Genomic DNA, 144,179 nt, shown 5'->3' on the forward strand with positions numbered 1-144,179 from the left:
CTGTGGCCTATTTCTCTTTGTCCTGCTTCGTCGACTGAACATCTCTTTCCATTCGACTCCGTTTCCAGAATCTGATTTTGTACTGCGTTTTGCCCAGATACAAAGTTTTTGGTTTTCAGTATTTTTTGTGCGTCTCTTCATCATGCGTTATGTCACTATACGAGTATTTCGCGGTATCTGTCTTGCCCTCTCCCTGAATCACAGTCAATTTTTGTCTTTACCTTTTCGTCTTTCTAACAGGGGATCTCTCTTCTTCTGTTATGTTGTACACTTCCACCTCACTTGAGCTCTCCTCATTTTCATTACCGTTAATGTTACTTCACTTCCATTCTGTTCCTTTTTTGTTGTATAGGTTTGTGTTTGTTCTCTACCGCTTCCATCCACTGATCCGTAGAATTTCTTGGCGATGAGGTTCTTTCTTCAGGCGATTCGTTTTTTGGGACTCTCTTAAATTTTGAATGATTTTTTATTGAACATTGAATTGTTATGACGTTCTTGGTTTTTCTAAGCTGGCGTAGTAATGTATTGTTTTCTAAAGATGTATCAAACTACACTCATTGTTGCGCACGTTTTCCGGTCTCTCAGACGTTGTTACAGGAGTTCAGTGCGATGATATTCTGGGTTATCCTTCATGATTCCGACACCCCTTTGCCGTTATATGAGACGGAACGTGCTTCTCAGACAACGCTTTCGCGTTTGTTGACAACTGTCATCGTAGACTAACCGTCCATTTATCACTTTCCTTATCTGTTAGTGACCAGTAACTCTCAGTTACGCTACCAGCAGCTGGATTAGATATTTTAAATCAGAGGTAAAAAATCTTCATAATTTGGAGCTGTCAGTAATATGGACATTGTTTAGTCACTAATATTTCTAAATCTGTATGCACATTACCCCTATACATTCGAGTCTGAGTTTTATGCATGAAGTCCCCATAGTGAAGTCGCACTGAAACAAAACAACATTGGCATCTGCGAAACGAAATGAGTCGTACATCCGGTCTTCGACAGTAAAGTATTTATGATAGTATGAAATTCGGCTTGCTCTGTTGGTCCATGATATAAAAAAGGCTGTATACACTATCTGGTCAAAAATATCTGGACACCTATTAGTGGACATTACTAAGGGGTGTGTCTCTCTTCGCCTATATGACGGCCTAAATTCTCCTGGAGACACTTACAGTGAGGTTATCTGAATGTCTTTAGACGAATGGCAGTCTGTACTTCCAAAAGAACCGAAACCAGAGAAGGTCATTTTAGACACTGGGAATAGGAGCGAATTAGACGTTTTAACTTATCCCAAAGGTATTCCAGTTGGGTTCAGGTAGGGACCGCGGGTAGGCCAGTCCTTTTCAGGAGTATTATTATCCACAAAACATAGCCTTACAGATGATATTTTACGACAGGCTGAATAATCATTATAATGCAAACAATCATCCTCTCCAAACTGTTCGTCTACGGCAGTACACAATAGTGTTAATCTGTTAGTATATCCTTCTGCAGTTAGTGTTTTCTTAAGTGCAGGAAGGGAACCATACGCTAACTACTAGAAACACACCCATGCCGTAACACCACCTCCTGCGAAATTCACTATTGACACTACACATGTTGGTAGGTAATGTCCTCCAGGCACTCGCCAAACCAAAAGTCTTCCTCACGGTACAGCGGGAGACATCACTCTACATCACTCATTTCCAGTCATCCACTATCCAGTGATTCGCTCTGTACATCACCTGGAACGTCGCTTAGTATTGACTACAGATATGAGCTGCTCGACCACTGTTACCCAGTCTTTATAACTCCCTACGCACAGTCAGTGTGTTAGCTGTATTACTGGCAACTTTTGGGAACTCACGAGAAATTCCCTCCACTGATTTCATCTGAGTTTTCACAGCTATACACTGTAATGCTGTATGGTCCTATCTGTTAATACCTGTACGTGGGGCTAACTGATTTTAGTTTAGTTGCGGTTGTTCCTTCGTTTTTGCACTCCATCACCACGTCACCGACAGTCGACTTGAGCCGCTTTAGGGAGTTTCAAATGACTCTGATAGAACTCTAACACAGGTGACTCGTCCGTGTTCGGAACATTGAGCTCTCCTGACAGACCCATTCTGATGCTGCTGTTCCTCTGCTGACAGCACAATACTCCCCGCCTCCTTTTATATTGGAGGGTCCATCTCTCATGACGTCTAGTGGCCAATTCCGCATTTCATAGCGTGTTCGAATACTTTTTATAAGATAATGTACAACAGCGTGTTTCTAGACTTCAGGCAGGCGTTGTACACAGTTCAGTACGCTAACAAAACACGAGGTCATGGAATGTCAGACCAGCTTTGCAGCTGGATTCAGGATTTCCTACCAGACAGAATTCAACGCGTCAGTTTTAACTGGGCAAAAATGTCAGTTGCAAAAGTAAATTCAAAATACCCCAGCAGAGTGCCATAACACCTTTACTATTAACGGCATGCAGGGTGTAAGAAAAAGGCAAAAAAATGTAAACCTCGTCATCAGACCTGGAAGACCACGCGACAGCCATCTGACTGCCGTGTCATCCTTAGTCATTCATTATCGGATGCGATATGGACGGGCATGGAGTCAGCACCCCGACTCTCCCCCCCCCCCCTCCCCCCCATATCGACGTTCCGACATATGGACCGCTACTTCTCCGTCACTTATTTTCATTCCATCCACAAAGGAAAAATCCCTGGCAGTACCGGGAATCGAAGCGGAGACCCCCGCATGAGGGTCTGTTGCGCTGACCTCTCGGCTATGGAGGAGGACAAGAAAGAGTTACTTTCATCAAATTTCTGAGACGCGTTTCTCTCATACAGAATGTTCAGAACGGTGCTCTTCGCCATTTCAGTGTTAATTCCTGTCTGCTTCTAATAAGAGGTTCCGTGACATATCGATGGCTCATTTCCCTTGTCTCTACATTCTTCAGACCTAAACTTGTAAAGTGGGGACACTGGAATGCTATTGTGTGTAGAGCACGGGCGCAAGATGCGGAGAGCCTTCGGGCCTTTATAGTGGAAGGATCCAAAATCAAGTGCAATACCCCAGGCATACATCAAAGTAAGTATTCCATGCAACACAGATTTAAAATTTACGTATAGTCAAACTCGGTTCCAGAACATTTTTCCACACAAACGATTTCTTATTCGACACCCCCACCCCTCCCTTCCTACCGATAAGTTAGTCGCAGTTTCTTGGGCTTCTAGGAAAACATATAAAAATAAATTTCAATGTAGTGATAGTGGAAATAGGTAGTTTTTTTCCTTTAAAATAAATACTACTCAGACATTCCTCTCTAATAGAAACAATCCTTTTGATTCTTTTCACGTGCTCAATATTAGAAAAAGGAATAACTCATTGCCATTTAAGGGAATTCCCGACATCTTTAAAAGCTTTAGCCAAAGTACATTATTTTATATATATAACTGAACCTACTGAATTTTTCTAGCTTAAGTAAAAATGTGCAATCTTTTAGACTAAGTTGAACCAATGAAAACAAAAACAATTTATTATGTTTTACTTGAATAATTGAATTTTCAATTCCTGAAGTTACAAATTAATTCACTTCTGTCGAAAAAAGTGTGTCTGAAATTCAAAAATATCATTTCACTTTGTATTGACGTGTTAAACATAAGACACTGTTTAATTCCGTAAGTTGTCCGTTACATGTGAAGAAAAATCATCAGTTAAAAATTAAATTATATAACATTTCCCATCAAACTATTTTAAAACTGAAAAACTAAAGGCCGACCGCGGTGGCCAAGCGGTTCTAGGCGCTTCAGCCCGGAACCGCTTGACTGCTACGGTCGCAGGTTCGAATCCTACCTCGAGCATGAATGTGTATGGTGTCCTTAGGTTAGTTAGGTTTAAGTATTTCTAAGTTCTAGGTGACTGATGACCTCAGATTTTAAGTCCCACGGTGCTCAGAGCCTTTTTTTTTTTTTTTTTTTTTGAAAAACTAAGAAAGATTTTTATGAATGCAACTGAAAATTAAAACGTAAATACGTGTGAGATACGGAAAAGAAATATAAACCCATGTGTATCAGGTACAGTTCTTCAACGTATGTACTAACAATTTCTCCCCTGGACAAAAACATTATATTGACATTTTTTAGGATTTAACTTAGTGAAATCTTCAAAAATAGAATCTGAGTCTGTTGACCGCAAGGTATCACTGTCAGACAAAAAGTTGATCGTTCACACAGTCGTTCTAGAGAAAGTGTTGAACTACGGTATATCTTCAGTTTTGAAAAACTTCTTTCGCCACTAGATACAGTTAAAATCAAGAGGATTCGGACACTTACAACAGTATAAGGAAAGCTGTTAAGAAGACTGTTTTTTGTATAATAATAGAATCAAATCTGTGCACAATATACAGTAAAAGGAACGGACGCAAAGATCAAAACTTCATCTTTTGGTGTAATTTGTGTCCAATTAGATGGAGACTTAGTTGAAAAGTTAGCATTTCAAGCAGATTTATACCAACTACGAAAATATTTGGTGCTGAAGTCAGTGGTAGCTCGTAACAACAGTGTCGCAATAATCTCAAAACGGCCCCAGAATGAGATTTTCACTTAACTGCGGAGTCTGCGTTGATATGGAACTTCCTGGCAGATTAAAACTGTGTGCCGGACCGAGACTCGAACACGGGACCTTTGCCTTTCGCGGGAAAGTGCTCTACCATCTGAGCTACCCAAGCACGACTCACGCCCGGGCCGTGAGTCGTGCTTGGGTAGCTCAGATGGTAGAGCTTTTGCTTCTGTTCTAGAATACTTTCACGCGTATCAGTTTTTGCTATTAATTATAATACACCTTCCATACAAAATTTTGAACTTGGGCCCTTTTCAACTTGGTGCCTAATGGTATAGGTTAACACACAGATCGTCTGTGCACAAAACAGAGAGGTGTCCCAGACGCGGATCGAACCCACACAACGGATTAACAACTGTTGGTCTGGTACACTGGCCAGCGCGACTATAGTTTTAGGCAAATACTGGGTGTGTCCCCAAATCACACCTGTGGAAATAAAACACGTAGAGCAGCTAAAATAAAGAACATTCAGAACAATTTTTATACGATATACAGTCAGACGGCGCACACTACTTTTCTCCCTTAGGTTAACTGACAGCTTTGACGACTGATAGGCGTCAGCCTATAACGTTAAATTACAACGCATTTCAGGAGGAATAGTAAAAACTATAGGAGGCGGTAATATAGATTATGTCGAATAAAACGATTCATGTAACATGACTAATTTTTATTGGATACAGAGATACAGCTGTTAGAGTGTAACTCAAATAAATACAGAAGGTAGTTAACAAAGGCAAAAAAATTAAGATCCGAGTTGATTTTCGTAAATTCCACTTCCATTTTCAAATCAATTTCGAATCATCTTGACAACACCGCTTGTAGCTCTTCTGTATATCTTTGGAAGATGACTCGACAGAAATGGTGAAGTTTCCTGGCTGTCAAGATCCCTGGACCTCACGCCCTTAGACTTTTACTTGTGGGGATTGCTGGAAAGGCGAAATCCACAAATAAAGAGTGAATACAAGAGCCGAATTTATCGTTCGGATTATTTAAAGTGCTGCCTAAGAAATAACGTCAAGAGCACCGCAGAAGAGCTATTTGTGGTTTTCTTAAGAGAATTCTAAAGTGCACTTAGGTCGGAGGTGGAATTTATGAAAATCAACTTCGAACTTAATCATTTGCTTTTGCTTAACACCTTCTGTCAGCGTCTTGGTTACTTTCCAACCGTTGTATCTCTGCGATCAACAACAGTAAATGGAATGTTTTATTAGAATTAATCGATACCAGCACCTTCTAAAATATTTGCTATTCCTCTGAAACACCCTACGTATTTTCCAAATCACGAAAACAGCAGACCAAGCAATGTAGAATAAAAGACAGGAACGAGAGAGGGGTGTTCCAGATCATCACCCCTAATCGGATACTAGAGGGGTTTTATTTAATTATTGCAGGCATTACCCTTCATTTATCCACATTTGCATTAAATCGAGTGGATATTTTCACCTCGTCTTTCTGTATTTCTTTCATCTAAGTGCAACTAGCGCTACATTTCTGTGACGCTTCTGGCTACAGCGGCGTTGGTCCGTTCATCATACGATTATGAGTACGCTTTCGAGGAAGAAATGGCAATTCTGTCAATTTAACTCTTCCAGCTACCGGCTACTTGCCCCAGTTTCCACGAATTTGGAGCGAAAGACTTTCTCCAGGAATTCGTCTAGAGTGACACCTGTACCGAGAAATTGGTAACCGATGTAGAGGCGCTGCTGTCGCTCTACAGCTTCACTGGAAGCCTTCCTGTTCACGCCTCGCAGTTTGACTCGCAGCTCTCTAGCTGTCAGTGTGCTCAGTTTGACGCGCAGCTGTCTAGCTGTCAGTAGGGTCCGTGCTGGGTAGGCCAGAGCGTTAGTTACCTCTTCCAGCTCTTGCTTCGAGTTTACAGGTAAGAAGTATCTTCGGAAGTGAATTACTGCCAGATGGCGAGCACTGAATATGTCATTTGTCAAATTCTGCTACTAATCGTGGAGAAAATTGTAGTAAAAGATAACGTAGTTTTAAAAAAGCCTATTATGGTCGTTATTGTAAAATGTACTGCAAATCCTAAACTTGCCATAGTCTGAGTGATAGAAATATTTTAAGTCATACAGTCCAGTTAAAGTTCTGAGCATGCAGTGCTTTGACGAAGTCTGAAACTAAAATTTGTTCCATCAGTGACATTAACAGATACAGTACTTTTTCTCAACGAAAATATGGCTAGACTAAGTGATTGACTTTATAATCAGTCTGAATTTGCATTTAAATTAGTTAGGTATGAATGCTTATAAATTTGTCTGCGTAGAAATTGTCAAAAAAAATACAGATTTCACACGGTTTTTCTCAGTATCCTTAATTCACATAGCACGAAATACTTTTTTTTAGCTGCACATCTTGCTGGGAAGCAGTAAAGTTCAGCTGTGAATAACTATTACTTTTGATCCTAGTGCTATAATTTAAAAATGTTAATCCGTTCTAAGCAACAAACTCGTTGGGGCAGGGAGGGAAAGGGGGCGGGTGTGTGTGTGTGTGTGAGAGAGAGAGAGAGAGAGAGAGAGAGAGAGAGAGAGAGAGAGAGTGAGAGTGAGAGAGTGTACATATTTTTATGTATACGTTGTGAAGCTGCTGCTAATGTTTTCTATATACTTGTGAGGGGAATACACCACATATTCAAAGCACTTTTCTGTACATAGGTTACTTGCTGTGTAATTGCCACAGTCCATTGTTTCTCGTTGTATTAGTATCTAATGTAACATAAATTCGATTTTATCACAAAAATCTGCAAACTCGTGCAGTGAAAATGTTGTAGAACGCAAGCGTTAATTTCGTTATTAGTAAGCAATTGGCTTGCCTTACTAAATTTTTGTTGCTTTGACTGTTGATGGCTACAGCGATTTGGACTGGCTTACTTATTCTTCCGAAAAATGTTGCAGGATATTCATTTTGCAAAATCATTCTTTCCATAACCTAAGTTAATTTACTAGCCATTTATGCCTGAATGGCCAAATTCGTCAAATTGGCGTACTGCTCATGTCAGGAAGTGGGTTGGTGCCTTACCTGCATCGAACGGTTTTGACTTGCGGGGTAATGTGGCGTGTGATCTGTGTGCAGACAGAATATACGGTTTTATTACCTAGTTTGCGAAGAAGCTGATCTCTGGCGTAGGCAGAGCCTAGGTAAGCTTCGGAAGTAAACGTTGGGTTCCCTAAGCCAATGAATGCAGCCTAAAACTCTTAAACTCCTTAGACTGCGTATTTTACACATTTTGGCTCTCGAAGAGTAATTTTGATGACGACGTAGCGATCCCGCCCGTCTGCTTTGACCCATGACGTCACAAATATGGCGGAAACGACCATAAACCACGGTTCCAATATGGCACATATAAAGTCGTTGCGTACCCACTATGAGGACGAAAATACATCGAAAAACACACACGTTCCACAGAAATCCTAATGACACTAACGGGACAAGCACGGGAAATAGGGTTTTTTGGGTGGGGACAAACTAAATATAAACAAATTTAGACACCCACCCCCATACAGCACCACGCGAAACGACGAAAAAGACATCACAAAACTCCCCAAGTACCACTTAACACAATATCATCTGTAATCGGACACTTCCCTTGACCTACATTGCTCAGCAGCGGCTCCCGATCCAATAAATTAGGACCTAACACTTCCCTTCATCTATAAAACTTAAAAACATCTCCCGATACCAATACCAACATTCACAGCCACACATTGGGATCGAACACTTCCCTTGACCTGTTATCCTTACATCTCCACATACAGCCGTCCCTGGCCCGAGACGCCGGAACTTTAAGTAAGCCTCATTTCTTCACGACGTACTGAACACTTCGCGACTTAACCCAAAAATCTGAATAGTTGAAGTTTTATTAGAGACAACACACTGTCACCCACATTAGCCGACAACCGAAAACTGTTGAGCCTGTCAGTCATATCCATACCTACGAAAGACACAAAGCAATTTACCAAAATTCACACGACGCCACACTCCCAAACTAAACCAAAAATTCACCTAACACACCACCAGAGACCACCACCGATCGCATCAAAACATCTACAAACACGTCACTCTCACAAACTAAATTCCGCGACGTCGTGACGTCACACACATCAGCCTTACGTCACGGGCCAAAGCCGACGGGTGGGATCGGACGCTTCGGTCGACCCTTTCCCCCCTCCCTCCCCATCTCCACCTGTACGTATTATTCAGGATGTTTAAATTTTGGGCGTAATTAGTGGACTGTGGCTTTCTAAACAAGCCAACTGGCAGCTTTCGCAGGAAACTGAATGCTATTGCTGAAAACGGAAGGCTATTTGCTCCACGCGGTTGTAAGTCCCTTCAGTTTTGTAGTTACGCGAAGACCCAATCAAGCTGCTAACTATATCTTAAACCTTCAACATAGTGACAGGATTAGAACTGTCTAAAGAATACTAAACTGCCACAGAATTTGTTGCGTGACTATGAATTTCGTCACTGCATGAAGCTTCTACTGCACTAACGTATCCGACGAAAATTGTGTATGGAGTAATAAGTAACCCATGTGAAATCTGTGATTGAACAGAGCTTTTTTAATTTTCGTAAAGTTTACCCACAGCAAGTTCTAGCGAGCGTTTACGCTCTTGTGATTTAAGGTATTATATAGTTTTTCGAGAATAGTATATATGCAGATTATCCTTAGGCAATTTTATCTAGAACGAAATCTAGATAAGTGCATTTTAAAATTATCAAATGTTTCATCAGTTAAAAGCACATCTAGTCTTATTCAGAATAGTCTCGTTAGGTAGGAATATTGAGTAAATGTCACCGTGTCCGACTTTAATCTTAATCGCTTCACCTAATACGAAGTTCAGGTTGCATGGTTAGCAGTGTAAACAGTGATTCTACCTAGCTCTGATGCCTTCATGGCGATTTGTTCTTTAATGACATATGTAGAACAACTAAATTTATGGTTGACAAGTTTAATGCAACAATGTCAAGTATTGTAGCGGCCAGGCTATTCTTAGTAACATGGCCACAAGATTTAGAATAGCAGCCTAGCTTCAATTTGTGCATTACGCGTGTGACTTCAGACTGTTCCCAGAGTAGTTTCATGTTGACGCCACATCCGGTCTTCCGCCGTTCAATTGAGCTATATTTCCGCCTGACATTGTCGAAGCAACTAACACTACATCCCATTCTTACTTATCCCGCGCACGCGAGGATAATTTGGAAAGGGACATCCTAGCCTAATCGGCCTCCCATTACTGTCTATAAAGTTACATAGTGTAGAAGCGTTACTCATCGCAGTCTCAGTTCATATCTCAACACACACCTCGGTGACTACAGTGTCCTCGCTGACACCCACAACTTCCAGTCCCTCCTTCGTTTCCTATAAAAATCACTGAAGCTCCGTGGGAAGACCACTTGTAAAACTTTTACGTGCCTTGCGGAGTATTTTGCCCATATAATGAAATCAAATGTCACAGGTGTAATGCAGCCCACCAAATACCCTTAATACTGCTGACTTGCGAATTTCACGGTTCCATTATTCCTCGTAATGGATTCTTTCATTGACGAGTAAGCTGCTGACTTTTTTCTGTAGCGGGCAACGTAGCTATTTTGTGTGATCAAGAGGTTATCGTGACATGTACATTGCTGAGAGGAGTGTCTCGCGCGCTCTTGTCCAACAATGTACGTTGGAGAACACTATTCCCAAGAAAGTGCTAATTATTGGATGTCCATCATATTACCCACACATTTATTTCGATTACATCTCGCTGCACTTCCGCAAAAATTTCTACCCCCGCCACCTTATGTCGTGTCCTGACCTTGTCTTCCACTAACAGTAGTTTTCGTGAATATTCAACTCCCATATTATGGGTAAATATTTGACATTTGCTGTAAATGGTACGGTGTTCCAATGTAATGCACTGTTTTTAGAAATAGACAGCCCACACTTAATAGGGTGTGATTAAATGGTCAAATGTAACTGGTTATCTTGAGTGGAAAAAGTGCTTTCGTACTCTTGATTGGCTGATGCTGTAGCTGAGTGACCTTACACCATGCATATCTTCCTTGACGCTTGTATAAAACGTCAGTAATCCACGTTTAGGGATGGGACTCTGCAATTTAGTGGAATATGGTATTAAACACTGTTAACCTGATGGAAACTGTTTGAAGTCCATACTGCGGCAAAATAACGCATTCTAAAAATGAAATTGTTGCTAAAACTAGCACATCAGTATTTGAAGTACTGGTGTTAAGTAGATAGACGAATATTAATTGGAATATCTTACTGTTACACACGTAGTTTTCTCGTCATAGGCACACTCGTGCACTAATTCGTGCGTAAATTTTCTTTAGAGCTCTTGAAAATTTGCGTCAAAATCAGTGCAAAATTATTCGTATCCAGTAGGTTTATTACATCGAACACTGTTTAATACAGCATTTTTTTCTGACTTTAAAGAAAGACTGATATTCCGGATTTTGCCTCCTTTGGTTTATGATGTCGCCAAAGCTCTTAAGGTTGTACTGAATTCATGTTCGTTATTTTTCAGGTCGTCGCAGGTAGCAGTTGCTGAATCATGGCTGATAAGGCAAGTTTTAGTTTAGTGATGTCATGTTCCGTAGATCATTCTCAGATTATTTTATCGATATGATGTGGAACAACTGATATATATATACACACTTGAATAGTGCTAGTATTAATATTACTGGAATTTTTAGTTTTACACATGCAACTAATTTAGAGGTAAATTTCTTTACCAGGTCTGAAACAAACTCGTCCATGGAATAGTTGTCAAAAGAAATGATTTTAAGCTATATATAAGCTTGATCTAGTACGTGCCAGACACTTTGTTGTTGGGCAAATGATCAAAGGTTTTTGTTGCTGAATAATGTAATCCTTTTTGAGCAACTGACAGCTTCAATAACTGATAGGAAAGGTAATTATGTCCCCCTCTAGTGTTGTACGTATGAACATCAATGGTCTTCGCGAATTGAGATGGCTTATTTGTAACAAATTTCATAAGCGAATATATGTACTCTGATGGTGCAGTTAAAATACGTAACTCCTTGAAAAGGTGCCTACATGCCGTCCTTAGGTGAACACCACTAATAATTATTCTCACAGCTCTTTTGTGCAATCAATACATTGCGTCTAAATGGTGAGTTACCCCAGAAAACTAGTCGATAAGACGACATTGAGTAGAAATATGAAACGTACGTTAGGAGGCTTATCTGTTTATTACCAAGTGAGTTTTTTCCAAATTCAGGTAGTCCATTTTCTGAGAAACACTTAATAATTCTTTGAAAGACATCCTTAACAATATCTTCATGTGCTTTTTCTGAGATGGGATTTGTTGTAACATTCGTGTCACCTGCAAACGTACTATTTCCACTTGATGAACGTTGAGGTCATTCGCGTGAATAAGGAACAGCAGAGGACCCAAAATTGAACACTGTGGGACTCCCTTTGTGGTAACTTCCCATTCACTAGAATTTACCACCCTCCCAATATTTGTGCTATTCAGCACAACGTTTTGCTTTCTGTTGATTATGATTCAAACCAGCCGTGTGTAGCCTTAAATTCCATAAAACCTGAGTTTATAAGAATGTGACATGATCTGCACAGTCAAATGTCTTGGAGAGATCACAAAAAATACCAACTGCGGATAATTTATTTAGGGCTTGAACTAATTGATGGGTAAATGTGTCCACAGCATTCTCAATAGAGTAGCCCTTCTGGAATCCGAACTGTGACATGCTGGGTAAATAATTTTGACTTAAATGTGAGACTACTCTTGAATACATAACTTTATCGAATATTTTAGAAAATGAAGTCAGCAACGAGATTGGTCTAAAATTGTCACTCTTGTCCTCTTTCTTATGAAGAGGTTTGAAAATTGCGTTTTTCAATTTGTCTGGAAAAATTCCCTGTACCAGCGAATCATTACATATAACGCTAAGGACTCCACTTATTTAATTAGAACACTTCAAAATTTACACTCCATCACCACCACAGGAGCTCTTGTTTTTCGACATATTTATAGTTCCCTTAATTTCAATGGGGATGTTGGTGCTATTTCTAATGGCGTAAAGTCCTGGGAATGTCATCTTTAACATTTTTTTGCTCCAACTGAACCCTTTAACCCTATTTTTTCTGCCACATTCAGAAAGTGATTGTTGAAAACACATGGCAATTATCACTCAAATCATTTAGCTTTATTGCTATGGTATGCTGTGCACTGTCAGGCTGCTCCATCTCCCGTTTGACAATATTCCATATAGTCTTAATCTTATCAGCAGAACACAAGCCTCTCGACTTAATGACTTTCCTTAAAATATTACTGTATCTTTTGTAGTAAGCAAGTAACGTCGGATCCTGACTTCTGGCCTGTCCATATATATGCCTCTTCCTCTTACAGTATCTTAATTCCTTTAGTAATCCATGGCGTACTTTACTTTGTTATGGCTCTTTTGGATAACTTTTCAGGAAAGCAACTCTTAAATATTGAGACAAATTTACGGTCGAATAAATTAAATTTGGCATCATTTTCTGTGTATACTTCATCCCATTCTACCTCTTCGAGGCTGCACTTAAAACTCTGTATCCTGTTCGCATTAATAAGCCCCCCTGCCTTATATGAACCTGTCTGAATCCTGCAAGGTGCTGTTATATTTCCATTACCTGTGCGTCATGATTAGGTAGCCTATTAACTGGGTACTCGTAGTACCTGCCAGAGCACTGTCTATGAAAATCGATAAGTGACCTATCCTGTTGCACACGAGTTGGAAAATTTAAAACAGATACTAGATTGAAACAACAAAAGATTCTTACTTTTCCTATCTGTATCTTTTGAGAAATCTAAATTAAAATCAACACTAACGGCTTCTTTTTGTCGGACAGGTAGCTCAGTAATGCCTCTAGATTTTTCATGAATAGCTGAAAGTTAACTTGAAGGGGTCTGTAGATTGTTAAAATTTCTAAAGAAGTATATTGCAGTAGCAACTCAAAAGCACATGCTTAAAGGATCTGATCTACACAAAACTATCTGTTTAAATATTTTTGACTTTGTCCAGTTTTTATATAAGTAGCAACTTTTTTCCATGTTTCTACATGAATAAGACTCTAATGTGTAATCCTTCAAATTTTTCTCCATCCCTGCGGTTACATGGTGTTCAGAGAGACACTAAACATCTATACCTTCAGAATTTACCCCATTTTCTAGGCATACAAGAAGTTCATCGATCGTATTTTTTTAGTCCTCTGATGTTCTGATGACACATTTTCTTTGTATGACAGACTACAGACATGATGGCACTGTTCTGTTTTAATCTCTTTAAATACTCTGTCTGTAATCTGACTAACCTAAAAAGTGCCCCTCTGACTCTGATAATCATAAGTATTTTGTCTTGTGTGCATGTGACCCCTTTGATTTTCTGCAAGATGATCAACTAATCTATTCTTCCCCCTCCTATTCAGGTGCAGGCCATGACTAGTGTAACCCCACCTCCCAATTGCATCAACAGGCACAGCAACACTGTTGACAGCCGTATTAACCCAGGGCTGGTCATAGCGCTGCAAAACATCCACAAACCCCACACAAGTGTGAGCTGTTGCTGCCCTTCATTACAGCCAGGTCACACATAATACTATAGTCCGAATTGCTAGCCAGGCTGTTTCCTGCTCCTACTATAAACATGGTCCTCGCCATCAAAATCTTTGCACCAGGCTCCTAGGTTTTCTGTAACCTGGTAAAGCTTAGCACTAGGTATGAATCCTACGACAACTTGCTTATTGTAGACCCAATTAGATTACTACAGAGCGCAGAGGTGCAGAAAAAGTTGAGATTTCTATCACAACCACCACCACTATCACCCAGATAGTAGATGCTTCGAAATTTATAGTTTCTTGCATGTACGACTTTCTATTATTTCTAATCTGCCCTATGTTTTTCTTCCTTCCGCTATTCCCTCGGTCGGTATGATAGCCTGACTTGTGTGCAACAATCAATTTCTCTCTCCCCCTCATGTAAAACTTTAAAGTTGTCGTTTCTCCAGTTCACCATTTTTATTTTGGTTGCTCAAAAAGTCAAGGCTATCTTCATCCTTAACGTTTCTTTTTCTACAGTTCACAAGTTAGTCTGAGCCATGGACAGCTGTGCTCCAGACATTGTTTTAGGAGACGCCTACTGGCATTCAGCAAATAATGCCCCACAATTTTTCCTTGGAGCTAGTTATTCTTATGAGTAACTGTTTAAAATTTGTCAGTATTTTTTTACCTGTACTACTTTCCTATATACTCAATGTTGTATGGCCTTTAGCCAACGTTGTGTAAGAGCATGTGTTTCATATTGACAATAACTCAATGTTATGCACCCAGGTTTCGTCATCTGTAACGATCCGTGACAGACCTCTCTTGGCCTCGGGCTGCTCCAGTATTTCAGAAGAAACTACTTTTCTTTCAAATTTGTGGTCTGTGTTGAGCAAACTTTACAATGAGTCTCATTGCACACGCAATTCCAATTATCTGATGGCTGTAGGACCAATACCAGAGTTGGAATGCGCCGGTCTGCACTCGCATGTGCTTGTCTGAGTAGAATATTCTTTAAGGCGCAATTAGAAATTTACTCCTCGGAAGTCTGTATATTGCAGAATCGGTAAGCCAGTCAGGCAAAATCGCGGTGAGCATTGAGGCATCCAATCCACTGTCGCACTAGAGCCTCTTATGATAAATGTCCTGCGTGAAGAGGCCCGTATTTGCCTGGTGCACATCCTCGACCGACAAGTATGGTCGACCCTGAAACGCCTTAGAGAGACGGAAGGTGCGGTCATCGCGTGAAGAGATCAGAAGTATAGGGCGGGTGCTAGTGCGTCCCACTTGAGATAGCGTTAACTTGTGCGTTACGCCATTGGTGATATGGGGACGTGCGTTATCATGAAGCAGCATAGCACCACACTGATGGTTCTCGACTGACATGCTGCCTCCATACACATTAATTTCCAGCGGATGTCTACCAATGTTCGTCCTTTGGCAGCTAAGAAAATAACGTTTGTCCTTTTGTGATGCATATGGTAATAAGTTCATTTCTGGTAGTTACCGCACGCATCTCTCACGAATGGCACACACATCCGTTGCTTGTATGCACGTGCTTACATAGGGTGAAAAAAAATTTTTTTGCGCACTCGCTTCGCAGCGTGATTCCTCAGACGCTAGCAATAAGTGTCTCAATGTCGTCCCACCCATATTTCGGGCAGTAAATGGACGTTAATGCCTGGCGATCTGGCAACATTGTAATAACGTGTACGGTAACTGTCTACCAGTGATGCTGTGCAGTTGCGGTGGATAGCGTACAAGAGGTCGAAGGATCGATTCTGGGTTGACGCTTGTTTTTATTTGCTACAAGTGGTCTGCGTGGGACGGTATCTGATGCCTTAATCGTCAGTGAGTACAGTGGATCTTCTAAACATTTGCAGTTCCATACTGTGCACGCAAATAGATGGAAATGCAATCGTTAATTGGTCAGCTTTTAAAGAAATCTTTTGCATGTAGTGTACGCGAATGTTTTCACATCACTGCCTTGTCGAACACCTTGTTCCAGGAAAATGGTGTGCCTCAAGGTTCAGTACTGAGCGTTGTCCTCTTGCTATCGCTATTAACCCTATAATGGCCTGTCTCCTGCTGGGCATCTCCAGCTACCTTTTCGCTACGATTTTTCCATCTATTGCAGTTCTACACGGACTTCACATTGAGCGGCTTCTTCAGCGATGTCTCGATCATCTTTACTCGTGGAGCATCAACAATGGCTTTAGTTTTTCCACTGACAAAACTGTTTGTATGAATTTCTAGCCTGGCAGTGAGTTTCTTCCACCGCCTTTGCATCTTGGGACCGTTGCTGTTCCGTTCGTTGAAATCCTCTTTTCATCCCCTTTTCCTCTGTTTTATCAATGTAGCATTGGTTGGCTCCTTTTCCCATACACACTTCTACATTCAAGAAGTTGCACTCTTTTAAGTCGCTGTGGTCTTGCCTCTACTGCTTCAGAGGTGGGATATTTCCTGCCTCTAGCTTAGCGTTGGGGTTGCTCTCTTGCTGACGTCCCTCATTTTGTTTTTCACATTGCCGACATGACTGCACTTTTATGTTTCTCAGCCTTTTCCCCTTTCATTGTTCTGACTTTCCTGAGACGTCTCACTATCAAAATGGACCACATTTGAAACAAGGGACTGATGACCCCTCTGTTTGGTCCTTTCAACCTCTACCTACCTACCTACCTACCTACCTACCTACCTACCTACCTACCTACCTTCCTTCCTTTTGGTTACCAGACCCCAGCAGGTGTCCCTGGCGCTGACATCAATGGCATGCTCTCTACCGACGCAAACTTAATTGCCAAGCACTATGCTGGAGCATCTGCATTGGAGAACTACCCCTCTATGCCCCACAGTGAACCCTATAACGCCCTGCCGGTAGCTCTTCGATGCTCTTGTACATTGCCCTGACATAGCTCCTGGTCTGTACTGGATCCACAGTCAGAAGATGATTAAACATCTGTCTATGAGAACCTCTTGTCATCTTCAATCGAATCTGGTGGATGGCGTCTTCCCATTGCATTCGTGGGAGAGCACCATCATTACAGTGTTAAAACTCGGTAAAAATCCGCTTGATGTGGATAGCTATCGGCCCGTCAGCCTCACCAACGTTCTCCGTAAGCTGCTGGAATGTATGGTGTCGGCGGTTGTGTTGGGTCCTGGAATCACGTGGCCTACTGGTTCCATATCAGGGTGGCTTCCACCAGGGTTGCTCTACCACTGATGATCCTGTCCCTCGAGTCTGCCATCCGAACAGCCTTTTCCAGACGCAGACACTTGGTTGCAGTCTTCTATTGACTTACATAAAGCATACGACACGATCTGGCGTCACATTTTTACCTCTTTGTATGAGTGGTGTCTCAGGGGCCCTATCTCCATTTTTATCCGAAACTTCCTGTCGCTTCGTACTTCTCATGTCCAAGTTGGTACCTCCCGTAGTTACCCCTGTATTTAGGAAAATGGCAGTGTGCAGTGCTCTGTATTATGTATCTCTCTTCAGTGGCCATTAATGGCCTAACAGCAGCTGTAAGGCCGTCAGTCTCCCCTTCCCTGTATGTGGATGACCTCTGCATTTTGTACTGCTCCTCCAGTTCTGGTGTTGCTGAGCAGCGCTGACAGGGAGCCATTCTCAAGGCGCAGTCATGGGCTCTACCAATGCAGAATGGAGCAGTCTTTCTTTGCCGAACAAGCTCAGGGCAATTAAGGATTCTACAACTCCATGGCGGTCCTCCTTACGGGTCGTACATCAGGCCTCTGTCATCTGCCGGCTCCACATTGGCCATACTTTTTTGACTCACGGTTATCTCCTCCATCCTAAGAACCGTCCTCTGTTGTGGATCGATATTTATTGTGGCTCACATCTTATTGGATTGCCCCAGCTTATCCACCCTACGATGGACTTGTAGCTGTCCAGACTCGCTACCCCTGGTGTTGGCTGACAATGCCTCAGTGGCGGATCTCGTTTTAAGTTTTATTCGTGATGTGGGGGGGGGGGGGAGGGGGCGGGGCTTTTATCGCTTTCTTTAAAGGAGGGACCTTCCACCTTATCGGTGAGTGTATGGGATGGCAGGCCCTCTTACTTCCCTTCGCCCTGACTGGATTGCCTTCAACTGGGCTTGGTGGTTCACCCCGACCCTCTGCCTTCCCACTCCTTTCGTTATAGGGTCTGTTATGTCTTGAGCGTCTCTTGTCTCCTGTGCTGTTCCTTCCTTCCTTCCTTCCTTCCTTCCTTCCTTCCTTCCTTCCTTCCTTCCTTCCTGTCATCAGTCAGTTTCTTTCCTTCCATCTTCTTCCGCCATTTTTCTTCCTTCCCTTAGTTTACAATTTTATGGACATTGTAGTTGCCTCTCCTAATTTGAGATTTTATCGGTTTTAGTTACTCTAAGGTCGGAGGGACTGATGATTGAGTAGTTTGGTCCCTTGTACAACCAACCAACCATGGGCTCTACACCATGGCTTCCAGTTTTCAGCCATGAATTCATGTTACGCACTCCTGTCGGCGTCGTACACAGTGCACCACTGTGGCGTTCGCCTAGTGACAGGAGCTTTTAGAAAGAGTCCAGTAACCAGTGTCCTGGTGGAGGCTGGAGTCCCTCCATTGCGGATCCGACGTGCTATACTGCTCGCCAGTTACGTTGCACACATTCGTAGTTCTGCTGAGCTAAGGACTTGGTTTCCTTTTCCCCACCTGCAGCAGTTCATCTCCTGCATCAGCGGTCCATGTCAGGGCTCATCATTATGGTTTGAGAGAGAGATCCCTTCTCTCTGGAGTCCTTCCCTTTACCACCTGTACTTGAGGTCCACTCACGTACACTTCATGGTGTACTCATCAGCTAAAGCATGTCTGGACCTTCTGCATGGCCCTAAGGACTGTTAACCCTGCTGCTCTCAGCTGTCACTTCCTCTCAATTCTTGATGTGTTGCAGGACTCTGATCTTGTTTATAGCTGGCTCGATGGCTGACGGTAATGTTTGCTTTGCTTATGTCCACAGGGGCCATACCAAACAACATTCCTTGTCCACTGGCTGCAGTGTATTTACTGCAGAGATTGTGGTCATATCTCGTGCACATCAGTACATCTATTCCTGTTACGCTGAGTCGTTCCTTCTATGTTCTGACTCCCTGAGCAGCTAAAGAGCTATCGACCAGTGTTAACCTCACTATCCTTTGGTAGCGAGCATCCAGGAGTCCATTTCTGCCCTGGAACGGTCCAGTCATTCAGTGGTGTTTGTGTGGACCCCAGGACACACAGGAATTCCTGTCAATGAACTTGCTGTTAGTCTGGCCATACAGGCTACATGGAACTGCTCCTGGAGATTGACATCTGACATGCGTTCTGTCTTGCGCTGCAAGGTTTTTTGGCTTTGGGAGATGGAGTGGCATAACAGTAGGCACAACAAACTGTCATTAAGGAGACTGTGAATGTATGGAAGTCTTCTGGGGGCTTCTAGCAGGGAATCGGTTGTCCTTTGTTGGCTCCACATTGGCCATACATGGCTCAGATGGTTACCTTCTCAGTGTCGCTGTGGCTCCCAAATGAGTTATCCACCTCTTGCTAGACTGCCCACTTTTGGCAGCTTTGCAGTTGACTTCTAACTTTCCCAGCACCCTACCTCCGGTGTTGGGTGACAATGCCTCAACAGTAGGTTTAGTTTTAAGTTTTATTCGTGATGGTGGGTTTTATCATCTGATCATAGTTTTAGCACATGTTCTTTGTCCCTCTGTCAACCCTAAGGCTTTTATGGTTGACGTATTAACGTGTTGCAGAGTGGTTGGCATCTTTTTATTCTCATGGTCAGTAAGCCATGGAAATCTTCCTAGTTTTTAATTTCCTCTCCCTGTTCCTTGAGTGTCTGGTTTTCTTGTCCTGTTTTGCCCATTGTAGTGTTTGTTGTCCTCTCGTTCTTCCGTTTCTTCCTTACTCCTGTTATTGTTCCGTGTGTCTTCTTTCCCCTGCGTAATTGTTCTACTGGGAACAAAGGAGTGATGACCTTGCAGTTTGCCCCCTTCCCCCCTTTCAATCAACCAACCTGCAACTTTCCTGGTGAGTGTGAACCCATCACCCTTGGCTTCATGTCTCAGCCATTGTTCACCTTGGCCTTCATTTGCTTCCTAAGGATGCTACTAAAGCCTCGCTCTATCACCTTCAGCTGCATGACCTTCGCTCAGAACTTCACGGTGGAACCTCTGTGTACACTGTAGACTCTGACTGGTGTCTGGTTTGCCTTTGTCATTGGCACTGACGCTTTTCGGTATCTGTTTCTGGAACACTGCTCAGTATTTAGAGCACAGCTCTTCCACCTTTACCAGACCATGCAGTACATGTGGTGAGACAGAGTTTAAAATTGCATCATCTGCTGCGATTATCTCTGCCCTTTAATGCATCCGTGTGCTGTACACTGTCCATCCCTTAGTGCAACATGTCTAGGAAAGCTGTCACTTGCTCAACCTTGATGGAGCCACTGTGATGTTCGTGGGTTACTGGTAACGACGGCCTGACAATAAATGAGGCCGCTGACGATGCTGCCAAGGCTGCAGTCCTTGTACCTCAGCTTGCTAGTTCTTACATTGCCTCCGATCTGTTACTGTCAGGGGGTAATGTCACTTTGGCATCACCATTGCTCCTCTCTTCATGGGAACAAGCTCTTGGTTATTAAGCTGCTCTGCAGCTTGGATGTGGGATCCCATATGGAACTCTGAGACGACTCTGGTGAAGAAAGATGATAGGAAGCATGACATGGGCCCACAAAGTAAGCAGTATTCTATTAATTATAATGCTTTCTTTGATTTTGGAGCAAAATGAGAATTACTAACTGAAGTATTAATTCACATAAAAATTAATTGAATTACACTTTAATTTCTCAATCTTTTTTCAGTGAAGAATAACTCACATTTCAATTATTATTTATAGGTAGCCTTGGTGAAGAGATTGAGAAAAAATTGCTCACTTAAATAAGACAGTTACAAATGTGTGAATTTCCACTAACAGGAGGAACTCTTCGTAGGCTGGTGTCCCAGTTTGCAGAAAGAAATGAAATTCCTAATTGATTTTCTAAATAAAATCAAATGACAGGTTCTGAAACGTAACCCACAGCTAGCTATGAAAAAGCTACAAGGTCTCTATTGATAGGGCTATGGGAATGAATATAAAAATTATAGTAAGATACTTTTTTAGTTCTGGATGTCCTAACAGCAAATTCTTTACTGGAGGAACTACATCTCATGGTTGAAACTCTTTTTAGTGTGAGATCAGTGTCCAATGGGAAACTCAGCCAGTCAAGTACTAAAGACCTTATAACAGTTAGATACTCAAAAAACTAAAGTGAAAAGTAATGTTAGTATATTTAATCAAAATATTGGGGATTGAAGAATAAAATTGATGAGCTTCTGCTTTGTTTAGAAGATACAGAAACTGAGAATGTAATAGACGTACTATGCCTGTCTGAGCATCACATTGTCACGGATATGCAAAAGGTTAGCATCAATGGGTACAAATTAGCTGCACATATAAGTAGAGATAATATGATGAGAGGAGGAGTTGCCATATATGTCAGATGCTTCCACAGTGTAAAAAATTTAGAAACTATAATATTTTGTGGAGAGCAACATATGGAAGCATGTGCCACTGAACTAAAACTAAATGATGGCGCTTTCATAATTGTAACAATGTATAGGTCCCCCTCAGGGAATTTCCAGCTATTTCTAGAAAACGTGGATGCTTTGTTGTGCTATCTGTCAGACAGGGGGAGGCAAATTATCATTTGTGGGGATTTAAATGTTGATTCCCTGAAAGAGTGTAATAGGATGAATGACCTTGTAGTATTACTCAGTTCTTTCAATTTGAGCTCCATCATTGATTTTCCTACTCAGATAACAAAGAACAACAGGACATTGATAAATTTTATAGACAAAGATAAATTTAAGGACATAAACGCTTATCTTGTTGAGAATGGTCTTCCAGATCATGGTGCACAGTTAGTTACAGTACATGACATAGCTCCATGCAGTATATCAAATCAGAATTTCAAAGCAGTGTGTTCAATTAACAATATAAATACTGCAAACTTTAGGGAAAGCCTAAAGCAGCTAGACTGGGATGAAGTGTATAAGGAACCTGATGCAAACTTGAAATATAACTTCACGATACATTTTTAAGGGTATTTGAAAATTATTTTCCCAAGAAAATAGTTAAACATAATTCCGAGAAAACATATAAAAAACCTTGGCTAACTAAAGGAATAAGAATATCTTGCAACCGTAAAAGAGAACTGTATCTAACAGCAAGAGGGAGTACTGACCCCGAAATTGTTCAATATTATAAAAACTATTGTGATACTAAGAAAAGTTATCAGTAACTCTGATAATAAAATTAAAGCAATTTGGAATATTATTGAAAGGGAAACAGGGCAACCAAGAGCACAGGAAGACATTAGTGCCATAAAACTGAATGACAAGTGTACTAACAAACAATCAGAAATTGAAAATATTTTCAATAATCATTTTTTAAATGTTGTGGAGAAAATAGGATCTAGATCTTCACTAGAAGAGGCAAGGCTTCTAATAGAAGAGGCCATGTGCAGTTTGAAACAACTGTATTTCCACCAACCACTCCCTCTGAAATGAGTAAAATAATAAACTCATTGAAAAGTAAAAGCTCTTACAGAATTGATGGCATTTCCAGCAAGATACTTAAAGCTTGTTCCCCACAGATAACTAAGGTTCTCAGCTATGTATGTAATATCTCTTTGGAGGAGGGTGTTTTCCCCGATAGACTGAAATATGCCATTGTAAAACCATTGCATAAAAAGGGGATACGTCGAATGTCAAAAACTATCACCAATCTCTCTTCTGACAGCTCTATCAAAAATTGAGAAAGTAATGTGTTAAAGAGTAGCCTCCCATATTTGTAAAAAGAAAGTACTAACAAAATGTCAGTTTGTATAGCATTTTCTGTTGAAAATGCCTTTCTGAAAACCAAACTTTCACTGATCACAAAAAATACCAATGGGTGATATCTGGTTATTCAGAGCATTTGATATTAGATCACTCAAAGGCCTTTGATTGTGTAAATCATGGAATTATTTTAGATAAGCTAAATCATTATGGTTTGAGGGGGGCAGTGCACAAATGGTTTAATTCATACTTAACTGGAAGAATGCAAAAAGTTGAAATAAGTGGTTCATGTAATGTTAAAACAGCTGATTCCTCAAACTGGGGGGGGGGGGGGGTGCTATCAAGTACGGGGTCCCACAGGATTCAGTCTTAGGTACTTTACTGTTCTTGATATACATTAATGACTTACCATTCCATATTGATGAAGATGCAAAGTTGGTTCTTTTTGCTGATGATACAAGTATAGTAATAACATCCAAAAACAAAGAACTAAGTGATGTAATTGTAAATGATGTTTTTCACAAAATTAAGTGGTTCTCAGCAAACAGACTCTCTTTAAATTTTGATAAAACACAGTATATACAGTTCCATACAGTAAATGGCACAACTCCAGTTATAAATATAGACTTTGAACAGAAGTCTGTAGCTAAGGTAGAATTTTCAAAATTTTTAGGTGTGGCCATTGATGAGAGGTTAAACTGGAAGCAACACATTGATGGTCTGCTGAAACGCCTGAATTCAGCTACGTATGCTATTAGGGTTATTGCAAATTTTGGTGATAAGAATCTCAGTAAATTAGCTTACTATGTGTACTTTCATTTACTGCTTTCATATGGCATCATATTCTGGGGTAATTAATCGTTGAGTAGAAAAGAATTCATTGCTCAAAAATGTGAACTCAGAATAGTTGATGAAGCCCACCCATTGTCATCCAGCAGACATCTATTTAAGCATCAAGGGATCCTCACAGTATATATATTCACTTATGAAATTTGTTGTTAATAATCCTACTCAGTTCAAAAGTAATAGCAGTGTGCATAGCTATAACACCAGGAGAAAGCATGATCTTCACTATGCAGGGCTAAATCTGACGTTGGCACAGAAAGGTGTAAATTATGCTGCCACAAAAGTCTTTGGTCACCTACCAAACAGCATCAAAAGCCTGACAGTCAACCAACATTTAAAAATAAATTAAAAGAATTTCTAGATGACAACTCCTCCTACACACTGGCTGAATTTTTAGATATAAATTAAGGGAGGGAAAAAAACTAACTTGCACATTAGTGTCATGTATTATTTTGTGTAATGTAATATCGTGTACAGACATCTTTCATTAACCTGATATGTTCCACATCATTACGAAGTGTCGTATTCATGATCTATGGAACAAGCATTAATCTGATCTAGTCTGATAAGCCTGGCCGCCCATTGAACATAGATGAAACTAGGTTTCAGATGAATTGTAGGCCAGACAAAATAACAGGTGGTGGTTCTCCTTTGTTCAAGTTTCTTCCCAAGAAAAAGGGTAAACCATAACGGTAATCACTTGCTGCAATGCTGAAGCCAACTTCATTCCTCCAGCGCACATTTTAAAAGGTAAAAGAAACAAGTATGAAGGGGAGGCTGGACTTCAGAATGGTTAGATCGAATGTATGAATGAGAGCAGAGTATGTCAAATGATACATTCGTAAGTTGGATGACAGGCCACTTTATTCCCAGAAAAAAAAACAAGGAAAGTTAGTTCTGCTTCTTGAGGGGCACACTTTGCATTCTACTGATCCAGATATGCTTGACCTTGGAGCAGAAAATGTGATCCGGATTTGTTTACCTCCACATTCAACACACTACCTTCAGTCTCTTGACAGTTTTCATAACACTGAAATAAGCTTTTTACAGGACAGTGCGAACCTGGACATTGTCATCCTGAACATAGTCTAAAGAGTACAGTTCCCAGTCTTCCTCTGTGAAGCCTGGAAGAAAGCTGTAGTTCCATCCAATGCTCAGTTGGGATTTGAAGCTTGTGGCTTGTACCCATACAACCTGGAAAGAAGTCCAGAGGAGGCATTTCAAATTTCTGATCTGGTTGCTACTGATATGGTGGACAAGAATGAAGGATATAACACACTGTAGAGGATGTGCTCAGATTGTTCTCCCACAGAAAGGCAATAGAAGACTTGAAGCACAGGCTGATAGTGATCCAATGCCAGAAACATTGTTCGAAGAAATTACACCTATTCCTATCTTCGATCCAGTACCATAAGGTGCAGAAAGAAAACTGCTGAAGTTCTCACAGAAGGGAGTCGGAAAAAAAGCAGCAAGAGCTATGTCACAGTGAATTAAAAGCAAAAAATCAACTCCAGGTCTTTCTAAGATTAGCAAACCAAGTAACTCAGCAAATGAGTGATTATTGTGCTGAGTGTGCCAAGAATTACTACAATAAAAATGGACCACATGTGGATTGTATCCCGTATGTCATTTGCAATAAATGGTTGGAAGAAAACGTGTGCAATAACTATGCAAAAGAATTGATTTCATTTGGATGCTTTCTTGTCATTTGATTATTCTTAAGTGTATTTATGTTTCTCTATTCCATTTCTTACACACATAATAAATTTGCTTTCTGAATTACTTATTTAGCTATGTTCTATCATAAATGCACAAAACTCTAGTGCTAAAATCTCCTTGCAATGAAACTGTCATCTCACCCCATGCCTGGGGTGAGATGCTTAAACGACAGTTCATAAAAATTAAATACACACATTATTGCTAATGATTTCGTAACGCCAACTGGCTTTTACATACAAAAATTTCATATGTGAACAATATTTGTGCTGATTCTAAATCTCGAATTCTAACTCGACTTTTGGTCCTCCAAACCTTAAGTATGGCGTCTTCCCCAATCTACTCTAATGTATCCAGTTTGATGTGGACTCCGTATCGCGGTGCTACTTAGCATTTTTCACTGATAACATAAGCCTTGGCAAAGGTAAAAAAATCCCAGGACTTGGAGATAGAGCTCCAGTCAATTAGATTTGAAGTCTGACTCTAATACATAGAGCTGCATCACTTCTTGGCTTTTACTGCTCACGAAACTAAAAAATGTCTCCAGCTTAAACTTGTTTGTTACAGGTAGAAGTTGACGACTCTGTTAAGCTCGTAGAAGATAAGAAAGGCAGTGACTGTAACACACCAGAAGAGGGAATGGGGCAAACATATTCGGGTCAGTTTGACACCAAGCAGGATGCCGAACGTGGGGCCACCCCTATTCCTGAAAAAGTGCCTAGTAGCACAATACGTCTGGAAGGCACAAAGTTGTTAAGCATAATACCTGTCAAAGTAAAGACCCGAAAATATCAGAGTAGTGGTACCGGTAGCCCCTTCAGTCCAGAGCCTCTGGGGGACTGTAAACTGTCCTCTTCAGTTTACCTGACGCCAAGCAGTGCTGCAGCAGCTGTCGGAGGCGAGAGCAGTGGGTTTGCTTCTGCAAAAGATGAGCAGCTTGCAGTTGACCAGGAAACTAAATCAAATGACAGCTTTGTGGTGGTTAAGGATGGAAATGAGGATGTAAACGTCAAAGAGGACAAAGAGGAGGAAGAAACTTCAACACCAGGAGGTACATCAGCTATGGAACAAAGCACGGCCACATCACGAAAGAAGAAAGGTGGAATCTCTGCGCTGACGTTAGCGCTTCAGATGGAGAAGGCCAAACAGGTATGTGTTCGAAGCTTCTCCCTGTTTAACGAACTTCATGTAATCAGACTCCCACCGCATGGCTCTCTCTCTCTCTCTCTCTCTCTCTCTCTCTCTCTCTCTCTCTCTCTCTCTCTCTCTCTCTCTCTCTCTCTCTCTCTCTCTCTCTCTCTCCCCTCTCCCTCCCAGAGGGTCAAACTACCATCTATTGGCCATACTAGGTTCACTCACGATTTTTTTAGTCTGAAATACAGCCACATCTTTGTAGCTGAGGTCTCCTTCTGCTGGACTGGCACACATGTTGGCCCTTTGCACTAAATATGAACATGCACAAGGGATTAAGGTTACTGTTACGTGGGCAGTCTCTATTGATATAGATTGCTCACAAGAAAAGAGGTTCTGACTAAGTTTGTGTCCCTGTCTGGCTCATAGCTGGGTTCTCTAAGAAAGTTTAAAAACATAGGCTACACTACTGTAGAGTGGAAGATTCATTCTGGAAATATTGCTGCCAGGAAGAAGTTTTACAAATAGGTAATACCAGAAAAAGGTTAGAAGCTCTAAAAATGTCCAGTGATTCCAAAGGCAGATACGGATAAAAACAGGACCAAAATCTAAAGTGTGAGGAAAAGAGAACTACTCACATACAGGAAAAACAATAACATACCCCCATTTCTGAACAGCTACATTCAAAGAGATTCAGATTTACATAAATGTGATACACCACGCAAAAATCCAGTAATAAGAAAATGTCAGCAAATAAAAGCCAAACAGTATTAAAAGTATTAAAGAAGGAAGAAAGTGAAGTGTCCCTTGATTGTTACATTTATTTTCCATAGATCCCTTGGAGTCTTCGGGATGTGGAAAGACAATTTTTTAGATACTTCTTTACTCAGATACATAGATTTTGTAAAATTCGAATGCTAGCAAGTTAGGATCCTGAATCCTTGTGAAAATATTCAAAAGGATTAAGAGTTGGCCAACAAACTTCTTAAATTCACTCTGGAATCGATCTTTCACTTAAAAGACCTTTAATATGCTCTGGAAAGTTATTGAATGAGTACCCACATATTTGAATCCTTTTTGTACTAATGTTAAGCTTTTATAGTCCTTACACAGATTGTCTTTGGTTCTGGTATTATCATCTTTTGTACTATTTTGTATAGACATGTTGGAAATGGCAAACGAGTATATGTACTGAGAAGCAGTAGCTAGAATACAAAGTTTCTTAAAGAGGCTGCTGCATGATGGAGGACTGAAACCAAATAAAATTCTAATGACTAGTTTCTGAATTTTGAAAATGTTCTCTTTGTGAGAGGAGATTCCCCAGATGATTCCATAACTCATTAGTGAATGGAAGTAGGCCGAATAAACTAACATAATTTTTAAATTGCCTATTTCTGCTATCGTGTGTAATGCAAATGGAAAATGTCACTCTGAAGTGTGAGGACAAGATTTTGATACTCAAGACACTGAAATTGTGATACCTGCATAGTAACACCTGTAAAGATTTTGTGACAAAACAGAATAGAAATAGAAAAACAGAGTGCAGTTATGTCCCTCTTCAATCTGTTCATGGAACAACTCCAGATGAAATCATCCATGTTGCATTAATGCTTACAAAAATATCAGGAATTGGTTATTCCTGATTGTATCATAAAACAATGCATTACAAATCTTTTGACAGGCACATTTCCAGGCGGTATAAAAGTTGCAAAAGGGGTACCTGTGAATAAAAGACAATATAAAAAACTATTGGCCAGTTGCCTTATCAGGGTGTAGTAAAAAATAGAAAAAGTAATGTATAATAGGTTAACTTAATTTTTAGAGAAAAAATGTACTAATACTCAGCATGGAGTTGGGGAAAAATATAAAATTAGTCCCATCTAAGATTTTATATACAATGCCCTGCATACACTGAACAAAAGTTCCACTGGCATTTTTAGACTTTTGAAATACTGGATTTTGGAGAAGCTCAAAGTATATGGTATTAAAGGCACTGCACTAAAATGGTTCTCCTTGTATTTGGCAAAAACAAATATGAGCTAAAGAAAACTACTTCTCAGGTGCAGAAATTAGTCGCTCAGGATCCATTCTTTAGCCAATCCTTTCTGCTGTATATAAAAGATAGTTCTAAATGTTATCACACACATCATGTTTGCAGTTAACACCATCATCCTTATTACAGGAAACTTGCCAAGTCAGCTACAAGCAGCTCTGAATAAAACTACATTACATCTAGATAGTTTGAGAGCAGTAAACTATTAACGCCAAAAACATTTCTAAACTCATTTAAAAGGTGATGCATGAAATGCTTATGTGCCAAAAATCAACAAAATTTCATCCTCTAGAAACTAAATTTTTAGGCATATGGCTTCAAATTAACTTCAAATGGCATACACATAGGAAGAAGATAAATGGAACTATAAATTTTAGTCTCTGATTACTCTGTTAAAGTTACTATTGTCTGGGTTGCCTACTTAGATGAGGCATCCTTCTGTACAGTATTATATTCTGGGTTAATAAATAACCTAGTTCACTCATTTCCCTAACACATAGGAACTGTAAGAGCAATGCAACATGCTCAGTAAACAGATTCTTAGAAACCTGTATTTTGAAAGTAAGTAATCCTGCCACTTCCTGTGTGTATATACTATAAATCTGTAACAATGTTAGAAAGAATTAGATATAAATGAAAATTTTAATATCCATGAGTATCAGACAAAAGGAAAAGCTTCATGCCCACTCACCACATAGCCTACAAAACTACCACAATACAGTGGTATAAAAATTTACAGGTGTTCCACATAAGGTAAAAATCATGTAATTAAACTCTTTTGTAAAACTCTAATGGCGTTCTTACTAGATCATTGCTTCTTTTCAGTGGCAGAATTTTAATATATGAGACCTGAAACAAGTGGTGCAAGCTTGTTTGTGGCTAAAGCTAAAATTTATGGATCTACTGAAACAACATTTCTGCAGTGTTCCTACTGTTATGGTTTTTGTCCCACAGTCTGGAAATATTTTTGGATAACCACATGCACTATTTTGCCAGCTCACTGTTGCTATTGGTGGCAGGTTGTGAAAGAGCAAGGAGTAGAGTGAAAAATAATTACTGTGAACATGAAGACCTGAAATAAGTCAAAGAATTTTCTTGTTGAAGGGCCTCATCCTGGTTTATCAGGTTGTCAGTTTCTACATTCATAATGCATGGAATCACTCAGTGGAAATAATTTTTTTTCAGCTACTGCAGATTTGTTCTTCTGTAAGAGCTTCATAGAAGCAGACACTTTTGTACCTAGGAGAGCTGCCAACGTGAGTGGTGTGTGCTGACCTTCACTTAATGTTCTTTAATGATATTGCCAAATGTTGACCAGAACAGAACTTACGGCCTTAATCTAGAAAACTCAAGTAATGCTCTTATTCCACATTCTCATGGTTACTTGTCTTTGATGCCTAACACTCCACCACTAACATAATGAACCATGTTTCAGATGGTTGTGAATTTGTGGCTGGTAGAGGGTTGTGTGTTAATACTTGGCACTTGCAACATATTGCACCTGTGTAAAAAGTGATACTGTTGTTATAGATAGGTCTGTCGTGACCCCATGTGTGTCTGCTTTCACATGGTTTGAGCCTCTGAGAATAAATAGGCAGGTTTTCATATTCAGATACATCAAAGTTGCCTTGACTCTAACTAGAAGAGTCTCAGCCTCAATATTGGAACATAAATTTTGCAAAATATTGTTTGGCTAGAGTATTTAAATACCACCAAATCCATTGTCACATAGCGGAAGTAACTGAAAGTGACGAAAAAAACTTGTCAGTGCTAGTCTGGAGAAAAGAGTAAAATAATGTGAACAGCAGGACAGGTGCCACTTTAGATTTACATAGTAAGAGCAGCAGTCCAAATAGCAATAGTTAAATTAAAACACATTCACTTACACATCACATAAATATAATGAACTAGTACTGGTGCCATGGCAGCTTGCAGCCCTGTCAGGTTATTAGTCTTACCTCCTTTGTGTTAAGACTTGCTCCTGTATGTCGAAGGACTGGTCTCATAAAGCTCTGTATATTAGCTTAAGTGAAATCACCATCTCTGCATAACTACTGCAATCTACATATACTGTAACCTACTTACTGGATTATTGCATTAGTATCTATAGACAATTTTTACCATCACACTTTAATCCATTACCAAGTGGACTGCTTGTTGATGGCTCCAAATGGGTCCTATCTACTGCACTCTTCTTTCAGTCAAGCTGTGCCATAAATATACATATTTTTACAGTTTAATTCCATCTCACTAGTTCCATATACTCAGATAATTTTTAACAATTTCCTGTAACACCATATTCCAAAAGCACTAAAGTTTTGCCTGAACTCATCCTCAGCCTTGCAAGTCCATGAAAAACTACACGACACCTTCAGAAAAGATTTCCTGACATTAGAATTTGTATTCAGGAGCAGACTTCTCTTCAGAAATGGACTTCTTGCTGTTGCCAGCCTGTACTTCACACCTTCGTCCACTTCTGCCATAGTCACTTATTTTGCTGCCAAACTAACAAAACTGATCTGCTGCAGTTAGTCTTGTTTCTTAATCTAATTCCCTCAGTGTCCACTGATTTCATTAAATTCCATTGCCCCTGTTTTTATCATCTTGTAAGACCTCTCCAGGTTGGTAGTCTCTCTTAATTTGGTCTTCCAAGCCATCTGCTGTCTGACAGGACTGCAATGTCATTAGTAAACTGTAAGGTATTTCCTCCCTAAACAGTTTCTTTTCTTAACTCCTTAGTTTCCTCCACAGCCTGTTCAATGTACAAATAAAATATTGAGTATATGCCACACATCCTGCAGGTCCGGGGTAAGAATAGGCCTGAGGTATTCCTGCCTGTTGTAAGAGGCGACTAAAAGGAGTTTCAACCATTTTGGCCTTAAATGTAATGGTCCCCATTGGGGTTTGACCTCCTTTTTTCAAAATTCTACAGAAGTAAGAGCCTTTTGGGGAAGGACACCTTACGTGGTGTATCACAGGTCCTTGGCACTCATCATGGTAACAGCATTGTAACTGCACATATGGTTCATCAATTTGGGCCTAAACACCTGATGGGTTGCACAAGTTATGTCCATAGTGTGTCCCCATCTGCACTACGATCATGATGGACTTCCCGTGGCACCTGAAATCCAGCACGGTAGCCAGCCTGTTGGTGGGGTCGTCATGTACCCTCCAAGTTGTAGCCCCCCTGTCAACACATGGATCGTACTGCCGATACCTGAGCTACACCCTCCCCCACAAGTCAACGACCCGATGCCTGTCTACCTGGGGCTTCAGGACTCGGTCAACCTGCCAGGTGGACCTTCCTGATGATGGGTGGCGCCCAATGAGGAGAGCCCTGGTCGACATAAATGCACCCCACCACCTCAGTGCGTCAATTGTCCTGGCCTCCACTCGCCTAGATCTTTAGACTGCCCGCATATCAGGAGAAGATAAAAGAATTGAAAACCTTGGACCGTCTGTCTTATTCTGAGGCCAGGAAGAAATAAAACCACCTCCATCCCGTGATATTGACAACGTCGTTTTCTTCGGTCATGTCTACACCTTCTGCAGTATCCTCACCCCTATCCTGTCCCCCCTCCACCTCCTCACCCCATCTGGGGTCTGTGCCTCTGCCTCCCAAATCTCTCCCTTCCAAATCCTCCTCCCTCACGGCCCCTGTCCCCTCTGCCCCAGGGGCTCCTCCTCCGCCTGAGAAGTGATCCTCTTCTCGTGCGTCCATCGGAGAAACGTTACAAACCTCGGCTTCCGAGGTCCGGCGCTCAGAAAAGAATGCAGAGCGTGAGGACTTTCTTCGCGTCCGGCCCCCACAGCCTATCATCCCTTTGACTCATCGGTCTTCCAAGAAGGCCTCAAAGTAGTAGTCTTTATCCCCCTCTCCACCCTGGAGCATTTTGTCTGATGCTCCATCTGACATTTGCTGCTCCTGGTCATCCTCTGTTTCACCGGGATGCTCTGCTGGCCTGCTGGCCTGTTGTCGGCGGATGATGCTGCCCCTTTTACACAACCTAGGGATGTGGACGCAGCTGGCGATGACTCAATGGAACAGGATCTGCCTCCCTATGGTTGTAGCGATGCTCCTTCGAAACCTGGCCCTTTGTGGCCATCAAGGTAACCAGCTCCTCACCCGTTTTGTTCCCCCTTTCTCTGATTCGCGATGGCTCTGTTACATTGGAACATGAGAGGTATTCGATCTAATCGGGAGGAATTACATCTGCTCCGCTGCCTGCTCTGTCCGCTCATCATTGATCTCCAGGAAATGGTTAGGCTCAACTGACCATATTGCTTTTACCCACTATACCTCCGAGCGATCTAACCTAACACCTGCGAATGGTATTCCAGCTCATGGTGGGTCATGTTTCTCATCCGGGACCATGGCTATTACCATCCCATCTCATTGACCACCCCACTCTAAGAACTAGCTGACCGTATTACTCTTTCTGCCTTAACTTTTTCTGTTTGTACTGTCTACACTGTCACCCGTTAGTCGGGCTGACGTGATGCACCTGATTGCTCAGCTTCCTCCACCGTTTTTATTGTTTGGCGACTTCAATGCCCATCATCCCCTTTGGGGTTCTCCTGCATCCTGTCAGAGGGGCTTCCTCTTGGTGAATGTCTACAACAATCTCAATCGTGTGTGCCTCAATACTGGTGCTGTGACTTTCCTCTAACTCTACTCATACCTACTCCCACTTAGACCTCTCGATTTGTTCTACCACTCTCTCCCATCGGTTCGCGTGTTATGTCCTTTCTGACACCTATTCGAGCGACCATTTCCCGTGTGTCGTTCGTATCCTGCACCACACCGCATCCCCACGTCCCTCGAGCTGGAATATACCGAAAGCTTACTGGGGACTTTACTCCTCACTGTCAACCTTTCCAGACAAAAATCTTCTCAGCTGTGACAGTCCATTCTTTGTACTATCTCTTCACGCCGCGTTTCAGTCCCCTGGCAGAATGAGGCTTGCAGAGACACTATCCGTGCTCAACGTGCTTCACACACCTTTCGCTGCCATCCTCTGGCAAACTGTATTACTTACAAAAGACTCAGAGCACAATGTCGAGTCATCAAAGACAGCAAAAAGCTTGTTTGGGCTCTTTCACAAGCTCCTTTAACAGTTTTACTATTGTCTGGGGTGGCCTGCACCAGCTGTCTGGCATGAAGGCCCACTCCTCAATACCTGGCCTGACCTCAGGTAATAAGGTACTTGTGGACCCTGTGGAGGTCTCCAACGCCTTTGACCGCTTTTTTGTGGAGGTTTCAAGCTACGCCTATTACCACTCTGCCTTCCTTCCAAGAAGAGGCAGAAGAGGCTCGGCGATCTTCCTTCAACTTGCAGACTCTAGAAGATTATAATGCCCCCTTTATCATGCGGGAACTCGAACATGCATTTGCAAGGTCCCGGTCCTCTGCTCCGGGGCCAGATGCCATTCACATTCTGACACACCTTTCTCTAGCAGGAAAATGCTTTCTTCTTCGTACCTATAATCGCGTCTCGACTGAAGGTCAGGTCTTCGTGCATTGGCGTGAGGCCGTCAGGTGATGGAGCACATGGTTAACGCTCAGTTGGTTTGGATTCTTGAATCTCGACGGCTTCTTACAAATGTTCAATGCAGCTCTCGTTGACGTAGCTCCGCTGTTGTCCACCTTGTGATAGTGTCAACGTTCATCATGTACAACTTTTTGTGAAAGTGCCAAATGGTAGCTGTGTTCTTCTATTTGGAGAAGGCTTAAGATATGTTGGAGAGGAGGTATCGTCTGCACTATGCACAGGTGGATCCTACGTGTCTGCCTGCCCCTTTTTATTGATTTTTAACAGATCAAATGTTTAGGGTACGTGTGGGTTATGGATTGCATTCCACCTAACATTTCCGGCTCTCTTCGTAGATGACTTCACGATCTAATGCAGTGGCCAGAGAACATGCCTCCTGGAGTGTTGCCTTCAGCGTTGTCTTGACAGCCTATACTGATGGAGTGTGGCTAAGGGCTTCAGGTTCTCTGAAGAGAAGACAGTTTGGATCAACTTTTGGTGATATAAAGCATTCCTTCCACCATCCTTACATCTCAGTCCTGTTGTTCTCCGATTTGTGGAGACAACAAAGTTTTTAGGGCTCACACTGGATAGGAAACTTTGTTGGTCTCCACATGTCTCTCATTTGGCTGCCCGTTGTACACGTTCCCTTAATGTCCTCTGTGTTCTTAGTGGTTCATCTTGGGGAGCAGGATCGCAGCGTCCTGCTTCGCTTATCAGTCCATAGTTCCATCAAAGCTGGATTATGGGAGCCTCATCTACTCATCTGCTTTGCCTTCCCTCATATGCCCTCTGAACTACATCCATCATTGGGGGTTATGTCCTGCGACCGGACCATTCTATACTACTCCCGTCGAGAGTCTTTATGCTGAAGCTGCCGATTTACCATTGACCTACCAGTGCAACGTACTGCTTTGTCGGTATGCCTGCCAGCTATTGTCAATGCCCGACCACCCCTTTTATCAGTTTGTCCATGTGGGCAATTGCTGACGGTCCGCCAAATTTTAACGTCCTGTCTGGATTTTACTACGCTGTGTCTTGATCTTGGCCTGCCATGTACTCTGGATGCCATTTTAGCGGATGACCCAGGAGCTGCTGTTCGCGTTCTTCGTTTTATCAACTTGACACACCTGTCTAAGGACGTTTGATTATGCTGTAGTTTTTTAATCCTATGTCGGTTAATATGTCTTTTATAGTGTTGTCCCTTTTGGTTGATGTTTTAACCTTGTGCCTCGCGGTACATTCCTAAATTAGTCAGGGCGCTAATGACCATTGTAGTGGTGCGCCCTAAAACCACAAAAAACCCTCTTATCAGTCCTTCTTTGACGATCCTCTCAACCGTCAGTATGGGTTTTGTGTGTCTGCCCTGCTGCCCCCTGGAGTCCGCTTTCGTTGCCTGCTTAGACTGTATTTTGCCCTCCCTTCCACCTTCAGAGAGGGTGAAAGTCTGACACCACCTGGGTTCCAGGCTCCAGTTCACATTCATCTTGACCTCAGCTCACTCCCAAAGGATGGTACTCCAGATGGAGTGTATTGCTCACGGTGTGTCGAACTTCATGCGTGACTTGCCAGTAACACCTTTATTTACACTTATGGCTCCAAAACTGACGATGTTGTCGGCTGTGCCTTTGTCGTCGAGGCCGTCACCTTTAAATACCGGCTCCTCGACCAGTGTTCCAGCTTTACGGTCGAGGTTTTTGCTGTGTGTCAGGCTGTTCAGTATGTCTGCTGCCTCCGCCATTCTCCATATGTACTCTGCTCTGATTCACTCGGTGCTCTTCAGAGCCTTGAGGCTCCATATCCAGTCCATCTGTTGGTGCAACAGATCCAGCAATCCCTCCATTCTGTTGCTGATGATGGCTCTCCTGTTAGCTTTATGTGGGTTGCAGGCCATGTAGGAGTGCCTGGGAATGAGGCTCCTGATGTTGTGACCAAGGCTGCAGTTCTCCTGTCTCAGCCAGCCTCCCTTTGTGTCCCATTGTCTGACATGAGTGGGGTTGTTTGTAAGAGGTTTGTGTCATTATGGTGGATACTTGGTTGTCACTTCAAGAAAATAAGCTCCGGGCCATAAAACTGTTCCCAACAGCTTGGACCACCTCCTCCCAACCATCTTGGTGAGAGGTCATTTTGGTCAGGTTGTGGATTGGGCATTGCTGGTTTAGTCACTGCTACCTGCTTCTCCCCGCAGTGCCCTTGTGGCCATGCATTGACAGTGTGCCATGTTTTATTGTCATGTCCCCATTTTAATCACTCGTGTTGTCGTGCCTCTGCCATCTACCTTACAGGAAACTTTAGCTGATGATACTTGAGCAGGTGCTCATGTTCTTCGTTTTATTACTTTGATGGACTTGTCCAAAGACATATAACTCTTCTAATTTTATGTACATCTTTGTAAGAACATTTTGGTGTTCCCCCTTGTTTTACCAGATTATATGTGCACTTACATTTGTCACTGGGTGCTAATGACTTTAGTTGTTGAGTGCCCTACAACCCCACAAAAAATATGGCACAACCCTACCTGTCCTTTCCCACTACATCAATGAACATACTCCACAAGCCACCATATGGTGTGTGGCAGAGGATACCTTGTATCCTTACTAGTTATTTCCACCCTGTTTCATTTGCAAGTAGAACAAGGGTAAAAATAACTATATGCCTCCATAGAATCCCCAATTTCTCTTAAGGCCTTTATGCGAAATACACATTGACAGTGAAATCATTCTGCAGTTAGTTTAAAATAAATTTTCCTAATAGTCAAAGTTCTTTTAGTGAAAAGAAAATTGTCTTCCCTCCAGGTGTTCCCATTTGCCTCTGTCATGTCCTAAGCTTCTTAAAACTGCATTAAAGTATCTGTAGAAGTTGGAAATATCTATCAATCCATTTATGTGCCCTGTAAAATCCATTGTGCAAAAAATGCTTAAATTCTTTTAGAGTTGAACTATCTAGTCTGTTACCTGGAAGAACTTAATCCATATCTTGGAAGCACAGATAAGGTTTTCGTTAACGTTCATCCTTCAACCTTTGTGGATACTTTGTGGATAGCATCAGTGAAAATTTAAGTGGCAATCTGTGTATGTGAAGATACAGAACTCCCACCATGGCCAGTTTTAATTATTGTTCAAATTTCTGCTGTGAAAGTTTGTAATGATAAACTATGGGAATCGATAATTTATGGACAGAGCCAGTGTGGGAAAACTTTTCCAAAAACTATCATCATTTGGTGCCTCCCTTTTCCCCTCTTTCACCCACATCAGTTTCCACTACTAATTGCGATAATATATAAAAATTGTGCGCAGAGATGCTCCCCTGGTGGCCATCTCTGGTTGTTGCCTCAAGCAGTCATTACCAATTGTATTACATCCTGTGTGGAAATGTCAGGATGCCTTTGGGCACCCTTCTCAGTCTGTTGCTGCAACCAGAAACCTGTCACTTGCAGCTTAAACCCCCTCCCTGCTCAGGGGTTCACCACTCTTTGGGATAGTAAATGGTTAGATTCCCTTGGGCCCCAGCCTTCGCAGCAATACTTCCTCTTGGGCTGCAAACATACACTAGACTGTCTCTTACCTCCTGACTTTCTATCAAATGGTCCATTTGGCACAAACCATGCTTAAACTTGGTTCACAATTTTGGTCGTGATCTCCTGTTTCGCTCTTGCTACTATTTTCACCTTTGGTTGACGATTGTATGATCCAGCATTACTGGGTTTGATCTGCTGTCTTTCCCAAATTTTATAGAAGTTAGTGTTGTGCAGGATAGGTTGCCCAATATGGTGCATGCTCTGCCTTTGGGCCTGTTCACCCTGCACCATTCTCTACTGTTGCCATAGTACACCCAAAACCAGCACAGTAGCCATGCTGTTGGCAGGGTACTCAAGTACCAGCATGGTGATAGCCCTCTGATCACACAGGGACTGCACTGTTGGTGCTTGCTCCACACACTTGCCATGTATTCCATGGAGTATGCACCCATCATGACTGGGGCATGGGACTCCCAGCAATTGATTACTGGCCACATAGCTGTTGCTATGGCTGGTTGGCACCCATGGGCAGAGCCCCATTCAGTGTGAGTGGCACCATGGCAGATAGTTTGCAGAGGAAGTGACATAAAATTTTTCCTGCTGGTCATCACAAAGCCTCAGCAGTCCCCTCAAATGGAAAGGCCTTATATGATGCAATGAAAGAAGATCCCAATGTGTTCCCTTCCATGCCCACACTGCAAGGAACATAGTACAAGAGAACACTCCCCTCCCTCCCCCCCCCCCCCCCTACCTGGCCTGTATGAGCACCGATGTCCACAGCTCATGGTCTAGTGGCTAGTGTTGCTACCTCTGGAGACTGGGTGTTTGTTTTTTCATCATTCATGGAAGTGGTGATTGGACTGAGTAAATATTAGGGATTTGTACAGGCTCTGATAACTGTGCAGTTGAGCACCCCACAAACCAAGCAAAATCATCTTTTGTCAAGCACTGAAGACAAATATGGGAAAAGGGCAGCCAGCCATCTCTAAGATGAATAGCAATTTCCTCCTGATTAAAAAGTCATCTGCTGCCCAGTCACAAATGCTGCTTTCCAGTGAAATACTGGGTGATATTCCCATGAATCACTCCCCACAAATCTCAATATGGTTCAGGTCATTATTGTTCACCATGATTTTCTTAAGCAATTTGACAATGAGGTGCAAGAAAACTTAAAGCTACAGGATGTGGACTTCATCTGTCAAGTCCATAGGGGACCAATGGTAGCAAGTTGCTACTGGGGCCTTCATCTTGGCTTTAGTGGGTGATATCTTGCCTAAGAAGGGTCAAGGTCATGGTCTGCAGGTGTGATATGAAGCCTTACATTCCTCCTCTAACATGCTTCAGATGTATGTCTTCCAGCTGCTCTGCTACCCCTGTCTGACAGGGTTGTGGTAATATGTTGCACATAAACTTTCCTTCTGCCCTCCTGCATCTGTGTAAACTGGTGAGCTGCTTCCTGCTCATCAGATGCTCCATTTTTAAGCATGAGAAGAAAATCAAGGAGAATGCTCCTGGAAAAGCTCACATATCAAGAGGCCAGAAAAGTTAGTGGTGTAATCCCAGTCAAATGACACAATCTTAAATTACAGCTGCAATGTAATCACTTTCTCTGCTGTTGGTGTTTCCCTCTGTTGCAGCTCTTACAGTGGGCTCTGAGCAATGTAATACCTGTCCCCCAGGAGGTGGGGGTCTTTCTGCTGTTTCCACTGCAACCACTTTGGGAGCACTAGCTCCCTTCCTGCCAGGGGCACCAGTCCCCATCCCCAGCTGGAGGTACCACTTCCTAGTCGGGCTTCTCTAGTGAGGAAGAGAGGTGCCTCAGGACTTTCCTTTCTACAGTTATACTGGTCCACAGCCAGATGCCAGCCAGTAGCTGGGTAAGCCACTTGCTTCTGGATGTTTGATTGCTTATTCTTCGTCTGTCCCTAAAACCAATCCAGAGAAACCTTCCCAGACCTTGTTGGAGGAGAGGATGACGACAATGTTGACGTTGTCAGCAATGACAAAAGGAAGTCCCTAAGGTGAAGGAAACTCTGGTCCCCCTTGCCACCACTCAGCATGTACTAATACTGTGCCCAAGATGAGGATCCCAGTGGCCTCTTAACACCACAGATCTCTCCAGGTAACCTGTCAGTGAATCCAGACCTCTCAACCAGTGGCAGCATGTAACAGATTTTTGATGACCTGGCTAAGCTATGGCAACTTTTAAGCACTTACCCTGTATTCTGTATTGCAATGCAGGAAATGGGGTTTCCAGCAACTCGGACCCAGCACATTGTGCCTGCCAAGGTTATTTTATGAATTGTACCTACCATGAGAGAGTACTTGACTAGAGTTAGTGCTGCACTCTGTGTAGTGACCTTATGCTTCTTGATATACCTTTGGGGACTGTGGCTGTTCATGTAAGGGCACATTAGGATTTTACTATCTGTAATGTTTAACTACTACTTGACTGTATCTCGGAATATACTGCCTGTATTACTCTCTCACCTCCCCACACCTTTCCTAGTCTCAGGTGATTTCAAAGCCCATAACCATTTGTGAGGTGGAACAATGACCACTGGCTGTGGTAAAGATATCTAAATATAGCTTCATCTTTGCCTCTAGTGCCCCACACACTTCAGTGTGGCACACGCCTTTTTTGGCAATTTTTCTTTTACCTGCCTTGTTCTTCTACCATCCATCCACTGAAGAGTCCATGATGACCTCTGTGGTAGTGACCAATTTCCAATTTTCATGTCCCTCTGTTAGTGTTACTGCCCTGCATGCCCACCCAGATCAGTTTTCTAATGCTGACTGGAATAGGTTCACCTCTGCTGTCTTCCTTAGCCCTCCATCACAAGACAGTATCTATGTGGCTACTGAGCATACAATGGCAGCTTTTCTTTTGGCAGCCAACCAAGCCATTCCCATTCCTTAGGATTAACCTGTGAGAAGTTAGCACTCTGGACACCAGCAATCACTGCAGCCATTAGATTGTAAGAGCTCTCCAATGCCACAAGTGGCACCTTTCACTGGAGCAGCTCATATTCTTTAAATAGAACCATGTCCAAGTCTGCTACCTCATAAAATGACAAAAGTGAGATTTCTGGGAACAGTGTGTTTCAATCATTGGATCACGTACCTGTCCATTGCAGGTATGGACCGAGATCAGATGCCTCAACAGCTTAGTCCCTTGCAGGTGTAACAAATATTTCCTTACATGGTGATGTTTATGATGATCTAGAAGCTGTTGCTGAACATTTTCCTGAGCATTATGGTCATGCATATGCATCTGAGGAATACCACTCTGCCTTTTGGCTCATAAAACTGCTGGTGTGGTGAATGTTTGTCTTTTACTGTCTGCCATCTGGAGCAATATAATACGCCATTCAGTGAATGGTACTCTTAAGTTCCTAGCTCATTGCCCTGATATGGCACCAGTGCCACACCACAGTAGCAACCAAATTCTGAAACATCTGTGACTGCCAGCATCACATCCTTGCCCTATTTAATCAGATCTGGAATGGTGGCGGGTTCCCATCTCAGCGGTGAGAAAGTGTGATAGTTCCAGTACTGAAACTGGGTGAGAACCTGCTTAGAAATTTCTCTTAGAAATAGTTATCCCCCAATCGGCCTTATCGATGTTCACTGTAAGCAGCTCAAATGCATGGTGAGCAAGTGGCAGTGTTTACTCCTTGAGTCTCTGGGCCTTCTGGCTGAATCTCAAGGCAGTTTTTGCAAAGGCTACTACAGTGTGCTGATAGTTAGGTTCACCTGTAATCCACCATCCAGATAGCCTTTCAATGTTGTCAGCATCTTATCGCTGTCTTTTAAATCTACAGAAGGCTTTTGACATGGCATCACCACATCCTTACTATGTTCCATGACTGGGGTCTCTGTGATCCACTCATGATTTTTGTCAAGAACTTGGCATACCATATGTTCCAGGTTAAAGTGGGTGCCTGACGCAGTACCCCCATCTGAAAGAGAACAGGGTCCTGCTTGGCTCCATATGGCTTGTCCCTCTTTCTGGTGGCTATCAATGATCTAACAGAGGCTGTGGTGTCTTCGGTATTGCCCTACTTAAATGCTGACGATTTTTCTTTTCATTATTGCTCCTCTAGTATGGGTGTTGCTGAGCATTGGCGGCATGGTGCCATACAATTGATGGGCTCTCGCCCATAGCTTTCGGTCTTAAGCCAGCAAGACTTAATGTCGTGCACTTCTGTTGCTGTTATATTGTCCACCCACAATGAGAGCTTTACTTAAAAGATCAATTACTACTTCAAGTTGAGATGCACCACTTTATGGTTCCCCACCTTCACCAACTTAGGTGAAATTGCTGGTTACACCTCAACACTTTGCTGCCTCAGAAACACTAGGTGGGGTGCAGATAGTTTCTCTTTCATGGCTTTACACAGTCCTGATTCTGTCTCATATTGATTATGGGACTGTTGCATACTGTTCAGCATTGCAGATACTGGACCCCACTCGCCATTGTGGGGTCCAGCTTGTGAAAGCAGCCTTCTGAACTAGCCCTGTGAACAGCCTACTAATAAAGGCTGTAGTTCCTCCATTATGTATCAGGCACCAACAGTTGCTTAGCTGTGATATACACTTTCATAGCTTCCCTGAACATCCCAAGTTCTGTGTCTTCCCCTTGAAGGGGAGCACCACTTCCCAAAACAATTGCCACATCTCCAGTGTGTATTCGGAACTGCAACTTCCTTCACTGTTGCCTCTGGTCACACACATTCCATCTGCCCCATGGCTTCTGTCTAGATCTGGTGTCTTGAAGTATTCTTTAAAGATTCTTTTGACCCCATGTGGTGATTTTCTGCCTTTCCTTGGCTGTCTTTTAGATGTATCCAGGTCTTGAAGTTTAACCACCAGTGGCTCAACAGTTGACAAACATGCTGTGCAAACATACATGCACAGTGCAGTGAAATCTGATTCAGCAGTGATGACACTGCAGCCATTTGGCAATGGGCATTAAACTATGCCTTAGTGGTGATCATTCTTGCACACAAAAGTGGGTTTAGAAAGCTTTAACAACAGAAACTGATTTCCTAGTTGACAAATAAACAGCAGTCAGTATCACATTATTGAGCTCGCCTGTATGGCATATTGGTTACGTCCTGACCCTTTTCATGCATGATGGCACACATTTGATTGTGGGTACTGTTATGGGGTTAATATCCTTGATCATGAAGTGGCGTAGCATGGTAATGGCATAGGCTTCTTGGTACAGAAAAACAGAACGATCTGCTAACATTTCTGCCTGCAGGCCAAATAGTTACGCAATTTTCTTGATGTGATGTAAAATTATCTTCGTAGTTCACTCAGTAAAAATTAAATGGTGGTGGAATCTCTAGTAGCTATCATACTTTTAAAATTATCTTTTTCTTCTTGAATATATATGGATCTGACTTTTTGGGGAGACCAAATACGCACAAAACTGATGTGAAATGTAGGCTTTAACACACAGGGTTAGACCCCTCCTTAAAAAATTTTGGTTGCTTATTTAAAAGGTTCGTTAAATTTCCATGAATAAAATCAATTTGGACAGAAAACAGTTAGACCTATTTGTGGATGCTGCATTTGGTAATACAATCTCAACAGTCATAGTCACTAGACTATATTTCAAGAAAATCTCTCTGCAACTCACTTGAAACCCCTAGACATCTCTTGTCTTCAAATTTGGAGTATCACCACCACTAGAATACTTAATTTTGTACATTCAACTGTTACTAATGACCAGTTCAAGTGTAGGTGCATAAACTAATATCAGGTTTTGATTAACTGTCAAGCAATTAATTTCATCATTAACTGCATTTTCCATTTTTCTCCACGTCACAGCTTTACCTTTCTGGGTTGAAAATATTTAAAATGAATGTGGTTCCCACATTCTGTTTGCAGTCTCAACGATCTGTAATATATTAACTGAGAATTCCTATTACACTGAACACCTTAATCAGCTACTGCACCTGTAAAGAAAACTTGAGTGTGTGCACCATTCTCTCTAAAGACTTTGGTTGAATCTTGCACCACACCAACATTCTGAAGGTTGCCTGCTGCAGATGAATTATTTACACTGCTTTTTATGTTTCATGTGTACTGCAATTGTCCTTAAAAAATTTCTGTATAAGCAACATCTCTGAAGTTTTATACACAAACTTAGCTGTACAAGCTCATGTAGTGCTTTTGATTTGGTATCACAAGCTGGAAGCAGTAGTTCACCCATTTTAAAAAAATACAATCTTAACAGTGAAAATGTTTTGGTACAGCACTTAAAAAAATTCGTTAAACGTGTCTGCTATTTTGATGTGCCTTGAAAGGGTGTTCCCAAGTAGCAACATTTGTGCTACTCAAAATTTGGGAGAACCTTAAACTTAATTTTAAACAATTTGTAATGTGTTCTCCCACTGCAACACTACTTCTATCCTTTAAGGCCATGCATTTTATCAGTCATACCTTTATCAATGACTGCACCTAAGAACAGGCTGTAGGTTGACACCGGCAAATATGAAACAATGCTAATGTGCTTCTCCTTCCATTCTTTCACATTGTAGGCCAGAATAGTCACCAGACAGTGGCAGTGTATTTATCACAAATGTGAACAGGTCTTGCCTCTGGAAATTCTACATATTTCATAAAGGAATGTAGGACATGTGGTCAGTTGTTCCTGAATCCATGTACTGTGCTTCTCCAGTTGCCTGAATCACTTGTTGACTGAGCATTGCTTCTCTTATGAGTGTTTCTTCATTGGTTTGCGACTGGTTTTTCATTTTTGCAGTTACAGATCCAGTGATCGGGCTTAGGATAAGTGAAAAGTACTTGATTTTGCAAAGTGCTAGTTTACCACAGTTCTTATGAGAGCTGTTGCCTGCTGTGTATGTAAAATTAAACTTTATCACTTGTTCGTTCCAAGTTTCTCAACAGCAAGGCTGGATATCAGTGCTATTTTCATTTAGTTGGCTGAACAGGTTGTCATGCACTGATAAAAATATTTGTATGCTACTGTTGATGAAAATTTTTTGTAACAATCATCTACTCACGCATTTCTCACTTTGAATCTGCCAATAATATGCAAGATGAATTTTATCATTGTCACTGTCATCTAGTTCCTTCTGAAAACTATACCACTTCTGCAGTAACATCACATGAACACTGATTTAAATTTTTTGTACACAAATACACTAGTTTGCCCCATATTTCTTCAGATATTTTGCTGTTTGTAGTATGTAGTTTTTCCTTCAACTGACAGTGGTAATTTGAGTTGTCACACTTCATCCGGGCTGCAACCAACTAGCTTTAACGTTATTGGATGTTACTTCAGGCAAATTATATGAACTGTAAAGTCAAATCATTTTATTTGACTTGAAACTTGCAAGTAATGCCTTTACACACTTTTGAGGGTGTGGGTGATATCAGTTAAACCAAAGAAGAAAATAAAAAGGAGTTGTATCCTTTGCTACCCAATGAATATCTACTTAGACCACTTCTGACCCATTTTCACAATTGTCTTATGCTATACATACTTCTAAGAAATTTTGATGCCAATAATTAGCAACAGTGATCTGTCAGCCAGCCCCGTTTGTTGTATCTAAACATTTGTACAAAATGATGCACATTATTAGTGGGGATAGTGTAGTTTAGTGCTGTAATCATAACAATCTGTGACACTGACTGAATGTTCTGCTTTTCTGCCTTCATATATGCAACCAAATGACAGGTGGTCAATGACTTTCCAGTTGACCATATTCCCATACAGATCTTCTTCAAACACAGCAGTTCTAAAAGGAAGCCACTGAAATCATTTTTCAGGAAAGAAAAAATTATTCTGTACAGTCAACTGGTTTTTAGAATTGGTCTGACAATGCCACATAACTGTTAAATCACAAGATATCAGACTTTTTATGTACATCTACATGTATACTGTTTCCTGTTCCAGTTACAAATACAGCAAGGGGAAAATGACTGCCTATATGCCTACAAACAAGTCCTAATTTCTCTTACCGTTGTGGTGCTTAGAGAAAATGTACATTGGTTGTGGTAGAATAATTCTGCAGCCAGCTTCAGATGCTGGTTCCCTAACTTTTCACAATAAAATTCCTTTTAAAGAATGTTGTTTCCTCCATGGATTCTCATTTGTTTCCAAAGCATCTTTGCAATACTTAGTGTTTGAACCTACCCACAACACATCGATGCATCTAAGTTTTAACTATCTGCCACTTCATGATGGAATAACCCTATTTTAACCTTTTACATTCCCACTTGGGTTTGGCATCTTTATCAGCTGTTTTAGCAAATGATATGCTGGCTGTTGACTTTTTTTATCTGTCAAAGCAATATGGCTATGGCCATTTAATTTTTGGACCTCTGTTTCTCTATGGTGTCTTCTTTAGCCCTTTTTCCATGTGCCTGTTTTTTAGCTGTCTTCTATGATGTCAATTGGGACTGATGTATAGTTGTTTCTCACTCATCTGTTCTTGTGTTTTATAGTTTTGACTTAAGCATGTATGACCCAGTTGTTTCTGTACACACGAGCATAACAAAACAAAAATCCAGCAACACACTTCTGAATTACTTTCTCAGTTTAATCCAACCTGATGGGATCCCAATCACACTTGCAAAAGTAAAGACTGGGTCACAGTAGTGCACTTTATGCTGTCTCTTTGACAAATGAACCACACTTTAACAAAACTTTCCCAATAAACTGAAGTTTACCATTCACCTTAATTACTAAAATTCTCATATGCTTGTTAAATTTCATATTGCTTTGCATTACATGTTGATAGTTAATCAACATGACTATCAAGTAGAACACTAGTAATGCTATATTTGAGCATTCATCACACCAAATGGAAATTTTGCCTGTTCTTTTGTACCATCCTACAGGCTGACACCTTTCCATATACTGCATAATCATCAGAAAAGTCACAGATTGTTGCTTGCCCTGTCCACTAGATAACTGAAGTACAAAGGAAAGAACAGTGGTCCTATCACACTTGGCTGGGGCACCCTGACAATACTTTGTTTTTTACATCTTGTTAGGTACTTAGTTAAGCATTAGCTTAGCTGGACAAAGTGAAGTAAAATTGTTCTAAAAAGATAGAAAATACAAACTGACCTACTGAATTATTCCTTACAGCATAACTACAGAGTAATTGTTAAGTGCATTTTATACCTGAAACATATTAAATCGAGATAAACGTAGTTATCTTTTACTGTAAAATAGTTCAAAGCAAAAGTACATCAATATTAAGTAAAACAAGCATTTTGTGATAGAGCAGGTTGGCCATCACCATCCTATGTATGCCTTCATATTTCATGTATAAAATTTTTTAACTTTAACAATTTTAGTGTTACAGTAGAAACAAATCCCTCTAGAAATATTTTATAGTGTCAGTTTGTTGTCCTGGTCACAGTGACCTGATCAGTTTTGGGATGATGGCAACCATAAGTTATTGGTTATAAAATGTTGTATGTCCATCGATCTGAAAAATCTCATGAACTAATAGGTAAATTCAAAATGAAAAATCACTTACACATTAGAGCTGTTTTCCTCTTTTCAGTAAAGTGTTTATTTATTTTGATCCATCACCAACTGATTACAAAAAGGTTTCCTGTTCATCTTCTGGACAGGTCAGAGGCTTGCTTACTAATAATTATTGTCTGGCATTTTCATCTATTCAACTTTTTCTAAATTTAGATGAGAGAATAATGTTACATATATGGACTATACTTAAAAACAATTAGTTATTGCAGTACTTAGATTAAGGAATCTACAGTATGTGACAGTAGTCAGATCTCAGATTCAAATATTTAAAGTTTGTGACAGTCTAAGATCAGAGATTACATATATTTTTAGATAGTCTTCCATCATACAAGTGTACTAAATCTAGAAACTCATCTGTTGAACATACAGGATTGTCTAGGAGCCATAATTTTAATTTCTTTTTTAGTTTCATAATAGGCAATTTGGGGGATATTAGGATGGAAACAATTCAGAAGTTTTATGTCTGCATAGTGAGGGGTTTTCTCATTAAGTGTTCTATGAGAGATGTTTTCTCTCTCTCTCTCTCTCTCTCTCTCTCTCTCTCTCTCTCTCTCTCTCTCTCTCTCTCTCTCTCTCTCTCTCTCTCTCTCTCTCTCTCTCTGTGTGATTGTGTGTGTGTGTGATTGTGTGTGTGTGTGATTGTGTGTGTGTGTGATTGTGTGTGTGTGTGATTGTGTGTGTGTGTGATTGTGTGTGTGTGTGATTGTGTGTGTGTGTGATTGTGTGTGTGTGATTGTGTGTGTGTGTGTGTGATTGTGTGTGTGTGTGTGTGATTGTGTGTGTGTGTGTGTGATTGTGTGTGTGTGTGTGTGATTGTGTGTGTGTGTGTGTGATTGTGTGTGTGTGTGTGATTGTGTGTGTGTGTGTGATTGTGTGTGTGTGTGTGTTTGTGTGTGTGTGTGTGTTTGTGTGTGTGTGTGTGTTTGTGTGTGTGTGTGTGTGATTGTGTGTGTGTGTGTGATTGTGTGTGTGTGTGTGATTGTGTGTGTGTGTGTGTGTGATTGTGTGTGTGTGTGTGATTGTGTGTGTGTGTGTGTTTGTGATTGTGTGTGTGTGTGTGTTTGTGATTGTGTGTGTGTGTGTGTTTGTGATTGTGTGTGTGTGTGTGTGTGTGATTGTGTGTGTGTGTGATTGTGTGTGTGATTGTGTGTGTGTGTGTGTGTGTGTGATTGTGTGTGTGTGTGTGTGTGTGTGATTGTGTGTGTGTGTGTGTGTGTGTGTGATTGTGTGTGTGTGTGTGTGTGTGTGTGATTGTGTGTGTGTGTGTGTGTGTGATTGTGTGTGTGTGATTGTGTGTGTGTGATTGTGTGTGTGTGTGTGTGTGTGATTGTGTGTGTGTGTGTGTGTGTGATTGTGTGTGTGTGTGTGTGTGTGATTGTGTGTGTGTGTGTGTGTGTGATTGTGTGTGTGTGTGTGTGTGATTGTGTGTGTGTGTGTGTGATTGTGTGTGTGATTGTGTGTGTGTGTGTGATTGTGTGTGTGTGTGTGATTGTGTGTGTGTGTGTGATTGTGTGTGTGTGTGTGATTGTGTGTGTGTGTGTGATTGTGTGTGTGTGTGTGTGATTGTGTGTGTGTGTGATTGTGTGTGTGTGTGATTGTGTGTGTGTGTGATTGTGTGTGTGTGTGATTGTGTGTGTGTGTGATTGTGTGTGTGTGTGATTGTGTGTGTGTGTGATTGTGTGTGGTTGGGTGTGTGTGTGTGGTTGGGTGTGTGTGTGTGGTTGGGTGTGTGTGTGTGATTGTGTGATTGTGTGTGTGTGTGATTGTGTGTGTGTGATTGTGTGATTGTGTGTGGTTGGGTGTGTGTGATTGTGTGATTGTGTGTGGTTGGGTGTGTGTGATTGTGTGATTGTGTGTGGTTGGGTGTGTGTGTGTGTGTGTGTGTGTGTGTGGTTGGGTGTGTGTGTGTGTGTGTGTGTGGTTGGGTGTGTGTGTGTGTGTGTGTGTGTGTGGTTGGGTGTGTGTGTGTGTGTGTGTGTGTGGTTGGGTGTGTGTGTGTGTGGTTGGGTGTGTGTGTGTGTGTGTGTGTGTGGTTGGGTGTGTGTGTGGTTGGGTGTGTGTGTGGTTGGGTGTGTGTGTGGTTGGGTGTGTGTGTGGTTGGGTGTGTGTGTGTGTGTGGTTCGGGTATTCCTATATTAAGTGTGTTAAGGTTTACTGCCATAATTATCTTCAGTACATACAGGTTATGAACAGTTAATATTTTAAATTCTTTAAACATATTTCTGCAGGACTGACACATTTTTCATAATTATAACTGCCTTATTTTGTAAGATAAGTACACTTTTCACATTACATTCACTGCTGGATCCCCATACTTCTACCCCATAGCTTAGATGGGATTCAAATAGTGCAAAATATTTGCCTCAGTGATGTTACAAAAAGGTCGGCTTTCTTAGGACATATGGTAGTATATGGCTTTTTGCAAATGTCATTTATATAATCAGACCAGTTGAACTCTGCGTAAAGTGTCAGGCCAAGAAATTTGCTAGAGTATTGTTTGTAATGTATTTGTCACCCATTAAAATTTTGTTTTCATGAGTTTTTTGCCTCTAAAGATCAAATTAAATATAGGTAGATTAATTTGTGTTTAATATTAGTTTTTCATTAAAATACTGCATAATTAAGCCTGCTGCAGTATTTGATCCCACTTCAAGCTATTAACTTGGACTTCAGCATATTAATGTGGTATCATCTGCATATGATAGCTGTAGCATGGTTTATTATGGACTATCATTAACATAAATAATAAAAGATGGTCCTGATATTGACCCCTGTGGGATAACAAAATTTGTTAGTAGTGTTTGATTTGTTTGCTCCCTCTGTAGAGCTAATACACATACTGTTTCTTATTTAAGTGGGACCTCATCAGATTATGGGCTTTGCCTGGAATGCCATAGTTCCACAGTTTGTGTAGCAATATGATCATATCAACAGTTGAATGCTTTTTGCAAGTCTAGAAAGATGCCACATATATCTTCATCTATTGCTTGAGTGACACATTTAAGTTGGATGTTGTTGTAATGGTGGATGACCCCCTTGACAAACCCATACTGCCCCTTAGAAATCACTCTTTTTGCATACCAGGAAGTTCAAGATTCTTTGCATTTTACTGTCTCTAAGACTTTGGATGTTACTGGAAGAACAGAAGTGGGTTGAAAGTTTTCTACTAGATTTGTTACTTTTTAAAAATAGGTACAACTTGAGCCACTTTCAACTCATTTGGAAATAGACTATCTTCCATACGAAAATTAACTGTTAATAAAGATGATGCAATTTTATGTACACATTTCTTAAGAGTGCCCAGACTAAGACCATCATATCCTGCTGCATGGGAATTCTTTAAGCTACTCACCATTTTAATTATTTCTTGTTTACTTGTTGGTGTCAAAAATATACTACCTGACACTGGTGTTCCTCTGGAGCAAAGTAATTGTTAAATAGATTCGCTATCTTATTCTGATGAGTTTCTATTGTGTGGTTTATCAGCAAGTGACTTCAAATTGTATTTTTCCCAGATATACCTATTTCTCTACTTACTGGTGACCATGATTTTTTGGAAATAGGTTTGAATGACACTTTCAAAATGTTTGTTTTTGGAAATTAGGTCTACATAGTATTTCTGATGCTTTTTGAACTCTTAATTTTTTATTGTTCAAGTCATTTAACATACCATTTGTTTTTCTCTAGCCCCAGTGACTGAACTTGATATCCAGTTTCAGGTTACAGCATGTAACTGAATTCTCTTTTATTAACAGGCAGGCTTGGTCGAAAATATAGTTCACTTCAGAATTTGCCATAACTATGTGTCATTAGAATACTATTCCAATCCACATTCCTTAGCATATTATTCAAATGAGTTATATTTTGGTCTGTGTTCATCGTAGTATGTCAATGTCAACTATGTGTTAGGAACCTTTGTGTGCACTTACTTCTACTGCATTGTGGTCTGACAAAGCACTTACAATAACAGATAATGTAAGATCTTACAGATGAATACCAGTGATTATCTATTGCAGACTGTCAAGTTTTTCTCCTTGGTTGCTGTGTTTATCAGGTATTATAAATTATATTTCAATCAGATTATACTTGAGTAGTCTAATGTGTAACTTATCTGCTAATATATTTATGTTGAAAGCTCCTATAATTACTAACTTGTTGAGGTTTGATATAAAAACATTGTCACAATACTTTAACAATTAACCCAAATATAATTACATTAAAAGATAGTATTAAAGATTTCACTTTGTCCAAACTTCCACTGCAAATTATGCCTAAAATACTGTAAACTTCTGGGAACTGTTGGTATACTTCTGCCTGATTTCTCTGAATCTGCTGACGCCCAAAATTTCTAAATCTCCAATAACTAAATTTTAACATAAAAGATAAGTCCCATGGTTATAAAACAGGATTCCCACAGTATAGGCATACATTAGTACTGCATTCTTTAATAGATACTGCTCATAAGAAATAAGACAAAATATAACAATCAGTGATTAATAAGGGGTGAACTTTTCAACTATGGAATTTGTAAACTAACAACAAAGTTCAGTAAAATCCTGGGAAAAGTCTTTACATGGCCCAAGCTCATACAATTTTTGGGCAGTTCTGTTAATTTTACTCATAGCCTTCAGTGTAGTCGGTTCCCTAGCCCAGCCCTGGGATCCTTTATTTGCATTGCCATTTATGCAAAGTGGATGGAGAAAACTTGTTTTCCAATAATGAGCATTAGACAATTGCAAGATGGTGGCTCATCTGAACTATATTCAGGACTAGCAAGTTTTTCTCCTAATACTTAAATGCATGTGAAATAACTTTCGTTCACTACTTCTGTAATGTTTGAAGTTTTACTTTCAGTGAAGTAACTACTACATTATGCATATGTTAACTAATAGTGTATACTTAGTCAGATTGTAAAAGACCTAGGCATCACTGGTGGTGTCCCACACATTTGATTAATGATTGGTAAACTTGCAAAGAAACTTCCATCTATTCATATTAAGGATAATTCCCACATAGGCATTTACAGGTTGTGATTCATTGAAAATATGGAGCTACAAAGGCTAATTCCCTGACACTGGAATAGTTCCTGTAACCTATGTTATAATTTAATGCATTAAATCTTACTGATTTATATGGAAAAGAATAAATACCATTCCTAAAGCTACCATTATTTTCAGGCTGCAGCACAGCAGGCTGCAGCACAGCAGGCTACAGAAGGTGCATCAGGTTCAGAGTTAAAGAATGATACTGGCAATGAAGGTACCACTTCCATTCAACAAAACACTCGTCCAAGACCAGTCCGTACTTGGGGTCCAGATGGGCGCCCAATTGTTCAAGAAAATGAACAAGACAGCAATTTCCGTGCTGACGAATTGGTGACACCGCTTGTGTTCAGATTATGTGAAGATGGAAGAGTTAGATGCTTTTTTGAGGTCCCTGTGTCTCGTGATGTCACGCCAGATAGTGAACCTCCAATGGGTCCAAATGTAGATGAGGTAAGCATTATATTTTCAATATGTTTCATAATTTGTTCGTTTGGGTTTGGTGTTTTTTGGGCATCATTTATTGTAAAATGGCTTTGCAATAGTTTGAAGCTTGATCGAAACTTTCCTGTGCTAAATAATATCCATATTATGCACATTAACTGACAGTCCATTGGTCTGACATAATGCTATCAGGATCACAGAATAATTTTACATTTTTAGTAGTTTCTAAAACTTTCATAGGCTACCTTAGATTATGGTGGCTTTCCTAATAGCTGTTGTCAGTTATCATAATCTCATTAACTGTACATTACATGTGTTGTAAATCTATTGGGATTCCCTTATTTCAGTTGCATGGTTTGCAAATTTTATTAGTGTATCACTAGTTTCCTCTAGAAACAGGAAGTGACGAACTGTCTAGGGAATGAGTTTGGATATTTCTACATAGTTATCATGTCTGTTAATTAAAAATACACTATTTATAGCAAAATAGGAACTGTCAATGCTGACTTAAGATAATATTCAAAAAATGTTTGTAATGTGAAACAGAGGGATATTGTAGTAAAAATACGGATTTCATACAACACTAGAAACAAGATTTCCTAAAAATTACAATATGAAATGTTGCTTCAGTACTTAGTTTAGCTTACATACAACATGTTTGCTATTCATGAACTACTTCAGATATATTAGTAAGAACAGGTAACTTTTAACTGTGACCCTGACAGTCAATTGAGTAAGAAATAGTGATTATATATGTTTTTATGTTCATTTGCACAAACTACACTTGCATCAAGGGTAATTAAACTGGTTACATAAAAGGGCATAAGTTATTTCCAAAATGCAGTTTATATTTTTTAAGGATATAAAATACACAATTGTCCAACATTGAACAATGTGCAGTTCTAATTATGTGCAAAGTAAACACATGAAAAACAGATGTTGACTCCTAGTTTGTCATACATATTAGTTTCTTTGCCTATCAATGTTACCAGTACTACCAACAATCCTACCATTTACTGCGGAATTTATGTACTGTACAAAAACTACTGAACCATAGTTTTGGTAGAGAACAACTCTAATTTTCAGTGTCCAAATTTGTCATAGTAACTGGACACTGAAACATATTTTCATAGTGGGTGTCCTTCCAAATTATTTTGAAAGCAGTGATTTTAATGAAATTTAGTGATCCTCCATATTGATAGTGCGAAAAAGTAGAATGTCATTCTGCATCTCCACAATGTGATGCCTGAAGTAATGGATGGACAAAACTCACTAATTTTAGTCTGTTATGGGATCCTGTAAATGTTGAAAGCTTCACTGTTACTGGAGGAAACTAACCTTCTCAAAGAATTGGAACTGTGCCTAGGAATATTACTCCATCAATGTACAGATTTTAGAATTTTTTTTACAGGTGAGCTCTTACAAATAGTGGGCTTAGCTAAGTAAATTTGTCTTAAATGGCCAAAGAACAATATTACATATGAACTTCAGTGTAACCAGTTATTGGCAAAGTTTCTCAAAACATCCTTACCTGTTTTCTTCTCTCCTCACCCCGTACTATTGCTTGATCCTTCAACTAAATTCTGACATTGGTTGCTGTTGGAGATAACATAAATTTAGAGCTTTTGAGTAGCTGAAACTATTCACTTTAATCTTTATGTAAGAATGCAACCTTAGAGCCCATTATCTTTGTATAATCCAATACTTCTCTGGGTCTCTCATGAAAAATAGAAAACATCTTAGATAAATGCACAATTCCAAATGGCTACCATCAGATGTAGAATGAAATGACAATGAGTCCCAGTCAATTCCAAATTTTCAAACTTGGATTTCCCACTTACTGTCAGTGGTCACCTTACTGTTTGGCTATCTGTGCATGACCTGTGGCCAGACTCAAACTTCCATAAGTTGTCAACCATATATCTGATCTGTACTTGCACATCCATTATGTATATTCCTGTACAGATCAATGTTGTACTTGAACAGTGGAAAATCGGGATTTCAAGTACCAGTCTGGCACAATTTTCATTGTCACTATTCCACTCTACAGCTGATAGTAGTAATTATTTGCAATTGTGAATTCATCTAATGTTTCATAATGCCTGTGGTTGCTGCAGCGCATAGTTATCAGAATACCACAGGCACTGCAATATTGTAAAGAACATCTTACTGGTCTAGTGGTCATGAGTCTCTTTCTAACATGGTCTCATTGTGAGCAAAATTTGCTCATGCTATCATTAATACTTTTCTGTTTGGATGAGGCATGAAAACATCTTAAGATACATAGTATGAATGAGTTCTTCTGCTTAATGTAATTGGTTTGCTTCTCTTGTACTTGTTCCAGCCTTTTCCACCAATTTCTTAAAGGTAAACATTGTTTACTCAAATTTTTATTTTTAAGTATGTTGCTAAAGTTGCAGGAAAGAAACTATTAACATATGGTCTGAGTGTGGCTGAGCTTTTATTTCCAGTGCACTACCAGTGTTTTAGGTATAAACTGAATTATCAGGTTAAGTAACTCAAGTTTGCTAAACTTCACAAATTGTGCCTACTGTCATTCCCTTGACAAATGAAAAACTTCAGAATACATGAAAGCTTAGGGGATAAGCATCTATATGACAGTATGTCCATTTAGTAAATATACATGAGAAAAATCAGTTTACTAATTCAGATTCACAATCAATCAAATTACGTCAATTAGGTAGCAGCATGCTGCACTGTTTAACCTTTGACAGCAGTGATGTTATGGCATGGGCTACATGAATAAAAAGATTAGACATCCTGTTATGTGATCTCCTGATTGCTACCCATAACCTTAGACTGGTTGTAGATTGATCTGACCCAGTAATAGCACAGATATATTCAATGTGATTTATGTGAAAACCTGGAGGGTTACAAAAATACCATAATGTTCATAGTGTTCTTAAAATCATTTTGACATAACGTGTGTGTGTGTGTGTGTGTGTGTGTGTGTGTGTGTGTGTGTGTGTGTGTGTGTGTGTGTGTGTGTGTGTGTGTGTGTGTGTGTGTGATTAAATTGCTTTGATTATATGTAGACTACTAAACTTTCCAAATGTTAAGATAGTTCCTACATTAACAAAAAGCTTACTACAAAGGGTATACCATGAATTTGTTCCAGATGGAGCAGCCTGGAATGTGGCAACGTTTTTCTATGTGGTGTGAAAGAATGTTTTGCTGCAGAGACTATGAACCATTGTAGACCAAAGGTAATAGAGCACAGGTGGTACATTCCACACTTCAAGTGGTGTCTTGGATACTGAGCTTTTGACCCAATTGATGCATTTTTAAAATGTTTTATGTTGAATTTGCGTAAGAAATCTTAAGATATTTTATGGGAAGGAAAATTCTGTGGAAACTGTCTGAAAAGAAGCCTGTGACTCAGTGAAAAAATTTGGTACAAGGAAATATTTGACTCAACTAAAGAACTGAAGATTTGAAATAAGGACTCTTTTGGAATTTTAAAGTTGATATTCCATTATGTATTTAAGAAATGTTTTATTTTATTTGCGATATGTTCATGCAGTTTTGTACTACACATAAATTTTAATAAAACTTCATTCAGAAATCAGTCGGTCAACACTTCTTTCCTGTTAATACTTTATATTCCACCAGTGTGGAATTCTAAACCCAAATAGCTGATTTTGAAGTAACTAGAATTATTTCAGTTCCTAACATGCCTTAAATTCATTTAGCACCAGCAGTTACAAAGTTTGTCATTGTGAACTAATAGATACTTGATATGTTGTAAATTTTTGTTGGTTGAAAACCCATGAAGTAAAGATAGTGCATGAAATCTTCATTCGGATTGGTTAATAGTTCAAACTAACGATCTATCTTGAGTAGTGTTGGTCCCATTAAACTTAAAGCACCATTAAAATCATTTCTTTAAATGACAAAATCTATACATGAGTTTTTCATTGTTTAGCCTGTAATTGAATGATGGTCATAAAACAAAGGCATTATGTCATTACAACTTAGTATCTGATAGCACTTATGCCATTACAAAATGACATGAATGCTTATTGTCAATCACTAAGTTTTAATGACCTAATGCCTTTGTTCTATCATTGTTCACTTAAACTGGCCATGGATTATGAAAGCTGTTCTTAATTGTCATGTATGGACGTTATTTTAAAAAAATTTAATGATTCAAACCATTATGGCACCAATGCTAATCAGATACTTTATGATCTGAAGATGACTAGAGTACTTTAAATAAAAACTATATTGAAGTTGTGGACAAAGTAATAACTCAAAATACTTAAAAAATAAACACACTAAAAATTCCATGTGAGACAAAATGCTTATTCCTGACCACAGCTAATGAATCAGAAATTGTAAAAACAAGTGTTTAAAAACAAAACACTGAGGGACTTGATGGCATATCCACTAAACTAATATTGTTTATAATGGGTATTAAAACCATTAGCCTGTCTGATAAACTTATCTATAGAAAAATGAATATTTCCAATGTGCCTGAAAAAGTAGCCTCTACACATAAGGGAGGCTGCAAAAAGACCCAGGAAACTACAGCCCTATAACTATATCTATACTCCCCAAAACAATAGAAACCATAATAAAATAATATTGAATTTTACACAAACGTGCAATATTCCAAATGATGAACATGGATTCAGAAAGGGCAAATATAACAGAACAGCAATAGCTGAATTTGTAAAACTGGTAACTAAAGTCCTTCATGAAAGGAACAAAGTATGTGTTATATTCCTGGACCTATCTAAACTGTTTGATTGGGTGTGTCATGACATCCTATTAGAAAAGCTTCATCTTTATGGGATAAGGGGGAAAGCAGTAGACATCACTAAGTCATTTTTGGAAAATAGAAAGCAGTGTGTAGAAATAAAGCAAAAAGCAAAATATTAAGTCTCTTTTCAAATTATGAAATTGTTAAATATGGAGTTCCCCAAGGATCCATCCTTGGTCCACTAATTCTTGTATGTCAATTATATGACCAAATCAGTATCAGATAGTGTAGTCATGTATGCAGATGACACTTCATTTGTTACCAGTTCTACAACAGATGACCTGCAAGAGAATGCTTCACTAAATGTGAAAAGTGGAGACCACTATTTCAAAGAAAACAATCTCTTCATAAACGCAACCAAAACATTACATATATATATAATGTGCAAACACACTCACTTTGGACATCAGTCAGGCTTTGAGACCTAGAACTAAAGGAGACAGCTATAAATTTCTAGGTGTAACAGTGGATAGGTATGACATGGGAGAATCACATAACATGTGCAGCAAAATAGGTTCAAGCTTATTTCTGATGAGAAAAATGTCAGTAAACACTCTACAATGTACTGTGGACTAGTCCATTCACTCCTCCTATGACATCCTGGCATGGGAAAATGCTGCAAATGTGCACAAATGAAGTGATGAAGTGTATTACCATGACAAGAGCTGTACAATGTGTGTGCGTGTGTGTGTGCGTGTGTGTGTGCGTGTGTGTGTGCGTGTGTGTGTGTGTGTGTGTGTGTGTGTGTGTGTGTGTGTGTGTGTGTGTGTGTCAAAAAACAAAGAACCAGTAAATGCTGGGTGCATACTGTAAAACAGTTTACTACATTGTATAGAGGATAGAAGGTATGTTGCTTTCTAAAAGAAAATGAAGACATCTGATCAATATTTGACCTGTGTTAAAGAATATCTTGAAAATCATACCTTTTTGTATGTAGCTATGATACGAAAGATTTATGTAAAAAAAAGTGTCAAATATCATAGTAAGAAATGATCTAAAGGCAAAGAATAAAGTGTTACTTGAAACTCACTTAATCCAAATAAATACCTTTTGTGAGCATAACTTCATGGGTTTTTATTCTATAACATAAACATAATTTAATAAAATACTTGAGCATTTCTTTTAGTCAGGTCGTTCATCCTGAAAGTTATCTGCTGAGAAACTAAACATGCATGTTCAGTAGTAACTATAGTCTATGTAAGTGTACTATAAAAGACTGACCAGGTTAGGTATTAGCCATGCCATGCTAATATCTAGTGCAGGCACAGCTTCTGGTTTCCATATTGGAGAAAGCTGCTAAATTTATTGATCAGAACTAACCTTCACCTTGGGCTATACTACAGATCAGGCTGCCATTGTTAAAGGGGGAGGCAAGGCGGTGGTAATCACACTTTAGCCAAACCTTTACGTACTGTATCTTATTTCAATTTCATAATGAACTAAATAACATCAAAAGCTAACTCAAAGATAAAATCTGTAGGTGGCTTATTTATCTCCGCATTTGCAAACGGTTTTCAACAACAAATCATAGTAAAAGATGTGTTTTGGAGATAAATTTAATGTGCTGTATAACCTTCATTGCATGCTTAATGTACTTGGTATTTTCATTTCTAAACTTCAGACATTGCAGTTTGAGTGCGGTGGAGATTCAGTCTGTGGGGTCACTTGAGGTTCGTTTGAGTAGTTGCTAGAGAGCACCCGACAACAGCCCACACTGCGCCTTCATAGTTATGGTGATGTAGGCAGCCCATGCTTGGTGTTTCATCTGCTCATACATTTTTCATCGCATTTCTCTGTGGAATTTTGTGCATGGTGGGGCATCACATGACCATGTGCACCCCTGCGGCATGTTCAGAGGAGCTAGGAAGTTGAACCTGGAGCAATTGTTTTATAAATATACACAGATAAGGAATGTAAATAAGGCAGCACTTCCTGGCATATTACTCATTTTAAAATTACTCTGCAGCTCAAAGTACCATAACGTTTTGCTATGTGGTGACATTGACAGTTTTTAATTCGTACTCTGCAATATTATGTAGCATTTTCAATTGGGTGTACATCTACATAGCACTGCAAAAAGCCAATAAGGAATACAAATCTATTGTGAAAGAAAGAAAAAAGTTTCTTGTGTAGTTTATATCCGAATAAGACAATGCATTTCAGGAAAATTTAAAAAAAAATTAACAAGGTTGTCGGAGGCAAAATGGAAATGAACATACGGAATTGTGGGCTGGGAGTCCCCCATTCGGAGAGTTTGGCTGCCAAGGGCAAGTACTTATTGCATTCGACGCCACATTGGGCAACTTGCACATCAGAGATGAGGATGAAATGATAACATAACACCCAGTCCCTGAGCGGAGAAAATCTCCTGCCCCAGCTGGGAATGAAACCAGGGCCCCTTGGAGTAGAATTTCGCCATCCTGACCACTTTTTTAAATCTCATTTTGTTCTATTCATTGAATTTGTTTGGGATTGGCATCCAATGACCCCCATTTAGGTTCTCTGATCATCTGTTCTGTTTTTTTTGTTACAAAGGGTAGCTAACCCTCTGACCAAACACGCTGAGCTACCATGCCGGCACCACTCTGCTAACGGGCGGACTGTGAGGCAAAGAAACTGTTCAACTGAAGATTTATATTCTACTGTAGGAATAAAGCCATGTGGGGAGTTAAAATGATAAAACACGGTGTGCTGCTAGAATAAAATTCAGAAAAAATGGCATTCTATAAATTTAAGATGTAAACACAAATTAAGAAATAACTTCAGGTCTACAGGAAGTAAAAGACAAATGTCTTGTGATCCAAAAACACTGTTTCACAGAAGGCAAATCTGTAAAATTCTGCTACAGCTGCCAATATATTTTAAACAAAATATTTAGTTCAAAACTACTGATTAAATTTGCCTGCTTAGTTAGCTTTAAGTCAATGTTTACATATGTTTGTATATACCAGGTGATCAAAAAGACTGTATAAATTTGAAAACTAAATAAATCATGGAATAATGTAGATAGAGGTACAAATTGACACACTTGCTTGGAATGACATGAGGTTTTATTAGAGCCAAAAAAATACAAAAGTTCGAAAAATGTTAGACAGATGGCGGTTCATCTGATCAGAATAGCAATAATTAGCATAACAAAGTAAGACAAAGCAAAGATAATCTTTACAGGAAATGCTCAATGTGTCCATCATTCCTCAATAGCTGTAGTTGATCAATAATGTTGAGAACAGCACTGTAAAGCATGTCCAGAGCTATGGTGAGGCATTGGTGTGGGATGTTGTCTTTCAGCATACCAAGAGATGTTGATGGATCATGATACACTTGCGACTTCAGGTAACCTTAAAGCCGATAATTGCACGGGCTGAGGTCTGGGGACCTGGGAGGCCAAGCAAGATGAAAGTGGTGGCTGAGCACATGATCATCACCAAACAATGCATGCAAGAGATCTTTCATGTCTAGCAATATAGGGTGTTTTTTGTTTTTGTTTTTGTTTTTTTGTTTTTCCCCCTCCTTCTAATAACACCCCATGTCATTCCAAGCATGTGTCAATTTTTACCCCTCAGTCTACATTATTCCATGGTTTATTAAGTTTTCAAATTTATACTGACTTTTTGATCACCCAGTATATAGCATTGAGATATTATACTGTCAGAAAAGTAACAGGACATCAGACTACTCCAGCAGCATCGGAATTTCATAAACTATTCTAAACGCTACAGTCCACTCCAGTTGCACATGTGTGTCAAGATGCACTCTGAAGTACTTGATATTGAACTTTCCTATGTGGTTTTTGGGATACCAATTTTCTTGGGGGTCCAGTACTGTATTCTTATGTTTGGTTCTTTATTATGGTATATCATTCATCTGGCAATGAAAATTTGCACTTGCATTGAATGAAGTTAAAAGTAGCCAGTAGTGTGGAATGAAACAGTTTCAAATAAATCAACTGCCTCAGTGGAAAAAATATTAATAGAAGCAAATTTCTCACAAAACTGACAGAAATACCTTCATTAAGACATTAATGGTTGATTGCTAATAACATGGAAATAATTAAAAATAAGAAAATTGAAACTAGTAATTTAGTCTTTCATGATTTATGAGAATGTGTATTAATTCACTTGATGGCTTCCATTTGATGTGGGAGTTTAAACGAAAACAGACCAGCAGTATCACGAATCAAGAAACACATACATGGATCATGTGGAGGATGACCCCCCCCACTATAACTCGGCTTGCGCTGCCCATGCCCGAATCTTGCATCTTGGATGCGCCAAAAAATTTTTTCCAGATAGTGTCTGTCTACTTGCTGCTACTGCTCAGTTGGCAAACAACCACAGTGAAAGTAGCCAGAAGCTTTAGAAGGCACTACTCGTACATGAATTCAGCTCTACGCATTCGCACGAGCCTCCTGGAAACTGCTCAAATGAACCTTTGATGAAACAGAGATGTTGCCATGACATCATGGATCTTGTGCTGTAATTGGCTAACCTGCTCAACCACTATGGTAGTTAATACGGCACACACAACCACTCAGCTGCATTGTGTACATTGCTCAGTTAAAATTGCGTGTATAGCCTTGCCAGTTATTGTTCTTGATTCCTACTTACATTGGGTCTCAGCACATCAACTTACTTTACTTTCATCCTAACAGCATGTTACAAAATTTTACCTGCTGAATTGCTCACTGGATTCATACTGTGATGATTTCGAACTCGTGGTACGCTGATCTTATTTACAGAAAAAAGCAAATCTCCAAACACGTGCACAATACACCCAGAAAAAGAAACTTGCTAATAATGCACATTACCCACAGTGAGCCAGCAAGCAGGCAAGCAAACTAAAGTAATGGGATATATCTCGTGTGCTTTTCCTCAAATAATTCTCTCAAATCTGCGAAACTTAATATAACCTCTTCATGTTACTGCACACTAGTGCACTCAGGAGGGACATTTGGAAACTTATTCCAGCGGTAGAGAGAATAGCAAATGGCAGAAAAAGAAAAAAACTGTCTTTAACACTATCAAAACAATCGCATAACATTGACACACCAAAGCATAAGATTTATACAGAAAGGGATTAGATAGTCAAGTTTGATGATCTCTGTTCATTCTCTTTTGATGTAAGCAGTGGAATGTGAAAATTGTATGCAAGGTGCTAAGACACCCATAGACTGAAACACCAGAGCCTTCGGGATGCCCACAAGAGCTGTAGTCCAAAGAAGCCACACCCCCAAACCACAGCTACAGAGAGCTAGGTGCCGTTTCAAGGTGCAACCTTAAGACTAGCTACTACCTGTTCGAAAAACATCTCTCGGTATTACATACCAAGAATTCCAAAATCATTAATCTGTGTTATTTAAACCTGTGTGGGAAATATGCAAAATGCCTTTCGGCAGTTTCAATTCTGTAATACATTATTGAGAAATTTATTTTAATGTATATCTTGGGGTGGCATCACCTTGGAGCATTTAATTATGAGCTGCACCTTATCTAGGGATAGTCAGTGTTTTCACCTGTGTAATAAATGTGTTCCACTTCAGAAGAAAACATTCCTTCCCCAAATATACCTAACCTGACAGAGGAGTAATTTCAGATGCAAGTAGCTGCAAAAAGTGGTTTAGTTCATAGTCCACATTTCAAACACCACACTGCTGATATTGGTTATTATTGCTGGCAGTCCTCCACTGTCTGATACTAACTGGCTATATTTTCCCTTCTACCTTATCATAATTAATTTACCAGTTCAATTTTCTGTTTCATGCAGTGTCACAGTTTTGAGTGTTGAAGCAGGTGGCACATTTGTGCTGTGAATTTTTTTGTAACTTAACAGTGCCTTTCAATTTATACAGTGCTTCTAACCAGCTGACAAAATGTCCAGAACATGTAAGATAACATTTTTCACAGGCAAAGAGGGGTGTTGCCAGTGGAGATGGTGCTACTGAAGGAGTCAACAATTTGCCCACACTTTACTGCCTTTCTGTTACTGCAAGAAGTGTGTTCATTCACAAAGACACATGCTTCCTTCCTATGGCTGTCCAAACTGTGGTGCCTACTGAAGTACAGATGCCAGTATATTATATTAAAGGTTTGTTAGGTGTGAGGTGAGACTGCATGCATAATCACATGATCTAGGCCTACATAGTATTTCAACAGACTGAAATAAATGTGGTAAGACTTTAAAGGCTTTATTAAATCTGTGATTTGCACCGTAAATGATTAAAGAATGGGTTTTAATGTTGCCATGGTGGTTGGCTCATTGGTGTATTTTGTTGATCAGCCAGCCATACTTTATAGTTCTTTTTATAGCCCTCTATTAGAGTGAGCATCTGTTTTGTCACACTTTTCAGTACTGCAAAACATATTTTACAGAAAAGGCTTGAAGTGTCAAACAGAAGTATTTCACATTAGATTTAAAAGAAGGTCTTATATGACTCATCTTGGATGCTAAGCTCTATAGTCCCTGCCCATTTATCAGTCCAGATATTTTGGAAATCTGGGTTTGAGTCCTGGTAGGGACGTTTTGTGAGTGCCGCTTGAATATGGGTGACAAGTTCCTGGATCAGAAAAGCCTTCTTACCTCAGAATGCTGGATGCAGTTCACTACAAGCTATTCAAGGTATTAGGCTCTCAGCAGGGGTGTACCAAATGAATCCAGGTAGAAGTGGTGTGTAAAGGCTGGAGAGCTTCTGCTGTACATCAGATTTCATCTCCATGTTAGCAAAGTGCACAAGGCTTTCTGTCCCTAAATTGCTAGTGTCTATCTCTGTTGCCCAGTTGCCCAGCCACCACTGTAACAAGGGTTCAGTCACAGTCTAGAGCCAATGAAGCCACCTGGGACCTGAGTGCATTTAGGGGCAGTACATTGCAATAATGTTAGTTTATATATTTTACAATTTCAGTGCTTTGTTAGACACCTGACCACTTACATAGCTCATGTGACCCTGGTCTGTTGGTCCAGGCAGTGTTTGTCCTGCATCATTTCCATAAAGACTTCCTGTGCCCTCAAAGTGTCGACTAGCTCTTAGTTTTGTAAACATGGAACTTCCATTGATTTTAACAGGATTTTGCTTTTAATAGATAACTCTTCGCTTAGTTAAATATGTGACTAGGGCACAGAATGTATCTTTGAGGTTTTATTTGTGTGAAAACAGTTACACATAAAGTACTATGAACGGGTGCAGAAAGGCTTCTCCCATGTTTGTTCATACACTAATGGCCATAAAAATTGCTACATCAAGAAGAAATGCAGATGATAAACGGGTATTCACTGGACAAATATATTATATTAGAACTTACATGTGATTACATTTTCACACAATTTGGGTGCATAGATCCTTAGAAATCAGTACCCAGAACCACCACCTCTGGCCGTAATAACGGCCTTGATATGCCTGGGCATTGAGTCAAACAGAGCTTGGATGGCATGTACAAGTACAGCTGCCCATGCAGCTTCAGCATGATACCACAGTTCATAAAGAGTAGTGACTGACATATTGTGATGAGCCAGTTGCTCGGCCACCACTGACCAGACGTTTACAATTGGTGAGAGATCTGGAGAATGTGCTGGCCAGGGCAGCAGTTGAATATTTTCTGTATCCAGAAAGGCTCGTACAGGACCTGCAACATGCAGTTGTGCATTATCCTGCTGAAATGTAGGGTTTTCGCAGGGATCGAATGAGGGGTAGAGCCACGGGTCGTACACCTGAAATGTAACGTCCACTGTTTTCAAAGTGCCATCAATGCAAACAAGAGGTGAATGAGATGTGTAACCAATGCCACCCCATACCATCACACCTGGTGATACACCAATATGGTGATGACGAATACATGCTTCCCACGTGCGTTCACTGTGATGTTGCCAAACACGGATGCAACCATCATGATGCTGTAAACAGAACCTGGAACCACCTGAAAAAATGTTTTGCCATTCGTGCACCCAGGTTCAACATTGAGTACACCATTGCCACCATTGCAGGTGCTCCTGTGTCTGATACAGCATCAAAGGTAACCACAGCCATGGTCTCCGAGCTGATAGTCCACGCTGCTGCAAACATCGTCGAACTGTTCGTGCAGATGGTTGTTGTCTTCCAAACGTCCCCACCTGTTGACTCAGGGATCAAGACATGGCTGCACAATCCATTACAGCCATGCAGATAAGATGCCTGTCACCTCGACTGCTAGTGATACGAGGCCGTTGGGATCCAGCATGGCATTCTGTATTACCCTCCTGAACCCACCGATTCCATATTCTGTTAACAGTAATTGGATCTTGACCAATGCGAGCAGCAGTGTCATGATACAATAAACCACAATCGTGGTAGGCTACAATCTGACCTGCATCAAAGTTGGAAACATGATGGTATGCATTTCTCCTCCTTACACGAGGCATCACAACATTGTTTCACGAGGCAACCCCGGTCAACTGCTGTTTGTGTATGAGAAATCAGTTGGAAACTTTCCTCATGTCAGCATGTCAGCATGTTGTAGGTGTCGCCACCAGAGCCAACCTTGTGTGAATGCACTGAAAAGCTACTCATTTGCATATCACAGAATCTTCTTCTTGTCAGTTAAATTTCTCATCTGTAGCACGTCATCTTCATGGTGTAGCAATTTTAATGGCCAGTAGTGTATAAATAAGAAATTTTGTAATTCCAGATGGAATAATATTTTTGTTTTAGCCTTTGAGAGTTTCGTTGCATTTAGTTTCATCTCCACTGCTGCACTGACTGAATCCACTGCTATGAACTTACTCTTTAGCATTGGTGTGGAAACAAAACCTTCAGCTGTTCTGTTCTTTTTTTTTAACCTGGTACATAGAACTCATTGTCACTAAAGATTGTTCTCAAGAGTTAGATGATATTTACAGACTTTTTTTCTGCAGCTCCTAATATTTCTGGTGGAATTCTTCTTTATATTTTTATTTCATTTACATCATATACTGAAACATCTTTCCCTTTGATTTCTGTGTTACTTAATTTTCTGAAGTTGATCAGATATAGTGATGGCATAACCCCTGATGTTCATCATTTAGGTACTTTGTTTCCAGTATGATTTTCATTCTGCAGCACAGAAAACCCTGATTTTAAACTTTGTGGAAGATTGAAACTGCGGTGCACAGGGTCTCGAACCTGTGACCTTTGCTTTCTGTGGGCAAGTGATCTACCAACTGAGCTAACCAAACACAATTCAGGACCCTCTGCCTGACTTCAGGCACCACCTCATCTCTTACCTTCCAAACTTCACAGAAGTTTTCATGCATTAAGAGACCAGCAGTCTTGAAAGAAAGGATGCTGCATAGATAGGTTTCTGCTTCAGGCAAGTTTTCAACGGTTATTGTTAATGTATGCTTTGCTATTCATTATTTTCAAGTTTTTCTTACAGACAACTATCACATCCTAATGAAGCTTGCGTGCTGTCATGTGACTACCATATGAAAGTCCAGGTGTAAGGCAGCTCCATTCTTTATAAAACTGAGTTTGAATTTCACAAGTGGAGAAATACTGCAGAAGCTCAGTAAGAAATAGATAAATATTAACTGTTGCAGAAAAAGAAGAATGTCACTGATGTGACATACTTTAGTGCATTCCTGTTCATATTTAACAGGGGAAGCTGACCTGTGTGATTAACTGCATACATCAACACACAACTTCCAGTATTTGTAGAGGCATGCCAGCCTGATCAAACCCTTCAGGCAGATTAAGCCAGTGGGCCAGCCAGGCAGGATATGGTTTTTAGGCAGTTTTTCACATCTCAGTAGGTGACTACAACTCTGGTACCCTCATCCCATCTATTAAACAATTTGCAAGTGTTTCAAAAATGTTCAAACTCTTTCAGATGATTAACGCTAGATACAAACAAATGGGGTACACAAATTTCCTCTTGGTGGTGGGGGGGGGGGGGGGGGGGGAAGGGGGGGTAGGGGGGGTAGGGGGGGTGCTGCCAGGAAGGGCATTTGGCCACCTTCTACCACTAACATTGCCTAATGTACAATATGACAATAGCACTACCTTTCATACATGAGATCATGTAACTTCAAAGTGGTACTCTCCAAATGAACATTTAATTAAAATAAAACTGCATGTTATAAGTGTCTTGGGTTAAATTAACAAAATTTGAGGTATCCACATTGACTCCAAACTCCAGAGTCCTGGAAAAGGTGTCACAGATCTTAATTTATATGGGACTAAGAAAAATGGTGGGCAGTGATTATTTTTGGGTGATGTGCACTAGGGTGACATGTCATAGTGCTGGATCTCCTTTTTCTTGCTGTAGTGCAGCAGCTTGACATGGCCAGGACTCAACATTTCATATTGGAAGTGCACTGCAGAAATATTGAACCATATTGCCTGTATGGCCATCCATACTTGTGAAGTAGATGGTGGTCCAAGATTGTGTGTGTGAACTAAATCTCTTATGTCCTATAAATGTTTGATGGGTGGCCAAATCATTTATCTGAATTGTCCAGAATTTATTTCAAACCAATTGTGAACAATTGTGACCCAGTGACATATCATATTTTGTTTGGGAGCATGAAGCCCGTGAGTGGCAAAAGGTGACCTCAAAGTAGCTCAACATAACACACAATTAGCTGTAAATGGGTCAATTGGACCAGAGGACACAGCCCATTCCATGTAAATACAGTTCACACTGTTACGGAGCCACCACCAGCTTGCATAGTGCCTTGTTGACAATTTGTGTCCTTGGCTTTGTGAAGTCTGCACCACACTCAAGCCCTACCATTAGTTCTTACCAATTGAAATTGGTACTCTTCTGATGAGACCACTGTTTTCCCGTCATCTAGGGTCCAACCAATATGGTCAGTAACCATTTAATTATTTTAGTATCCTAGCTCAAAATAGTCAGCTTTTATCGTCAGTGTTTAAGGAAGACACATCTCTCCTTACTCCAGTATTCATCTGCCTGTAAATAGCACGGGGCAGTCTTTGTTGTATATAATCTCCTACTAAAAGATATAATGAAAACACACAAATCTATTCAACAGTTTCATTTTACCATGAGATGCCACACCCAACTGAGCCTTACAAAATCATAACCAGCACTGACCCTGAGAAAATCTTTAGCAAAATTGATTGACCTGAAACTGTTGGTGCTGATGTTTATATAGATTGTAACACCTGAAATACATGATACAAGGTGGCAGCAAGCTCCTTGGAGGATGGTCATCATAGCATGCAGCTCCAACAGCAGCTGGATGCCACAGAAAGCACACCTCACAGGTGCATACTATGTTCAGAAGGCCAGGAGAATGGCTTAGCCACAAAAAAACTCGCCGCAGTCACAGATAGCATAAGGAATTTCAACAGAGCCATGATAGTGCAAGGATCATGGCATACCTAATATAGAACATCTTGGGATGTCGGCTATTCATAAGAGAGCTGCAATGGGCGTGGACTGAAGATGGAGTGCCGAGAGACTGATTCCACTGCCAGAAATGGCCATAGTGGGCATGGACGGCATAGGGAGTACCACACACCGCCCAGACATAAATATGGGACAAGGTCAGCTTGTCAACCAGTCTCAGGGAATGCCTCATGAAGATGCTGAGTTATGAGATCGAAATATTGTGTTGGGAAGACACAGACCTTCGGCAATACACTCGATTCTACAAGATGACTACAAATCACTGGGAAAGTCTTAGAAATTAAACTGAAATACAGTTGCTAACATTGTTTAATATAATTGTAATTTCAGTTAAGTTCTACAGTTTTTGAGTATAAAGACAGAATGTAGATTTTTATTGTTGCTAACATTCCAAAATCATAAAAAAATTAAAAGATTTTTTTTTACATTGCCAAATATAGAAAATGTAGTAGGCTATTACAACAATGCATCATTTTAAAAAAAACTAAATAACTCTTCCGTTACAGACTGGATTTTGTTGACATGATTCCTTGGTCCTTTTCATTAAACTGAACAGTAATAATGAACAGGTTTTGGTAGAGGAGTTTTATAAAAAAAAATGTTGCAGTATTTGTTGGCTGACTGTATCTGGATAAAAACTATATTTCATGACATTTCAATTACAAAACATCATAATTACATTCAAAATGTGCAAGCAAACTTGAAATGACCTCACAGAAATGGTTTGTGCTCATTGAATCCTAAGACTTACCACATAGATCAAGCATTAGTATCAGTTACATAGGATCACATGGGTATTGCAGAATTTGTTCAGAGGTGACTTGTACTGTTAAATTACAAAGCTCATTTAGTAAATTCATACAACTGTTCCATTGAATTATGAACAATATTTCTTACATTGTCATCGTGATTGAAGTTCACTGACACATTTTATGAATTAAGGCTAATTTTTGTAACCAAAGGTACAACTTATCAAGAACAAAAAATCCTCAATCTCAACACATTCAGAATTGTCAGTAAATTACTACCCTTTCAGTTTTGTCACTGCAAATTATATCTTAAAGATTATACAGTTGGATATCAAGAAACTCATTATGGTATGCAACCGTAAATGTTTGCCTGCATGATGAAATTATGCTTTCCAAAAGATTTTGTAATCTGTTGCATGTACTACCTACTGAATCTTTTTAGTACAAATAATGCTATTTTATTTCTGAATGGTTACTAACTAATAAATCTATGCTGTAGCAACAGCAACTGCTGTTACCATACTTCCCTTGATAATATAATTAAATTGTGGAATGTATTCACAAATTGTGAATATGGTATTACTTGTACATCAGCTGTGTGGTTTACTGTAGATGCATGAAAACTGGTGCTGTATCATGACTCAAACCCATATTTCCTGCTTAATGCAAGTTGTCACCTTAACCACTTCAGCTATTGGTGCATGCTTTGAGGACCAGTCCACTCTTCCATATGTCGTAGTGTCTACACTGCATAGTGCTTGCACACAGTTAACACGAGTCTTGCACAGGGGGAGACAGTTTCCTTTGTCAGTTTGCCTCCCTTCGGCATGAAATATTATTTGTGCAGTGTCTGTATAAGTTGATTCCAGTGTCCTTCATACTTGTATGAAAGAACACACACTGTGGACAACAGACAGCTGCCTTAAATTATGTGACTTGCCCTATTAGCACCTCAAACTAGCACTGACACATTTAAAGAGGCTTATCACCATGAGACATCTGTTTCTTCTTTAAAAGTGTGGCAGCCATGTTAGCCTCATGAAAAGTGAGACAATGATACTTCAGCTTTTCTTAAAAGTGAGTATGGTACCCCCTAGTTTGAAAACAGGTGAATAAGAGTGGGAGCAATTAAAACTGACCATTTTTCAAAGATTGAAAATATGGGGAATTAGACCATGCCTCCAGCTGCCTGATTGTCAAATGCAATTGTTGAGCAGTTGTTGAAAGGCTAAAGAACACACAGTACTATGCGAGAGCTATAACTTGGTATGTGGACTCCCTAGTTGTTATTGGTACCAGTTGGCAGCAGTTGAAACTTTGTGTCCTAGAGTTGGGCACATGTATTTGCCAAATGTGTATCATACCACTAGTTGTTGGCTGCACTGCCCCTCTGTTGCTGAGCTGTGTTGTTACTAACTGCATTTGTTGCATTATTTTCAGTGTCACTATTTTGAAAATGAGTGGTGTGGTTGCTGGTCCATTGCTGGAGTTATCTTTTACTCTAGTTTGGAGAACGAAGCAATTTATCAAGAGCCCCTGGAAAGTAAAAACACAGGTTCATGTTGCCTATAGTGTGTAGTTACAGTATACATCCCACCTCTCCCAACAACATGTCTTACCCACTCCCCACAGCCCCCAACTTGACAGATCCCAAGTTACATTTTGCGAGTAGTACAGGATGTCATAGTCTAGACATAATACTGTTGATGTCAATGGCAAATGCCACGTCACCCACTCCCCTGTGGGTCCGGGGTAATAGGCCCGAGGTATTCCTGCCTCTCATAAGAGGCAACTAAAAGGAGTTTCAACTGTTTCGGCCTTCCATGTGATGGTCCCCCTTGGGGTTTGACCTCCATTTTTCAAAATTCTACAGAAGTATGAGCCTTTTGGGGAAGGACGCCTTACGTGGTGTATCACTGGTCCTCAGTGCACTAAGACCTTGGCACTCAGCATTGTAACGGCGTTGAAACTGCACCCACTATTCCTCAAATTGGGCCTAAACGCCTGATGGGTTGCACAAGTTACGCCCATAGTGCGTCCCCATCTGCACCTACGATCATGATGGACTCTCCATGGCACCCGAAATCCAGCACGGTAGCCAACCCGTTGTGTTGGGGTCGTCATGTACCCTCTAGGTTGTAGCCCCCTGACAACACAGGAATCGTACTGCCGATACCTGAGCTGCACCCTCCAAACGTCGGCCAAGGAGTAGATGCCCGTCCCCTTGGGGCATCAGGACTCCCAGCAATGGTCATCCCGCCAGGTGGCCCTTGCTGAGGCTGGGTGGCGCCAGTGGGGAGAGCCCCTGGGCGGACGTTTCGCAGATGAAATGTCAACATGTATCAGGTCGATCTGCAGCTGAGTCTTTTCAAAAGAAAGGTATTGTCTCTGGTTCTGGTTCTCCTGCCCTTTGCCCCTTGGCCACTCTCTGGGAGGAAGGATAGGCCCGCCGGCTTGGGGCGAAGTACTTCCCCCACTATTTAGTCTATTCTCAGACCAGTGGGGGGACATTCGCCACCTCCAATACCATGTTCTTTGTCCAGCACATTGAGGACATCTTCGGAGAAACTGAGGCTCTCAGTAAAATGCGTTCGGGGTCCGTTCTTATAAAGACCACCTCCGCCACACAGTCGGCGGCACTCCAGGCGTGCGACCGACTAGGGGACATCCCAGTGTCCATTGTCCCGCATCTGGCAATGAATAGGACGCAGGAGGTTATTTTTCATCGGGACCTCCTGCTGCAATCTGATGAGGAGCTCAGGGCCAACCTGGAGCGCAGAGGCGTGCATTTTGTCCAGTGAGTTCAGCGCGGCCACAAAGACCGTTGCATCGACACCGGGGTCTTTATCCTCTCCTTTGAGGGGGACGTTCTCCCAGAGAAGGTAAAGGTGATGTGCTACCGGTGCGACCTTACGTCCCGCCTCCTATGCGCTGCTTTTGGTGTTTGCACTTCGGGCACATGTTGTCACGGTGTGAGGCTGAGCCCCTTTGTGGTGATTTTGGACGTCCTCTTCGTGAGGAACATACATGGACCCCTCCACCTCAGTGCGTCAATTGTCCTGGCCTTCACTCGCCTAGATCTTTAGACTGCCCCGCGTATCAGAAGGAGAAGACGATTCAAGAATTAAAAACTTTGGACCGTCTCTCTTATTCTGAGGCCAGGAAGAAGTATGACCGCCTCCATCCCGTGACGTTGATAACTTCATTTGCCTCAGTCATGTCCACTCCTTCCACAGTATCCTCACCCATATCTTGTCCCCCCTCCACCTCCTCACCCCATCTGGGTTCATGCCTCCGCCTCCCAAATCCCTCCCTTCCAAACCCTCCACCCTCGTGGCCCCTGCCCCCTCTGCCCCAGGGGCCACCCTTCCTCTTCCTCCCCCTCCGCCGCCTGAGAAGCGATCCTCTTCTCAGGCATCCATCAGGGAAACGTTCCGGATCCCAGCTTCTGAGGTCCGGTGTCCCAAAATGGACCCCGCGCAACAGGACCTTCTTCGGGTCCAGCCCACCATCCCCGTGCCTCATCGGACTTCCAAGAAGCCCTCCAAGAAGAAGTCTTTATCCCCCTCTCCACCCCGTCACATTTTGTCTAACGCTCCATCCATGAGTCGCTGCTCCCAGCCGTCCTCAGTTTCGCTGGGACGCTCTGCTGCCAGGCACTTAGCCGGCCTGTCGTCAGCGAATGATGCTGCCCCTCCTGTGCAACCCAGGAATGCGGCTGCAGATGGCGACGACTCGGTGGACCAGGATCCGCCTCCCGCCGGTTATAGCGTTGTTCCCTCGGTACCTGGCCCTCTGCGGCCGTAGAGATGACCAGCTCTTCACCCGTTTCGTTCCCCCTTTTTTAGCGATGGCTTTGTTACATTGGAACATAAGAGGTATTCAATCTAATTGGGAGGAATTACAACTGCTCCTCCGCCTGCACTGTCCGCTCGTCCTTGGTCTCCAGGAAACCAAGTTGCGCCCAACACACTGTATTGCTTTTACCCACTATACCTCGGAGCGGTCTGACCTCACCCCTGTGGACGGTATTCCAGCTCATGGTGCGGTCATGTTGCTCGTTTGGGATGATGTCTATTACCATCCCCTCCCATTGACCACACCACCCCACTCCAAGCAATAGCTGTCCGTATTACTCTTTCTGCCTTTACTTTTTCTGTTTGTACTGTCTACACTCCATCGTCATCTGCAATTAGTCGGGCTGACATGATGCACCTGATTGTTCAGCTTCCTCCGCCGTTTTTATTGTTTGGCAACTTCAATGACCATCATCCCCTTTGGGGCTCTCCTGCATCCTGTCAGAGAGGCTCCCTCTTGGCGGATGTCTTCAACCATCTCAATCTTGTGTTCCTCAATACTGGCGCCTCGACTTTCCTCCTGCACTCTACTCATACTTACTCCCACTTCGAACTCTCGATCTGTTCTACCACTCTTGCCAGATGCCACTCACGTTCAGATACTGACACACCTTTCTCTGGCAGACAAAAGCTTTCTTCTTCGTACCTACAATCGCGTCTGGAAGGAAGGTCAAGTCCCCATGCTTTGGCGAGATGCCTTCGTTGTTCCTATACACAAACCCGGGAAGGATAGACACCTTACTTCTAGTTACTGCCCCATTTCTCTTACAAGCTGTGTCTGTAAGGTGATGGAGCGCATGGTTAACGCTCGGTTAGTTTGGATTCTTGAATCTCGATGGCTACTTACCAATGTTCAATGCGGCTTTCGTCGCCGCCGCTCTGCTCTTGACCACCTTGTCGACATTCATCAAGACCAACTTTTTGCGAAAGCGCCAAATGGTAGCCGTGTTCTTCGATTTGGAGAAGGCTTATGATACCTATTGGAGAGGAGCTATCCTCGCACTATGCACAGGTGGGGCCTATGCGGTCGCCTGCCCCTTTTTATTGATTCCTTTTTAACGGATCGAAAGTTTAGGGTACATGTGGGTTCGTATTGTCCGACGTCTTCCTCCAGGAGAATGGAGTGCCTCAGGGCTCCGTCTTGAGCGTAGCCTTTTTTGCCATAGCGATCAATCTAGTTATGGATTGCATTCCACCTATTGTCTCAGGTTCTCTTTTTGTCAATGACTTCATGATCTACTGCAGTGCCCAGAGAAACTGCCTCCTGGAGCACTGCCTTCAGCGTTGCCTTGACAGCCTATACTCATGTAGTGTGGCTAATGGCTTCCGGTTTTCTGAAGAGAAGACGGTTTGCATCAACTTTTGGCGATATAAAGCATTCCTTCCGCCATCCTTACATCTCGGTCCCGTTGTTCTCCCATTTGTGGTAACAACTAAGTTTTTTGGGCTCACACTGGACAGGAAACTTTGTTGGTCTCCGCACGTCTCTTATTTGGCTGCCCGTTGTACACGTTCCCTTAATGTTCTCAGAGTTCTTAGTGGTTCATCTCGGGGAGCAGATCGCACTGTCCTGCTTCGCTTGTATCAGTCCATAGTCCGATCAAAGCTGTATTATGGGAGCCTCATCTACTCGTCTGCTCGGCCATCCCTCTTACGCCATCTCAACTCCATCCACCATCGGGGGTTACGTCTTGCGACCGGAGCATTCTACACTAGTCCCATTGAGTCTTTATGCTAAAGCTGCCGAATTACCATTGACCTAACAGCGTGGCATACTGCTTTGTCAGTATGCCTGCCGGCTGTTGTCAATGCCCGACCACCCCTCTTATCAGTCCTTCTTTGCCGATTCTCTCGACTGTCAGTATGGGTTGTACGTGTCTGCCCTGCTGCCCCCTGGAGTACGCTTTCGTCGCCTGCTTCGACAATTGGATTTTGCCCTCCCTACCACCTTCAGAGAGGCCTGACACCACCTTGGCTCCAGACTCCAGTTCATATTCATCTCGACCTCAGCTCGCTCCCAAAGGAGGATACTCCGGCTGCAGTGTATTGCACACGGTTTGTCAAACTTTGTGTGCGACTTGCCTGTAACACCTTTATTTACACTGATGGCTCCAAAACTGACGATGGTGTCGGCTGTGCCCTTAAATACCAGCTCCTCGACCAGTGTTCCAGCTTTACGGCCGAGCTTTTTGCTCTCCATCAGGCCGTTCAGTATGCCCGCCACCACCACCATTCATCTTATGTACTCTGCTCTGATTCACTCAGTGCTCTTCAGAGACTTGGAGCTCCATATCCATTCCATCCCTTGGTGCAACGGATCCAACAGTCCATCCATTCTTTTGCTGATGATGGCCCTCCTGTCAGCTTTCTGTGGGTTCCCGGCCATGTAGGAGTGCCTGGGAATAAGGCTGTTAATGCTGCAGCCAAGGCTGCAGTCCTCCTGCCTCGGCCAGCCTCCCATTGTGTCCCGTCATCTGACATTAGTGGGTTTGTTTGTAAGAGGCTTGTGTCATTGTGGTGGGATACTTGGTCCTCACTTCAAGGAAACAAGCTCCGGGCCGTAAAACTGTTCCCAATTGCTTGGACAGTCTCCTCTTGACCATCTTGGCGAGAAGAGGTCCTTCTGACCAGGTTGCTGATTGGGCATTGTCAGTTTAGCCACCGCTACCTGCTCTCCGGTGCCCCAGCCCCGCAGTGCCCTTGTGGTCATGCATAGACAGTGTGCCATGTTTTATTGTCGTGTCCCCATTTTAGTCAATCTCGTGTTGTCCTGTCTCTGCCATCTACTTTACAGGATATTTTAGCTGACGACGCTCGAGCAGCTGCTCGTGTTCTTCGTTTTATTACTTTGACTGGCTTGTCCAAAGACATCAAACTCTTTCACTTATTTTATCTGCATCTTTGTAAGAACTTTCTGGTGTGTCCCCCTCCCCTCCCCCCCCCCCTTGAGTTTTACTAGATTCTATGTGCTCTTACAATTGTGACTGGGCGCTAATGACTTCAGTAGTTGAGCGCCCGAAAAAAAAAAAAAAAAGAAAAGAAACACGTCACTCCCATTAGGAACACAGTTCTCTTGCTTAAAATGGCAACCTTGTATGTAAACTACCAAACTGAGAGGAACTGTATGGAGGTAGGTCGTCATCCATGGACACTCCCCCCCCCCCCCCCCCTTCCTGTCCCCTGTTATCATAGAGTTGTAATAATGTTGCAACAAAATTTCATGCCTCTATGTAGTATTGTAGGCCTTTTCCCGATTGGAGATGATACTGGTAAGGCATTGCTTATGGAGCAAATCTTGAGCTGCTGCTTCTAGCAGGGTCAGGTTATCGAGTGTGGAGTGATATCTCCTGATCCTACATTGGCAGCAACAATTGACCTGGATTTGAGAACCCACCCTAAGTACCAGTTCACGATAAGTTCATGTCTTTCCTACACAGCTCATGAGACTAATTATACAATAATTACGATGGTTAGTCTGATCCTTCCAGGGTCTAAAAATTGGGATATTCTTCACATCTGGCTTACCAAATGTCACAGATGCAACAAGCAGTACCCCAAGTAAGATGTGACACTGGGGTAACAGTCAAGCTTAATAGAACACACATGTAGTAATCAAGTTACCTGTAAGACAGTATTAAGTATAGAAGTGTTTCTTTCTTAATTACCCATGTCATGTTTAATTGATAGACTACTTGAGCTATGATGTATCAAAAACTAAATTGAACAGAAAGGGATTCTGAGTAGTATCAAAGTCACATCCTTCAAAAATAAACTAGCAGAGGATAAATGGAACAGTTTATCACTCTAAAGGGTCTGAAAGCAAATGGTAGAAATTTTACAGGTGAGCATTGAGGCATTTTGACTACTGCTTTCTATATAATGATGGTAAATTGGAGAATGCAGTTATTGTGACTGTTCTACAAAATATTTTCCAATAAACTTTCAGTTTGTGAGCCTCCATATGCATCTTCATGAATAATAAATCTTATTTTAGAATGTCACTGTTTATAGGGCCTTCAAATGTGTGGTTGAATTTTAAAATGTTCACATTACAATCTAGGATGCAACTAACACATCTGTTACATTAATCCTACAATTCATCGCAAAGTTCACAGGCAGGACTTTGCACTGGAAAAATAATGTTGGTTACTCACAGCATTCTAAATTTTGACAAAACTGAGTTTATTTCAATGTGCTGTGCCACTTAATAGTTGTTAATGATTTGGCATTGAATTACTACCCAAGTGAGGCATCAAACAAAATGCAGCAGTATCTCACATTCAAGTAAGCTTCTGGAAAATTATGAAAAATAATCAGAATTGCTTTTGTGCCAGTTTAAAGTTAAAGTTCCACAACTACACAACTACAAACTAACCATTCTGAGGTTTTTAGAATTCAGAGTAGTTAACCTGATGCAAAATATTAGTCACAAAATTGAAAATATTAATCAGTATTCAATACTGACACATGCAAATATCACAAGTTTACAACTCAGTACTTAGTACAATTTCACCATATTTGAGAGGTGACTTACTGCCGATCATACAAACTCCTTGTTCCAGATCTCAAATGTGACTGCTGAATGAATACAAGAAAAAGTTGTGCCAAGATGGCAACCACTAAACCTCCACTTTGACATGAGTCAAATGTGCACACTCTTCCCACTTCATAAACATACAATATACACATATTGCAGATGAATTTGCACATAAATGCCCTCAACTTTCTATTACTGTACTTTTTTTCTAACTTAAATAGTTTGCTCACATATGACTTTATCCCGGTAAACACTACTTTACATGTTAATAATAAATATAAACAATTAAAACTAAGTGCAGTCGTATATATTCCTACCCATATCTACTTCATAATGCTGCCACTTCTTATATTTTATTTATTGTTTATGTGGAAGTCCTTTCCTTTACATGTATAATGCACATTCTAGCCTATAATTTAAAATAGGTAATATTTATGAAAAATATGCTATGCCAGTCATTTAGTGATTACCGAAACCTATCTTTAGACACTTTATTTATGAAAATCATTTGTCATTGTTGAAATATTAATTTTTAAAGTAAATTTTGCACATAAATCATTAATTGACTAAAAACTACACTTGGTATTGAGATTGCATTTTCACCCACACACTTGTCTTACTTTTTTCTAAATAATCATGTTACTGGCTTCTCTGTAACTTGTCACATTCAGGTTTCATTAGGTTTTCTCTTATCTGATACTTATTCTGTACAATCAGCCTATCCACAGTAGTTACTGCTCGATGTTTTACACAAACAACTGGGTTTTCCTGACAACATGACCAGAGCCAGTGTTTACATAACCTGCAGTCTTAGTAATTTTTACTCTGTATCCACCACTGCCACTCAAATGGTGCAATCATCTATTGATAACCCTGCAAAGCTCATGTTTCTCAATAAGCTTTGCCTGGGTTGGCCGATGCAATGTCCTGGCTGTTGAAACATTCACTAGCTCTCTCCTCCTCCTCCTCCTCCTCCTCCTCCTCCTCCTCCTCCTCCTCCTCCTCTTCTTACAACAGGATGTGTTCACAAACTGCCATATTGAAAGTAATAGAAAATTTAAACTTCCATGTACTATGATTAAGATAAAGTGGCATATAATTTGGCCTTATTTGCAAACAAAGGACTCTGGGCAGGCAAGGCCTTTACAGGGATGTTATTGTTGTGTAACCTCTCCACCACAGACCGTGCATTATGAACAGGTGCTCAGTCATGTTGAAAGATGTAATTGTCATCCCCGAATTGCTCTTCAACACTGGGAAGCAAGAAGGTGCTTAAAACATCAATGTAGGCCTGTGCTGTGAAGGTGCTATGCAAAACAAGGGATGCAAGCCTCCTCCATGAAAAACACGACCACACCATAACACCACCACCTCCGCATTTTACTGTTGGCACTACACATGCTGGCACACAAGGTCACCAGGCATTAGCCATACACACACCCTGCAATTGGATCACCACTTGTGTACCATGATTCATCACACAACACATTTTTCTGCTGTTCATTCGACCAATGTTTATGCTTGATACACCAAGAGAGGTGTCGTTTGGCATTTACCAGCGTGATGTGTGGCTTATGAGCAGCTGCTGCACCATGAAATCAAAGTTTTCTCACCTCCTGTCTGTCATAGTACTTGCAGTGGATCCTGATGTCATTTGGAAATCCTGTGTGATGGTCTGGATAGATGTTGTGGGGTTGTGTTGTGTACCACTGAGGGCTATGGTGGGGATGAAGACTCTCTGTCATTTATAGGTCCCCAGTTACATACATACATGCATACAACCTGAAGTGAAAACTTGTCTCCACATCATTTTTTCTAAGTGTGCTAGTCCCACAAGGAATGCCAAACTTCTGTGAAGTTTGGAAGGGAAGAGAAGAGTTAATGCTGGACTTACAGCTGAGTGCAGGTTGTGAGTCATGAATCATGCTTGGCTAGCTCTCAGTACAGCATATGAGCACATGCCTGTGAATATTGCTCCTGAACTCTGCATATAATTATTGCTGTTACCAGTTATTCACAACTATTTTTTTTAATGTGTTTTACATACTATTTATTATATACCTGCATTGTTGTGCAGTCCATATCTTTATGTACATTAGTATACACCAAATTTTTATAACTTACAGATTTTAACTCCATTGAGAATAAAGCAATGACAATATAAATACTGTGACATAAAACAACAATAACAATAATTAGATAGATAAAAAATCTCACAAAGTGGTGGCAGGACACACACATAAAAGAAGGTTATAGTTAGGCAAGCTTTTGGAGCCAGTGGCTCCTTCTTCAGGTAGAGGGGTTGAAGCAAAAGGAAGAGGGATGAAGAAAAAGGACTAGAGGGGTCTAGGAAAAGGGGTGTAGTTTGGATAAATTAGTCAGAACTGTGGGTCAGTGAAAACTTACCTGACATGATGAGAATGTCCCATCCAGTAAGTTTCTCCTAACCCGTAGTTCTGGGTGACTTCCAAACTGTACCCCTTTTCATAGACAGCTCTATTCCTTTACTTTCACCCCTCTTCCTTCCCCTTCAAGCCTTATGCCTGAAGGAGCCACTGGCTCTGAAATCTTGCCAAATTGTAATTCCTTTTATGTGTTTGTTCTGCTGCAGCCTGGTGAGTAGATTTTTTATCTATCCAATTACATTATACTTTCAAAAATTAATTGTTTTTGTTGTTATAACTACATAAATGATCATATAATCAGATTTTGTTACTGAAAAAGCATGCCAGATAAGAGCACAATGGTGAACACACAATAAAATTAATTGCACATAGAGCAGAAGGCTCTTTAATTAATTTCATACATTACACAAGGTGATCTCAAGTTTGTCCTCTAATTGTAGGTCAAGGTTCAATTCTGAATATTCAGAGAGAACACATACATAAGGTAACATATCTTTATTTTTTCATAAATCACATCATACCTGTACATACCAAGCAATTGTCAATAAAGTGAGAATGTGCATGTTTTAAGGAGCTTTTGCACATGCACAATTTCTGTGATGTAATTGCCTTACATAGATTTGATGAACAATGTGTGTGGCTCACGATGTGCACTGCTAGCCCTTGCCACTCAAGTAGAAGTTTCCGTCAGTGCTGCCAGGTGGGAGCACACTCCAGCAAAATTTTATCCCCATTTGCTCAGCATAAATCCTGCTAGATGATAGTGCACTCCTCAGATTTGCTAATTCCCTCAGTATATACTGTAGTAAAATTAGATTGAATGTCAGTACATGTATATATTTGTACTGACAGTAAACCTATTTTCTGGGCCTCTAAATGAGTTAGAGTACATCAAGTTATGAATTTTATCATACAGAAATCCATTTGAGGCACTGACAATGGAATCGTCCCAAGGCACCCCCTCAGATTTCGTGGTAAGAGCGGCCCAGCAAACAGCATGTCAAAAACTGTACACTGATCAAGCATGAAAACAGGAAGAAGGTGTACTTAAATGTGAAAAAAAGCAAACTAGAAACAGTGAATTGTCCAAGGACAAAAAGTACAGTAAGAGGAACCGTTGAAGGGTGGTGGCCTCATGGGAAAGTGGTTATAGTGTTGGACTGTCACATGGGCGAGCCATGTTCGAAACTCCATCATGCCAACTCCCCCCCCCCCCCCCCCCCCTTTCACCGCCCCCCTGCTGTATTCAAATTTGTATCCTTGTCATGGTGTAACATCCATTTGCAACAGTGAAATGTAAGGAAAGGACCTATAATGACAGTTTATTCTATACAACTACTCTATTAGCAGACAAAAGTAAGTGGCTTTCAAACGGGAACCACAAATGTCTGGTGACAAGGCAACAAGTCAACCAAATCGTCCACTAGAAAACTTGTCTGGTGTATCATACACAGCATTAGTGACAGTATGTGTCATATGACAATAATCTATCACTGCACCTAATCTGTAGCCTGGCAACTGAGTGAGATATGCCTCCTTGCCCGATTTAAGAGTTCATATGAATGTGATCACTCCCAAGGAAATGATGAAAACATAGTAGTTTGTCAAATGATCTGGAACTAATGAACACAGCAGTTTCACAGTCACACAGTTTCTCCATGCTCTGTCAAAACAAATGTTTTTAACATTTTTGAAGTTACATTCTGTTTGGAGGTTTTGACACTTGAATTCCTTTGATGCAACATAGTTAACAACCATTTATGTGTCATTTTCATTTCTGTGAGACGTCTATGTGGTATCTTGCCTGCTCTCACAATTCATCACATTTACTTGTGACAGTAACGTATTCTTACCACATGACTCATATTCTGTAACCAATGTACAGTATGGCAACTGCCAAGACTAAAGAAAGAGAACAAACATTTCAATGACCAGTCAGTCATTTCACAGTGTTGGGTAAAAAAAATGAGATTATATGCCATGAGGGGGTTTTGAACACAGCTCATTTGCAGAACAATCTATTACTGTGATCACGACGCTGTTGCTGTTCACTTTCACACAATATTGCAGTTGTTAAGCTTGAACCATTCACTGTTCCTATTTTGCTTTTTTTTCACAGTTCAGAACAATCTCTTTCCTTTATCTGTGTTAATTTATGCACTGTGCCATCTTCCCACAAAATCTGAGGGGGGTATGATGGGGAGTTTTTCTTGTGAGAATTATAAGGGCCTAAAGCAAGTCACCATCAGTTGTGAGACTGTAGCATTTTTTCATGCTTCTGAAATCTGTTGATCTTATGGTGTGTCAGGCTTATCTGTGTTGTAGTCTCACAGCGCATATTTGATAATTCATCACTGTATCACTGGTTTCTCTGATATTCACTTAAATGTGGGGTTGTCCTTTAGGCCCTTATGGATCTCTGTGTCTCATTTGTATTCTAGTCAAGTGACCATATTGAGAAGAAATCTATAGTAGGCCTCTCCACAGAGAAATTCATATTTTATACTAATGAATGGAAATTGGTTACTGATCATGTCAAGATTGATCTAGGCCATAGAAAATATTGCCAGGGAATTAAAGTAGTTCATGGGTAAGAAGAATACAAAACAATTGTAGCAGCATTCCAAAATAGTCATTGAATTCAATGTTGCACAGCATTTAGAATTAAAGTTTTCAGAATCTCAATATTATTTGCCTAAAATTCAAAGAACAGATTTAGTCAGTTTTTTGTAACCTGTTAAAGTATTTGTAGAAATACCAAGGGTTGTAAAAAGTTATTCTTGTTATCTGAAATTGTATTTCATGAATTGCTCTCCAGGTCTTGAATTAAAACGATAAGAAATTTCAGACAACAGTACCTTTCTTAAGCACATACCACATTTTATGGACTATCAGGCACACGTTTTTCTTTGGAATTCTGTTGTGTCTTACACTCTAAAGTAGTATAAAAATGTCTAGTGTTTGATTCAAAAATTCCTGCCAGTCTTAAAAATGGCCATATATACCATGCGGCAGGAAACCTGTCTCTACCTGGCAAACTGAGCAAGGTGGCTCAGTTGTTAGCACACTGGACTCACATTTGGGAGGACAATGGTTCAATCCTGCGTCCAGCCATACCGATTTAGGTTTTCCATGATTTCCCTAAAATCACTCCAGGCAAATACCAAGATGGTTCCTTTGGAAGGGCATGGCTGACTTCCTTCCCCCTCCTTCCCCAATCTGATGAAACTGATGACCTTGCTGTTTGGTCTCTTCCCACAAACAATCCAATCCAGTCTACCTGGCAACATTGTATTCAACTGGCAGCAGCACTGCACCAATGCGACAAACATGAGTTGCAGATTTCACAAGCTTGCTAACACTGTCTCCCTCCTGACCTGCCATCACAAACTCAGAATGCTGTCCAGCATTTGATGCAGTGAATTTTACTTGAAAATGATTTGTGTTATCAGTAACAGTACTGTATTTTTGTTAGTAGTTAGTTTCACAATGGAAAAAAATAAAAGGTATTCATATGACGAGAGCTATAAATTGAAAGCTGTAGCATTTGCAGAAGAATACAAAAACAGAGTAGCTGAGCAGCATAAACTATTTGTGCTTGATGGACTAGTAAAGAAGGACTGCAAGAAATCAGTGAGACTAAATGTCCAAATAGAGGGTGGAACGCAAAATAGTCAAAACTAGAAGACGACATACTGAAATGGATTGAAAGACACCATGAAAATGGCACTGGAATTAATACAAAAATGATTCCAATTTGTACTAATAAGCTAGTGCTATAGTGGAACTTAACGAACTTTAAAGGTGGAGTTTGTTGGTGCTATAGGTTTATAAAATGTCATGGACTTAGCATGGAAACCAAAACCAAATTATCTAAGAAAATGCCATGAGCATCAAGTGAAAATATTATCTTACCATCACCTTACTATTCAACACTGAAAGAAAACCAGTGTGGAACTGAGCCAAATAGAAAATATGGAGGAAATTCCCCTGGCAATTGATGTGCCAAGTAAGATAACTGTTGCAATGAAAGGTGCTAAATCTGTAAGTATAAAAACAAATGGACACAAAAGAACACACCAGACTGTTGTCTTTTCATGTTGTGCTGATGGTACTAAGTGTAATCCAATGATCATTTTCGAGCACATAACAATGCAAAAACCTTCTGCAATAATGCCATGTATTGGTGTTGACATAAATGACAAGTGTTGGATGAATGAGGCTGGTATGAAATTAGGGATTAACAAAGAGTTGGAGAGAATGAAAGGTGCTTTATTGGAGAAGAGTTCTCTTTTTCTGCTGGATCAATTAGTAGTCATTTGAAAAATTCTGTGAAAGAGAAATTGAGGCAGGAAAATACAAAGCTTTTGATTATTCCAGGAGGTCATACTTCAGAAATGCAACCTCTTCATGTTTCAATAAATATACCATTTAAGTATATATGAGAGAGAAATTGCCTTCTCAGGATAGTCTGTCTATATTCAAGTGCCTTCCAGTCCAGTTCTTTAAATATCTCTGTGACTCTCCTACATGTCAAAAGACCTGTGGCCATTCATGCTATCCTACTTTGTATGCATTTAATATTGTCTGCAAGTACTATTTGATACAGTTCTAGGCACATGAGTAACAAGTCTAAGATGGGCCACATGATTGATTTGTAAGCAGTCTCCTTTGTATCGTGAATGGATTTCCAAAGTATTCTACCTGTAAAGTGAAGTATGGTACCAGCTTTACCCACAGCTGAACTTGTTTGATTGGAAAATGTTATGTCTCTACAAAGTATTACGTCCAGGTAATTGTATGAGTTGACTCATTGATGTTGAAGTCATAGGGTACTAGGTTTTAGGATTTTGTGAAGAGCAAAATGTTACACTCCTCAACATTTAAAGTAAGTTGCCAACCTTTTCACCACTCTGAAATCATATCATGATCTTACTGAACATTAGTGCGGTTCCCTTCAGTCAGCTCTTCTTTGTCGATAACTGCATAGCTGCAAAAAGTCTGATGTTGCTATTAACTTTGACAGTAAGGTCCTTAATTAGCAACCACAAACAGCAAGGGACTCAACACACTTCCTGGGGAAGAACAAATCTCCAAGGTCATGGAATGTGTCTGTAGATGAAATTACAACATAAAAGTAATAACAGATTAAAATAAAATGTTTATGAACCCAAAAAAGTCAAGCCATAAGTTTAAGTAAATGCAATCAACAATATAACAAAAATGAAAGTCAGTACCGCCATTAGACTGTTGTTTATTTACAGTGTTACATTTCCACTTACACAGTCAGTGTAAATGTAACGCTGCAAATAAACAACAGTCTAATGGCAATACTGACTTTAAAGAAATATATCATGACTGTGACCCCGCATTATGAAAAAATTATTAAATATAACAAAAATGAGCTTAAGTTTTCAAGGAATTCCTCAACAGAATAGAAGGAGTGACCCATGAGGAAACTCTTCTGTTTACATTTGAAAGCACTTGCATTACTGTTAAGATTTTTGAATTCTTGTTGCAGCTTACTAAAAATTGATGCAGCAGTACAATCCACACTTTCCTCCACAAGAGTTAAGCAAGTTCAATCCAAATTGGATTTTTGCCAAGTATTAACCAAGTGAATGATGCTTATTCTTGGGTATAAGCTGATATTGTTAACAAGGAACGACAGTAAATAATACACACTACTGGCCATTAAAATTGCTACACCACGAAGATGACATGCTACAGATGTGAAATTTAACTGACAGGAAGAAGATGCTGTGATATGCAAATGATTAGCTTTTCAGAGCATTCACACAAGATTGGCGCTGGTGGCAACACCTACAACATGCTGAAATGAGGAAAGTTTCCAACCGATTTCTCATACACCAACAGCAGTTGACCGGGGTTGCCTGGTGAAACATTGTTGTGATGTGTCGTGTAAGGAGGAGAAATGCATACCATCACTTTTCTGACTTTGATAAAGGTTGAATTGTGGTTTATCATATCGTGACACTGCTGCTCGCATTGGTCGAGATCCAATGACTGTTAGCAGAATATTGAATTGGTGGGTTCAGTAGGGTAATATGGAACACCGTGCTGGATCTCAATGGCCTCGAATCACTAGCAGTCAAGATGACAGGCATCTTATCTGCATTGCTGTAACAGATCGTGCAGCCACGTCTTGATCTATGAGTCAACAGATGGGGACATTTACAAGACAACAACCATCTGCATGAACAGTTTGATGACGTTGGGAGCAGCATGGACTATCAGCTTGGAGACCGTGGCTACAGTTACCCTTGAAACTGCATCACAGACAGGAGCGCCTGTGATGGTGTACTCAATGACGAACCTGGGTGCACGAATGGCAAAATGTCATTTTTTTCGGATGAATCCAGGTTCTCCTTACAGCATCATGATGATCCCATCCGTGTTTGGCGACATCACGGTGAACGCACGTTGGAAGTGTGTATTCGTCATCGCGATACTAGCGTATCATCTGGCGTGTTGGTATGGGGTGCCATTGGTTACACATCTCGGTCACCTCTTGTTTGCATTGACGGCACTTTGAAAACAGTGGACGTTACATTTCAGATTTGTTACAAGCCATGGGTCTACCCTTCGTTCGATCCCTGCAAAACCCTACATTTCAGCAGGATAATGCACGACCACATGTTGCAGGTTCTGTACGGGCCTTTCTGGATACGGAAAATGTCAACTGCTGCCCTGGCCAGCACATTCTCAAGATCTCTCACCAATTGAAAACGTCTGGTCAATGGTCGCCGAGCAACTGGCTCGTCACAATACGCCAGTCACTACTCTTGATGAACTGTGGTATTTGTTGAAGCTACATCGGCAGCTGCACCTGTACACGCCATCCAAGCTCTTTTTCACTTAACGTCCAGGCATATCAAGGCCGTTATTACGGCCAGAGGTGGTTGTTCTGGGTACTGATTTCTCGGCATCTATGCACCCAAATTGTGTGAAAATGTAACCCCATGTCAGTTCTAGTATAATATATTTGTCCACTGAATACCCATTTATCATCTTCATTTATTCTTGGTGTAGCAATTTTAATGGCCAGTAGTGTATATACATTGAGAGGCCAATGTCAAAATAATGAGACTACTGAACAGTGTTCGACATGAAGTTTGCAAACTTACACCACTTATTACCCGAACTACCCGTTTCTGAGCCCAAAATATAATACCATATGACATAAGCAAATGAAAATAAGCAAAGTAGACTAATTTTCGTGTCGAACAATCACTTACTTCAGGTACTGTTCAAATAGTAAAAATGGCAGCATTAAGTCTTTAGTAGTAGTAGTAGTAGTAGAAGTAGTAGTTTTATTCATCCGTAGATCTCTTTTTACAAGGATATAGGACATGTCAAAGTATTTACAAGCTTAGATCAATTTACAATAAGCTAATTCGTATACACATATATTTACAGACTTCTAGTTAGAGACAATCATTAGATTTTACTCCTGGTATACAATAATTTATTTACAAATAACTCATTAAATAATGTAATGCCACACTATTCACTCATATTTCACTATCAGTCACTGCACACACTATACACACATTGTTTCATAACACTTCACTCACTTCACTCACTCACTACACACACTACACACACTACACACACTACACACACTACACACACTACACACACTCACTACACACACTCACTACACACACTCACTACACACACTCACTACACACACTCACTACACACACTCACTACACACACTCACTACACACACTCACTACACACACTCACTACACACACTCACTACACACACTCACTACACACACTCACTACACACACTCACTACACACACTCACTACACACACTCACTACACACACTCACTACACACACTCACTACACACACTCACTACACACACTCACTACACACACTCACTACACACACTCACTACACACACTCACTACACACACTCACTACACACACTCACTACACACACTCACTACACACACTCACTACACACACTCACTACACACACTCACTACACACACTCACTACACACACTCACTACACACACTCACTACACACACTCACTACACACACTCACTACACACACTCACTACACACACTCACTACACACACTCACTACACACACTCACTACACACACTCACTACACACACTCACTACACACACTCACTACACACACTCACTACACACACTCACTACACACACTCACTACTCACTACACACACTACACACACTACACACACTACACACACTACACACGCACCCGCACCCGCACCCGCACCCGCACCCGCACCCGCACCCGCACCCGCACCCGCACCCGCACCCGCACCCGCACCCGCACCCGCACCCGCACCCGCACCCGCACCCGCACCCGCACCCGCACCCGCACCCGCACCCGCACCCGCACCCGCACCCGCACCCGCACCCGCACCCGCACCCGCACCCGCACCCGCACCCGCACCCGCACCCGCACCCGCACCCGCACCCGCACCCGCACCCGCACCCGCACCCGCACCCGCACCCGCACCCGCACCCGCACCCGCACCCGCACCCGCACCCGCACCCGCACCCGCACCCGCACCCGCACCCGCACCCGCACCCGCACCCGCACCCGCACCCGCACCCGCACCCGCACCCGCACCCGCACCCGCACCCGCACCCGCACCCGCACCCGCACCCGCACCCGCACCCGCACCCGCACCCGCACCCGCACCCGCACCCGCACCCGCACCCGCACCCGCACCCGCACCCGCACCCGCACCCGCACCCGCACCCGCACCCGCACCCGCACCCGCACCCGCACCCGCACCCGCACCCGCACCCGCACCCGCACCCGCACCCGCACCCGCACCCGCACCCGCACCCGCACCCGCACCCGCACCCGCACCCGCACCCGCACCCGCACCCGCACCCGCACCCGCACCCGCACCCGCACCCGCACCCGCACCCGCACCCGCACCCGCACCCGCACCCGCACCCGCACCCGCACCCGCACCCGCACCCGCACCCGCACCCGCACCCGCACCCGCACCCGCACCCGCACCCGCACCCGCACCCGCACCCGCACCCGCACCCGCACCCGCACCCGCACCCGCACCCGCACCCGCACCCGCACCCGCACCCGCACCCGCACCCGCACCCGCACCCGCACCCGCACCCGCACCCGCACCCGCACCCGCACCCGCACCCGCACCCGCACCCGCACCCGCACCCGCACCCGCACCCGCACCCGCACCCGCACCCGCACCCGCACCCGCACCCGCACCCGCACCCGCACCCGCACCCGCACCCGCACCCGCACCCGCACCCGCACCCGCACCCGCACCCGCACCCGCACCCGCACCCGCACCCGCACCCGCACCCGCACCCGCACCCGCACCCGCACCCGCACCCGCACCCGCACCCGCACCCGCACCCGCACCCGCACCCGCACCCGCACCCGCACCCGCACCCGCACCCGCACCCGCACCCGCACCCGCACCCGCACCCGCACCCGCACCCGCACCCGCACCCGCACCCGCACCCGCACCCGCACCCGCACCCGCACCCGCACCCGCACCCGCACCCGCACCCGCACCCGCACCCGCACCCGCACCCGCACCCGCACCCGCACCCGCACCCGCACCCGCACCCGCACCCGCACCCGCACCCGCACCCGCACCCGCACCCGCACCCGCACCCGCACCCGCACCCGCACCCGCACCCGCACCCGCACCCGCACCCGCACCCGCACCCGCACCCGCACCCGCACCCGCACCCGCACCCTGGGCCATTTTCTGTACTGCAAGTTCCCATTTGCTATCCTGAAAAACTGAGTCAGCATCCCTTCATAATGAGTGAGATGTTGAGCTCAGAAAGAGGAAGAGGTGTTAGTATTGTGTTATGCATAGCTTGAGGGGAGAGTGTCTCTAGAAAGGAAAAAAGAAGAAAAATAATAAAGTGAAGGTGTTATGTGGAATATTGGATGTTTTATAATCATCATTATTATTATTATTTGTTTGTATAACATTTCTTTATCAAACCCCTACTTTGCTTTATCTAAGTAATCCTTCAATGTATAAAATGTATTGCATAACAGGTACTTTTTAGCTGCCTTCTTAAATAAGTGTATTTTTGAAATTTCTTTAATCTCTTTTGGTAATTTATTGTACAGTTTTATTCCTTGGTAGAAAATGCTGTTTTGAGTTTTATGTTTATTTTTTCTTGGTAAATGTAAGTTGAGTCTATCTCTTGTTGCATGGTCATGGACAGAGCTGTTTGTGCAGTAATTGCCAATGTTACTTTTGATGTGTACAACTGACTGGTAAATGTGTTCACATGGAGCAGTTAAAATTCCCAGTGTTTTGAACAGATCTTTACAATGAGCTCGACTACTATTTCTGGTTATTATTCTTATGGCTCTTTTCTGGAGTTTGAAAATTGTGTTCATGTTTTGTGGATTTGTTCCCCAAAAAAGAATGCCATAGCTAAGAATTGAGTGTACATATGAATAATATGTAACTAAAAGACACTGCATGTTACACACAGATGATAGAATTCTAAGGGCATAACATGCTGATGACATTCTGTTTGCAAGTACCTTTGTGTGTTCGCACCACTTCAGCTGAGAGTCAATATTCATTCCTAGAAATTTTGCATTTGTTACACAGTCTATAGAGGTGCCATCTACATTTAATTTAACATTGTCATTTTTCCTCTTCAAACTGAAGTTCATGGCATTAGTTTTCTTTATGTTTAATGTCAATTTGTTGCTTATTGACGAATCGTAAACTTCCTTGACAGTTTCATTTGCTTTCTCGGTAAGGAGTTCTCTTGTTCTCTCAGTGACTATAATATTGCTGTCATCAGCGAAGAGAATTTTCTCACCATGAGTAACACTACTGGGAAAGTCATTGATGTATATCAGGAATAGTATTGGTCCTAATATGCTACCTTGTGGAACCCCTATATTAATATCTTTTGGTTCTGATAAGTATTTTACTAAATGTTTAGATCTATTTGAAGTATGTGTTATCTCTACTCTTTGTACCCTATCTGTTAGGTATGATCGAAACCAGTCATTAGCTACCCCTCTTATTCCTAATGCTTCTAATTTATTTAATAGAATCTTGTGGTCGACTGTATCAAAAGCCTTAGAAAGATCCAAAAATATGCCTGTGACACACTCATCTTTATCAAGAGCATTAAGTACAACTTTTGTGAATTCTACTATGGCTGACTCCGTATTTTTGCCACTTCGAAAACCAAACTGTGATTGGGCCGGTAATTTTCTATGTCTTCTGCATTACCTTTCTTAAGCAAAGGTACAACTCTTGCCTGTTTAGCTGCTCTGGAAATGTCCCTGATGTGAAGGATTCATTTATTATATTTGTTAATGGGCCTTGTATAATCCCTATGCATTGTTTCAGTACACACATTGGTACATCATCTAAGCCTTCTGACTTTTTATTTTTTAGCTTTTGAACAGTTTTATTGACTTCATTCTCTGTGGTTGGAAGTAACATCATTGTATCTAGTGCAACAATTTTTGCAGGTGTTATATTTGTTTTGGGGAATTTTTGCTGTAACTTCTCTGCAATACTTGAAAAATGCTCGTTTACATAGTTTGCTAAGTGTTGTGGATCATTTATTACCTTATCCCCCTCCCTTAGCAGTATGTTATTCTGCGTTTGTTTGCCTCTCCCCGTTTCCTTTTTTATAACATCCCAGACTGCTTTGCTTTTATTCTCTGCATTATATATTATTTTGTCATTAAATGACTTTTTTGCAGCAATCAGCACCTTCCTATAAATCTTTTTGTATCTATGATAGAAATTTAAGAATTCTGGATCATTGTGAATCTTTTTCATGGAACTTAGGTGTTTAAGTGTTTGGGAGGACTTCTTAATACCTGCTGTTATCCATCTGTTTTTGTGAGATGTTGATACAGTCATGCATACTTTTGGAAATGCTGTTTCAAAGTTCAATTTAAACAATGTGGAGAATTTGGAGAATTTCATATTCACATTGGTTTCCTTATACACTTCATCCCAGCTTTGTTTTTCTAGTTCTTTTGAAAAATCTTTTATTTTGATTTCTGATAGATGTCGTTTATAGGCTTGTAGTTTAGGGAATGATTCGATGCCTGATTTTACTGTTGTTATTTGACAGAGATGGTCTGATAGTCCGAGATCTTTTACAGCTACATCACATTTTTCCCTGTCTATATTTGTGGCCACATGGTCAATTACTGATGCAGTCATTGTAGTAACCCTTGTTGCACTATTGACCAATAGGGACATGCCAAAACTTTGAAGGATATTTATGAAGGTGCTGCTGGATTCATTTATGATATTAGTGTTGATGTTTATGTCCCCACACAGAATTATGTTGACCTTTGTACTTGAGACTTTATCTAGAACTTCTGTTAATTTATTGAAAAAAGTGTCCACACTACCACTGGGAGATCTATACACACACAAAATGATTAATTTCTTGGTGATATCGAGCCCTGATAATTCAATAGCTGATATTTCAATGTGTTTGTCTTCACTTACTGTACTGAGGTCATGTCTAGATTTGAACTGTGTTCCTTTTCTGATATAAATGCATGATCCTCCACCCCTTGAAGTAGTTCTGCAGTATCATACAATGATAATACTACATGTTGGATTTCTGTGTCTCTACACCAGTGCTCAGTAATACAAACTACTGTGCAGTTCAAAGATTGGAGCTCAACTTCTAATGCTTGTATTTTATTTTTTATTGATTGCATGTTTTGATGGAGGATTGTTAAGTCTGTGAAATGCCCCATGTTACTCTTTCTGATGGTTTGTTTTTCTTTGTGACATCTGGTATGTGTGATTTTTGAAGTGTTATAATCTGTCTTGTGAGTGATTGTTTCAGTATTTTTTGAACTGCTAGAGATACTCTTTAGGCAGGGGAACCTGTTGTCTGGATTTATCCTAAAAAAGACCTACTTTTCCTACCTATGACAGCAGGTATTTGACCATGTGTGGCCCGAGATCCACCCCCTATACTTTCATGAATCAGCTGTACCAATCTTCCCTTCCCAGTCCTGTTTAGGTGTAGGCCATGCCTAGTGAAACCCCATCTGTTGATAGTCCTGACGGGCACCAGAGAAACATGAGCAAAGTTGGCCGTCCTCAGAGCCATCCCCAGCCCCACATTGATTCGCCTCACAGCTCCATCAAGGCGTGGCTGATCATGACGCCGGAACAGCTCAACAAAGTGTACATTGGTGCCATGAGTCAGGGAAGCTATCTTGTCCAGGTCACCACCTATTTCATATGCCCCATCCCTGTCCAAACTGTTTCCCGCCCCACCCACTATCACTACATGGTCCTCTTTTGTAAAATCCTTACATAAAGACCCTAGGTCCTCTATCACATGACTTAGCCCTGCGTTTGGTTTGAAGATACTGGTGGCCTGGTACGCTGCCCCTAAACTTTCCTGTAACTGAGGGCCTACACCTCGCCCATGGCTACTACCTAGCAGCAGCACTTTCTTCTTCCTAACACTTTGTACATTCCTAGGCTTCTTGGCCTCGGTAGAAGTGTGCTGCACATTTCCTGCTCCTCGTTCTATCTGAGGCTCTTCTCCACTTAACTCTGGCAGTGGCAGATACCTGTTTTTGGTGTTGATGATAAAACTATCAGATCGCGTTCTCTTCCTTCCTATCCTCCTACCAGCTGCCAGTTCCCAACCACCCTCCTCCCCCCTATTTCCCTTGATCCTCATCAGTTCCTTCCTTGCTTCCTCCAACTGTGCCTGAAGGGCACAGATTTTCCTTTCCTGCTCCCCAATCAAAATGTTCCTACTGCATACTCTGCAGTTCCAGGAGAGAGCCTCTTCTGTTCTCCCAACATTCTCCCCTTTGAACAAGATCGAAAACATGGGCTTTACACAACAGTTTACTATGTATCTGAACACCTAGAAATTTGAACTGTTCAGTTTGCCCATTCTGTGAAATTAAAATGTTGGGTTTTATTGAATTGTGTGTTAGATAATTTAAAAACTGAGACTTACTGTGATTTAGTATTAGTTTCTTTTTAACAAACCATGAAGTTATGCCATGATCTGCACTATTTGAAACTGTGGAGAAAATAGGATCTAGATCTTCACTAGAAGAGGCAAGGCTCCTATTAGAAGAGGCCATACCTGTGCAGTTTGAAACAACCGTATTTCCACCAACCTCTCCCTCTGAAATCAGTAAAATAATAAACTCGCTGAAAAGTAAAAGCTCTTATGGAATTGATGGCACTTCCAGCAAGATACTTAAAGCTTGTTCCCCACAGATAAGTAGGATTCTCAGCCACGTATGAAATAGCTCTTTGAGCAGAGTGTTTTCCCCGATAGACTGAAATATGCCATTGTAAAACCATTGCATAAAAAGGGGGATACGTCGGATGTCAACAACTATCGCCCAATCTCTCTTCTGACAGCTCTATCAGAAATTTTAGAGAAAGTAATGTATTCAAGAGTAGCCTCCCATATTTGTAAAAATAAAGTACTAACAAAATGTCAGTTTGGTTTTCAGAAAGGCTTTTCAACAGAAAATGCTATGTACGCTTTCACTGATCAAATATTAAATGCTCTGAATAACCAGACATCACCCATTGGTATTTTTTGTGATCTCTCAAAGGCCTTTGATTGTGTAAATCATGGAATTCTTTTAGATAAGCTAAATCATTATGGTTTGAGGGGGGCAGTGAACAAATGGTTTAATTCATACTTAACTGGAAGAATGCAGAAAGTTGAAATAAGTGGTTCATGTAATGTTAAAACAACAGCTGATTCCTCAAACTGGGGGGGGGGGGGGGCTGGCTATCAAGTACGGGGTCCCACAGGATTCAGTCTTAGGTACTTTACTGTTCTTGATATACATTAATATATAGTAATTACATCCAAAAACCAAGAACTAAGTGATGTAATTGTAAATGATGTTTTTCACAAAATTATTAAGTGGTTATCAGCAAACGGACTCTCTTTAAATTTTGATAAAACACAGTATATACAGTTCCGTACAGTAAATGGCACAACTCCAGTTATAAATATAGACTTTGAACAGAAGTCTGTAGCTAAGGTAGAATTTTCAAAATTTTTAGGTGTGGCCATTGATGAGAGGTTAAACTGGAAGCAACACATTGATGGTCTGCTGAAACGCCTGAATTCAGCTAAGTATGCTATAAGGGTTATTGCAAATTTTGGTGATAAGAATCGCAGTAAATTAGCTTACTATGCGTACTTTCATTCACTGCTTTCGTATGACATCATATTCTGGGGTAATTCATCGTTGAGTAGAAAAGAATTCATTGCTCAAAAATGTGTACTCAGAATAATTGCTGGAGCCCACCCATGGTCATCCAGCAGACATCTATTTAAGACTCTAGGGATCCTCACAGTATATATATTCACTTATGAAATTTGTTGTTAACAATCCTACTCAGTTCAAAAGTAATAACAGTGTGCATAGCTATAACACCAGGAGAAAGGATGATCTTGACTATGCAGGGTTAAATCTGACATTGGCACAGAAAGGGGTAAATTTTGCTGCCACAAGAGTCTTAGGTCACCTTACCAAACAGCATCAAAAGCCTGACAGATAGTCAACCAACATTTAAAAATAAATTAAAAGAATTTCTAGATGACAACTCCTTCTACACATTGGCTGAATTTTTAGATATAAATTAAGGGAGGGAAAAAAAACTAACTTGCACATTAGTGTCGTGTAATATTTTGTGTAATGTAATATCCTGTACAGACATCTTTCATTAACCTGACATGTTCCACATCATTACGAAGTGTCGTATTCATGATCTATGGAACAAGTATTAATCTAATCTAATCTCTAATCTGAGCCAATGTTGCAACAACATCCTTTACTAAAGTGCGCGTCATGTATGTTGGCATCCGAGTTTAGGTTCGTTCTGCTCATCTGACGTCACAAAACATAGTCAGCCAATGAACGGAAAACGACGTTGCCAGATCTCGACTGTAGGGACGAGCGTCTTCAGTTTTAGAAACGTTCAGTCATAAATAAAGTAATAGAACAAAAGCAATGTTTTGATTGCAGACTTTTTTTTATAGAAAGTTTGGAAAAAGCATTTTTATACCAATTGCTTCATATTCTGTTAATTAAACCAAACAAGCAATAAGACTCCTAATTCAGGGGATAGCAAGGAAAGGTGTTTGTATCAATCTCACGAACCACTTTTTCGCAATAAAGAACAGCGGTAATTGTTTATTTCCTATTGCACTTCGACGAAGCGTGAGTAATTCATAGTCATACCAACAGTGTTTGTTAGTATTTTTCGTGAGGTGTTAGACCCTTATGTCGCTCTGTAGTCAGACGAGTTTCGTTGGTGTAACGTTTCAGGTGTTGGGCTTCTAGGTGAAAGGTTTTGAGTTCAAACCTTGTGCACTGTTAAATATTTTCATTATTTAAAAACAATATCGAAGTGCCTTACTTCACGAGCTATATTCGTTTGAATGCAATTTTTTGAAATTTCTAGTGCTTTGTCTCTTCATTATTCCTTTCGCTGCTGCAGACACGTGCTCCCCGCATTCTGCACTGTGCGCAATTTTGTCATCGCTGCACTGCTCGCCTGTGCAGACACGTGGAGTTCCCACTGCTTTGACACACTTATCATTCGATTTCACAAAAACTATTTGGCCCAAAAATTTGATTTTTACACGTCTTCTTGTCTGATACCTTCCCCCCATAAATGACTTAATTTTGTTTCGATGTTCAACGCAGTTATTATGCAGCATTTCATATAGTAAACCATTGCACTAAATTTTGAAGAGTTTGCAGAGGTAGAAATTCCATAGCGTATACTTCCCGTATGGTTGATTTTAGTTCCCACAATGTTGAGAATGAAATGTGGACAAGATACCTAAATTTCATATAAAATTACTGTATAACAATATCTCATTTAATTTAAGTACCACATAGGTGTCGTATGAAATATTGTGAAATATTCCGTCTTTCGCGACTGAAATAAAAGTTTTATTTACACCGGACGCGTTTGGCTTTATTTTAAAGCACTTCAATCAATGATAGGTATGGCACATACACAATGGTACTCATGTTCTCTTTCCTGTTTTTGTTCCACAGTCACAGTTTTACCAATGGTACTGAAATATATTCCTCTTCTGCAACTGTAATAAGCGACTTATTTACACCAGACGTGTTTCTCTCTTTTGAAGCATCTTCAGTGGACAGTACTTGTCTCCATTGCCAAGTCACCTTTCGTAGTTTTGTGCTGCGGTAACACAATATTCAACGTTTGTGTAGGATGATCAGTGTTTTAGCAAATAAATGATGTTTGTATGTGCCACACACAAAAATTATATTTGACATAGCTCAGAGCACTTAACTGATAAACGGCATATTCAAGTCCTAATGTTTTTGTAAGTCCACAGTTTTGTTTAATGTACTTCCTTTTGATTGATTAAAGTGCTTTAAAATAAAGCCAAACGTGCTCAGTGTAAATAAAACTTAAGTTACAGTCGCGAAAGAGGGAATATTTCTCAATATTACATAAGACACCTATGTGGTACTTAAATGAGATATTGTTGTACAGTAAATTTTATATGAAATTTAGGTATCTTGTCCACATTTCATTCTCAACATTGTGGCAACTAAAATCGACCATATGGGAAGTATACACTATGGACTTTTAACTCTGCAAACTCTTCAAAATTTCGTGAAATGATTTACTACATATAATGCTGCACAGTAACTGCGTTGAACATCGAAACAAAATTAACTCATTTATGGGGGGAAGGTATCAGTCAAGAAGACACGTAAAAATCTAAGTTTTAGGCCAAATAGCTTTTGTGGAATCGAATGATAAGAGTGTCAAAGCAGTCGGAACACGATGTGTCTGCACAGGCGAGCAGTGCAGTGACAAAATCGCGCACAGCGCAGAATGCAGGGAGCACGTCTTTGTAGCAGCGAAAGGGTTAATGCGGCCGTGGTGGCTTTACTTCATGAACTGCGCGCTCCCCCCTAAACGTAAGCTTGCGAACTATGCTATACTATGGCGCTGCTTCTATTGGCACGTGCGTCATGTGCAACTGGCAACGCAGCAATCTCCCGAGTCTGGGCGGGCATGCGCGAGCCGCCAAGATAAAAGAATTGAACTATAACAAGCTAGTGTCATCAGTAAACAGAAATATTTGGGAATTACCTGTAATACTAGAGGGCATATCATTTATATAAATAAGGAACAGTAGTGGCCCCAACATTGATTCCTGGGGCACCCTCATTTGAGTGTCCGCCACTCAGACCCCACATCACAACCATTCTCAACGCTGTGAATAATGGCCTTTTGCTGTCGTTAAAGTAAGAAGTGAACCAATTGTGAACTACTTCCCATATTTTTTGGTGGTCCAACTTCTGGAGCAATATTTTGTGATCAACACAGTCAAACACCTTAGTCAATTAAAAAAATATGCCTAGCATTTGAAACCTTTGTTTAACCCATCTAGTACCTCACAGAGAAAAGAGAATATTCCATTTTAAGTTGTTAAACACCTCTAAAACCTAAATGTACATTTGATAGCAAATTATGTGATATAAAACGACCAGTTATCCCTACGTACACTGAATTTTCAATAACTTTGGCAAACACTGATGGCATAGAGATAGGTCTAAAACTGTTTACATTTTCCCTTTTTCCCATTTTATAAAGTGGCTTTACTACTGAGTGCTTTAATTGTTTAGGAAACTGACCTTTCCTAAAGGGAAATTACAGATATGGCTAAGTACAGAGCTAACATGTGCAGGACAGTACTTTAATTCTCTGCTAGGCACTCCATCATATCCATGAGAGTCCTTAGTCTTCAGTGATTCAATTATTGACTTAACCTCCCCCTTGTCTGTTTTACAGAGGAATATTTCAGATATCAGTCTCAGAAAGGCATCTGCCAAGAGAGTTATATGATTCCCTTTAGAAAGTAAATTTTTATTTAATTCACCAGCAATGCTCAGAAAATTAGTGTTAAATGCTGTACAGATATCTGATTTATCAGTAACATAAATATTTTTGCTACAAACGGACTTTATATTGCTGACCAGGAACTTCCTTCACAACTGACCACATGGTTTTAATTTTATCCTGTGAATTAGCTATTCTATTGGGATACCACATACTCATTGCCTTCCTAATAACATTTTAAGCACATTACAGTACTGTTTTAATGGGCTACTGTAACTTGATTGTGACTACTTCTAACATTTTGATACAAGTCCCGCTTTGTTCTACATCATATCTGTATCTCACTAGTCAGCCACCCAGGATGCCTTTTACTGCTAGTACCTTGTTTAGAACGTTCTAATGGAAAGAAACTCTACAAGTGCATGAGAAATGTGTTGAGGAAAGCATCATATTGGTCATTTATATTATCAGCATTATAAACATCCTGCCACTATTGCTCCTTGACGAGGTTTGAAAAATAGTCTATTGTCATTGGATTTGCTTTCCTACATAGTTTGTAATTATATGTGACATTTGTTTGAGTACAAAAGCCTTTTGGTGTTAAAATTTGTGTATCATGGTCTGAAAGGCCATTCACCCTCTTACTAACAGAATGCCCATCTAGTGCCGGTAATGAAGAATGAATAAAAATATTTTCTATGGCTGTGCTACTGTTCTCCTGCACCCTACTTGGGGAAAAAAAAACAACAAAAAAAAGCACAGTCTGCACCAGATCATATGAATTTAGAAGATCTACCAAGATCCTTTTTCTTGCACAATCATATACAAAATTAATATTGAAGTCACCACATATAACTAATTTCTGGTACTTCCTATAGAGTGAATCAACAACCCTCTCTGTCTTGAGCATAAATGCTCTGAAGTAGGAGTCAGGGAATCTATAAACAACAACAATTAGAAGTGTGTTTTTACTAAATTCAACTGCTCCTGCACGCCACTCAAATATCTGTTCAGTTCAGTGCCATGATACATCTATGCACTCAAACGGAACACTGTGTTTAATGTACATGGCCACTACCTCACTCTGCAAGAAACCCTTCAAAAGCAACCAGCTAATCTATATCCTGGTAAAGGAAGCTTCTGAACTCTCAAATTATTTAAGTGGTGCTCTGACATACCAATAATTTCAGAGTCAACATCTATAAGCGGTTCACTAACTTTATCTCTAATCCTCTTATATTTTTATGAAATACGCTAATTCCATCTCTGCTTGGAAACATAATGTCCTCTGAAGGTGATTCCTTAGTTAGAGGGACTTCCTTTATGCAGGTATACCTATCAACTGACTTCAGTCTAAAAAAAGGTGCAGCTTCAACACCAACTACTACAGGAATTTTTCCATGAGTGATTCCACCAGCACCTACTACACTGTCACCTCTAAGTTTTGCCATCCTCCTCTTCCCATACCTACTGAGGTGCAGGCTATGCCTAGTGAAACCTGATCTACTTATACACTCAACTGGCACCACAGCAATGTGACCCAAATGTAAGTGTGTTACTGGTACTGAGTCAAATGCTTTTGAGAATTTGAGATATACTGGATCTACCTGACTGCCTTGATCCATGGCTTTCAGTATGTCATGTGAGAAAAGTGTGATTTGGGTTCAATATGAGTGATGGCTGGTATAAAAAGCAGTACCCATGATCTCATTGAGCAATTAGCTAATGAAATATTTGTAAGTATCAATGGGTGATTCATGGCAAATGAATTGTCACTGAATTTTGACAAGACCCAATAGATACAGATTAGTACGTCACAAAGTACACCTGACCCTATTAGTATAATGTATTCAAACAATGAAATTAAAGCTGTAGACAGTGTCAAATTTTTAGAGCTACAAATTGACCACAATCTAAATTGGAAAACTCACACTCTAAACTTAATGAAACTCCTTAGTTCAGCTGCATTTGCAGTATGCATGATAGCAGAAATAGGTGATTTAAAAATGAAGAAGTTAATTTAATTGGCCTACTTCCATTCACTAATTAGTTAGGGAACTATCTTTTGGGGAAACTCCTCTCTCAAAGAGAACATTTTCAAAATGCAGGTCCTAGATCACCATGCAGAGACCTCTATAAGGTATTCTAACTACTATTTCTCAATACATATACTCATTGATGTCCTTCATCATTTCCAACGTGTCTCTTTTTCCACTATAAAGTGCGCAACATGATTATAATACCAGAACCAAAAACAATCTGTATAAGGACTACAAAAGCTTAAAATTAGTACAAAAAGGAGTCAAATACATGGGTACTCATATATTCCATAACTTACCAGAGCATATCAAAGGTCTTGTAAGTGATAAAGATCAGTTTCAGAGTGAGTTAAGGAACTTGCTGTTGGCAACTCCTAATCCCTGTGAATATCTTCACAAGGATTCTAGCTTATAACTCTTGTCTGCATTAGAATTTTACAAAATCTATGTATCTGAGTAAAAAAGTATCTAAAAAAACTCACTCTTTCCACATCCCAGAAATTGCTCTTCAAGGGATCCATGGAAAACGATAAAAGTAATGTAATTTAATGTAAATGCTTACAAAACCTGTGATGTTTGGAGTGGAAGACGTTATTATGTTTGAGATACCGCATTATCTTATAGTTCAGAATATGTTCTATGATTCTAGGACAAATAAATTTCAAGGATATTGGATGGTAGTTTGTGGATGACTTCTGTTACCCTTCTTGTAGATGGGTGTGACCTATGCTTTCTTCCAACTAATTGCTATGGATTTTTGTTCAACAGATCTCTCACAGATTATAATTAACACACGGGTAACTCACCCACAAACTGGGTATAGAATCTGAGAGGGATTTCATCAGGCCCTGGAGTTTTGTTCAATTTCAGTCACTTCAACTGTTTCCCAATGCCACTAACACTAATATCTATTACACTCATTTATTCAATGGTACAAGAATTAAATTGGTTCAACATTCCTGGGATGTCCTTTACAAAAAAATATTTGAAACACAGTTAAGCATACCTGCTTTTGCTTTGCTACTCGCAACTTCAGTTCGTGTCTTGTCCATGAGTGACTGGAAACTAATTCTGGTGCCACTAACAACCATTACATATGATCAGAATTTCTTTGGGTTTTGTGAAACACCTTTCAAGAATATTCTGCTATGACCATCACTGAATGTTTCATATATTTACCTCTCAACAATGAAACATATTTCACTCAGCACCTCTCTCGCGCTCTCTCTCTCTCTATATAGCACTGGGCTTTGTCTTAGATCTTATGCAGTATTCTTGAACAGTTCTACTGACTACATATCTATGGTCAGCTATTCTCTTAAGCTTGGTCCCTGGTTCCTCTGCATACTCTTGTCCTGTGCTAAAAGTTTTAAGTTCCTCCTTGAGATATACCTACAGACACTTTTCACTGAGGACTCGTCATGTGAAGCATAAATCAATGCCAGAATACAGGCAGGAAACCGATCTTACCACAGCCTAGCACAACCGCTTTGGTCCAGATATCTCTCCAGACAGTTCAAGATTTGACTATACAAAACCCTGATCCAGCCTGTTGTTCTTCGTGGCTGTGAGACATGGAATATCCGGAGACAGGACTTCCATAAACTCCTTGTTTTTGGGAGAAAAGTGCTTCAGAAGATCTTCAGTCCAGTTCTGGATGCAGACATAGGGGAATGGAGGATCAGACAGAACCAAGGGCTTGAGAACTATGCCAGCAGCCCAACATAGCAGGAACTGTCAAGGCCAAACAAATGTAGTGGGCTGGAAGATCACAGATGGCCTGGGAAGCTCCTGGATTTCACACCTATAAGAAAAAGACCCCCAGACAGGCCCAAGAAGCATTGTAGGGATGGCCTCCATGAAGACTTAAACCAAGTATCAATAGATGTGGATGGATGGTGGGTAGCAGCAATGGACAGAATACAATTGAGGAGGAAACTTGTAGCAGCGTACAGTCCACTGCGCCTGGTCACATAGAAGAAGAAGAAGAAGAAGAAGAAGAAGAAGAAGACAATGTAATTGATGTATCTGTGCATAGGTGCCAGACATCAGAGTTCATGTTGGTCAAATGTTTAGTGTTCGAGCTTTGTAAGACAAATGTGTATGAGGCGATTGTTTGACTCCTACTAAAATCTTCATTTTTGTAGTACAAGTATAAATTCTATGATATTCAAAAAATTTGCATGTATGCTCATCATTCTTGCTACATTAGCAATGTCTCACGGCTACACAAGTCAACTGTCAAATAGGGGGTGCCTCTGTGTCTGCAACTGGAAGCACCAAGGTGCAAAGTTGTTCCAGGATTTCACATTTTCATGAAAACTGTATGCATTTTTTTATTTACTTGTCAATAGTTATAAATTAAATTAATTGAAAGTAGTAAGTAGTCAAATGACATTAAATTTACTAAAACTTCATGCAAATACACGTGGCTTCTTTTAAATATACTACCTCTCAAATGTCACATAAAATAATTAATATGACCAGTGATGAAATATATAGATTATAAATTAAGTTTAAGTGGGAGTCAAATCATCACTTCATACACATTCATCTCATGATGCTCAAATGCTAACCATTTGACCACCATGAACTCTAATGTCTGGCACCTGCACACAGATACATCAGTTACATGACAGATGCATAAAACTTCTAGATCAATTTTCTCGAAATTTCCAGAGTAGTGCATCTTACTACTTGCACATTATGTTGTTTGAATGGCCTAGTAAAGATGTACAAAGTTTGAAGTCAATCTGTGATCCCAATGTTGTGGCCTTCCCTTGTTAGTTTCAGTGGATGACAGCACCTCAGACTTGTTGGTTAGGTTGATGGGTGTAACGTCCATAGAGCTATCTGGTCCCTGTCTCATCCACGTAGGATGTCTGGACCTAATATTGATGAGCTATACACAGTAAAGAGGGCATGTAATGATGGATCCTGTATTTCAAGCTGAAGACAAAGTATCCATAGGAGAGGATAGTATTTTCCGGTACCTTTGGTATCTCTGGTACATTACTCTTTAACACACTCATTCACAGCAACTTCCAGTAGCATGGCAGAAGTCAGGGTGACTCCCAGCTCTTTACAGATACCAACTTACATATCCAAATAAGATTAAAAATCAAAATTTATTTGTAATATTAAGATAAAAGAGAGCAAAATAAAAGATTAAAATTACAGAATATGTAAATTGTTTCTGTATGTGCAGGTGTTCCCAGAGCCTGCAAAAAGTTGCTAGCAGTGAAATTTTTAGTTTTGAATAACTCACTATCTAAGTTGTTCTAGTAGAACTGGGAATTTTTGGAACTAGAAAAAACTGAGCTATTTATTTTTTTACTTTATTTTTTTACTTTATTTTACTTTATTTTTCTTGATTGCCATTTACAAGGTGAAATATTAAACTGGGACATTACAGCATTCAAATGACACATTCAGCATTAGTTAATTACACAATTCAAAATACAAAATTTTATACAATATGACATACTTTTTAAGCCATTTAGTGGCATTGTCCATGAGGTTATGTATACCCTCCAATTCACCATTAAAACCATGCACAATACACTCGATCAAGTGGGCACTTGATTGGTTGAGTCCACATTCATACTGAGGGTCGTTTGTGAGGCCCCATGTTGTCATCATCTCTTTGCATCTTCTGACACCCGTCCTCACATGGTTCAGCATAGTTCACACACTTCTGGAAAGCTTAAAGCCCTCTATTGGTATTCTTAGGTCAGTAACCAGTTTTCTGTTCTTTACTGTGCTTCCACTCCATACTCTTTTCCATTCATTTCCTGGGTCAAAGGGAAACACCTCTTCACCTGTTTGCCATAGAAGTGACCTTGATCTCAGGTTGTTTTTTGGTGTCAGGTTTGGTGAATGGAAAGGTTTAGGTTTGCCAGTATTATGCTATATTCTCTTGATAGTAGCTGATTTCTTCTGATTTCAGGTGGTGCTATGTTAGACAGTATGGGTAGCCAATCTATAGGTGTAGGTTTAAGTGCTCCCGGTATTATTCTCATTGTTTCTCTTAGCTAGATATCTATTTTTGATATATGCTCACTTCTGGCCCATACAGGTGCACAATACTCAGCCACACTGTGTACCAGTTCCAAGGCAGAAGTTCTCAAGGTATTTGCATCACATTCCCGGGTGGTTACGGTCAGTTTGGTTAGAATGGAATTTATAGTTTTCAGTTTTTGTTTTGTATCCTCTAGATGGGCTCTGTATGTTAACAACCAGTTGACCTTTATTCCAAGGTACTGAGGATTGTCTTCAGGTTTAATGATCTGGTTATTCATGCAGATATTCAGCTTTCTCTTGGCTTCTCTGTTATGGAGATGCATGTTTACACTTACTGTTTTGTCTGGATTTAGTTGTAGATTCCATTTGGTGTAGTATAGGTGCAACAGTTTTAGGTCTTCATTCAATTTCCACTCTATTTTTTCACAATATTTGCTTTGATAACCTATTACCATATCATCTGCATAAATAAACTTACAGGACATTGTTTCTGGGATATCTACAGTGTACAAGTTAAACAATAAAGTGGCCCTGTGGGAGTCCGTTGTTGAGCGCTATACATCTGCTGGTTTTGCCATTAAGAGTTACTCTAATTTTTCTTCCAGTTAAAATGTTCTTCATAAGTTTATAGGTCTGGCTGCTCTGAGTTTTTTCTATCAGTTTATAAAGTAGGCCATCCCTCCACACTGCTGAGGCCATCCCCATGATGCTGGTGAAAAGGTTGGTCAGTCTTTTGGATCATACAGAAGGTGGAGATCTCTCCCTTCAGCCCAGTTACTCAGTCTTTCACCTTCTGTATTGCATTCTGAATAACCCTATTTAGTGTGATGCAAATTTAAATCACCAGCTGGGTCTCTTCTTTGGGCAGTATCTCCAGTGGCCAAATTTCAGATGGAGGTTTGTACACACCGAAGAGAGTTAGTTCTTTCACTTTGATTCCTATGGCATATTCCAGTTGTTCTAGGTCTGTATTCACATTTTCTGCAAGATTTTGTTGGACCAGGGTTGCTAGGCCATGTTTGTCATGTCCCTTATATTCAACTAATGTAAAACCAGGGATTTTAAGTTTAGAAATCATTTCCTTCATCAGACAGGTTTCTTGTAAAAACACTACATTTACTCCTTCCCTTACTATGATTTTTTCCACTATTTCTCCTTTCATCTTCGTATATCCTTCTATATTGAGATGGCATATACTCATTCTCTTAAGTCTCACTTGTTCCCACTCGGGCAGGCTCTCCTACTTCTCATTTGCCTTTGCTTGGACTGCGAGGCACTCATGCATTTGGTTGTTGTTTTTGTGTAGATTCTTTGCCACTGAGTCATGATGCAGTGTTGCCCAGGGGAGGTGATCTACACTTTGCACCCCAACTGAGCTATGAAATTATCATACTGAATTTTGCAAATAATCATTATTTAAGATTGTTACATTATGAAACACAGGAGCTTTGGTCATGAAATTTTTTTTTAAATAGGAAAGTTTTGGAAAAAGTAAAATGTTTACCATAAAGAGGAGAATTTGTGATTCTAAATGAGATGTATCAATTTATTAACAAACAGCTAATGAATCACTAAAAATGTCATCTCCATTTGTTCCTTATGAGTCTTAAATTATGTGTAGTTCTTTATAAAAATTAATTCCAGATAAACTACCATATCAATAACCTTATTATTAATGATTGAGAAATTACTCAATGTGTAAGAAGTCTCACTGAAATAGGTCATGAATGAGAAATTTGCTACTCTTTTTAACTGTTGCATAGGTCTTCTCCAAAAAACCAAGATCAAACAAAGGAAAAAAGACTATATTGATGTATGGAGCAGTACAAGAACAAGTAAAATGGTTTCACCTTTCTCTGTTACATCAGCTCGCAATGGGTTATACAATATTTTAAAATATTTAACTGGATACTACAGTGTAAAATAAAAACTTTTTGCACACCTACAGTAGACTTGTCACAAAAATTTTGAAATTCACAGTAACAATAACAGTTACATACAGTATATAATAATACATAAATCACATTGAGAAAATGGTGAATGTGGAGCTAACCAACAATGTAACAAAACAACACAAATTTAAAGACCATAAATTACAAATTTCTTGCATGGTTACATATAAATTTCAATTTAAAAAATCTTATTATCTAGAATTTTTAAAACAATTTTACAGTCCTTAACTGTTTTTTTTTTTTGTATTGCACTTACTACATTTTCACTGTTTGATTACATTGCACTCACTACACCTCTACTGAGTCCGTATCTTTGCAAATTGATTCCTCAGCGTCACCCCCCATCCTTTCTGGAGGTGCCTTGCCCTTAGTGCACATACTTGCAAATAAAAAGAAAACAAACAAAAGACATCACATTAGCAATCAATGTTATAAGTTTAGAAAATATCTGTAAAACATCAGTACATGTCACAAACACATATTTACTATATTTTCCAATTCAGTATCATTAATTCTACAGGGTGATTTTTTCCACCATGTACAAACTCTAGGGACTGATCAATGAGAGGATAAAGAACAAAAAAGGTCTAATGAACTCATGTCCAGAAATGCATGGTTTCCATACTAGAGACCATTTATTCAATCCTACTTTGATACAAAGACTATGATATAATACATGCTGTACCATGCAGCCACAGTTGCAGTGTGCAGGGTTTCCTCCTAGAGGGTGGTAGTGTTCCTCATATGTCATGCCTTAGCACCCTCTCCTGTCATAGTAATTGGTAATTTGGTGTCCAATTCACTTCTCTTGCTGACTCACCTTGTAGTGGATGTGATACAGCATTGTACAGAATGATCCTGTATTCGAATTGAGAGCTTTCCAATGTGGTGTTTACTTACTGAAAGGCAAATGGCAACAGACAGTGGGCAGCGAGTTTGTATCAGTTGTAGAAATTTGGAACACATATTATGTTTGAGTATAATGACTTTTCTGGAGACTAGAAATCTACTCTGTAGGAATCAGCATGGGTTTCGAAAAAGACGGTGGTGTGAAACCCAGCTCGCACTATTCGTCCCCGAGACTCAGAGGGCCATAGACACGGGTTCACAGGTAGATCCCGTGTTTCTTGACTTCCGCAAGGCATTCAATACAGTTCCCCACAGTCGTTTAATTAACAGAGGCAGAGGGTATGGACTATCAGACCAGTTGTGTGATTGGATTGAAGAGTTCCTAGATAACAGAACGCAGCATGTCATTCACAATGGAGAGAAGTCTTCTGAAGTAAGAGTGATTTCCGGTGTGCCGCAGGGGAGTGTCATAGGACCATTGCTAATCACAATATACATAAATGACCTTGTGGATGACATTGGAATTTGACTGAGGCTTTTTCTGGATGATGCTGTGGTATATCGAGAGGTTGTAACAATGGAAAATTGTACAGAAATGCAGGAGGATCTGCAGCGAATTGATGCATGGTGCAGGGAATGGCGATTGAATCTCAATGTAGACAAGTGTAATTTGCTGTGAATACATAGAAAGAAAGATCCCTTATCATTTAGCTACAATATAGCAGGTCAGCAACTGGAAGCAGTTAATTCCATAAATTATCTGGGAGTACACATTAGGAGTGATTTAAAACAGAATGATCATATATTGGTAAAGCAGATGCCAGATTGAGATTCATTGGAAGAATCCTAAGGAAATGCAATCCGAAAACAAAGGAAGTAGGTTACAGTACACTTGTTCGCCCACTGCTTTAATACTGCTCAGCACTGTGCGAACCGTACCAGATAGGGTTGATAGAAGAGATAGAGAAGATCCAATGGAGAGCAGCGTGCTTTGTTACAGGATCATTTAGTAATCACGAAAGCATTACAGAGATGACAGATAAACTCCAGTGGAAGACTCTGCAAGAGAGACCTCAGTAGCTCAGTATGGCCTTTTGTTGAAGTTTTGAGAACAAGGGAGATCCAATAGAGGTACTCAAGGTACCCTCCACCACATACTGTCAGGTGGCTTGTGGAGTATGGATGTAGATGTAGGTGTAGATGTAGAAGCTATCCCCCACTGACAATCACAGCATTCAATGTCTGCAACAGTGTTTCACCATTTGCCTGAGACAGAGTTGTTTTAGGAAGCAAGAAATCATTAAGGGCGTACTTCAAATGTTCAGACACCAGACATGGAGGAAAATGTAATTATCACTGTGGAAGGTGACTGCTTTGTCAGTGTCAGGCAATTGGCCTGCCAGTACAGGGTAAGCCAGATGACTGTCTGGAACATTCTGCATGACAATTGTCACTACTCTTATCAATTAGAGCATGGGCAGGGATTTACTAGCAACAGGCTTTCCACATTGGGAACAGTTTTGCCACTGGTTTCTTCACCAGGCAACCATGATTCCAGGATTTGTGTCATCCATTCTCTTCACAGACGAAGCCACCTATACATGGAGTGGTATCTGCAACTTTCATAAGAGTCATCTGTGGGATAGTACGCAGAGCCCCCACGGTACAGTGACAGGGAAATCATCTGCATCAATGCAGGTGGAATGTGTGGGCTGAGATAATTGGCGACCATATTTTAGGACCAGTCTTCCTCTCACATCACCTAAAAGTCTGGAACTTTGTGGGTGGCTTTGCCTCTCCTTTTGGAAGAAGTTCCATTGATGATTTGAAGGATTATGTGGCTGCTACATGATAGTGCTCAAGCCCCCTTTGCTGTTCACATCTGGAAATATCTCAGTTGTGTTGTCTTCCCTGGTTGATGGATTGGACAAGGGGGTCCAGTTGCACAGCCTGCACATTCACTGGATCTCAACCCATGCAATTTCTGCTTATGGGGCCATCCCAAAAGAATCATGTAAGTAGAGCCTATTCCCGATGTGGAGACTGGAGCAGCATATTCATGTTGCCTTTGGCACTGTTTGGATGCAGCCCAACCAATGTGAACATGTGAGACAGAACACACTACAGTGCATACATGTATGCATTGGGCACATGAAAACATTTTCAACACATACTGTAACTGTGACTGCATGGTACAGTGTGTATTAGACTACTGTCTCTGTAACAATGTATGATTGGGTAAGTGGTCTCTAACATGGAAAACATGCATTTCCAGACATAAGTCCATATAACCTTTTTTGTTCTGTGTCATCTCATCAGTCAATCCCTAGAGTTTGTACATGGTGGAAAAAATCACCTTGTACCTTAAGGAAATGGAAAATATATTGCAGACTCAGATGGTCGTAGGACTGATGCAAATTACTTAATTTTCAAATGTCAAAAAACTAAGATTAATGGAATTTGGTTGTTAATTTCTTTACATTTTCTTTCTGTTTAATCAGATTAATATTAACCTTTGATGCTTTTTTGTAGCTTATAATCTGAAATTATCAATATAAGATACATGCACAACAAATTGACATTATAAAGAATGTGAGCACAACAGCAAATTGAGAAAAGATCTGCAGAAGTATTATTATTATTTACAATTAAATTTTAAAAATTACTTTTTATTTTGCGTTTTCAGAGCACTTATTTGGACTCTTTTTAATGTTACCATTACTTTTCTGAAGTTACTAAAATATGTTAACTATAGTGCCAAGAACACTTGCATAAATTAGAAAACTGTTGCCTCAAATCCCATCGATATTTTAGCACAGCAAAGACTATCTCTTGTCCATGTCATATTTTACTATTTACTAATATGTTATGCCATTTATTTCTTTACTTACAATTTGGTTACTGACGACCTGTATCTACAAAACTGTTTATTCCAATCATAAGATTCCTAACAGATTCCTTAACAATTTCTGTGTTGTATAATACGTACGTTACTAACTTCATTACTGCGTATCCTTCACATTCTTCACTACAGTGTCATAGCTTCATTATATCTTGTCACTTCATTGTTACACCATCATTCATTAAATACCTAATTTTTAACTCATTTTGTAAGTGGGCCACTGTGCCTTTGTTTATCCTGTACTGCTGTTATCAGCAACTTCTGGTGTTCTTAGTGAAGTTTAGTAGCTACACACACACACACACACACACACACACACACACACACACACACACACACACACACACACACTCTCTCTCTCTCTCTCTCTCTCTCTCTCTCTCTCTCTCTCTATATATATATATATATATATATATATATATATATATATATATATATATATAGGCACATGAACAAAACACACAAACACATACACAGAATTACGAGCTTTCGCAACTGGCAGTTGCTTCGTCAGGAAGGAAGGAAGGAGAGGGAAAAATGAAAGGATGTGGGTTTTAAGGGAGAGGGTAAGGAGTCATTCCAATCCCGGGAGCGGAAAGACTACCCTTAGGGGAAAAAAAGGACAGATGTACACTCGCACACACACACACACACATATCCATCCGCACATACACAGACACAAGCAGACATATTTAAAGGCAAAGAGTAAGGGCAGAGATGTCAGTCGAGGCGGAAGTACAGTGGCAAAGAAGTTGTTGAAAGACAGGTGAGGTATGAGTGGCGGCAACTTGAAATTAGCGGAGGTTGAGGCCTGGCGGATATCGAGAAGAGAGGATATACTGAAGGGCGAGTTCCCATCTCCGGAGTTCGGATAGGTTGGTGTTGGTGGGAAGTATCCAGATAACTCTGACGGTGTAACACTGTGCCAAGATGTGCTGGCCGTGCATCAACTTCGCATCCCGCAACTACCCTCCCAAACTGGTACAGAAGCAGATAACCAGAGCCACTTCCTCATCCCCTCAAACCCAGAACCTCTCACAGAAGAACCCCAAAAGTGCCCCACTTGTAACAGAATACTTCCCGGGACTGGATCAGACCTTGAATGTGGCTCTCCAGCAGGGATACGACTTCCTAAAATCCTGCCCCGAAATGAGATCCATCCTTCATGAAATCCTCCCCACTCCACCAAGAGTGTCTTTCCGCCGTCCACCTAACCTTCGTAACCTCTTGGTTCATTCCTATGAAATCCCCAAACCACCTCCCCCACCCTCTGGCTCCTACCCTTGCAACCGCCCCCAGTGTAAAACCTGTCCTATGCACCCTCCCACCACCACCTACTCCAGTCCTGTAACCCGGAAGGTGTACACGATCAAAGGGAGAGCCACATGTGAAAGCACCCACGTGATTTACCAACTGACCTGCCTGCACTGTGATGCTTTCTATGTGGGAATGACCAGCAACAAACTGTCCATTCGCATGAATGGACACAGGCAGACAGTGTTTGTTGGTAATGAGGATCACCCTGTGGCTAAACATGCCTTGATGCACGGCCAGCACATCTTGGCACAGTGTTACACCGTCAGAGTTATCTGGATACTTCCCACCAACACCAACCTATCCGAACTCCGGAGATGGGAACTCGCCCTTCAGTATATCCTCTCTTCTCGATATCCGCCAGGCCTCAACCTCCGCTAATTTCAAGTTGCCGCCACTCATACCTCACCTGTCTTTCAACAACTTCTTTGCCACTGTACTTCTGCCTCGACTGACATCTCTGCCCTTACTCTTTGCCTTTAAATATGTCTGCTTGTGTCTGTGTATGTGCGGATGGATATGTGTGTGTGTGTGTGTGTGCGAGTGTACATCTGTCCTTTTTTTCCCCTAAGGGTAGTCTTTCCGCTCCCGGGATTGGAATGACTCCTTACCCTCTCCCTTAAAACCCACATCCTTTCATTTTTCCCTCTCCTTCCTTCCTTCCTGACGAAGCAACTGCCAGTTGCGAAAGCTCGTAATTCTGTGTATGTGTTTGTGTGTTTTGTTCATGTGCCTGTCTGCCGGCGCTTTCCCGCTTGGTAAGTCTTGGAATCTTTGTTTTTAATATATTTTTCCCATGTGGAAGTTTCTTTCTGTTTTATATATATATATATATATATATATATATATTTTCTGGAAGTGCATGCCAGAATCTCCATGTTGCTATATTCCATAGGATGACCACTGCCGCCAAGGCAATGTTAAGCAATAGCTGATTTGCTCAGCTGTTGGTAAACACATCTGCTGCTTATGCTTAGTACACCAGCCATCCACAACCCTGATAGTCTGACAATATATGACATGCCACAACTATCAGGAACATGGTAGATGCCCACGTTGCGCAAACCAAAGTCATCCTTTATGGAACCTAAAATATCTCTAATATTACATGATGTCTGAGAAATACATTTCACACCATATTTCTGCAAAATATTGCAAATCCTGTTGAAAATGTTTCCATAGACTTTGGTGCCACTTATGCGTCATCATCACACACCCAGTGCATGGTTGGTTGATAATGCAACCAACGCACATCTCATCTGTCTTTCACTACAACTATTCTGATGAAAGGTGACCTCAAGCTAGACTAACACAGCTGACAAACTCTCAGGATCCAAGATAAGGTGAGCATTGTGAACCAAAGTACAAAGTACCCTTTCACACTGAGCTGGATAGTGACAACTATCAGCCTGTAGATACAAGTCAGCATGAGTAGGTGTCCTATAAATGGCATATGCCAGTGCACCATCAGCCTTCCTCCTGACCAACACATTAAGAATAGGAAGTCAGCCATCATTTTCCAACTTTGTCATGAAACAAGTATTTGGGTGGAATGAATTCTTGTGTTCTAAAAAGTCTTTCAGATTCTCACTGCCTTGAGACCAGACAACAGAAGTATCATCTATGTATCTGAAAAACATGCAGGTTACAAAGCTACAGCCAAGGCACATACCTTGAAGTTATCTATAAACAAATTTGCAATAATAGGTGACAACAAGCTTCCCATCACAACTCTACCTGTCTGCTCATAGTACTGATCACTCAATAAAAAGTAAGTGCAGATCATCACATGTTAAAATTGTTTTTTTTTTTAATTCAATACCACATCTAACTTCCATCAGAAAACAAATCAGACAGAGGAACATAAGGAAAGAGAGAGACTACATCAAAACTTACTAGAATATCACTGTCATTCAGATGCATTTCCTCCAATCAACATAAGAAAGCCACCAAGCTCTTAATGTGATGCTCATACTGACCTACTATTAGCTCAGTGGAGTAGCAAGGTGGTTTTTACACAAATTTTAGAACACAAATGTTACTTGCAATTGACCTACGAGGAGCCCCTCGTTGTGGAACTTCAGAAGCCCATATAATCTATGGATCTCATTTAACAGGGATCTTTCTTCAGGTGAGTATTTGTGTTTCTCTCAACACTTCTTGTGGGGGTCAGTACTGATCCTGTGAAATACTGAATCAGACATTAAACAAGGGATCTTCTGAATGTAATCATGCTTATCCAAAACAATTGTAGCGTTGCCCTTGTCTATGGCTAAAATAACTATCTCACTATCAACTCTAAGTGAATCTAAAGCAGCCCTCTCAGCTGCTGTTATATTACTCCTGGGTGGACATGCCCAGCCAACACATGACATGCCTCCCTTCTAGCCTCCTCTGCAACATCAAGATGTATTTTAAAAACAGCCTGTTCAACTGAAGTAATGACACTCCTGGAAATTGAAATAAGAACACCGTGAATTCATTGTCCCAGGAAGGGGAAACTTTATTGACACATTCCTGGGGTCAGATACATCACATGATCACACTGACAGAACCACAGGCACATAGACACAGGCAACAGAGCATGCACAATGTCGGCACTAGTACAGTGTATATCCACCTTTCGCAGCAATGCACACTGCTATTCTCCCATGGAGACGATCGTAGAGATGCTGGATGTAGTCCTGTGGAACGGCTTGCCTTGCCATTTCCACCTGGCGCCTCAGTTGGACCAGCGTTCGTGCTGGACATGCAGACCGCGTGAGACGATGCTTTATCCAGTCCCAAACATGCTCAATGGGGGACAGATCTGGAGATCTTGCTGGCCAGGGTAGTTAACTTACACCTTCTAGAGCACGTTGGGTGGTACGGGATACATGCGGACGTGCATTGTCCTGTTGGAACAGCAAGTTACCTTGCCGGTCTAGGAATGGTAGAACAATGGGTTCGATGACGGTTTGGATGTACCGTGCACTATTCAGTGTCCCCTCGACGATCACCGGAGGTGTACGGCCAGTGTAGGAGATCGCTCCCCACACCATGATGCCGGGTGTTGGCCCTGTGTGCCTCGGTCGTATGCAGTCCTGATTGTGGCGCTCACCCTGGTCCAGCACAAATTTTCATTCTCATTGTTCCATTATAACAGGTGTATCAACAATATCATCTATCTTTTTACACTTTTTCTAGAAAAACATTAAAAAAATCTACTGCAATTACATATTGTACACGCCAGTTCCTGTACCTCACCATTCTGTTATAGAGCTCAAGGAGAGAGCTTATGACAACGTAGCTTTATCTGTGCTATGGACAGGTTTAAATCTTACACTAATGCCCAAGCATTTTGTAGTGTTTGATTTCATTACACTCCTGGAAATGGAAAAAGGAACACATTGACACCAGTGTGCCAGACCCACCATACTTGCTCCGGACACTGCGAGAGGGCTGTACAAGCAATGATCACACGCACGGCACAGCGGACACACCAGGAACCGCGGTGTTGGTCGTCGAATGGCGCTAGCTGCGCAGCATTTGTGCACCGCCGCCGTCAGTGTCAGCCAGTTTGCCGTGGCATACGGAGCTCCATCGCAGTCTTTAACACTGGTAGCATGCCGCGACAGTGTGGACGTCAACCGTATGTGCAGTTGACAGACTTTGAGCGAGGGCGCATAGTGGGCATGTGGGAGGCCGGGTGGACGTACCGCCAAATTGCTCAACATGTGGGGCGTGAGGTCTCCACAGTACATCGATGTTGTCGCCAGTGGTCGATGGAAGGTGCATGTGCCCGTCGACTTGAGACCGGACCGCAGCGACGCACGGATGAACGCCAAGACCGTAGGATCCTACGCAGTGCCGTAGGGGACCGCACCGCCACTTCCCAGCAAATTAGGGACACTGTTGCTCCTGGGGTATCAGCGAGGGCCATTCGCAACCGTCTCCATGAAGCTGGGCTACGGTCCCGCACACCGTTAGGCCGTCTTCCGCTCATGCCCCTACATCGTTCAGCCTGCCTCCAGTGGTGTCGCGACAGGCGTGAATGGAGGGACGAATGGAGACGTGTCGTCTTCAGCAATGAGAGTCGCTTCTGCCTTGGTGCCAATGATGGTCGTATTTGTGTTTGGCGCCGTGCAGGTGAGCGCCACAATCAGGACTGCATACGACCGAAGCACACAGGGCCAACACCCGGCATCATGGTATGGGGAGCGATCTCCTACACTGGCTGTACACCTCTGGTGATCGTCGAGGGGACACTGAATAGTGCATGGTACATCCATACCGTCATCGAACCCATCGTTCTACCATTCCTAGACCAGGAAGGGAACTTGCTGTTCCAACAGGACAATGCACGTCTGCATGTATCCCGTGCCACCCAACGTGCTCTAGAAGGTGTCAGTCAACTACCCTGGCTAGCAAGATCTCCGGATCTGTCCCCCATTGAGCAGGTTTGGGACTGGATGAAGCGTCGTCTCACACGGTCTGCATGTCCAGCACGAACGCTGGTCCAACTGAGGCGCCAGGTGGAAATGGCATGGCAAGCCGTTCCACAGGACTAGATCCAGCATCTCTACGATCGTCTCCATGGGAGAATAGCAGCCTGCATTGCTGCGAAAGGTGGATATACACTGTACTAGTGCCGACATTGTGCATGCTCTGTTGCCTGTGTCTATGTGCCTGTGGTTCTGTCAGTGTGATCGTGTGATGTAATCTGACCCCAGGAATGTGTCAATAAAGTTTCCCCTTCCTGGGACAATGAATTCACGGTGTTCTTATTTCAATTTCCAGGAGTGTATATGTGAGTTCAACAGCCATAAAGAGAATTCAACATGTATGCTATTGCACATATGGGTTCTTTAGTATTCACAATCAGAGTAGTCACAGTATGTAGTGACACTGAAATTCACTGAGGGTTATTAACTGAACAAATGTGTTACTCACAGTCACTGTTGAAATAGGAATAATCAGCCTTTTGTTGTTGTTATTCCCATTTTAACAGCATTGCTGTCCATTTGTAAACTTCACTTTTACCTACCATATTTTACAGACTGTAAGATGCTACAGACTATAAGATGCACCTTAATTTTCAAGCAACTTTTTTAAAAAAATATTTTTATCATTTTTATTATTAGATTCCAAAGCCAGACTAAAAAAACTCTTAGTTTATAAAATCGAACTGACATTTAAAATTCCTGAAAATCATCATCTGAACTTTCTTCTTCTTCTTCTTCTTCTTCTTCTTCTTCTTCTTCTTCTTCCTCCCCTTTGTCTTTGTCATTCTCTTCATGTATAAGATGGTCTTCACTGCCATAGAGAGCATTACTCATGCTCCAATTCTTGAAAGATTTAACAATAATATCTTCTCTCACTGTAGACCATGAATGTTTTATAAACTGACATACTTGTTTGACTGCAGGTCGATTTAAAGCTCCCTTTGACATGAATTGATGCTGGGTTTCATCCATCATCCATTTGTTCAGTTCCTCTCTCATATACACTTTAAATGGTTTATTTTATGAGACACCAAGATGTTGCATTTGAGAAGTAAGTCCTTCAAGAATAACAGTGGGATTTGTGTTTCCCTGCTCAGTTCCTCTTTCTCAGAATTTTTCAAATGACTACTAAATGAATCTAGCACAAGAAGAGAACTCTTCTTCTATAAAGCATCCTTCCTTCACTCCCGCACTCTGTTATCCTATAATTTCATACCAGTTTTGTCCATTCAACCCTTGTCATGTACGTCAACAACAACATCTGGCACTATTTCAGGTTTTTCCATTGCCTTGTGCTTGAAAATGATCACTGGATTAATTTCAGTACTGTCAGCATAACATGAAAGTAAAAGCAGTCAGTGCATTTTTTTCATGTCCACTTGCTTTTATAGTTACAGTTTTAGCACCTTTCATGGCAACTGTACTGTTACTCAGCACATCAAATGTCAGAGGAGTTCCATCCATATTTGCTGTCTGGCTTAGTGCCACACTCATTTTCTTTAAATGTTGAATAATAGAGTGATGGAAACATAACATTTTCTCTGCATACTTTTGTGGCATTGTCTGAGATATTTTGGTTTCGGTTCACATACTAAGTCCATGAGCTTCATAAACATGTAACACTAACCAAATCTGACCTTAAAGTCTGTTAAGTTCCACTGTAGCACTAGCTTACAAGAATGTATTTTAATCATTTTTGTATTAATTTCAGAGCCATTTTGATGTTGTCCTTGAACCCATTTCACTATGTCATCTTCTGGTTTCGGCTGTTTTGCATTCAGTCCTCTTTTTGGACAGTTAGTCTTCCTCATTTTTTTCAGTTGTTCTTTACTAGACCACCAATCATGATTGGTTTATGCTACTCAGTTGCTCTGTTTCCACATTCTTCTGCATACACTATTACTTTCAATTTATAGCTCACATCATGAGAATATCTTTTTTTCCATTGCTAAACTAGTTACTAACAAAAATATTGTACTGTGACTGATAATGTAAATCATTTGGAGTTCGAGTTCACCAGCACCATAGACTGCCATAACATACCATAGGCCAGATAGTGCTCTGAATTTTTGATAGTGGGGTGGGAGGGAGACAGTATTAGCAAGCTTGTGATACCCTGTAACTCATGTTCATTGCATCCAGCTGAATCCATTGTTGGCAGATAGAGATAAATTTGCCACGGCATCGAAAATGTCACCTTTGTTAAGACTGGCAGGAATTTTAAAACAGACATTACAAAGTTTTATATTAATTTCAACCATAAGAAGCACCTGAGTTTTCGAGTCAATTTTTCAAACAAGAAAGTGGGTATTATAGTCCGTAAAATATGGTAGCTATGATTATCAAATTCGAATAAGACACTTTTCATTTGATTCAACTCGACTGTATTTGAAAATGTTGCAAATAGAGTCCATGGAAAGCTGCAACACTCAAACAGAAACAATACTTTCACATACTGAATAATACCACTGTTTTCCTCAGTTAACTGAGATTCATGTTTGAACTTTTAAGAAAAGTAAAATTAAACCATCGTATATTTATGACCAGTCAGAGTACCACAATCAAAGAAAACCAATGTCCTGATTTTAAGTCATTACCTCCAGCATTCATTATTATGTTTTTTCGATTATCCATGACACTCCACTTGTAATATGCCTCTTCACTCTGCTTGTCATTTGTCTCTCCACTCTTGATTCCTGCTCTCTCTCCTCCAACAATCCATATCCACATCTATTAGTCAATATTGGGCTGCCCATTGCCAGGTGTTGTGCTATAGTGAAAGGAAATTGAAACCATCTGGGAACATTCTCCAAATATATCACTCCATTATAACATCTTCTGTTTCACTAACTGAAACACCTCTACCACCTGGCCGCAAAAGCTTGAATCTGTCGTCATGCAAAATGGTATAGAGAAACCTGGATAACGTGATAAATTACTGTTAATTAATTCACTTTTCAACTTGCGGGAAGCCTCTTCACATTCCTTTGTTCAATTCCATATTACATTTCTCTTCAATAAACTGCTCAAAGATGGGTTGTTCCAAGACTGATCAGCAACAAATAACCTATAAAATCCAACTATTCAAACACTGCATTTAACTTTTATCTTTTTAATTTTTGGGATGAGGGAAGTCGATTGATTTTAATTTCGCTAGGTCTGGTTGTATCCCCTTTTCATTAATTATGCAGCCCAGATATTTGCGCAGGACATGGGGACAACAAGTACAGGCAGCACAACTCCGGAGGACTTGTGCAAGCCCGCTCTCATTCTTCATGCACTGGTGACCCACATGGTGCTGTGGCAGCAGCTGTTTGAGACCCCTGATATTGGACATAATTGGTATATGCGCAAATTGAGAAATTGTCTTCTTCCATGTGATTGGCATAAAATGTGTAACGAAAGTGATCCGATGACTGGGTCAAAGGCACAGGAAGTTAATGCATGTGTATGTATAATGTCCTAGCTTGCGGACAATTTTATAGCACTATAGAATGTGGATAGGCAGAAACTATATATGTGCGGTGGAAAATTCCACGCATGGTCAAAACGCATGCATGCGGGACAGACAAAATACCATCAGCTAGAAGCAGGCTAAAAATATGGGGGATGAATACCCTATTTTTCAATTACTTGGGGTCGGTGATAGTACTTGATGACTACACTTGGATAAGTGTGTAAAGTTACTATATTACATTCTAAGTGCTATTGACCAGAAAAGGGTCAAAATAGTATGGCAGGCTTCATATAATTGTGTGAAAGGATGTACAACATTGGCTTCATTTCCCATAATATCTAATGACCGACAGAGGTCATTTTGAATAGTGCTATCGGATATGTACCAAAATAGTGTAAAAAGAACCTAAAGCTAAACTAGTTTCTTAAAATCAGATACTTGAGGTACTGAACGATGAAGCTTAATCAGGTGAGGTCTGTGCACACATATGGCGTGGAACAGACAAACTACCTTTCTGTTCTAACAGCTGTCGATGTAAAAGGTCAAATAATGTAACAGACCTCACTTGATTAAGCTTCATGGTTCAGTACCTCAAGTACCTGATTTTAAGAAACTACTTTAGTTTTAGTGTGCGCCCACTAGTAAAAATGGTGTCGGGACAACAGGAAGCGTTTTGTGTTCTAAGTTTTTCACAGTGCAGGTCAGTAATAACTGTTCAGCGTGACTTTTGTAATAGGTATGGTATGGATCCTTCAACAGCACAGAGCACTAGATGGTGGCATGAACAATTCGGGAAACAGGCTGTTTGTGTAAAGGCCAAATCCCTGGGTGTCTGACACAGAATGTGAACGCACCAACCATAGTTTCACAAGGAGTCCACAGAAATCCTTGAGAACCTTCTTTTTTCACAGTTGGAGACTGATTCAAACAACTACATTTACCAACAGGATTGGGCACCACCACACTGGCATCTGGAAGTGCGGGACTTTTTAAGTCAAAGGATTACTGGAAGATGGATCGGTCACATTGGACCATATCATTCAGCCTCACATTACTGGCCTCCTGAGACATCACATAACAGCAGCTGTGAAAGCTGTAACTCAAGACATACTCGCTGCGGTGTGGGAACAATCTGAATACCACATGGGATATTCTGTGCATCTTAAGGGGGGCATATTGAACACATATGAAAAAAAAATGAATTTCCCATTCATCAATAAAACAAAATTCATTGTATACGTTTATTGGTTTCAGAAATATAGACGTGCCAAATTGGATGATTCTTTTTGAAACACTCTGTATAAATCTGAGTGATGCTAAACGTTATTATTTTTAAATAAAGAAAAGTATAATCTTCTCAGTAACCTTCAAATCGTGAACTATACCGTTAATTTTTATAAATGAATTAGTGAATTTACTCATGGCAATTTTGTTGACTATGCCTGTGGTCACTTTATGAACTCAACTTAATAATCAAATTAAATACCTTAATAAGATTGAACCTTAAAGTGCGTGTGTATCCGTATATCACCACAATAAAACAAAAACTGCCAATAGTCGAGGGAGTATGGATGAGAACAGTGGCGTATTCAAGTTTAAAAATAATTATGAATTTTATTAATCATTTTGTAACTACAACTAACAGATAAATCTTAAACAAAATGACAAACACAAATCAGAAAAGGAATGGTGTTTGGATGCCGAAGCATACATTAGGGTGGAAGCCACAGAACTCATCCCCTGAATTAATCTCTTTTACAGCACAATCTGACTCTGTTTACATGAATCCACTGTGAAGCCCAAATCTATTCAAATGGAATCAGCTACGACCAAGCCTACCACAAAATATTGTTTACCTGAGAACAGTGAGCTGTGAATATCCCTTAACAGCCCTACGCCAGTGCAGCAATACTTTAACCTTTCAGTCTGCATCTCGTGGTCGTGCGGTAGCGTTCTCGCTTCCCACGCCCGGGTTCCCAGGTTCGATTCCCGGCCGGATCAGGGACTTTCTCTGCCTCGTGATGGCTGGGTGTTGTGTGATGTCCTTAGGTTAGTTAGGTTTAAGTAGTTCTAAGTTCAAGGGGACTGATGACCATAGATGTTAAGTCCCATAGTGCTCAGAGCCATTTGAACCATTTTTTTAACCTTTCGCCTTGTTTCAGGCGGCAACAGAAAACGGCACGCTGTGGGTGATAAGCAGTGCACTGTGGAAGGTGTAATGTTTTGACGCATGTACGAAAATTTGCGTTCTGGTTATCAAAACGCAGGAAACTTACCTATCGGAGCTCTGGAAACTGGCAGATTTAAGTGTGAGGTGCACCCGTTCGCTGGTCTGGCCAAACCAATTTCAGTCACAAGCACGACAATGGATGCTGGAATTGTCAAACTTCAGGCACACTCATGGCACACGATGTGACCACTATGACATGTAGTTCCACTGTCGGTACAGTTGGAAACTGCCAATGGCTCTAAGTCTACCACAAGGTTCAGACCACAAATCTCACCAACTAGGGAAAGACTCCACCAGGGCAGAACCAGAAGGCCATGCTGGCAAAGAATCACAACTACTTCCCACAAAGTTTCGGTACAGGAGCTGAATTAGCAAAAACGAAACTGCCCCCACATCACACAAACCAATTGAACTATCCTCTACTCATGGAATCTTCCGTTAGACTATTCTGTTGACATGGTAGCCAATCCAGATACAGCACCGGGGTTCACATGCTGGGGGAGGAAGCCTCAACTTTGCCTAGCCTGAGAGAAGTCAATCAGCGAAACCAAATCTCTCTTGTCTGAAAAAAGGAAGTTTTATACTCGGAAGGCGTCGTTTTCACCATAAGCATAGCCATGTTTTGGCAGAAAATATCTACCTAGATGAGACCACAGTCCCTCATTTATGGAGAGATCTAATCTTTCTGCGTCGACCATTTACAGTTTCTGAAACACGGCTGTTAAGCTTCTTAGACAGTTGTGCCAATAAAATATACGTTTTTGCCGTTCGCTAAAAGAACTTGGTGACTTCCTGACATCAGGAGGGTTATAGTCTTGCCGCCACTAAAGACGTGCACCAGCTGCTCTGTCTGTACCCCAGCTTCTAATATGAGAATGCATGGAGTTTTATGACCTTCCCACTGTTTACAAGGAAGTCTCTCTTAACTGGCTTTCTCCACTCACTTTCCGCCAAATGGCCGCCTTCACGACAAACTGACAGCTTGCCTGGGTAAAATGTCTGCGAACTGGCGCCTTCTCTTCTACCTTAAGAGGAAGTTTGAAAGGGGATCGGCCAGAAGTCCCTCTGCGGGTATGATCCACTGAACGCTGCCTCCCAGAATGATTCCCACAGCCTGGCCGCTGCACTCAGCATTTATGGCCCCCAATCCATCTCTTTCCCTGTTCTCTGTCACCTCCACAATGTCCATTTGGATACACGTTCTTTACAGGCTGCACATGCAGTTGTAAGAACATTCTGCCCACAATTTCCTCATATAAAAAAGTCACTAACCACACATACCAAATGTAGTACTGGGGAACACCAAGATCACGACCTAAAATATGAACGTCAATCTGACTAACAATGTCGTCAAAGTGTGAGAGTGGCGTGCCTCCTCTAAACCTACCTTCTCCCATGATTTAATTAAAAATCATTGACCAACTTATGATGTTTATCTAAAACTATTTTTCATGGGTTCTGTCATCTTGTCCTATCTGACGTTCGTCATGCACACTTCCCATAAGCTATCATGCATACAGTTACCAACTATAACATGCAACAAAAAAGCCACCAACACTCTAAGTGCACTTTTAATCTAGGGTTGAGCTATCTAGGTGGACTGGAGATTGAGATACTAGCTGTTGTAGTTGTGAAGGAGGGGGGGGGGGTGGTTTTGGCATCCTGGTCCAGTGTTGAGTTATACGGATGAGCTGGAGACTGCTATACCAGCTTTTGTAGTTGTTGGGGGGTTATTTGTATACTGGTGTAGGGATGAGCTATTTAGGTTAACTAGAGATTGGGATACCAAGGGCTTATGGTGTGCTTTGTATGGCTTTGTCGGTTTTTATTTTTTGCAGTTTCGAGTGTTTTTTTCTTTCCTACTTCCAAATAGTTGCGTCTTGCACTGTGTTGTTGGTTTTCATCACTGAATGTTTAGTTAGTCCACACCCAAAACGCCCTTTCTTTCTGCTGTTGTCCCGCTAATTTTATGGGATGTTATGATCGATGTTTTACTCGCCTTGTTGGATACACTCGAAACAGTGGTTTCGGTAAGGTGATGACGTCATTGGTCCAAACAGATGGGTAGTATCCCACTCTCCAGTAATCTAAAATACATTTAGTGCATTTTGTTGCATCAGCTTTTTTTTTCAAATTTGTCCTTGATGTATCAAGATGGAACAACATAAAATACTGATACATCTTTCAGTTCATAGAGGACACACAACTAATGACTGCATTGGTAAATCTGTAACATCACATTCTAACTACTAAGTTAATCAAGATACCTATAATACGTTGAAGTGAAATTATTGTATTTCACTGTTTTTTAACGGTTGTCAGGTGTACTGTTCAACAACGCAGCAAGCAATGTATTGTGTTATTATTTTATATTGAAATTGTTTCCGACATGTGACATTGTATACAAGCAGGTACATAGTAACTATATTGCTGTGATTGTGTCTCACCATTGTTTTATTCGTCTCTGGTTTGTGACGATGATGAATTTGTCCACATTTCACTCAGTTAATGCCCATTTTCTATATTAGCCTCCCGTTGGTTGTGGCTTTTTAATTGTATAACATGTTGTTCCTTCACCTTTATGGCATTATACATGCTACTCTTGTTGATCAGAGATAATTTCATGGTGACTGATATGTCTTTGATGCTTGCTGTATTGAAAAATTTGGTCCATTGCATCTTTTTCTTCTTCTTTGAGACTTTCCTCAATGTAGAGGTTTCTCTTAACAAAACAGTCTGAAATTACTGCAGCGATTATTGAACAAGTACTCAGAAACTCCCTGTTGAACATGTTGCTCTAGGCATTTCGATCTGGTGTATGCATAAGATTTTCTCATTGTCATCTATACATTTTGGTGTCAGGTAGTCATCAATCGTGTTCTAGGATTCAGCTTTCCACATCAGTATCATTTTCAGTATCCCCGTTTCCTCCACTCTTCTTAAATATCGTCACCACCGTAATTTTCATCCTTCCGTCACAGCCCATGTTCCTTCTCCCACTTTAGTTATCTTTATCACCTCTGTGTTCCTTACTTTGTCTTTCCTGGAAGTTCTTGACAATATTCTTCAGAATTCCACCTCTAATACCATCACCTTCCTTATACAGGGTCCATCATAATTAATGGCGTAAACACATGTAGTTGAAAGTGCATGATACTAGAAGCAAAAAAGTCTGAGTAAACATGTGGTTGAAAATGCATACCTTAAGAGCTACGAGCAATTTTTTATCTTCGATACTGTGAAACAGATCTCTTCTACTGCAAGTTGTTTGCTTTCCATATTTTTGGAAGTGGTAGTATGGTCCAAAGCAAGAAAAAAGTCCAGTAAACATGTGCTCTAAAACGCAGACCTTAAAATTACGAGCACTTGATCATTTGAAGAGTTGTGTTGCAAAGTAGCAAAGATGAATAAGTGCTCATAGCTCTTAAGAAATGCAGTTTAGGGCACATGTTTACTGGACTCTTTTCTTGTTTTGGTCCATACTACTAGTTCTCAGATGTGGAAAGCAAAATACTTGCAGTATAAGAGATCTGTTTCACAGTATCGAAGATGAAAAATTGCTCTTATCTCTTAAGGTATGCATTTTCGACTCTATGTTTACTGAGACTTTTTTACTTTTAGTATCGTATACTTGCAACTGTATGCCTTTACGCCATTAATTATGATACACCCTGTATGTCTTTCATTAGTTGTTCAGGTCTCTGCCCCGCACAAGACTGTACACTGTGGTGCATAGTATCACAATTTAGTTGTTGGCTGGTGAGGCCAACGTATGTAAAAGCAAGAAACCTGGTTGCGGCAGCAGGGTATTCTGTAGCTTGGCTTGTTTGGAAAGAAATCGCGTTATATCATATTGTAGTCACTGAGTTGTTTGATGTTTTTAATGATTCCTATGTCGCTGGTCGAAGCCGACAACTAGTATCTAATATTCTCCTTTATATCTAATAATGACTTAATGAGCCGTTTTGTTGTGTTGATCAATTTTCTGCTCCATTGGATTGAACTCAGCGCATCAGTCGCCTTGCTTCAATTACAAATTCTTTAACTTCTAAATGTGAGTTACTCTGCTTTTCTAGAATGGACCCCAGGCACCACAAATTATTAACCTGTTTAATTTTTCCCCTCTGCGTACAGTTCATCCAGATTATTAGTGAGATATTCTGCTTTTTGATAATTAATCTCCAACCCCAGTTTTCATATTCCATTGCTAGCTGATTACCTTTAAAGACCGTAATTTCCACCCTCCCAGTCTTGTGCTCTGATGTGGGATGTTGTTGAAGATGAGGCGACGGAAACGTTCAGTGAAATACTTGCGGACGTTTGCTTGACCGACAGCTTTACTGGTATCCAAGGTGCAAGATGCTAAACAAGTAAATGACTACAGATCGATAACTTTATTAAACGCCGATTTTAAAAATTTTACGCATTTTTTAAATGATAGATTGAAACCAGCAGTCTTTAAACTTATGGGTTCATATCAAGCCATCGTTCAGTTGGTCTCTCTATGTCCAGTCTGCTGACAGAATACATAGTACACCTCACCTCAGTATACCAGACCAAATTAGCCCTCGTTTTCCTTGATTTTGACAAAGCTTGTGACAGGTTAAATCAATCATTTTCACTAAGTATTTTGAAGAAGACGGCTTTTAGTGAACATTTTACGAAAATTATTCAAGCCATTTTAACGAATCCTTTTCAAGAATAAAGGACATCTTAAAGGACAAGTTCCCATTCAAAACCCAAACAGTCGAGGCCGTCAACAACCTTACATGCATTGTGTGTGGAATCGCTACTCAGAACGTTACCTCTGACGTTAAAAGGGCCCCAAATTTTTAACACCAAAACAGCATGTGAAGCATATGTCGATGAAATTAGTTTCATAGTGATCGGTAATGAGGAAATACAGATAGACAAATCCATTATCGAAAACTAGTGTAATGCGCCAGGAGCAAAAGTTAATTTTCGGAAATCTCAACTACTAGAACTAGGTGGAGGTGCTAAACATTCTGTAGTGGCACCACCGTTTAGGATAGGGAAAGTTAGTTTTGTGCAATATTCTGAGCACAAGTTGCAGCCAGATGTGGGCCCGATTGCAGTGAGTTACACATATCAACAGTTGCGAAGTAGAACAGAGCCCACAGGGCAGTCAAATTGCTGAAAGAGTATATGTAGCGGCTTTACATGTCACAAATCAGAGGCAGAAGGGGCACACTAGTCTACCTAGCATGTTTTGAGTATGTGTCACGAAGTGGAGCGTATGGCAAAACAGAGGCTCACAGCCGTGTATAAATAGGTGCGGGTTTCTAACGAGATTCATTCAAGGGTGGGAGCTCTCCTGGATGGCGGGGCATGCCACACCACCAGCTACACGCAGCAGCAGATGTGGCAGCAGTGTTCCAGTCCACAGCGGGTCGCTGGTTCGACCCTCTGAGGTTGACGCGGGGTCCGTAGCCAGCCAGTGGCAGGCCACTCCACAGCTCACTAGTGCGGCCAGTCGTCCAGGCTTCCAACACACGCCAGAGGCATCCCAAGGCGAGGGCCACAGATCCGGACGCCGGATCACGGGCGCTTGTTGACGCTGTGATCTCAGTCATGCCGGCGAGAAGCACGCATCTGACTGCCTACGGCTCACACCGAGCAGCACTGAGTTGGCAGGGTCGCAAACCACAGAATCGAATGCCGGCATCCTGGCGACGCCGCAACTCTGCTGGCGTACAAGGCCGACACATAGCAGTGCATGTACGGGTCACTGAGGCAGCCATTCCGTGCCAAACCGTTTCGCAGACAGCGAAGTGGTGTCTTCAGCATTGCGGGATCCAGTGATGCACATCGAGAGGTATGGGGGCACTGTAGTTGGAAACAATAAATCACTTGGAAAGTTCGGACGAGTCTTAATATGGTGCCTTTTACCTCTCCGTGCTACATTTGGTGTTGCTGTTTCATTCGGTGGTAGAAGTTGGCACTACATTTGGTGTCAGAATAGCGGACGTCGTCTGATTAGTACGACGTTCAAGCCCACTGCCTGAATTACATTCACAAGATGTGGTGAGTTTTGCCCAGTTTTCTTTTGAGTATTGGACGTTTTATTGTTTTTGTGTTTTTTTTTTAGTATGGCTCATGGCAGGGCATTTTTGATGTTTTGCGTAGGCATATTATTATTATTATTTTGTCATAATAAGTGGTAGTGTATTGGGGCTATAAGATTTATTTTTTTCGTGGCATTTAATTGCTTTTGTATTGGTTTGAGTATGATTTTACCAAGTATGATGATACTGAGGTGTAGGGAGTCGGGTTATTCTTGTACTTAAATGTTTTGTTTCGAGACTAACTGGGAATGAAAGCAACACAATGGCAGAGTCAGGGACGCGAGGTGTGTTGGAACCAGATGCGGCACGGATTTTGTTGAAAAAAGTAGCAATTGAGAAATGAATTAACATTTAGAAGTGAGCGGGAAACCGCATCCGATCAGTCGTTGTTGCCTATGGTGCAGGAAATTGATCCAACTGCCACGAGTTTGATTATTCCGTTTTCTGCCAAGGCATCTGAGGATGTGCCTTCGTTTATGGAGAACTTGGAGACTTCAGCGGCCATGAATGGTTGGTCTGATGAGCAGTTGTTACATATAGCCAAGATTAGATTAACAGGTGAAGCGTAAACATATGTATGGGGCTCTGAGACCGTAAGGAAGGCAGAACAGTTTAAGCAGTAATAGAGGGGCTTTTACAAAGGTACATAAAACAGAATAGCACTCGGTACTTTAGAGAGGGTTTAAGTACAATGTCGAAGAGACAGGGGAAGACGATGGAGAAATTTGAGAACAGGATAAGGGAAATTAATGAATATACATATGAGTTGGGTCAGACCTATGAAGCGAACAGTGTTCTGTTGCAGAAGGCCGAGCAAAGGGCACTTTATGTATTTTTGAGAGGGTTACCGGAACATATGTCACGGAAAGTGCGTGAAGAGACTCCGATAGATTTGTATTCGGCCATTCAGCTGGCAATTCAATGTGAGGAAATAGACGTGGCAACAGGGTTACGCGAGAGGCAAACAGTGTTTACAGCAGGTGTGAAATGTTTTAAGTGTGGTCGTATGGGACATGTGCACAGGCAATGTACCCAGTCACCAAGGAACATAGGAAAGGGTGGAAATCGGCAGTGGGGAGGATGGAGAAGTGGAATTTGGAGAGGTGGGTAAGTGTTAAACATCAGAGGGGGCCCAAGACCCACCTAAGGGAGCTCCCGTTTAATTTCAGTGCTACGAACATGTATGGAGAGTTGGAATGTTCAGTGGTAGCATCCATACGAACTAAAAAGTTTAAGATTTTGTTGTACACAGGGCTGCAAGTGTCAATGGCTACTAGGAATATAATGGGACGAAGGAAGCTAGACCCACCACGTTATAGGTTGCGTCGAGAGGGGGATAAGGAGGTCACGCCTTTGGGGTCGGTGATAGTTGACTTTCGAATAGAGAAAGTCGGATTTAATGCGTGCATGGAGGTAGTACCATGGGTAAGCGAGGGCTACGACATGATCTTAGGAGTAGATTTCTTGCATCAACATCATGCCAAAATTGACCTTGGACAACGAACTGTGGAACTTGGTGGAATGTTATTTCAGCTAGGGGAAACTGTTGTCAATGCAGAGCTTTCGCGAGGGGCGTTCAACATAATGAACAAACCAACAGAACCGTGTACATTAGCATTAAGGCTTAATGAGCATGAGTGTGTGTGTCTTGTGGCACCGAGAAGTCGCTTTGGGAAAGTGCGGAGTCAAATCTACCTGTGGGTATAGTACGTGTTATTGAACCATTGGAGGATAATGAAGTTTTGGGTCCATTGTGTTGTTTCGTGAAACTTAGTGTTGTACGCGTACAGGAGGGAAACGACGGGCGAGTAGTTCCCATGAGCGTGGATAATTTTAGCGCTGTAGACGCGAATTTAAGGAAAGGAGTTTGAGTAGCAAATTTGGATGTGCCAGATGTTGAAACTGGTGTTCGAGGGGTAGGCGAAGCGATCAACCACTATAATGATAATAGCGTATGGCGAGGGGTCCTCCCGTAGGGTAGACTGCTCGCCTGGGGCAAGTCCCTCGATTTGACGCTACTTCTGCGACTTGCATGTCAATGGGGATGAAATGATGATGATGATCAGGACAACACAACACCCAGTCCCTGAGCGGAGAAAATCTCCGACCCAGCCGGGAATCGAACCCGGGCCCTTCGGATTGACAGTCTGTCGCGCTGACCACTCAGGTGCCGGGGCCGGACGATCAACCACAAACTGATGATAGAACTGCATTGTGTGACAAAATTAAGCATTTTAGAGGAGGAGAAAGAGAGCATATGGAAGAATTATTGTGGGAATTTAAGTGTTTTTTTTCCACAGGGGCCGTTACCAGCAACTCCATTAGTTCAACATAGGATATCAACAGGGAATGAAACATCCGTTCACTATAAACCATATAGAATACCGAGGTATTTGCAGCCGATTTTGGAGGATTTTATTGATCAGCAGCGTGTGGTCGGTATCATACAGCATAGTAATAGTTGCAGGGGATCGGGCATTGTCGTTGTGTCTAAAAATCTATGGATGGAAACAAGAAATACAGGTTCTGTTGTGACCACCGATACCTCAATAATGAGACAGTAACGGAGGCATACCATATTCCAAACAAATCGGAGACTTTGGATCACTTAGAACGGTGCCAGTAATATTCTACGATGCATTTGACAAGTGGTTATCATCAGTTAGAGGTGGCTCCAGAGGATATCTACTCCTGAAGGCCATTACCAGTACATCAGAATGCCATTCGATTTGAAAAACGGTCCGGCAACGTTTCAGAGGTTGCTACACAGTGTCTTGAGGGGTTTGAAACCACGGCAGTGTCTGGATGACATTATAGTGTTTTCAAGTAGTATGGAGCGACATAGACAGCTGTTAAGGGAAGTCTTTGTGAGGTTAAGACAAGCTCGTTTGATGTTGAGCCTGGAGAGGTGTCATTTTGCATTAGAAGAAGTAAAATATTTGGGTCATATTTTCAGCAAGGACTGAGTGCGAACAGATCCGAGGTTGGTACAGGCTGTAGGGGATTTTTCGGAACCGAAAACAGTTAAGGTAGTGCAGTCATTCATCGGAATTAGGAATTTCTATCGTAAGTTTGTGAAGGGTTCTGCAGATTTAGCACAGCCATTGATGCGATTGTTACGGAAGAGTGTGAAATTTGAGTGGACAGAAGAGTGTCAGAAAGCATTTGACAAACTGAAAGAAGTAACATCATGTCTGGTTCTTGTCTTTCCACATTTTGAAAACGAGTTTATACTAGCATGTTATACATCGGATCAAGCATCGGGGTGTCTTCTTAGTCAGGAAATGGATGGGAGAAAACATCCTGTAGCCTATGCATCTAGGCACTTGAATCCAGCAGAGAGGAATTATTTAACAACTGAGAGGGAGATGCTTAGCATAATCTATGGAATCACATATTTTAAATGTTATTTATGTGGGAGAAGATTTCGGGTGACAGATCATGCTGCGTTGAAGTGGTTGTTGGGGTTGAAGGATCCGTCCGCTATATTCGCTAGATGGGCTGTGAGGCTTAGTGAATTCGACTATCAGGTGCTGCACAAGTCTGGGAAGAATCATGGTAATGCGGGTGCACTAAGTAGGAAGGTGGCAAAAGTAGAAGTCCTTGGTTATAACCTATCAGTATGACAAGAATTACAGGATGCGGGCAACGATTGTAAATTTAATATGTACGACGGTCTTCTGTGCAGGGAAACGAAATTAGGGCCAAGGGTATTAGTGCCAGCGAAGCTGAGAGACGAGGTTTTAAAGGAAGCACATGATCACGTGTTATCTAGTCATGGAGGGTGTAGAGCGACGAATAGGGGAGTGGCGGAGAGATATTGGTGGAGAGGTAGGAAAGTAGATGTGGATCAGTATGTTAAGAATTGTATACCAAGTGCACAGAGAGCAGATTCGAGCCGGAAACAGATATAGCTACAACGATTGCCAGAAGAGGCATTTCCATTCTCTATGCTGGGGATCGATGTCTTAGGACCTTTCAGGTGAACACCATTGTGGAACAGATTCATTCTGATAATAACAGATCATTTTTAGAGGTATGTGGTTATGGTATCTATGCCAAATCAACAGGCAGCAATGGCCACGCAAGTGTTAGTAAACAACCGGATTTTGAAGTTTGGTGTACCAGAGATGATAATTACCAACTAAGGGACCAATTTCATGTCGTATTTAATGAAGGAACTGTGTAAATTGTTGAACGTAAAGAAGTTGAGGATGATTGCATTGCATCCACAGGCCAATGGAAGGACAGAACGGATACACAGAACTATCAGAAAGATGCTGAGTTTTTATGTGGATTCTCATTACCGTCAGTTGGATGAGTATTTGAAGCATATTGTATGCACATACAATGCAAAAATCCATACAAATACTGGTTTGTCTCCATATGAGGTAGTGTATGGGCGAAAAATTCCGTCACCGTTTGATTTGGTGAGGCTACAGAAAGGAAGGACTGGTGAATCTGTATGTCAGTTTGCAAGGACAATTTGGGATGTTTGGAAACAGGTACAAAAGGCAAATGCAAAGGTTTGGAAAGGCAGGAAGATGTGGTAAAGTGGAAAGGAAGTTTACCACAGTATACAGTGGGGCAATGGGTAATGCTGTCCAGCCCCAATACGCAAAAAGGGAAAATGAAGAAGTGCCTCACGAGGTATCAAAGGCCATATCAAGTTGTTGAAACCACATTCCCCATTAATGTTAAGCTTCAGCTGCCAACTAGAACAATGATAGTACATGTTGGGTGGTTATGGCCATTTAAAAGTTGCCCGGCTGTGATTCCAGGTATGTCACAGGAAGGAAAGAGGAAGAACGAGAGAGTGAAGAAAGGTGCTAAGCACAGAGAAAACCATGAAGATACAGTACAGCATGAAGTACCATATGCTTTGCGATCCAGAAAGTAGTAGAGTATTTGTAGTTTTTTTTTGTTTTTGGCGCTGATTCATCTTTTCATCATCGGGGTGAATGCCTTATGGGTGCAGCACCTGGATGGAGGTGTGATATACTCAAGGGAGGAAGATGTGCTGGTGTTGAGTCACCAGTGGGCATTAAGGTTGGTATGGACCATATGGGAAATGAAGTAAGGAGGCGTGAGGAAGTGTTTGAAGAGCTTAGGCAATCTGCAGAGGACAAGGGAATGCTGAAGGAAGTTGCAGGGGTGTATAAGAAATCACATGAGGCCTATAGGACACTACGGAAGCAGGTAGGATGGATGGAGGAAGCGGTGCCATGGGTAAGACAGAAATGAGGATAGCTGAACCCAGGGGGAAAAATTTTAAAGACAGATTTTTGAACGACAGATGAAATCGATATAAAAGAACTGAAGAACATGGTGGAAGTGGTGAGGCAACTCGCAGAGGAGAGTAGAGCAATGGAGCAATGAAAGCTTGGCATGCAACTCAGATAGGGACATTGTAAGGGGAAGTCCTGAATAACAAATGGCTGCTCTGCGCGTTAGCAGGGCAGATAGTGGAATATGCTAAGGCATCGGAAGACGTAATAAATCGTAACCTGGGAACCCTACAGGGGCATCTAGTAGTACTAGATAGCAGGGTGGTGTTAACCAGCCTTTTGCAAGATGTAGCTGACAGTGTGTGGGATGTACAGGGAGTAATAGCAAATGTGCAAGAAGCACTGCATCATGCATTGCAAGGCCAGATAAGTACCAATTTGTTACCACCGGACCAATATTTATGCGGGTTGTGCAAGGCGCAGAAGGAACTACCGTCAGGGTCATATTTAATAATGGAGCCCTGCAAGCAGAATTTGCTGTTTTTCTACCATGTTGCAACAGTAAGGGTAACAACCGACTGCACACGAGTGTATAGTTTGATCCAGTTCCCAGTTATGGGGAAGAACACGAGGTTTCGGTGTTGCACAGTCCACCCAGATCCAGTGAAGTGGGGAGCATTGAGCAAGTTTGTGGAAGTGAAAACTAAAGAGGTATTGCTGATCTCAGCAACTAGAAACTGGTATGATGAAATGGCAAGGGAGGAATTACAAAGCTGCCATAGAGGGAAGGTAACGGTATGTTCAGCGAGGGTGGTAAGTACCAGTTTTGACACCAGTTATTTTTAGTCAGGGGAGAGAGTAATAAACTGTCCAAGGGACATCATGGAACCAAAATTGAGCTTGCAGTGGATCGGGATCATTGGATCTTCTCCACCTAGGAGAATTTGGTAGTAGTAGCAAGTTGTTTTGAGTGGGGAGTATTTGCAGAAGCGAAATGTATATACTCCAGGGTAGATGAATTTTAATCAATGGTACTAAGTGTAACATAATAGGTCCAACCTTCCACATGCCAGCGTCAATTTCACGAGTCATGCAACTGAACGTAATGCAGCCACAGCTGTACTGGCCAGAAACCACTTTAAAGTTTTTGCTGAGGCAGAATCTGACCTTGTTAAATCAAACTCTGGAGCCAGGTCTGTTGAGATCTGTAAACCAGTTCATTTTAAGCAAGAGGGATGCACATCAGCCGAACAGCTTGTGCAACATGTCGCTCAGTATAGAGAAAGGCAACAACAAACAATGATTATTCTGAGCACTTCTGTGCCTATTGTCATTGCAGCCTTAACTTTGTTATGTGTTGTTTTCTTTCTGATCAGGCAGAGAGCTAATTCCAAGAGGGAGCCAAGGGTAGTCCAAGTCCTAGTGGACTGGATACTGAGGGCATGAGATGATTAGGTAAGGGGTTGATTGAGCAGTGATCGTTCAGTAAGGAATTTGTTTGATGTCATGGTTTTAAGGGGTACTAGACCACAATTGAGCTTTCTAATAGTGACTAAATATGCCATAGATGCTGACCCAAACAAGTTAGGAGCTAGTTAAGGGTTGACCTGGGGACCGGGTCTTTTCGAAGAGGGGAATAATGTAGCGGCACCACAATTTGCGATAGGGAAAGTTAGTTTTGTGCAATATTCTGAGCGCAAGTTACAGCCAGGTGCGGGCCAGATTGCAGTGAGTTACACATATCAAGAGTTGCGAAGTAGAATAGAGGCCATAGTGCCGTCAAATTGCTGAAAGAGTATACATAGTGGTTTTGCCAGTTCGCAAATCACCTGAAAGAGGGGTCCACTCGCCAGCCTAGCGTGTTATGAGCACATGACGCAAAGCGGTGCATTTGGCAAAACAAAGGCACACAGCTGAGTATAAATAGGTGTGGGTTTCTAACGAGATTCGTTCAACTGCGGCAGCTCTCCTGGACGGTGGAGTGTATCACACCTCCAGTTACATGCAGCAGTAGATGAGGTGCCAGCATTCCAGGCCATGGCGGGTCGCAGGTTCAACCCTCTGAGGCCAATGTGGGGTCCATAGCCAGCCAGTGGTGGGCAGTCCATGGCTTGCTACCACGAGCAGTCATCCTCGCTTCCAACACATGCGAGGCGAGGCGAGGCGAGGCGAGGCGAGGCGAGGCGAGGCGAGGGACACAGATTCGGACTCCAGATCACGGGCGCTTGTTGTCGCTGCGATCTTAGCGATGCTGGCAAGAAGCACCCAGCTGGTCGCCTGAGGCTCACACGGAGTGCCACTCTGTCAGCAGGGACACAGACCACTGAGTCAGCTGCCGGTGTCCTGACGACACTGCAACTCTGCTGCCGTACAAGGCCAACACACAGCACCGAGCGAGGTGGCGCAGTGGTAACACACTGGACTCACATTCGCGAGGACGACAGTTCAATTCCACATCCGGCCATCATGATTTAGGTTTTCCGTGATTTCCCTAAATCGCTCCAGGCAAATGCTAGGATGGTTTCTTTGAAAGGGCATGGCCGACTTCCTTCCCTAATCCAATGAGACAGATGATCTTGCGGTTTGGTCTCTTTCCCCCAAACAACCCAACCAACACACAGCAGTGCATGCATGGGTCACTGAGGCAGTCATTGTGCGCCAAGCTGTTTCTCAGACAGCGAAGTGATGTCCTTAGCATTGTGAGACCCAGTGATGCAGATCGACAGGAACAGGGCAGTGTAGTTGGAAACAATAAATCACTTGGAAAGCTCGGACAAGTCTTAATACCATTCTTTCTACCTCTTCCCACTTCATTTGGTGTTGCTGCTACATTTGGTGGCAGAAGTTGCCACTACAGTTCTTATATATTTCATTGCCATTGAAAGTTGGCAAAATCAGTGCTTTGCATGGGGCCATAGTAGGAGCATGTGTGCGCACTAGGCACACCAACTGTAATGCAACTAACATGGTTCATCACTGATGTTCCTTCGCTCATCTGTAACACCTTAATCTTGTAGTCCATAGAGAAAAATGTGCAGTTTTATAACTGTTGGGTACTGGAACTAATTCTCACTGCTTGTTGGACTGCAAACACATTTTTATTTTAATGGAACTGTGTAAGATAATTGACAGAAAGTAGTATCCTTCAGCAGCTACAACTTTTTCCCGCTTTTACAATAGTAAATTAATTCAGCGTTAAATTTTTTTAGGTGATCCACTCATAGAGTCAGTTTTTGACATCATTAAAGGATGTGAAGTGTTGCTCTGAAAGGCCATGCTGCACGGACTGAAACAAGTGTTAGTCAGAAGGCATGATGACTGATGAATATGGCAGGTGGGGTTAGACATCCTTCCAAAATCTCTTCAAGATTTCCTTGTCTGGTTTGCAACATGTGGTGGTCACTGCCATGAAGCGAAATGGTTTTGTCATGTTTCTGTGTATATTGCAGGCATTTTTCTTTAAGTGCCAAATTCACATGGAATATGTGTGCTTCACAGCATTCAGCATTCACAGTTTGACCAGTTGCAGCAGCTCATGGTACACCATGCTGATTGGGATGCATTTTGGTATTCACCTCAGTATTGTTGTATTTGAATTCTCAAAACCAATCTCTGCACATTGTTTCTGAGAGAGCATGTTCTCCGCATAGTTCCACTAAGAAAAAATGACTTTCCACAGCAGATTTCTTGAAATGACAGGAGAAGGGTAACACTTCCTGCAATTGCTATTTGTAGGTACAAAGCCTGACACGTTCAAGGCATTAAAGAGGTATGTTCTTATCTCTCCACTCAAAAGTCACATGCAGGTCTGGATACCTGTTTGTACTGTTGACTAGATCTTGTGTCACTGTCTACTATGGTGCACTAGTACAACTACTACCCTCTCTTCATCAACAACAAGAATTAATTCAAGTTCCCAATAAGCTGTATGATAACAGATGCAACACCACCGAGCTACATTTGACTTATTTTCACATTTATAGGTGACAATATATATTTTTGGTGATGACCAGTTTCTGCAATGATTTCTGTCTATATTTCATAATTACCAGGCTAGCACATGTCCTTCATGATCCTTATTAGTGGCAACATATTTCACAAAAAGTGCTGTAACAAATTCAATACTGATGTCTATATACACATTCACCTTCTACAGATCATAGTTTGTAAGAAAATGGGCAAATATGCACAGTTCTTAGAGTGAGTCACTAAAGCAATAAAGATGATAAACGAAATAACACAAATATCCAGTGCAGATTTGCAGGCACAGATCACATGTGTAAGTAGTAACCAAAGAGAGTTCGTAAAGATATGAACTGAGATTGCGTTTTAAATGCACTTTGAGAAAGAGCTGTGACTCTGTGGTACCTATGTGTGAACTCTTTACACACAGATGTTATCATGATGGTTTCCAAATGTGAACTGAGAATTCTTTGTCTGCAGAGGGTATATAAAAATGGGTGTATGGATATTTTGTAAAATCAGTAATTATAATTCAGTTTCTAATAACACAAGTATCAAATTTAGTAGTAGTGTCAACCTATTTATTCCAACAATAATCTTTTTTAACAGTATGCTAGATGTTGACAAAAATATTAGAGTTTGAGGTACTATTTGATGAACACATTGTATACCTAAGCAATGGACTGTTATGTTTGATCTAAAACCCTGAGAATACTGAAGAAAAAGAAAGCCTGTATCAGCCATCCAAAAATATATTTTTTTAAACAAAAAGCAAAAATTTTTATTATTAATTGTCGCTGATTGAAGTGTTGAGATCAGAAAGGGACTTGTCATCATTTTTGGGGTATATGAGTTATTACTGTAGTTGGTTTTTTCACGCGATTCCACATCTATTGGTTCTAAAATGGGACTTGTTCAGTGTTTTTTTTCCCTGTCAAAACCAGTGTTGAAATTACATTTTGTGCAGAAAGAGGACATGTCACAGAGACAAGTCCCTATATTGCATGAAAGAACGTGAGGTGTGAGGGAAGCATTGTAGCAGTTTGCAGTAATCAGATGTGAGATTTGAAAATGGCTTCAGTAATGGAACTGTCAGACGAGTCTGAAGACGATTTACATGAATTTAGAAGGAAGAAAAGATGCCCCAAATTGTGCAAGAGGAATGTGATTCAACAAAAGAAGGTCAAGGATTTGGAGCATACCAACTGGAAAGGAAACATTGTTCCTAGGAGAAAAACAGGTGCAGATTGCAGGTAAATAGTCATACAATGTTCATTGTTTGAATTCTCCATACATAATGCAATATTCAGTAGCAGAGGCAAGTTGTGTAGAAACATTTTACTAAAATGTGAATATAAATTCCTTTCAGAGACGCAAAATTTCAACTTATGTTTTCGTTGTAATACACAAAATCGGTAAAAATATGTTATTTGCCGAGTATATAGATTAATAATACGCAAATATCTGTTTACAGATGCTGACGTAAATGTTTTGAAAAGTCCTCATTTGCTGAGAAGGAACTATTGTTGACAGAATGCAACAATATGCCCAATAATAATGGACAGAATGGGTACTTCCCTTCATTCCAAAAGCAAGAAGACCACACCCAAATTCCATCACCAATAGAGGAAGGACAGCAAACTATTATTATAAGGTAACTGGCATGGCAACTGTAATATTATATATACATCTTTGATCCACATTTTGTAAAATCTTTAAGGCAAACAGCTAAGGCACATATTTAATAGGGTTACAGTATTACAATTGTGTAGATTTTTGTTTTACGATACTAATTCACTTGTATCTGCAGGTTAAAGTTGGCTTCAAGGAAACTATAGTATGCAAGAAAGCTTTTATTGCACTCCATGGCACACCAAAACGCCAGCTGGGGACATTGTGCCACTTAAGTTGAAGAGAAGTGACTTCACCATATGATGGTTGTGGTACACAACAAAGAGACACCTCTTAAGTTCTTTATCTGTGAAAACCATGTAGGAAATGTTTCTTGAAAAATGCGGCCTCAAAATGTACATAATTTATTGGTCTCAAAGTAACACTACCCAAGTTTGTTCAAACCAAAGGTATGATATCATTATTTTAATGATTATTTCAAGAATCATTACTACTGTGGCTTTGGTCATCCTCAAGTGGATGTTAGTGGTGAATGTGAAAGGCTTACATGTACAAATGAAGAAGAGAACAACCTGTCTGTCAAGACTGCAGTATAAAATGGGTTGAAACTCCATAAGCTTCAGGTACATCAGTTCTATAATAACATGGCATGTTGTGAAAAACTTGTAGAAGGAGGTGGGAAAATCAATCATGATCGCATTCAATTTCATACAGAACATGCCTGTTCCTCACATACCGGTAACTGATATATTCTATTTGTGGCAGCCATGGGCATTGATGTTTTGTATTCATAGATTTTCTGATAACTAAGCTTTCATTTATATGCTTGATGAAGTAACCGCTAAGAAGGGTCCTAATGCAGTGGTTTATCTCCTTATGTATTTCATAACTAAACGTGTGGCCTCTAGCATGAAAACATTGTATGCTTTTTCAGATATCTGTATGGGACAGAATAGGAATGGTTCAATTTTGGTACACTTTAGTTCATAGTGGTACATTTTCCAACATTTTCCACATGTTTTCAACCCATGGGGATTCCTACAATGCCTGTGATAGGGACTTTACAAGTCTGGAATTACAGAAAAGGAAATAGGACACAGTCTATACTCATTGCCAATGGTTCGGAGTACTACAGAAAGCAAGGAAACACATTCGTTTTGAACTATGCACACAAGATGCATTTCTTGGCTATCAGAAACATCTAGATTCATTTTTAAGAAGTCTAACTGTGAAAGGTGAAAAATGGGCTGTTACACATTACAAACTATTTGAGTACACTAACCAGTCAAAGTGCATCTCTGTTTCACCCAATAGCAGTAGAATGGTGAAATATGATTTAGTCTGATTAAGGCTGGGACAGTCCCTCATTTCCATAATGTGCCGAGAGCATACATGGATGTCATTCCACAGATACCTGAGAAACTGAAGAATATTGCAGGCATGATTGACGTTATCCATTTGCAGTTTTGTGAGTATTTTGATAGCCTTCTAAAGCAATGCTCATTAATAAACTGATTGGTGGAGAGGATGCCAATGAATCTCGAAGTGTAGTTTGGGACAGTGATCAAGAGGGACAAATTTATAAACATATATACATCTATCAATACAAAAAGGGTTGTTTGGTAAGTAAAACTTGTGGAATTACCTCTCCTGTGTTGCATGTGTATGACCATGTTGAAATGATTAAAAATAATAGTTTGCTTGTAGATGTGATACTTTGTTTCATTATACAATATTTCAGTACAGTGACTGTTTAAATCAAAAAGGAGTTATGTCAGTCATTTTCTATTACCATTTTCTATTAGTTGCCTTCATCCTGTGATTACAGATTTTGGTAAAACATTGCATTCTTCCACAGCGAGTCTGTGGGACTAACTATAATGTTTAGGAATAACGCTATTCAGAATTATACAGTTTTTTCAATATATCTCAGAACATCAATTGAGTGACACATCCCCTTTTTGATCTCAATGCCTAAATTGTTGTTTCCAAGTTCACATGTTTGTAAACTATGCTTATTCATAAACAATTTGTTTGGAATTTAGAGGAATTGACAAAAGAAAGAAATAGTTTCAGGAGAATGTACTTGTTTCCATGTAGTTCAGTCAGATTATTCTTTGATTTTAGGGCATCTCATAAAGTGGTTTATTCGAGCTACTTAAAGATAAATTTTGAAAAGAGATCATATTATGCATAATGCACACAAAAGCAGGAAAGCTCCATATATCCACAGTGTGCAATAAAGCAAATGGTATCAAACAGGAATACCTATAAAATTATAGTTGATACAATTTGTACCATGCATTATATAGCAGCTCACAGAGCACACATGCAGATATTGTTCTCTACAAGCTATAATTGTCTAAGAACTGCCGGTGTTGAAGATCAATGGCATGTTCTGGGAGTACATCATGTTTCTGAGGGAACAGACTATAACGCACCTGTGGGTTAAGATACAGACAATGGATGTTCTCTGTCACTAGTAAATGCTGCATGAGTTATGTAAAACACAGACACATAGATTAAATATTTTATGACTGCATGCCCAAAACCAATGTACATGCTTTCTTCCCCATGGCAGTTGTCCACTTGATTCTATCAGTGCCATATAGAGATAGAATCCTTTCATGTTATTAGTTGTAGCACAATGCTCATCATGGTTAACTGGTAGGTGTAGAATACTGTACCATAAATCCAATAATTGGGATGCACTGTTCACCATGAATACTGTTGTATTATTAGTGTAATCATTAGTTGGCACTTCACCCGTGAAGTCCATTGGAATACACTGATGTGTACAGTCAAAATGTTAATCATTCAGTTCAAATACTTAAAGCACAGTTCAGCATCCACTGTTCAAATAGACTGTTATAAGTTTCGATGAGTGACACAGTCCTTACAGTTAGCTTTAATCCATTATAGCGGTGGGTGCTGCCCACTTGTGAGTTAAGCATTTCACTCTCATTTAAGTATGAGGCCGAAAGAGTCAGCCTTCAGGAACTGTGAAACGAACCCTGTTGTCCAGGACCTGATGCTACGAAGGGCGGAGATTCACCATGAGATGGGGAAACTCATGGGCATCTATTGTCTATTGAGGCCTAAGCCCTGTAGTGTGCGAGTGAGACAGATGAGAACTTATGTCATAAGGAAACCCAGTAGAAGGATTTTGTGGCCAAGGAGATGTAGCAATATTAAAATAGTGGACCTAAGATGTGGCATAAAGGGAAACATTTATGAAAACTATTTAATTCTGTAGTAGTGCAGGGAATCAAGCCACAGTAATTTTAATGTACCATCCTTCATAAATTTTCATGGTGATCCCAATAAAACTTGAATATTGATCACATCTATAATGGTTTAAGATTTACTGTTAAAGTGAAATTCACAAGTTTTGTAACAAAGACCTGAATGCTAAAATCTGAATGCTTTAGTTGATCTTAACAATCGACATTTCATATAGAAGGCATCATTGAAATGACAAATGTTGTAAATATAAACTCTGTAACTTTATTTGTTTAAAAGATATAGAAAATTTAAATTATCAGTATTTTAAGTTAAGCATTAAATCATCATTTCCTCCACACAAAACAAAATGAACGATGACAACATGACACCTTATTGAATCATTAGGTAATAGAATATTTGTTGTAAAGTTTAGTGCATAATAGTTACTTTTGTTCTTTATTTATTTATCAGAAAGCACATTGGTGCAAGGCTACTGGTCATGACATTCAAAGTGAAGAAGGAAATTGTATTTGTTTTTTGTAAAATAATTTAACATTTATTATGTAATGGACATTATCGTTATTTTATTTAGAATGTGAAAGTGGTCAAGCTTTGATTATTTAAATTTGTCAAAATGTAAAATAATATAGAATAGGCTGTATCCAATCAGATGGATGGCTTCAGGAAAGGGAACTGCACTAGTCAGTTGAGCGAAGATGTTCGGCTCACGGGAAATGCAGCTGGGGATGGACACAGATGGTGCTGGGGCAGACATGGAAAGGGACAGTTCGGCTGGAGACACCAAAGGGAACAGTTCAGCTGCAGATGCGAAAGCGGACTGTCGGTCTTTAGGTAGCTAGGAAGTGAAACAACTTAGAAAATTTTGCACTGTATGGTATCACAGGACTTAGTCTCTAAGCAGTGAGCAGCTGTGCACTTTGTGTGAACTCTAACATTTCGTGTAGGCAACTTTTATTTCACAATGAGACTGTGAATGATCGAACTGTGTCAAATGGGTATGCGCTCGAATGCAACAGTGTTGTTCAACCCCTGGATGAGTTTGAGCCAAGACATTTCGACGAAGAGGAAGTGAATGTGAGCCCAAACATCTCTGGGATGTTAGCTCCCACATTTCTCAAATAACTAACCAGTAATGAGCCATCAAAAATGTGAAATACACATCCTCCATGGTAAGAACTTTAAATTCTTCAACAAAATACTTTAATTTGTGTTCTG

The 144,179-nt window shown here is 40.9% G+C and overlaps 1 protein-coding gene across 2 annotated transcripts; it reads left to right on the forward strand.

The window, feature by feature from the left end:
* The first annotated feature begins 6,354 nt into the window (after window positions 1-6,354).
* Window positions 6,355-56,478, forward strand: LOC126299421 (uncharacterized). 2 transcript variants are annotated; one of them, XM_049991318.1, is made up of 5 exons: window positions 6,355-6,483; window positions 11,141-11,179; window positions 26,197-26,778; window positions 52,583-52,900; window positions 56,031-56,478. In XM_049991318.1, the coding sequence occupies exons 2-5, from the start codon at window positions 11,168-11,170 to the stop codon at window positions 56,109-56,111; spliced, it is 993 nt and encodes a 330-aa protein (XP_049847275.1). In that variant the 5' UTR covers window positions 6,355-6,483; window positions 11,141-11,167; the 3' UTR covers window positions 56,112-56,478. The 2 variants fall into 2 exon arrangements, with proteins under 2 accessions (XP_049847275.1, XP_049847276.1); XM_049991319.1 differs by lacking the exons at window positions 6,355-6,483; window positions 11,141-11,179 and having other exon boundaries at window positions 26,201-26,778; window positions 52,598-52,900; window positions 56,031-56,437.
* The last annotated feature ends 87,701 nt before the right edge of the window (window positions 56,479-144,179 follow it).

Source organism: Schistocerca gregaria, chromosome X (assembly GCF_023897955.1).
Source record: "Schistocerca gregaria isolate iqSchGreg1 chromosome X, iqSchGreg1.2, whole genome shotgun sequence".
In the NCBI taxonomy this organism is placed as follows: Eukaryota; Metazoa; Arthropoda; class Insecta; order Orthoptera; family Acrididae; genus Schistocerca; species Schistocerca gregaria.

Excerpts from the sequence above, each read along its gene's own strand:
- LOC126299421 (XM_049991318.1), top strand. Across the intron at positions 26,779-52,582 it reads AGATGGAGAAGGCCAAACAG|GCTGCAGCACAGCAGGCTGC; the intron begins GTATGTGTTCGA and ends CATTATTTTCAG. Across the intron at positions 52,901-56,030 it reads TGGGTCCAAATGTAGATGAG|ATGGAGCAGCCTGGAATGTG; the intron begins GTAAGCATTATA and ends AATTTGTTCCAG.